The 121896-nt window shown below is 35.6% G+C and overlaps 2 protein-coding genes across 2 annotated transcripts; both read right to left on the reverse strand.

The window, feature by feature from the left end:
• Positions 1–39107: 39107 nt before the first annotated feature.
• Positions 39108–39824, reverse strand: LOC137390613 (soluble scavenger receptor cysteine-rich domain-containing protein SSC5D-like). The gene has a single exon (XM_068076939.1). It carries the CDS (start codon positions 39822–39824, stop codon positions 39108–39110), a length of 717 nt encoding a protein of 238 aa, XP_067933040.1.
• A 35509-nt stretch (positions 39825–75333) lies between these two features.
• On the reverse strand, positions 75334–121340 carry LOC137391591 (uncharacterized). Its single transcript, XM_068078106.1, has 16 exons — positions 121168–121340; positions 120333–120421; positions 120107–120253; positions 116685–116797; positions 114258–114443; positions 113957–114057; positions 112415–112464; positions 104023–104158; positions 99945–100071; positions 90777–90820; positions 90211–90290; positions 89192–89291; positions 88466–88547; positions 82585–82743; positions 78610–78907; positions 75334–75655 (listed from the first exon to the last, which is right to left on the reverse strand). The coding sequence occupies exons 1-15, from the start codon at positions 121237–121239 to the stop codon at positions 78618–78620; spliced, it is 1776 nt and encodes a 591-aa protein (XP_067934207.1). The 5' UTR covers positions 121240–121340; the 3' UTR covers positions 75334–75655; positions 78610–78617.
• Between the last annotated feature and the right edge of the window lie 556 nt (positions 121341–121896).

Below are 121896 nucleotides of genomic sequence, written 5' to 3' on the forward strand. Positions count from 1 at the left end.
CCAATCTTTCAAAGCAGTTGTCGCAAAACACTCTTCAAATTTTTGCTAATACAAATGACACCAAAAGCTTAAATAGGTACCCTTTTGTTCCAGGTCAAGTTCTGATTCTGACCTAGTAAATATTAACAATTGCCTTATTCAACTAAAAGAAATAAAATAAACTCTTAAAATACAAATCCAAGTTTTAATTTTAAAGTATATTTCTGATATTCAAGCATACAACTGGGTTTACTTACTGTTTTGAAGCACGATACTAAAGACTCTTAACTCAGGACATTTTAGTTGAACTTCTAAGACATCTGCTGACAATGTCAAGTTCAGTTCTTGAAGTTTGTCTCCTTCTAAGAAAAGCAAATTGTCCATCTAAAGAGAACAAAAAAAACTACCATGCATATTCTTTATGATGTGGCTGTGGAGTAGTTTAAAAAAGTTATCCTATTTGTTCAAAGGTGTATGGGCAATTTTAATGTGGTGTAAAGAAAGCTGCCGGTTCTCTTTGCTCTTCACAAAAATGCTGACCTTGGTCACATTGCACTGCCATTACACTATCCCGCCAAGTAGAGGCCCTGAGGCTGTGTACTCGGTGCTGGGGGGGGGGAGGGGGTGAGAGCAGCTGTAACCAAAGCCAGTGCTTCTTGGTTGCATACTCCAAGTGCTGTACTTTTGACTCGGCAAAAGTCTGATCGTCTCCTCTTAGCTGACAATTCTAATTCAGGCTGCAAGTTTGGAGTGCCAATGCCTACCAGTGCCAGATATCTTTCAACAGCAGGCGAGTTTTCTCATCCTGCCGGTGATAGAAAGGTTTATTAGCTGTGAGGGCTCTAGAGAGCCGAGTCAGTTGCTAGGTCTGAAACTCAGTTTGTGTAAATGGCTCCCTAGCTTGGTCTTTCCTTGGCTCAGTCTAGGATTGCTCTAGTCTAGCCTAGGCCATCCTTTTACCGGGGGCCATGCAGTAGCAACTTGGGTTCCCTGAGTTTGCTTTGGCTCCGGTGTCGCTTTCCTCGATCAGTCTAGGGCCGACTGGTTATCCACAGCTGACTGGGCAGTTAACTCTCTAAGAAGGCAGTAGGCCACAATCAGTGTGCGAGTGCATGCGTCATTGCTGAGTCAGTTGGCCAACCTTTAGCCCACAGGAAAGGTTTCCAGTGAGCTCGATCGACTAGGTAAACCACGTTCCCGCATTAAGCATTTGGGTGTGCCCTCTAGTGTGATATGGACTTCGTCACATGACACATGCTGATATCAGCATGGACACACATAGATGGTGAAATGCTAGACGATGTGTTGCTGGTTTATGTGAGTGCTGGTGGTGACTCAACATAGGCTACAGGTGCGGGTTCTCTTATGACTCCATTCACCTGCTCCTATGCGTCACTACTGATGTAGCGCTCGGTGAGGGTGATACCCTTTTTTGGCTCTGCAGACAGCTTCTCCAATCTGAAACACAGCTTCTGGGAAGGTGTCTGAGCAGAGGCTGACAATCGGCATGCTTCATCTCCGATACATAAGAGATTCGACCTGGCTTGGCCAACTCAGCTCTTTACCTCTTTGAACCAGTTAATGCACAAAGATTTCTAAAGAAGTCACTGCTGGCGGGCTACTCAGCATCGTCTTGAAAATTACGATTTGAGTAGGTATCAATTAGTTGATCATAGATAGTATCAACCAGGTGTGACTCAACCTGAACATTTCTTTGTGAACCAGATTCACCCAGAGAGACAGGTTGGTCAGACAGTTATCTATTTTAGTCACTAAATCTCTCGCTGTCTCATCTGAGATAGCCAGGCCCGTGTTCTCACACACAAATGTAGACTTCTTATTTTGGCTCAACAAGCTTGCCAAACGCTTTTCCTCCCCTGTCTCTATAGAGTCTATTATGCTTAGCATGTCAGCCAGAGAGTGAACTGCCTCCCCTGATTTGTCCATACTGACAATATCGCACGGCAGCCAATTGTTAGTGGTAGCTGTAGTAAATGTAGTGAAAAGGTTGCTGTGCTTCTGAGAGAGAGAAAGCTGGGTCACTATGAGGTGCAGAATTGAATAGATTTGACCCACTTATCTCCCAACTCCTTCTACCTCCTCGGCTTTTGCATTCCCACACACATGCTCATTCAAATTGACTGCCACTGCCAATAGTTACGCCAATGCCCCTTGTCAGTCAGGTTGCTGAATTAGCTAAGCCAGAATGGAATTATGCCAAGTGACTCTAGGTCTTTTTTGCCTCAGGCAGAAAAGCTGGGTCATTGAGGGACTCACGAGCTGGCAGGTTTTTTCTAGAACATTGCACTTCTGATTACGCAGCTGAACTTAGGGTTAGTAGAAGTCTCTGCCCTGTTTTTGCCAGTCCTAGCTGAGTTTCATGCTAAGCTTGAGTCTATTGTCTCTTTTCTCCGGCCCATTTAATGTTAACCTCCCTCTAAGGCTCTATGGTGGCAGGTGCTTTCTCGAGCTCTCTGCAAGCATAAAAAGTCTTCAGCTCACTCTCACTCTAAACCAAGTCTGGCCCTGGTACTCTATCAGACAAGTGTGGTTTGGCTAACCTTTTAGGACTTAGCATAGTTCAACAAATTTGGCCGGTAGCTTGGGGTTATCCTTGTTTTTTCTATTTTTTAGGAGCCTGGCTCAGTCCCCTGGTGCATATAGCGGGAGTTTCTCCTGCACCTCCAGTCAGATGGCTATTCGCTCTTTTTGTAGAATCACTTGAACTTCATCCAGCCTTCCCAGTATTTTTACCACCCATTTATGCAAAGGTTGAGCCTTAATGGGCAGTGGGCTAAAATCCAGCTAATCTGATAATTGCCAATCCCATCCTAACATCAGCAGGTTGGTTGTCTTTCCAGTTGCCAAGTGTGGTGCACATCGATACACTTGCATCAGCTAAGGAAGCCACTTGTCACACTCTTTCTGAATTCACGCTAGCAGCAGTGATCGCAGGTAGTCACGCTGCCATCTGTTATTGCACTCAGGTACATCACTGGCTTGAGGGTGGTAGGGCATTGTGCGAGTCTTTTCCCCTCGCCGGAGCTAGCACAGCTTGATCATCAGATGAATTTCAAACTGTGACCCCTAGCCGGTGTAGCTGGTGTAGCAAAACACCTGTTCGTTCAGTGCACTAGCAACCAATGGGGCTATGGACTCTAGAAAGGCTAGGACACCCTTTCATTTTGTGAAATGGTTGTGAGTACTAAGATCCACTTGTTCCTTGTGGAGTTCCAGGCCTCCAACACCCTGTCCAGTCATAGCTTAAAGATTGGCCTGATTCGGAGCAGCTGTCAAAACACTTAGCCTCCTAGTTTTAATTGGTCTCATGTCAGCTGTTCGGACCAGTTGATGGCGTATTATATAATGGTTACCAATCCCAGCCTATGGCTTGTATCTCAGCCAGCTGTTTATTGTCGTTTTTTTTAGTCTTCATTCGAACTATGCCACAGAGTCCCATAGTGAGTTTGGTCAGTCGTGGCCTGGTTCCCCCGCATGCAGTCGCAGCAAACGGGGCATGCGACTGACCACCTCGAGCATGGTTTTAGCGACTCCTGGTACGGTGAACAAGCTCTCTCAAATTTTTCCAATGAGCTCTGGCTCTCTCTGACAAGCCCATTGTTTTTGAGCTCAAAAAGCTTGAACTTTTGGAGGTTCTTAAATGTTTGCCTGCTGAGTCCATTGGTCTTCCCGTGAAAGAGTCCAGCTCTGCATTCCAGTGTATACTGGAACTCTGTTTGAATCTCCAAACCATTTGGTAAAGAGCATATTAATAATGATTGATCTTTAATATCTTAAAATTTTATGAAACCCATGGACTTCATCTCTAATTTGTTATTCACTGAAACATTGCACAATTTTATCTCTCTGGAAAATGGGTATAGAACTGCAAATTTATCATAAAAGCAGCAGAGAAAAAAGTTCACGAGCTACATAGCTTTACTTGCAACTATGTTCTCTTTTTTGTGACTTACAGGCCCACGGGAGGCATGAGATAAAGAAACTTTCTCCAGAGTCATGGCATTTGGCAACATCCTTCGACGGTTTCTTGGTGAGCTGCTGAGTGAAACTTGGTTGATTTGAGGAAAGCTTTCCAGAAGCTTAGGCAACCTGACAGCATAAAACAAGTTAGTTACATCGCGTTTTGTGCTTCCATATTATGGAGTATAATTTACGGAGTAAGGTTTGTGCAGCAACAAAAGACACTTTTTTATTACTACCCAGAGACTGTCTATGTAAATATTTAACTGATTCAGACCCACATTTAGTAAAGGAAGCATCTAACAAGTACATGCATGTAGTCAAGTTGTTTTAAATTAGGCCAATCTTTATTACGATACAGAGCCTGACTTGAATGCATGTGAAAACATTAAAAAAGTTCATTGTGTTAGTGGCACAAGTAAAATATCAAATGTGTTGCACTGTGAAGTTTTTGCAAGTATTTGCTTTAATTTTGTTATTAAAGGTAAAGATAGTGACAAGTACTGAACAGGTGACCATGAATTTCAGCTTGATAACATCAAATCCTCTCAGGCGATTTTATTTTTTTTAGAATTTTATTGTTAAACTAACAAACTTTTACAGCTATTAAACTAGTAACATTCCTTTACTAAAAATGCAGTGTTTTGAAATAGCCGTAAACTAATGTTGAGCTTTTAAAGTTTTACTTTTTAACTTGATTTCATTGATTTAGCTAGCAAGCACAGAGTAAAACTGGTGTTGTTAAAATAGTTATGCAGTGGGTTGCCAACTCATATTTGTATAGCAGTCAGTAAAATAAAACTCTCCATAAGGGAATTTGAAGAGAAAAAACACGATTTTATAATATCAAATACATATCAAACAACGACATATCAAATATTGTGTTGCCCATTGACATGATTTCATTTTTTGTCCTTGATATAAACTTAACTAACAATAAAATTTTTAGTGCACAATGTTTATGCTTTTCAACAACCAAAATAGTTTTGTTCACGACATTTATAAGTGCCAGGCTATCATAATGTTACGGGAGAGCGCTGTAACTTGGGAGGCCTATTGCTACGACCCTGAATGGAGTGCTCTGTCGTTGCTGGCGAAATGGCAAGGGGTTGCGGCAGTAATGCCTCACTACTGGTTGAACTAAGGCCCAAACTCGTATTCCCTGACAAAAGGCAACCAGTAAAGCTCGTTTCAGAGGCCGGCCCAACCAAGCCCCGACTGAGGAGATCTAACCAGGGTTGGCTCTAGCCCGGAAGCGGTGGTACCAAAACTGGAAGCCAAAGAAGAGGAGGTCCTCTCTGCCAGGCTGACAATAGGAGAGACTCCTGAAGTAGCTCTCTAGAACTATTATCAGAGCCTAACAAGTTTGGCCCCCAATATCATGAAGACGGGCTCGAAATGTTGACATGCTCAGTCGGCTGCAACAAACTGCCTAGCCAGGAGCATGCCCAAGATCAGCAGAAAAGGAACTGGCTGGTACAATGTCAGAAACCCGCCTCTGCGTCCTAACCAAAATGTTTGCAATCACCTAATTTGACTGATGCTGCATTTCAGTAGCCCGCTCAAAAAGTGTTAGCCCCCAGAATATGCCCTAAGGGCAATAACATGGATGACAGCCTAGTCCGCCGTCAAAAATCTCCCATAAGTGCTTCGAGGGCTTTCCAGAAAGCCGCCTCGCCGGCCACAAGAATACTTGATTAAGATAGGCATGCTTGGCTTAGCGGCAGTGACATGAGCCCACCCTGGCAAAATCCCTCAGCTGGCCCTATACACTAGGCACTTTTTTAACGAGAAGCTGGAGGGCAACCTGTTCAGTTTCTGCCTGACACTGGGTTTACCTCAAACTTGCTAAGCAAGCACGTGTTTGCCAAACTTTTCCTGGCCAGGAAAGACTTGTTGGAAGAAAATGACAGTAATGGGCCCATGGCAAATAGGACCAGGTTGTCCTTTTACAAAATCATACTGCCATGCAGGTCTAGGATGTAAAGACTGAGGACGTTTTTGTGGTGAGCCAGATTAGAAAGGATGCTATGATAGAAATGCTCTTCCTAGTGGCCTACCAGTGTCCCATAGAGTTCTAGCAGCTCATGATATCTGTAAATAGTCAGCCGTTGACCTGTAAGGACAAATTTAACGCATTAGGTTCAAAATCTATTAGTCAGAGGGCTCATAAATCCTGCTGGCGGCGTGTGGAGCTGTCTTGTGGTCCTTGTCTAGAAGAAAGATGGAAAGTGGCATTTCTGCATCGCTTACTGACAGCTGAATGTGGTCATTGAGCGGGACACCTACCCCCTTCTCTGGATCGATGATAATCTCAATGCACTGTCCTACAGCCTATACTTTAGCACACTGAGTCTGATAAGTGGCTACTGGCAGGTACCACTAGGCATCAAAAAAGTCACCCAAGAAAAGACACTCAAGAAAAGTCAGTATTTTCTACATGTTCCGGTCTCTTGATATGGAAACTCTTGCCTTTTAAACTTATCTCCGCATCAACCACCTTCTTGAAGTTGATGATACAGGTGTATGTGGTTTACACTAGGGTTGGGCTGGTATGGAGTTGAGCGTTGGAGAGGATATCCATCTGGTTTTTGATCGGTATCGTCAGTATTGGTGTCCTCGGTTTTTGCCGGTTTCGGTATCCTATTCCAGTATGAGATGGTTGGTATTATCGGTATTAAAGGTCGGTATAAGGTTTGCCTGTCTCAAAGAAACACCTTTGCTTCTGTTGGTGAGATGGTGGCATAGCAAAATATCAAACAAGATTTGGAATCAGAAATGAGAATGGTAAAACACAATGGCACATTGAATAAGCTCGCTATTAGTGCTCTATTAGCCAGTACGTTTAATAATGTGAGTGAACAGCTTCTCATAGTGTTATGCAAAGCAAAAGTCGTTGGATATTTGCTTTGATATAACAACTTATATTGGCACGACAGCAATACAATCTCTGTTAGTCAAGTGGGTAAGGCGTTGAACTGGCAAATGGCAGGGTCTGAGATCAAATCTTCTTTGGTACAGAATCTTTATAACTTCAGCAGATAATAGACTGCCGAAAAAACCTTATACCGAAGGTAAAAATGGATAAGTGCCAAAATACAGAACCACCAATAGATAAAGTAGCAATGCCAAAAATGGAAAAATTACCAGGATACCGAAAATCTTTTGGTTCAGTATGAGCAAATAACTCCATACCGGCCCTGCCCTAGTTCCCACCAAAAGATGCCGCTAAATTACTTTGATAATATTATAGCCACCTCCCGATTTCAACACCTACTTATGGTAGTTAGAGGTTTTTCAGCGGCTAAAAAATTTGGCCTGCAGTTGAAGTTATCCAAGTGCAAGCTTTTCCATTTGCAAGTCCGGTATCTAGCTCATGTGGTAAGCACAAAAAGAATAGCTACAGACCTGTAGAAAACCCAAGTAGTTCATCAATGACTGACCCCAGGAAGCTCCAGGGCTTCTTAGGAATGGTAGGGTACTACCGACAGCACATACCCAACTTCGTCAGTATATTCAGGTTTCTGAATTGACTCAGGAGCAAGAAAGAGGAATGGACATAGGCAAGGACAAACAAGTGACTTTTAGCAAGTTGAAGGAGCGCTTCTCCTTGGCCCAAGTGTTGAGGGTACTCGGACCCGAGTCAGCCGTACATCATGAACACAGGTTTCAGTAGCTGCGGAGTGAGATTGGCGCTATCTCAGGTAAGATGAAAAGCCCAGGGTGTGATAGCCTATTTTAGTAAGGCGATGACCTCAGCAGAGAGAAACTATTGTGTGTCTTTGATGGAGCTGCACTTCATGATGAGCTGTAAAACACTTCCAGCCACAACTTTTTGGTACGCAGTTCCTCCTACAAACAAGTCACGCTTTTCTGCAGTTGCTGTGTTGTTGGCAAGAGCTCTATAAACAAATAACTAAATGCAAAGTCATCGAGTTAAGAGATGATGGACTGATTCAGAGAACTCGCTATGAAAAGCTAGCATTTATCGGAAGGACTCGAAAAAATCTCACACATGCCAGAGGTCACCAGGATCGCAGGCAAGACAGTCGGTCAAATAGACTCGTTTGCTCTAACGCCAGCCAGTAGAGCTGGCCTCGGGTTGACCGAGGCCACTCTAGACACTGCAGCACAGTGAAGGTGAAGACTCAAGCCATCACCATAAAGAAGCTGGTTTAAATGCAATTCATAGGTCAAGGACCAGTGACCACCATGTACTATGCCATTGAGTGGGCTAAGGAGCTGACTCGGGAACAGCTGGAGCTAAGAGGCCAAGAACTCTGCCAGCTCTATAAAATTGGGCCATTCCTTTGGCTACGATCCAGCAGGACACTGGAGGTCCAAGCTTTTTCCCATGGCCAGCCATGACTGTTCCTGGTATGCCCACCCAGAGAGACAGACGTCTGGCATACTCACATCATTGCTTACTCTGGGTGGGTAGGATGATCAGCCGATGGCAACTGGTTTAATACTGGCCAGGTATGACAGCCACTGGGAAAAGACTGTTCAAGAGCTACGAAGTCTGTCAGGTGGTAAAGCATTGTGGCAACAAAAAGGCTAATGGCAGGCATAGACTATGTTGGGCGCTCCTAGCAAAAAGTGGCTGTGGACTTGACTGTACAAATGCCAAAAACTCAAAGAGAGAATAAAGTGATCCTTGTGTTAAGGTACCATTTTTTAGGGTGGCAGGATGCCACAGCCCTCCTAGAGGCCGAAGTTTTAGTGAGGATGTTTGTTTCAAACAAGAGGATGTTTTTCTACACAGATTTATTAGAGCAGACCCACACTAACCAGCTTGCACATTTTGGGAGTCAACTGATGGCCAAGCTGTGTCAACTCTAGCTGGTGAAAACTCACACTACACCAAATAACCCTCAAGTCAACAGTGTGGTCGAGTGAAACAATTGCTAGATAGGCAACTTCTTGCAAGCCTCTAATGCTGACAAGAGATCAAGAGGGGAACCATGAGCATATCGTAAAATGCCACACACATCCACTGAGAAGAGAGCCAACCTGCTAATGCTTGGACAAGATCTACAACTCTCTGACCAGCTGTAGCTCAGTCCTAAACCAAAGACTAAGCCCTTTTATGAATATGTGGTGGAGACATTGAAAAGGCTAGAGGAAGCACCGTGACTTTTCGAGAGGAGTTGAGGTTCATCAAGAAAAATGATTGATATGAGCCTTGCCTATATGCACCGATAAACTAGGTTTGGCTTTTAAATAATACAAGGCAAGGGAACAACCCTAAACTACAGTCACCCTAAACCAAATTTTATAGGGCCTTTCCAAGTGAAAACAGTTTTGTCAAACCATACGTGCCTAATAAAATGACAGGCTAGTCCTTGGTGGAAAATGAAAGCAGGCTGAAGCCACTTCATATCTGTTCAGAAAAGCTTGGACAGGCTAGTTGCTATTGAGGACAGAAGAGGGTCAAACATGAAAAAAGGAAAAGGTTAGGGTACAAGAGGAAAAAGCCGAGTTAGAGGCTAGAAGGCAAAGGCCAGAGGTATACACTTTTACGGCTTACAAAAAAGAGCTGGAAGGCCAGCTGTAGAAGCTGTAGAAATATTGGACAAATGACTGGAACATCAAAAAAGAAAACTTGCAGAAAAGTCAAGTATGCTCGCGAGCCCAGCACCAGTCCGAGTACTTGGGGTCATTAGGGACTACGTTGGCTAGCTCGTAACACTCGGCCCCCTTACCATTATAGAAAGTGGGAGTGGTTAACCATGGAGAGCCAATCAGGAGCACAACATGCATAGTGCCGCTCAAGTCCAAGTAAGCAGGGGTGCTGAAAATATTGATGACAAAACACCTTTCTTTTATGCACCGTCAGAGGTGCTGGTCATGCACAGCTTTGCTCGTGCAAATTAAACAACTCAAACTTTTGCCAAGTTCCCTATGGCAAACTCGAGAAAGGATTTCTACTCCCTGGCTGAGATGTTGAAGACATTGAACTTTACCAAAAAAGAGAAGTTGCTCGCGGGTCCGCTAGACTCAGAAAAAAATGCTGCACTCGTGTGGCAGAGCACGGGCTCGGCTACCTCCACGAGTATAGCAGAGCTCCATGACAACTCTTAGAAGTATTATGATTAGGCTGTTTCCCATGGCCAGTTATCAACAGGTAGTCTCAAGTTGAGACACACCAGGTTGCCACTCTAGCTATGATACAACAGAAGATTCCAGCATACACCATGCTGTTGAAGAAGATGCTAGAAAGTCCACCTGCCAAGGCACTGTTAGAAATGTTGAATCGACTAGGTGGAAGATGTTCATGTATGACTCGATTAGGTGGAGGATGTAGAGAGAGCTGATTTTGTCACTAAGCAGGTTTAGGTCATCTGTGTTACTGACACTGAGCCCATTCAGTCACCAACCTCTACGAAGCCACCTTTGTGGATGCTCAAAATTAAGCTAGCTGCGGGTTAAACGGATAAAAACGAGACAGTGCAAAAAGAACGATGTGTTAGCAGGGGTACCTGGAGACAGCAAATGTTAGCAGACAGCCTATAGTGCTATGTTTTGTCATGTATGTCTGCTCTTGCCACTATCAGCATGTATCGGGAAACCTTGTGATGGCTCACAGGAAAACCCAGCAAACTTCTGAGTGCGGCAGCGCAGTGTACCTGATCGACTGGGCCAGCTGTCAATCTCTTCTGCATGTCAAAGGGTAGCCTTTTGACTTAGAGATGTTGCCCTACTAACCAACACTGACCATGGCTGACTGTCCCATAGAGAGTCAGCGACCCAGTATGTTACTGACTACAGAATGGAGGAGCATTGATCGAGGGCCTCCTGCAGGCTGACAAACAGCATGGTTCCATGGAGCCTGAAATGGCAGGCATGACTCCCGATAAGCAAGTGGGTGGTGTAGATGTTACCCGGCTGACGATGATCTATATGGATGACAACAAGTAGGAGGCAGGCAGCTGCTCAAGGACAGCAAGCAGTCGCAGTGCATGACACTGCAAATAAGCCAACATGTCATAGCCTGGGGCCGACGAGGAGCAAACCAAGTGTTTACAGAGATTGAAGTAGCCAGATTGAAGTTTGGTGCCCGGCAGCAGCGGTTCTGGTCACACCTGCTCACCCCTCCTAGCTCAAAGTGTACAGCCCCCTTAGCCTCCACTCGAGGAAAGCGTGTTACAGAAAAGCGCTGTGATCAGGGCTGCTGCAATAGACCCCACTGGTCACCACAATCAAAGGATTGAGCCTTCAAATACCGAGAAATGCCCAGCTACCGTTGGGACACTTGGGCTATTGAGAAAAAACCAAGACACCGAGGAAGAAACCGAAAAAAACCATTAAAGAGAAATGGAGCGCAGAACAAAAGGGAAAAGGGTGAACCCTGAATTGAAAGTAAAAAATATAAATGGAAAAAAATACGATCAATTTACTTTACAATACTTTGTACTAAGCAAACAATCTCCATTCGTTATCTTTAACCAATCTAAATTAACAGTGAATCTTAATATTTGCCTAAATGCTTGCACGGCGCTGAAATCTATTGCCACATGCAGACATTCTAATAATAATAATGAATAAGAATGATAATGAAAAAGAAAGTATGAAAGGATTTGAAGTAAATATTAAAATAATTTCATACCAATCATTTTCTGTCCTCGTAGCCATGAAATCATCGTTGATTATGACAGTCTGAAAATACAAAACCAAATTCGAATCATCATTAATATTATAGTATAACAGTGTTATAGTGTTATATGTATATTAAGGTATTATATGTATGTTAAGGTATTATATGTATGTTAAGGTATTATATGTATGTTAAGGTATTATATGTATGTTAAGGTATTATATGTATGTTAAGGTATTATATGTATGTTAAGGTATTATATGTATGTTAAGGTATTATTGTACCAAGTGCTGTATTGATAAAAGGTAATCTTTATCTAAAGTTTAAAATAATAGTGAGTGTGAATAATTAACGCTATTTGGACAATTGTCATCTGCTTTTCTTTCTTGATTTATACCAAAAACTTATGTCTACATTACAATGTGAAATGTATTATACTAGCTCTATATAAGCAAATTATAGAAATATTATTATATAATAATAATAATAATAAAAATAATATTATAAAAGATATTATAGATATGATTTGCAGCATTTTTAAATTTGATTAAAGAAAAACATTTTGAACGGTTGAATACCGTATTTGACTGTAGGACTGATTCTCATGTATTTTGCTAACTAATGCTTCGTCAATACTTGCAGTGACAGTATCTTAAAGACTTTTTGTGTTGGTCATCAGACAAGCAAAGCATTTGTTCTACAACTTTTCTAAGAGTCATTTTTATATCAAAAGTCTTCAATTCATTTATAGAAACAATGACAAACAGTGCCACAAATTGCCAACAGCTTGATCACTACTTGCAAATCACGTCTTATAAAACAAAGCAGCCATTATTTAAGGAGCAACACAAGCAATAACCATGATGCATCGCTCAACTACACCTTCTGCCGGGGCATATATAGCTTCGTGCAATCATTTTACAGGTTAAAGATTGAGGGAAATGGTTAATCAAATAGAATGAATTTTAGGTTCTGTTGAGAGCTACCACAGCAACCTGTTAAGGAGATGATATCCACAAAATATAAAATCAGTTTGTACAATTATTTATGAATAAAACAACAGAGAGCAGCATGAAACTGTACATGATATATTAAGAGTAAGTTATAGAAAAGTTATAGGACGATTTTCGGCATGTTTAATATTGATCATCATGTTTCCTGACTAACAAACCGGTTAGATAGCAAACATTCGATCTAACCAGTGATTGTTGTTTTTTCATTGACACGACATCCAAATTTGAGTTAGAACAGACAAGATGTTTTGGACCAAATAAATAATTATAAAATTAATGGTTTAGGAACCAATATAAGTTCAACCAGTCACTATAATCAATGTTACTGTACTTTTAGCTATACCAGAATTAACTTTTTGTAAGAAGATTACTGGTTAAAGTTGATAATGAACTAAATATAGTCTAGTATTTAATTAAAGCTTATTGATAGATGAAACTCTACATTAGAGCTCACTAGATTTTAAGTATACTGAATCATCGATATCATTGTGGATACCTTTGATTGTACAAAACAATTAAAAGCAACTTGTCTTAAGCTTAGCTACTGAAACCAGCTTAATCTATTTAAGATTAATAAAAAAGACAGAGTCTCTGCATAAAAAGCAATAAACAGTAGAATTTTCAATTAACTAACCTTTAGCATTGGTAGTTTTAATGCAGATTTCGTAAGAACTTCGGGGCATAATAGTGAACTCCCAGGAAATGTGAACTCTGTGACGCTGGGTGGAACTAAATCTAAAACATAACATCTGTGACAGCAGGAAACAGAGATATATTCTAAGTAGAAGCAATGAAATTGAAAGAAACATAAGAGAAACAACAATTCAATTTTGTAAACTTGTGTAATTATTCAAATGCAAATAGAAAAAAAATCTATGCAACATACTACACGATAAGTAATCAATATTACATACATACAAATTTAAAAATCTTACCTAGCATCTCAAGAAGTTTCACATTATCCCAGAACTTCCCGGTGTGCAAACTTTTTAAAGCATTTGTTGACCTTTGTAGATACTTCATCTTTGTTGTAGGGCTTAAGTCTTGACGAAATGAGTCAAATGACAACTGAGTCAAGGTGCTCCATGTTTGAAGACTTAGCTCCTCCCACCTTTGACATACTAAATATAAAAAATGGTGACACTAATCACGTAAATAAACTGTAAGCTATAGTAAGGATAACTCTAACGTTTGGCATTGGCGCAGAAGTCGTCACTGCTTATTCTCACTGTTTATAATATCTACTACAGTAGACGCTCCTGTAGTGTGTACCTCCTATAACATAAATTCTATGTAATGCAAAGAATTGATTTGAAGTTGTTGCTTTCTATTACATGAATTAAATATCAAACTTCCATGATATTCTAGTTCGTCGTGATAGATGGATAATGTGTTGACGACACAGAGAATAGGACGACCGCACAATATCTGTCCATAAATACAATGGCGATTAATTGGTGCAGGTGTTACAGCATGTGAATGTGACGAGTTGGAGTCTCATCAAAAGTGCTTTTTTACGCAAACCTTGACTCCTGGGTTTGGATAGACAATGGACAAAAATATTTTGCTGTTTTGTAATATTGCAAACGTATAAAATATTTGTTATTAGTTTTACTTTGCAGAATAGATTTTGCTGTTTAGAAAAAAGTGAGCAGCTCATTGTAAATGAGCATCAAATATGAGTGCTCCCCATCAACTTATTGTAAAATTTACCGCTGTCATGGTCTATAAAACCAATAAGATTGATCTGCAAAAGGAGAAAAGTTGTTGATACAAACCCATAATACCGCTGTTACGGTACAATCCATCGATTAAAGAAGTCACATCTAGTTTTTCCTTTTTATATGGCCAAAGGGGAGAGTTTGGAAAGATCTTGGACTGAATTGGGCAGGTTACATGTATTTTACTGTTCTTATAACATAAAACCCCTATAACGTAAGCGTTTTGGGAGGGATTATTTACTTTCTAAGAACACTTACTGTATACGTTACTCGCTACTCTAGAAAATCTAAAAATGAATACTGCCAACACAGTAAAGCGTCATATGAGTTTAACTTCTTCCAGGATTAGCATCGCAAAGTGAAAATGTCATATAGAAAGGTATAGAAACCCTTAACAATTATCTAATGCAAACCACCTCCTGGAAGAAATTGTCAACAATTCATATAATGTACTATACATATTAAAATTAGTAACAAAATAATTTATTAACCTTAGTAACTATAGTTACAGTAACTTTAGTGCATTAAGTATTTAACATCTGTATTCAAAAGTGCAGCTAAATATCCCAATTGATTGGACACAGGCTTGTCATCAATTTTGGTGGGTATGACTGCTCATTGTGTTAAAAAAGAGCTACATATAGCTTTTGTGAGCAATTTACTGTTAGTGCTAGAATACAATATGTTTGCTGATCTAAAAGAGATGACAATGTTTAGTTGGTAAACTCAGTACTTGCCTATGCAGCTACAGATCTCATTCTTATACAATAGACGCTCCTATAACGTAAATATTCCGTTCCAGGATCGTCTACGTTATAGGGATTTTACGTGAAAAAAACAGTAAAATGCATGTAACTTGCCTAATCCGTTCCAAGTTCTTTCCAAGCTCACCCTTTGGCAGTGCAAAAAAGAAAAACCTTTACTTAACTCTTTTAGTTTTTGGGCTGTACTGTAACTACAGAATTATTGGTTTCCATCGACAACTTTTCGCCTTTTCATGATCAATCTCACTGGTTTTATAGACCATGATTGCGGTAAACTTACAACATGTTGATAAGGACGGCACATTTTCGACGTTAATTTACAATGATTTGCTTATTTTTCTAAACAAAAAAGTTTATTCTGCAAAGCACAGCTAATAATAAATATTTTGTACGCTTACAATAAGGCAAACAACAAAATATTTTTATTATAAAATGCAGTTCTGCCTTTTCGTCATCTATCACTATCCAGGCAGTCAAGGTTATGATTAAGATAATTTTCGATGATACTCCAACTCAAAGCTGGTAGACCGGCGCTGTAACACCTGCATCAATCGATCGATTTTGTATTTATGAACAATTGCGCAGCTATCCTATTCGCCTTTTTATCGGCACATTTAATGATCTATTACGATGAACTATTACGATATCACGATATTAAATGAAAATTATACAATGCTAAACATGTGACGCTTTTTCTTCCGCAAGTGCTGCAGAATAAACTAACATTAAAATCAGTTTTGAAGACTAGCTCTACTTGACGCTTTACGTTATATGGAACTTTTTATGTAGTAGGAAGAAAAACTTCACATAAACCTTTTGAGTTATCTGAAATTTATGTTATAGGATATATACATTATAAGAGCGTCTACCGTACCTACCTTTTTCACACGTTATTCGTTCGTCTAAAGTGAGGTAGTCAAAGATTTGCAGCATACAGAACTGATCTAACTTTTCTATCAGAGATGGCCCTTGACATGCTTCTTCCACATCTCTAAAAACAACATTTTATATTTTAAGTTGTTATCTGTATTACTTAGAAATACTACTACAAAAAATTGTTTTCTACAAGTGTGTTTGCTAGGAAGTGAGAAAAAGAATGCTACGATGATGCATCAAACATGAAAAACCAAAATTGAATAATTCTATAAGATAAATAATAGAAACCTTCAAAATAGTTTGGTCATCTGATAATCTTTGTATAACTTTTGTAACCTATTATATCTGTTGCAAAAGACAGTGCAGTTTCAATTAGCATCAATCACTGTTGATAACCGGTATTGATAATCCGTTGATAACTATTTCTACAAAAAAAAAATTTGCCAGCTTTTTAACATACTTTACAAAAATATATTTTTATTTTCAGCATCCTATATACTGACCAGTATGTGCTCTTTTACTCTCCTAAAACTTAATATTCAAAACTAGGCTGGACGATTCTCTGTCCCTAAGTGTGTAACCGATTAAACAGTTTGATAGAAAACTTTACATGGATTAATTGACTTACCGCTATTGAAGCGTAGATATGCCCATTGAATCAAGGTTTCGAATGAGAGCATTTACCAAAACACTATCATATTTGAGTTAAATTTTACTGTAATCACTTCAAAGCATGGTTTCGGTGTAAAATTTTCATTCTTGCTATATTGAAACATATACCTTAGTCAAGCTACTCTATTAAAAATAAGAGACAGCAAGTTAGAGTCAGAAAATGGCACATTGATTCATATGTACTGTACAAAGGGTTGCAGCCTCTTGCTCACAGAAACATACTCCATTACACCGTGTTTCCATAGTACACATTACTAATGTTTCTGCATCAGTCACATTTGTATCTCCATTTGTGCTGCATAACTTAGTCATTTGACTTGCGTAACCACGTGCAACGAAACATAGATACATGTATGTTTTCTTTGAATATATTGCTTCTCTGGAGTTGGTTGGGCCGCCAGCAGGACCACGGATCGGCTCTTGTACCGCCAAATGCGAGTTGACGATACAGACTGACTGCCGCGGCTGCTGCAGCTGCGGTTCTAGTTTTTCCATCCAGTCACAGTACTCATAAATTTATAGTAGTGTGAACTCAAGTAGGTCTAGTGGGTTGGCTAGGCTGATTGTCTGAAGGGTTTTGGACATCTGACCTTGGAAAGAGCATCTCCATCTCTTCCAGTTAGAGTACTAGCTCCCTTTAGGCTGACTTGTTCTTTTGCGTTTTGCCAGGTTTTGGTTCTCTGGTAGCAGGAGCTTGTCTCAGCTTTTCGGGACAGGCATGATAGAGCTTCAGCCAATCCTAGCCCTAATAGAGGAGTGTTTTTACATCGATAACAGATAAGTGTAGTCAAGACAGGCCTTCATTTTCTTGTAAAGCTTCGCGAGTTTGGCTTGCAGTGTCATGTGGTCTCATTCTTTGTCAAGTGTTCTCGGGTCTTTGGGGCATAGAAGGGTGGTTCCACCAATTAATTTTGCTGGATCTCCATCTCCTTTTGGTGAAGTGTGCTATAAGCTTCCTCCAGTCTTTTCTGCACGTTTACTACACATTTTTGTACTAGGCAAAACTCTGTGAGAAGCGGTTGGTCCTCCAGCTGGTCTAGTAGCCACAGCTGGAATGTGGTAGTGTGCAACTTTTACGCACGCCACAGTTGACGTGGCTCAAACATTAGCTGACTTTTGAACTTTGTTTCCTGATTGGCATAGATCTGTTTTAGCAAACCCACAAAACAAAAAAATTGTTTATCCCAAAAACCGCCCACCATAAGTGCTGTGGCTTTTCGGAAAGCTTGGGCATCGTGCCACTGGGCGACGTCGCTGGTCAGCTTCATGATCTATTTATTGCCTTTTGGGGTCATTGGCAGAGGGTCTACCAAATCCACTATCATCTTCCATCAAAATCATACACCGTCTGACATCCTCAAACTATTTTAATACTACTATATTCTGCATTTCTGAGCCAGTCTCCTTATGACCTGCGTCACACCTGACCAGTACCAAATCAAACAGAGGCCACTGGTCGTCTTGCCAATCCCAAAGTGCGCCAAGGAGCATGATTGCTACACGACCGTTTTTTCAGACAGATGGTAGGAAAACAACACATGAGCTGAGGTAGTCATGGGAAGAAGTACTGATTTGTAACACTCTTTTTAGCCTGCCCTAATAAATTGCCAGATTTCTTGTAGTTCCTAGACCTCCTTTCCCTTCAGCTCTACCTTTTCTCAGGTCAACTTTTTTTCAGAGAGTGCCAGGTGCATGGTGACCACTCGTCCTCTGCCAGTTGCTTGAACCTATAACAGTCATTTATTTATGAAACCTTCAGTTTTTACCCAGATTCATCAAAAAGTCTCGGGGTAGACTTGATTGGCCATGGATCAACCCTTGGGCTGCTACTTTAAAAACAGCAGATTTACCCAAGTGGCTGACTGTTTCGTATGTGATCCTAGTGACTGTTGACACAACTTCTGAGCTTCCTTTATGTGTGCTTAATCAGGACTATGACTCCCTTGCTAGCTTTTTTCCTAATAGGGCCATCATCCCTCAGCCCGACGAGATTGCATCACAGGTCTGCCAGCTCAGACCATCAAAGCTGTTGTGGCATAGCCAGGCCTAGCACTCCCGGGTGTAGCTACACTCTGCCTGGCTTTTCAGTTAGTGAGCGACTTGGTTGAATGGCTTTTTCTTTCTGAGCAGCCATTGAAGTAAAGCATTGTCAATTCAAGGCAAACCCTACTGGCTGTGTAGGCAGGTCCGCGACATTTAGTGGCTTTGACAACCATAAACTCTCTCCCGCATGATACAGTAGCTTCTCTCAACAGGTGCCCGAGTTTTGCTAAAGTAGGAAATCACCCTTTTCAACCTGCCCTGCATTTAGAACATTACTGCCAGTACCCAACATTTGCTAGCATCCTGATCTAGTATCTTATCTAGGCTGATTTGGTGTGCTTTACTGAGCTAATTAACTTGATCTTCTGCCAAGCTCGGAATCTGCTGACATTCTCCACAACACTTGCAATGTTCTATAACCAAGTTATTTAAGCTAAATGTTTTACACAGATACATACCAATTATTGAAAAATAATCTTGTAAATTCTGCACTTTAAGAAAGTTACAATTATTTCTGTCACTTTGGCTAAAATGTCAACAGTATACTTTTAATATCACTGTGTATCAACTCGGTCTAGTAGCCATACTGTATGTGGGCGCAAAAACCTACCCTTTTTGTGACAGTACTAAAAAGCAGTATTTTTTTAAATTTCTTGCTTTTAAAGCTAGGTTGGAATGGTAATACTTGTGATAATTTATTCTCGACTTACTTATGTTGCATGTGTCAGACAGAAGCATAAAACACTCTGAAAAATAACTTCATAAGTTCTGCGCTCATAGAGTTTTGTGGCTGCTCTTACAAATTTAGCTAAATTGCTAACAATATAATTCCACTGCGTATCAACTCAGTTTAGTAGCCCTACTGTTGGTGAGTGCCAACAACCTTACCCTTCTTTTATTCTTTCTTTTATTCTATTTGGTTTCTTTGGAGAAACATACAATCTGCGACTATGATAGTAAATCCCATCCTTTGATCTAGCAACTTGAAAAGCTCTTTGAGCCGATGCCGCTGATGAAAAGGTGACAAAAGCAAATCTACAACAAAGTAAACTTGAACATTAAGACAATGGCCTATATGATAATAATAATACTATTAATAATATGATTGGATTGTATTTACCTGCTGTTGGTTCTTGTTTGAATGTATTGAGTATTTGTTACAGCACCAAACTGTTCAAATAATTTCTGAAGAGTTTCTTTCCAGGGAGCCTAAAAAAACTGCAAACATTATTTTCAAGTTTGCACAGTTTAAATTGGCATTACAGTAGAACCTCAGCAAATAATCTATTTAATAGTGCAAAACTAGTATAATTCTAATTACATCGTTCATGTTTTGTGGTTTGGTATGAAACTAAATATTTGTCACGCGTCATTGTGGATTACCAAGAAGAACAACTATGAAGAATGGAGCATGTAGGTTTTTGGTTTATTCAAAGAGGTACTAGTTCATTCTTTACATCTTAATGGTTGACTTGCAATGAAATTGCCATTACAGTTATTTGGTATCAAAGGATTCACCATGTCTCACTCTGCTGTGTTTTATAGGTGCAAAATATGTGGAACTGTGATTATAAGCTCTTAAAAGCTAAAAAATGAAAAGGTAATCGCAGCCATCACAAAATATGGCTGTAGATTGGAATCCCTTTCCAAAATGGCTCAAATGGAATGTAGCTGAACACGATGGCTTCTGTTTACACTTTCATGCAACCTCCATCGTCGAAATGTTTTCACAATTATACTTCATGCATTCAATAAAACTATGTTGATTGTCCTTTCGCGTCTATTTCATCATCATTGTGGTGCTGTCACTTTGAGCACTAGTATCTCAAAACCTACAGTACAAATTTGTTTAATTTTTTAACCTTAGCTAGGAGTGCATATAATCCGCTGACAAACATGAAAAGCCTGTTGGTCACCTGTGATAGTTGATAAATGCTGCAGTAATTATTTGCACTATTTGACAGGAAGTATGGGTCACATGATCAGATTACAACTAGAGGATTAGACCAGGCTGACATGAAACTGTAAAGTAGCGAGCATCTATTTTTGATACAGGCTTTCCAGTAGAGGCTGAAATATTTGTCATAAACTAGTGCTACGGAGGTTTTATATTGAGCCTTTTGTTGCCCTTTCATTTCACGTGATAACATTGTGTGTCAAAACAATAACAACAATGTTTGAGTACAGCATTGAAATAAAGAGATTCCAACCTACGGCTTTTTTGTGATGATTGCGATTAACTGTTCGCTTTATGCTTTTAAGAGCTTGTAATCACGTTTCCACATATTTTGCACGTACAAAACATCAGGGTAAGATATGGTGAAGCTTTTGATAACAAACACCTTTAACATGAATTTTGTTGGCAGTAAACCTTCAAGAAATGTTTGTTGGATTGTAGTTGCACCTTGGTCTTGAATTAAATACAAAATTGACCAACAACAACATACATGTAAAAGGCTTACATCAAGCTTATATCTAGTGTAGTAACACATCATTTGGAACTTATGAGAGCGATTCGATAACTAAAGATAACTTCCATACATGTTTAAATATTATTATTATACATGCATAAATGTGTTGAGTTGTATTTGTTTAATCGTTGTTTTCACACAGTATTTTTTCAACAACTTTGAGGCTAAACATGTTTGGAGACCATTTTAAATGGCTATCTTTCTTGAAATGGGCTAACAATTTAAAGAAAGGGAGCAGCTTTAATGCGGATGAGCCAAAGTCTGGTAAGGTCTGATAAGCCAAAAGAGGCAGAAACACCAGCAAATTTGGCGGTTGTAGACAAGCTTGTCATGGCTGACAAGAGGATAATATATGTGCATATTTCTCAAAGTGGGTTTCATGTCTGTATGTCTGTATGTCGTGTCTGCATTCCGGCCACCAGGATTAGCTATTAAAATTTTAGAATAAAGAATCCATACTGAAGAAGATTTTGACCCTACCATTTGCCAGTCCAAAATCCTACCCAATAGGCCACAGAGAATGAGTTGTTAGCTTGTCAATATAAGTTTCTATATGGGAGCACATACCTAACGGCTTTGCATACCAGGCAGGGTGATTGCATAAGTAGGTAATTGTCATTAATTAGCTCACTAAAATTTTCCATTGGAAAACTACCAGGCTAATAGCAAGTGACAGGCAACTCTCATTACTTCTCATTGTTTATAAGCTGATTTTTACTACTCGGGAAATGCCGGGTAGCACAGATAGTTGTAAATAAAATTGCTGAATTATTGAGCATCTCTATTGAAATGATATATTTTAGGGTTTACGAAGATCTTGGATACTAAATATGTGCTGCAGTTGGTTACCCAAAAATCTTAGTGGTGGTAACAAAGCTCAGTTATTGGAAACATTTAGGAAGAATCTGGACCGGGTTAAGAGACAAGTATCCTTTTTTAAACAGACTGGTGACTTGTGATGATACCTACTGCAGTTGGTACACTATAAGCCAGAGTCAATGGAAATCGTCATCGAGGTAAAACACCCACCATATTTTGTCACAAAGAAGTTAAGAGCAGAGATAATTGTCAAGAAAATAGTGATGGCAGTGTTTTAGGGTGTGAGAGGCCTTATTAGCGTAAAGCGTTTTGAGCAGGGAATCACAGTAAACAGGGAAACCTACTGCCAATTAATACACCAAGTCAAGAAGAGCACTAAGCGTAGGAGTATAGAGATGCAATTATGTGACCCAATTCTCTACCAAGGCAATGCAAGGCCCTACACTGTCACTCAAACCATTGAGACCATCAACTGACGGTTGGTGGACCTCAATTGACTGAAGGTTAGGCATTTATGGATCATCAACCTTACAGCCCTGATCCTGTACTTCTGACTATCACCTCGTTGGTGCTATAAAGTTCTATATCAGAAAAATTCATATGAGAACTTAGACGAGATCAAAGCTACTTTGAGCAAATGGTTACAAAGGCAATCTACAGCACTTGGTGCTAATGAGATAAAAAACCTAACACCAAAAAGGCAGATGTGTATCAACTTGTCTGGCAACTACATTGAAAAATAAAAGAGATTAAGTATCTAACTCAACTATAATCTGACTTATACTAAAATTATCTTCACTCATCCAGTCATATATTATTCTGTTTCATTTAAGCAGTAGGTGGGACTGCCATGTTCTCCTGAAAAAATGTGGCTGTTGGATATAAAATGGATTAGTCCAAACAAACCTCTAATCACATCAGCCTATGGGCACAAATCTTTAACAGGTGATGTCATGCCTATAAAGGTCAAACGTGGGTGGCAGTGATTTTGTTAAGCTGTTAAATGCTGAATACAATGCGGCTCTTTCTAGCTAACAACATCACACATAGATTTTTAGTAAACGTATATTTTTATTGAATGTCGTCTATCAATCCAACCAACTTCATGGGAGTTATGTTGTAATATCAACCAAAAAATAAAATTTTTATAAGATAGAAATTACATTTTTAAGTCTGTTCTATAGTTTCACAACTTTATAACACTGAAACTGTTTTAAAATATTGTTATGCAAAGTAGGTAGGGCTATAGTTAAATTTACATGTACACATGATATAAAGGTACAGTACAAAGTAAATGCAATACCAAAATAATAGTATATTACTGAGAAATGAACGGCAAAACTCGACTAGGGCTACATTCAAAGAGGCAGTAAACGATAAGTATTTTTGATTCAATCAGTGTTAGGAAAGAAAAAAGAAATAAAGTGCTCAGCAACAAATTTAAATTTGTTGCTGAGCACTTTTTTATGCTAGCACTAAATTTATTTCAATGAAGGCCAATTATCAAAATCTTTCTACTGGTTGAAAAGTGGTCTTGAACTAATCTTGGTAGAGATTCAACTTTTATTGCTGACATAAACCAGCTTATCGTTAGGAAACTTTCACCTGTATGTATATTTTTCAAAGTATCTGGAAACGTGTGTATGTGTTTCCCTTCAGCTATAGCTATTAAAATCTTAATAATGAAATTTTGCATTCTGTTGGATTTAAACTCACGACAAATACCATGAACACATCGACAAGTTTCTTATCCAGACACTTTTTTCATATACCGCATAGACCATGCCCTTGCTAATTATTTTAGCTTTGCGTCCATCATTTACGATTTCTCTGCTCAGAAATATTTTGGGACGCAAGTATATGCAACGCGATGCTTCTTCATTTTTATTCTTTAGGGCTAATATATTCGGCCCACGATATCGACAATAATTTATCTTGAACTAAAAATTTGGCGATTTGTGTACCAATTATATACAGTGGAGCCTTGGCTCTTGGACGCTTTTGTTCTCGACCAACTCGGTTTTCAACCAAAGATTTTGAGATTTGTTCGTCTCGGGTCTCGAACATAAACTCGGAGCTAACCCGAGCATGCGCATCGAAATTGGAACAGCTCGGGAAACAGCATAGAAGCATTCGTTAACAAGCGGAGAAGCAATTTACACTTCATGACTTCTTTACAAAAAAGAAGACCCATCTGGGATTACATCTCCTCTATACTGAAGAGATTTCCTAGGGATATAACTCCTCTAGTCGAGTTACTCTAAATTGTTTTTGTGTAAGATTGTCCTTTAAAGGTGGGAAGTGAGCCTGCCTTTGCTGTTTATATTTTCTTTTTCTTACGATTTTTGATGTAACTGATCTGTAGAATTTTTTTGCTGTTTCATTATCAATTTCTGCAATGTTTGTCATTTTATTTTAACCTTTAATGTTTATGATGTTTTCAGTGCAAAACATACGAAATGTTTACTTTTTTCTTTTTCCATCTTCATAAATAGAGAAACTTTTAGTAAAATTAAACACGATCTGTATCTACCCATTTTTTATAGTATGCAGAATACAGTTCAGTTTATGGTGTAAAATGTAAAATACTTTACCAAAGTTGTTTTCTTGCCTTGTAATGGATTAAAGTTTACTTACATTAATTCAAATGGGAAAAATTGTTTTGGATATCAAACAACCTTTTGGAACGAATTATGTTCGAGAATTGAGGTTCCACTGTATGTTATTAAAAGATATACGCCACTGAAAGTTGTGTGATTTTCAATTTACAGTGGTTTAAAAAACTTACAGCTGATTTATTTATTTTTAATTTAGTTGTCCTGCACTAAATTATTTGCAATCTTTTAGTTACAGTTATGTGACAAAGTTTGAAAAGCTTTACAGCGGTTTTTATTTTCTTTCTTAATTTATTTCAACTACACAAAACACTTCTTTCATGATATGTAGTTTGAAAGTTAGAATGGCAAATGTTGTTATATGTTAAATACAAATCAATTTTCTGTCTAAAGACGTTTCTATTACCCGAGCAACGCCGGGTAGTACAGCGGGTATTAATATAAAACTTCATCCTCATCTAAGCCTCCGCAAAATGAGAGTGAACTAATTTACTCATGAGAGTGACCTTACTTATGCCTGGCACACTCTCATATATGTCTTAGCAATCAGACTGTCAGTGTTGCTAAATATATACAAAAGAAGGCCAGCAAAATGGGTAATAGTGTAAAAATAGGAAAGCAGAAGTCAAAAGTATGATGAATTACTATCATGCCACATTTCTTTTGATCCTGAAAAAAGTGACAACAACAAGCTTAGCCTGTCTAAAAATCTTTTGAAGACAAGCTCGTATTAAGCTGAAGGAATATGCCCATAAAACACAAGCAATGCATTACTTTCTGATTAAACATCAGCTTTCTAAAACACTTTCTGTTGCTGAGCAAATAACGTCAGTAAGAATTGATTAATGTGAACTGCACTCTTAGCAATACTCTTTAATATTCTGTTTTACAATAGCAGAGACTGCGTATGAACTATTTACTGATACAATGTTGCAATCATCATATCAGCACAATCATATTGAGCAATTATTAGCTAAAATAAGTTGCAAGTGTTAGCTAAATTTACCTCTCTCGAGACATTTCCCACGTAGACTGTCCTTGCCAGCTCATCATAATCTTCCATATATTGAGCTGCCATTGTTTCAGACAAGGAACAATCAAATCACTTCCATATGAAGTAAATGAGCCAATAGCCAGCAGTGCTGAAGTATACCTTTATTTGCTACACTCTTCCAACAATTTATTGTAACTGCAAAGATTCCAGCTTATCTTTGTAAGTAGCAGCTGGTTCAGAATAGCTAGTAAAGCCAATTTATTGCTAGTTTTATGCTTGAGAGACAGTGTATCATGTGAACTAAAGCCAATCATTGACACAAGATAAGCATTCAATTGCTCCATCAGTAGTTACTATTGGTAGATTCATTTGAACTACCCTAGGTATAAACTCTCCTGCATGTAAATTCTATGACGCAAAACTGTTTGTAAACTGGAAATTCCGATTTTCATAATTTGTAAGTTGATTGAGGGTATAAAGAAACTGCTATGTTTGCAAAAGGCTTCTAACAGAGGCGCCATGCTAGTGTTAGTTGTTAGTACATAAGCTATTAAACAAATATTCAAATATATAGTCCTACAAGCACAGATATTAACTGATTCTTAGAGAAACCTGAGAATCGAAACAGCCTCTTGGATAACTAATGAGACTGAACTATAGATGTAAAATGACTCTTACCCATCCTCAGGTAGTTTACAGTATCGTGCTAGAAGCTAGCCAGAAGTGTAGTTGTGATAATTGACCGCTGGCCAGCTTACTGAGCTGTCCGGACTGAATGCATGCACAATCAGTTAAACATGAAGAAATTAGCCAGCCAGTGAGCTACTACTAAAGCCAACAGCTAAAACTGACTCGGGGTCAAGGACAAAACCAGCTCAGCTGACAAGGCTATAGTCAGATTGACTAACAAGACTAAAGGTGGCAGCAAGGATAAAGTCAGCTAATAAGGCTATAATTTCCTCGCCTGAAACCGGTGAAATTAATGCATCGCTATCGTTGTTAAAGTCAGCAGAGGTGAAGACAAACATCGCTGTCCCACACGACCAGTTGATATTGAAGAATAGGCCGAGCTTACTGATAAACAAAATAGGGCGGATGAGTCAATGATCAGACATGACCTGGCAGCCTATATATATATATATATATATATATATATATATATATATATATATATATATATATATATATATGTATACTGTATATGTGAATATATAAGATATAAGAAATAAATTAGCAGCCCCGTGTCTGCCACAATATAACATTAACATAGCAAGTTACTACTATTTAATTTACTAACAAAAAGAATTATGACTGGCAACACTTTTTACCGATTAGATACAACCACGATTATTTTGCCCTCAACTATGAAAATATGAAGTGACTCACTAACATGAAACTTGCTTATATAATACAAAAACAAAAGCGCCGTGTCAAGGTTCTTAGCTGTTTGAACATGGTTCTAGGTAATAGCAGCAAAAGTGATTTCAATATTATTTAATTTCTTTCAGCCTATTTTTTGTTTATAGTTGAAAACTTTTCATTGTGAATTATACAATTCATCTTCATTTTTCAAAAAAAGTCACAATTGTATTTCAGTTTTAGAATGGTAGTAATATAAGGTTGACACTTTATTGGAACATGAAAGCAGAAAGATGTCTTCCCTACTAGTTAGAACATTTTCATATGTTGTTGGAAGCATAACAAGAAAGGGAAGGGCAATATATGCCAGAAAGAATTTGCCTACCACCACACCACTTCGTCATTAAAATATCATTCAACTAATGTTCATCTTACCAGTCAAAAATCATCACCAGCTGTTGCAGACAAACTAACTACTACTACTATATGTAGATAGAGGGCTTCTCTTCATTCCGATAATGTGAATAAACTGTGCTGCCTCAACTCTTGGCTTAATTATAGACTTTAATAGACTATTTTCATACTGATAATATTTATTACATTGTAACGTATGTACATCATACATAACAAGTAATCCTGTTAACAATAATTGTCTCATATATAATTAATTTGTATATAGCTGTATTATTTGTTTTCAAATATGCAGGTTTTTGCTAGATTAATTCTAAGATTAATCACAGACTAATTGGTTCAGGCCAGTTATTAATCGCGATATATTTCTATTATTGTTGTGCAGCTCTAATATTTATGTTTAAGATTTTTGAAAATAAAATCTGCAAACATAGAAACTAATTGGAGAAACCATATTGTTACAACATATTGTTTTGAATGTCACCAAAGACACACGTATGCTTGACTCCTTATGCTTAAAAGTGATTCATCAAGAAGCTTTCTGTGATGTTGACTTGCAACTATTTGTGACATTTCTGGAAGATCTGACCACTAAGTTTTAAAAAAGGTTCAAAGAATTTTATGCAATCCGTTCTGTCATGGACCTTGTGTTATATCCACTGTTCATGGATGTTCACGGTACTTTAAAAATACAACTTACAGTTGAGTAGTACACAACAGTACACAACTGGTACTTCAAACACAGATAGAGCTGTGTAATCTTAAAGGAGATAAGAATTCTATCACCAATTTAAATACATTTTGGTCATCACCCATAAGCTGGGAAAGGTACCCAATAACTTTAAGGTTAGCTACATGTAGAAGACTACTGATCTTGCTTTGCCTCCACTTACCTGTGTGAATCTTTGTTCGCAGTAATGAATTTTGTGAAAAAACAATCATAGAACACAATATACAAATACTCATTTTTATGAACTTATAGGAGCATCTGTCTGTAATTATTATGAAGTAGTATTATGAAGTCAAAGCCCACTTTTTATTTTTTCTCCCTGATACTAGACGTGTTTGTGACAGCATATCAAATTTTTAGTCAAATCATGTATTTAAACTAGAATTCTTTTGTCATGCAGCTCACAACCAAAGTGATAATGGAAAAAAAGAAAGAGTACCGCTGGTTGATGAAAAAGTTGTTAAAAAAGGTCAGAATTCTACAAAAGTAGAGTTTTTTAGTTAGATGTTGTAGTCTTCACCTACATCTACTAAAGAATTCTCTGAATCAGATGAGTTGTTGTTATTATTCTGAGTAGCGTGTTGTTGAACATGAGCATTTGATGTTGATGGTTGCTGTGATGATCTTCTATTTCTCTTCCTCCGTAATAATTGGGAGACAAGTGGACGGCCAGTGCGATGACGTGGTGTTCTGGGAGGTTGTATATCCATGGTAGTTGTCATGTGGTTTTGAAATGAAATTCCAAAGGTCAATTATGCAAAAAAAGGTTGTATAAAAATCAGATCTAATCTACTACTATCTCAAACCTATGCTTTACAACAAGAAAATAAATATTAATTCAAGCTGTAGGCCTATTCTCCTGTACGTAATTTTAATTACCAACAGCAATAATGAAATATGTTTATTATATCTCTGAAATGCAATATTAAAAGTAAAATGGCAAGCTGCCGTGTAATATACACAATTTGAAAGTTGTGTTAGAAAGTTGAACGTTGGTTGTGATGAATGTAGAATGGTTTTGACAGCGATATGTAACAGAAAGCAAGCATTAGGACTAACGCGTCTGGAAGTTTTCTGCAAACTGGAGTAAAATAAAAAAATATTCTTGTCACAAAGGGGCATTGTAGTTTGGCCCTAGCTTGTAGATAAGATGTAAAGAAATCTGGCTAATGTTCTAGATAATTTAATAAAACCTTCGGTAATTGGACAAAAACATGCTGATATACTGTGTACCACATTTTCGTACCTGTAAATCGGTCTACGCCTCAAACGGTCTACATTAATTAAAGAAACCTTCGGCAATTAGACAATGCAATCATTATATACTTTGATAATGTAAATTCTAAAGATTATTTTTATAATTAAATATTACAATAATTTTTTTGTAAAATCAAATAATTAATTTGAATAATAAAATCGACAAAAAAGAAGCGATAACTTTTCAGTAACTTACATTAATTACAGAAACCCTCGGCTATTAGACAATGCTTTAGACTGGTGAAATGTGTACGTTTTTTTCGTGAAATGCGCACGACTTAATAGTTCTACTATTTGTCGCACGGTCTTATTGGTGTTTTGTTGGCCGGATTTAATTTTGATTAGAAAAAGGTTGTCAAGTTTTTATCGCGCTTTTTGGTAAATTAATCTGTCTATTTATGTATAATCCGATCAGATAGATTAGTTTTAGGGTCTTGCGATAACCTTTCAAAGACTTGGTAACATATTTAAATAGGTGCATATGTGTTTTGTATCGTTATTATATTTAAACGACTCTACACAAAAGTGGTTAAATTTGTTGATGAGATTTTGGTACAAGGGTTTGCGACGGCCGGTAATGAATAATTTTCGTGAGTTGTGTGCACATGTGCATTTATCATTGATCATCGTGTTTGATCGTGGGATAAAGTTTATTTTAAATTGTATTTGACGCCATGCTTTAAGATGTACACAAATAAATGCATGTTTATGTGTGGGTATAAAAAAATGCACTCCTTCAGCTCATTTTGGGTCTTCAAGTTGTTAGATTTGGTTGTTATGGTGTTAATCATTTGGTCATCCTTGCTTTATAGCATACTAAACCAACCTGCTTATAGCTTCCAAAATTGAGGTGTGACATATCCCAAGAATGTTGATGAATTTGCTAAAAAATTGAAAAACCACAATTTAATCACACATAATACAAAAACATTTCATTTTTGAATAAGGTTTTTACACCATAGAAATTTTGGTGCAAAGTCTACAAAGTGTTTACAGACATGCTAAAAATTTGGGAATGTCAGAATGTATTAACATAATGTGTAGAAAAAGAAAATATTATATTAATAAAATTGTTGGCATAGTTATCAAATATAATGTTCATTTCATACTTAGTCATAGCATCACTTCCTTGGTGCTTGTCAACAGCACATGCCAATCACCAATCCTAAAAATAACCATAAAATTAGTACTAACTCATTTTAAATACATTGTTATAAACTGTTTAATGTATATAATGCCTATGGAAACTAATTGTTTATGATATAAATTAGGTAGTGCCAAAATAGGCTAATTTGTATGAGCTAAATGACTTTCAGTCATATATTGTTTAAGTTTGGAGTCAGCAGAAACTGAACTAGACTGTTAAATGGACAATCAACGCAAAGCTTCTTCTAAAAATCTATCAGTAAATTCAATTACTGCAAAAAAAGTAGGTAACCAAAATCCACTGTAAGAAAATCAATTAATTCAAACTAGTAGTTACTGTTGGGGACAGAAGTAATAGAAGTATTCAGTCAAAGTATTAACTAGTTTAAGCTAATTACTGTAAAAAGCAGCCAATTAAAACAGTCGCTCCGCTCCGAGGGCACCATAGATATATATACCTAGATTGGCCAATAGGGAAAAAGCCTGTCAGACCTAAATAGCACGACATAACGTCACTGTATTGTACCTCACGCTTGACTGCACTGCTGTTTACAATGAATCTAATGGGAAGAAGGTAACAAAATTACATTTATTTTCACATAAAAACCTTCTTGGATACATAATCCAGTAAACTAAAGCAAATCTGTGATAATATCTGATAACCACCATAGATTAAAACTATAAAAGCTATGAATTGTTGCACACAAATCATGAGCCATCATGGCTTTATTTGCAACCCTCTCTTATCCCCATTCTCTCTTTTTCCCTTCTCTAAAGAATAAGTTAGAAGGGGAAAAAGAGAAGGGGAATGGAGAGGGGAGGGGAAATAGCCCACCCACTCAAAGAGCCAGACCTTGGCTAGGTAAATAGACTAATATGCTGAACTAAACATGACTAAATGTGATGAGTATGCAAGTATGTCTGAAGTCAAAAATGAGACAGAATGATTATTTTACAGCTGGCTAGGTCACCAAAGCTGAAGTGTAATGATTGTATCACTAGCATCGAGGATGTTACCAACGTTGATGTAAACCAAGCAACAAATTCCCTAATTACAATTAAGAATCAGGGTGGCTTGACTTTGTCTTCGCCTGTGGTGATTGAGGTTTGCCACCACAGCGAGAAAGCGACAAGAGTGTTGCTTAGTAGTGCTGGATTGGTGAAAAACTTTGCCAAGCTAGCACTAATTGCCACCACTAAGAAGCCAGTCACGAAAGGACAATACCAAGTTATTTGTACAATATGCATAAGCAAGTTGAAGGTTGACTTGCAACAAAATTCACATTGCAGTTATTTGGTATCATAAGATTTACCATGCCTAACTCTGTTGTGTTGTAGGTGTGAAATATATGAGAAGGTGATTACAAGCTCTTAAAAGCTAAAAACTTATACAGTCATACTTCAACTTACGAGCTTAATGCGTTCCGAGACTGAGCTCGTATGTTAATATACTCGCATGTTGGTGCAATTTATTTATATATCGAACAATTAAATATATATTGCTTGGTTTCCATACTCTAAAAATGCAAATAAAACACTCAAAACAAGATATTGTAACAGAAAGAACATGTTGGTTATTGTCATAATTTACCACATGCCTTCAAAAATCAACAATTGAAAATAATACAAAAAATGTGATTATTTAAAATGTAAAATTAAATACATACAATAGCAGCTAATGCTAGCATTTGCGAGGGAGGGAGATATAAGTTATCCTTCATTACAACAGTTGTCTTTGATAAATTTGAATTTTATCAATGTCTTAAAAGACAAACTCAGAAGCAAACCTAAAAGCAAACTTTCATTTTTAACTTGACGTAATTAAAATTTCTTCGGCGTTCGTAGTTTAAAGTTTCTCGCTGGTTAGCTAATTTTTCCTTTGTTTCGCTTTCACGACTAGCCGGCCGTCTGAAAATAAATCTATCTAAATACGTTCGCCTTTGTCGCCCTTTCAACATGTTGCGATTAAGACGAACACAGGTGTCGCCACAAAGGATTAAAGCACAACCACTAGCCAACTTGTCCGAATGTCTATTTTTATAGTTTTGATAGATAGCACCGGCCTTTTCACGTAGCATCGTTTCAGTTACGCTGTCACCGGACAATTGTTTATCTTTTATCCAATTAAATGCCTGAGCAGTCTCTCCATCAGCGGTCGTGAAGATTGCTGCGCCGTTTAGAAACTATGGTTAGTCCTTTTGCGAACTAAATGCCCTGAATATAATCCTTCTGTTTGATAATTGTGGATGTATTTCTGTCATATTGCTTAGCTAGCTCAATCACGCATACACATTTCGCATATTTTTCAATAATTTTCTGTTTAATATCAACTGTTATCATTTGCTTTTTCTTTGCATCATCTTTCATTTTACTGGCAAACTTTCAGTCAACGCAGAGTACTTTTAATTCACATACAGTGTAATTCTGCACTGAAAATCGCGCAGAAAACGCAGTACCAAAGTATAAATCTGAGTAGTTCAAAAATACAGATTGATGCTGTTGTCATAAAACACCTCCGGCATACTTGGCAACTGACTCACGTGCTCGTATCTCAAACATGGCTCGTATGTTAGTACTGAAACTTGCTTAAAAGCTGGCTCGTATCTCAAGTTTCTCGTACGTTGGAGCACTCGTAAGTTGAAGTATTACTGTACTTAGTAATGTTTAGTTCAACACGATATTAGTCTTTTACCTAGCCAGGGTCTGGCTCTTTGGGTGGGTTGGCTATTTGCCTCCCCCCTCACCTTTCCCCCTTCTCTCTTTTTCCTTTCTCACTTCTTCTTTGGAGAAGGGGAAAAGAGAGAATGGGGATAGGAGAGGGTTGCAAATAAAGCCATGATGGCTCATGATTTGTGTGCAACAATTCATAGCTTTTATAGTTTTAATCTATGGTGGTTATCAGATATTATCACAGAATTGCTTTAGTTTACTGGATTATGTATCCAAGAAGGTTTTTATGTGAAAATAAATGTAATTTTGTTACCTTCTTCCCATTAGATTCATTGTAAACAGCAGTGCAGTCAAGCGTGAGGTACAATACAGTGACGTTATGTCGTGCTATTTATGTCTGACAAGGCAACCGATGGGAATAACTATTATTGGCCAATCTAGGTATATATATCTATGGAGGGCACCTATCAATTAACCACAACCAGGAGGATAATTTGTCAAAACCAACTACTGAAATACTGCATACTACCAATTAAAGTTGGCTAATGCAAAAAATGCAATAAATCAAACCTACTTACTTCCAAGAGAACTGCGGGTCAAACCCAAGTGTTATGATGAGCTATAGCAATAAACTAAATTAAACTACTAGAAAATAGCGTTTGAATGTAAACAATTATGACATCACAAGCAATCAATAGAATCTGAACCATTAATGTGAAAATAGGAGATGAAGTTGGAGGGTATTGAATAAATTTCGTTAACAAAATGAGCTTTCATGAATAGATCACATGATCATTACTGCATTTCTGTAAAAAATACAAGCAAAGTTAGTTTGAAGCCAAACCGATTAACAATGAACAATTAACAAATGAACTTTTTAGTTGTCAAGTCTTGAATTGCAAAAAAATAGTTATTAACCTAACGTCTATCATTTAGGCCTGGGTTTCAGAGTTGAATATATAACTTTTGAAAAAATTTGAAAGTTTATTAAGAATAAATGAGTCTACAGCACAGAGCAAAGGCAAGATTACATAAAAAGTACTAAGAATAACAAAATAGCCTTAATTATTCATGTAAACCCTATGCTCTCATTCTTTCATATTTTATATAATAACCATCTTTGTTTTAAAGTTGATGTCGTCAAACACCTGCTAAGAAAAGGATGAATTACAGCTAATTAAATTTATACAAAAAAAATCTTCTTTTTCATTTATATACTGTACAAGTACTGTATCATAGACATATATACTGTATAAGTATATTGTATCATATACAGTTATACTGTACTAGCTGCATTACCCGCCTACAGGAACAGATTCACATGCAGCATAAGGTTTATCGAGAGTTGTCTTTCTTACTGTAAAACAACTCCAAATATGCAGTCTACTGAAATTTTTGCTCCGATTAGAGTATGCATACACATATACGTGTTGATAATGTTGGAAAGAACAATGGAAATGTGCAATTGTGTTTTACAGCTAGATGCGTGTAAAATGTAGTAAATATTCTAGATTTATGTGTCTAGATTCATGCATTCGTTCATACCTGTCTATATTTGCAGTTGACTATCGTGCACTTCTGCCACTGAGCCCCCGCCTCGGCTAACCAGTCTTTACTCGCCGAGCAGTTGACAATCGCGCTCTTGCACTCGCCTTGCAATCAATCGCTTCGCACTCGCAATCAATCCCCTTGCTTCAATTGGCCCGCACCTGTCTCGCAATTAACTGTCTTGCACTCGCCTCACAATCAATCACCTCGCAATTAATCACCTTGCACACGCCTTGCAATCACCTCCCACTTGCCTTGCAATCAATCACCTCGCGCTCGCAACCAATCGCTTCGCAATCAATCACCTTGCACTCGCAATCAATCGCCTCGCACTCAATCGCTTCGCTATCAATTGCCTCGCACTCACCAACTCGTTCATTCGGAAAGCCGCGCCTGGAGATACTCATTGCAGTCGAGGCAAAAAAGGTCTCCCGCGCATCCCCAAATGACACCACGGCCCCAAACCGCTAGCTGCATTAGCCGTCGACGAGAACGGATCCATGTACAGCAAGAGGTTTAATGAGGGTTGTCTTTCATACTGTAAAACAACTCCAAATATCCGGTCTACTGAAATTTTTTGCCCTGATCACACTATGCATACACATATATATAGTCATATATGTCAATAATGTTGGGGAGAGCAATGGAAATCTGCAATACGTTTTACAGGTAGTCTACAATACATCAGTCTCAAACCACTCAAATCGAAGTTGCCCTATTTGTGTACAGAGAACTGATAATAAAATTGACATTGCTAGGCAAACTAAAGTTCTTCAAACTGGCAGTATTGAAAAATTTTGCATCTTTTAAAATAATTATACAAAATATTTTGTTATCGCCAGCATTTATTGAATGAAGACTTCTACATGCTTAAAACACTAATCATGGCTCACCAGTTCTTCATCTATAGCCTGTGTTTTGACATGGTATATACAAACAGTAATGAGGTTGTGTTGATAAAATATATATGTATAACAGCACAGAATGTATGATGTCAAGGCAGATACAGCATTAGCACCTTACAATAATAAAACATAACACCAACAAGACAGCCTTTTTATGAGATACAATAAGGAAAACGAATGCATGAATATATATATATATATATATATATACTAAAAAATATGTTAGAAAATGCTGCATGTGGTATAGCAGAACATGAAGAACATCGCATTACAACAATAACGCAATGTTAGTTCAACACAACACTTGCGGATAGAGAACATTTTTTGTTTTTCTGTCGGGGGGAGGAAAAAACAGTTTTCGGCTTGTGCCTACTTTTGAGCAAGCAACATACAGCTGGTCATGGCTAAAGTAGGGTGACAGTAAGTCGATACCAGCTGCTCTTTCTTTTCACCATCGTCTATTGCTACCCTCGGAGTACTCGTGCAAGTTCTGTAGTAGTAAGTTACAATAGGCCTACTCGTAGCTGGAAAAAAATTAGTAACTCAGCTGCTGAAGAAAATGAACATGTCCCACTATCACGAACAGTGGCAAATCCAACGTTATCACGCAGTTGAGGTGTGGCAAGTCATATACAATACACTACAACATTGAATGAGAAGTACTTACCTTTTTGAAGTAGAAATTCAGTAGGTAAAAAGCAATAGCAGTACCCGTGCAAGTTCTGTAGTAGCTGTAGTTCTGTAGTACTCGTAGCTGGAAAAAAGTAAAAGTAACTCAGCTGCGGAAGGAAATGAACATGTTTAGTATCACACACAGTGGCAAATCCAACGTTTTTAACCCTTTCACCGAAGTAGGCTCATTTATGCGTTTTCTATGGTCGACCGCGTAGATGCATTTTTGCGACTTTACCAGCAATTGCTAGTAACTGAATTTTATTATTCATTTATAGCATAACCAACGGTCTTTAGGACTTCTATGGTAGTGACAGTGCTATCTTAAGATTTCTCTATAAAATTAGCTAAGCTAGGTATTCGAATCTTTGGGAAATTCCAACTTAAAAACTAACGTTTTTTGTGTAAGTTCATAAAACGTGTCCGAGTTAGAAAACAAATAACTACTTATGTTGATGACATTATAGCCGATTCAGATTTTTGTGATTACACAGAGATTTAAAATAGCAATAGCAGCACTGACTCTGATGGTGGTGAAAGTAATGGTTTTGTAGAAATAAGGAACGTTGTAGAGGATCGTTTTAGCTTCGTAGCTTCAGATCGCTTTATCAATGCACAAAGCATAGATACAACAAATTTTTTGCATGGTAGTGTTTGTTAACATGTTGGCAAAATAAAATATATAACCAAAACAAACGTTCTAGATGGAGTTTGAAATTGAAAAAATATTGTACACATATCATGAAGCAATATCGGCAAAATGGCTGGCAGTAGGCCAATAGCTAAATTTGTACATGGACACAAGTGAAAGGGTTATGTATTGGAAGTGTGGCAATTCATAGAAAATACAACATTGACTAGGAAGTACTTACCTTTTTGATGTCAAAATTTAGTGGGTCAGAACTGTGTTTTTTCTAGTGGCCGCAAGAAAAAAACTGGCATTAAATATTAATTGCATGTAAATTACCAATTTATTTTATTTAATGAGTAGTACATTTGTATAGCTGTATAGGCACCTTTGTATAGGCTGCAGAACTCAGGATGGTGCTTTTAACATGGCAGCAACTTTGATGTTTAAAACGGAACAGTGTCATTGGGCACTGTAAAGAGGCGGGCTATCCGGAGATCACATGACTTTTGTGTAAAAACGACAAGTTAGGTATAGAGGCGTACTAACCGGAGATTCCTATTAATGCCCTCTAGCGGTGAAAGAAAAAACCACAGAACAGCTGCACCTTTATATAAGCTGCGTGGCTCACAAACCATCAGAAAAAAGTAGCGGCTAATAGTTCAAAAAGAATGGTACTCTAAATGGTACTCTCAACGATTGTCGTTTATATAGTAGATAAGTACTGTATCATAAACATTTATACTGTATAAGAATGTATCATAGACATTTATACTGTATAAGTACTGTATCATAGACATATATACTGAATAAGTACTGTATCATAGACATATATACTGTTTAGATACTGTATCATAGACATATATATTGTACAAGTACTGCATCATAGACCTATATATTGTATAATTACTGTATCATAGACATATATACTGTATATGTACTGTATCATAGACATATATAGTGAATAAGTACTGTGTCATAGACATATATACTGTTTAGATACTGTATCATAGACATATATATTGTACAAGTACTGCATCATATACCTATATATTGTATAAGTACTGTATCATAGACATATATACTGTATAAGTACTGTATCAGAGACATATATATATATATATATATATATATATATATATATATATATATATATATATATATATATATATATATACTGTTTAGATACTGTATCATAGACATATATACTGTCTAAGTACTGTATCATAGACATATATACTGTCTAAGTACTGTATCATAGACATATATACTGTCTAAGTACTGTATCATAGACATATATACTGTCCAAGTACTGTATCATAGATTAAATTAAACTGGTAGGCAAAATATTCTTTGTTAATACTCTTTTATTATTTTTTATTTTCTTTGTTGTAAGAGTCAATAAAAGTACAAGTTTAGCTTCATAAATTATGTAAAAAGACATTTTCCAATTTTTTGTCACAGTTTTTGTGTGACATAGCGCGTTAGCTTGACGAGCCAATATTACATTTCATCAAGAAAAAAATTTAAACGGGAGATGCAAAAGAAAAGTTAATTGCAACCTTGACTACGTCATACTCGGAGTAGAAATGTAACAATATTAAAAATGACTTTCTATTGATAGTTGTGCAGAAAGCAGAAAATAGAAGGGTTGATAAAGGACTAATTATGCTATATATACAGCCACAGTTATTTAGCAGTAAAACTTGCATTATGATTTTTAGTACACTATCTTGTTGAGGATTAATTCTAAGAAGTAAGATTTATTTACTTTTGTATATGACATGCTATTATTCATGGCAGTCTTTAAATGTTTTTAGAAACCCCAGTCAAGGTCATCATAGCCATCCAAATAGCCATATTCATAGTTGTCAAGATAGTCATTATAGTCTTCGAGTTCTCCGTAATCGTATCCGTAACGGTATCCGTAATCGTATCCGTAGTTGTCACTATCAGAGTCATAAAAATCCTCGTACGAGTATAATGGTTTTTGTAGATCTTGACTTTTTGCCACTTGGGGTTGTAAATGACAAACTGTCCAGATTTCCATCTGATTCTTTCTCCCTTGTCCAGACCACATTCTGCAATACCAACAAAGATGATTTATTTAAAACTAAGAGAAAAGCGTAGGAGGTAGCAAATACACAAAATCATTTATTAGAATTGCTTGCTAACACTACTATGATGCTGGCAGTCCCATGCACTATGGTAAATTGTCATGAGTAACAACTATTAGTCAACTATTGTTAGATGTGTGTAGGTGGTCGAGTGGGCAGTGGATGTGGGTAGGTGGTCGAGTGGGCAGTGGATGTGGGTAGGTGGTCGAATGGGTAGTGGATGTGGGTAGGTGGTCGAATGGGCAGTGGATGTGGGTAGGTGGTTGAATAGGCAGTGGATGTGGGTAGGTGGTCGAATGGGCAGTGGATGTGGGTAGGTGGTCGAATGGGCAGTGGATGTGGGTAGGTGGTTGAATGGGCAGTGGATGTGGGTAGGTGGTCGAATGGGCAGTGGATGCGGGTAGGTGGTCGAATGGGCAGTGGATGTGGGTAGGTGGTTGAATAGGCAGTGGATGTGGGTAGGTGGTCGAATGGGCAGTGGATGTGGGTAGGTGGTTGAATAGGCAGTGGATGTGGGTAGGTGGTCGAATGGGCAGTGGATGTGGGTAGGTGGTCGAATGGGCAGTGGATGTGGGTAGGTGGTTGAATGGGCAGTGGATGTGGGTAGGTGGTCGAATGGGCAGTGGATGCGGGTAGGTGGTTGAATGGGCAGTGGATGTGGGTAGGTGGTCAAATGGGAAGTGGATGAGGGTAGGTGGTTGAATGGGCAGTGGATGTGGGTAGGTGGTCAAGTGGGCAGTGGATGTGGGTAGGTGGTCGAGTGGAAAAGTGGTAGTGTGCTTAGTGGAGAAGCTGAATATCTGGTTTTGATTGTGGTGCGGTGCAATATTTTTCATAACATTCTCAACGTGGCTTCAGACAGACGAACATACAAACAGACAAAAATCTTAACAGAGTAAAGACTGCTCTTATTATCCTGAAAAAATATTCAACCTCCGAACTATTGTCTCATACTGTATCTAGCGTATCTATACATTAGTACGTGATTTATAGCCTGCTCACTCAATACAATCTACATGTAATTCCACTTTTGCAAGCTGAGACTATTTGATATTCTATTCAATCAATTTTATTTATAGTTTGATGAGCTGTAGGTGAAGAGATATGTTTAGTGTTACCCCACTCATTATTGAAACAAATAAGGAATGTAATAGAAAATGCTCAGAGATGCGCCAATGAAAAGAGCCTTTGGTAGGACTGAAAATGTGGGCTGGCTGTAAAATGCTTTCCAAACAAACAGCAAAAAATGTTAATATCTGGCTTTGAAAAAAACAGTTTTTAATTTGCAGATGCTGAAAGAGTTATAATTCACTAAAAACATTTTTCCATAAAAGAGGAAACAAAAGTTTTCGTCAATGAACTATAAGCTCCAACTAAGTATTTTACACCCAGCTTACAAAATAACTGCATTACGAATTCTAATAAGCAGATTAGACATTATGGATGTCTTTCAGCATTATCAAGTTTTGCTTAAGTGCTTTGAACATGTTCCGGTTCACAATAATGTTTACTCAACTTCAAAGGCAATCAACTTAAGAAATAGCTTTCAACGGTAATCATTAGTTGCTAAAGAATTTGTACATTGCATTACATTACATTTTTTTTACATTGGCACAGGGACCACGTATACAATATATACAAGTAATTTTATTTCATTTAAATTGTTTCTCATTATTACAAGAACATATAATAGTATATATAAGAATTTCCAACCTTGTTGAATATATTCTGTTTTGACTGATAAACAGGGTGTTTTAACCAGAACTTTACGCTCTAATAAAGGGTAGACATTCTTTTTTATAACATGACCTGAATGAGATTCTGTCATGTTTAAATAATCAAATTTAAGAATCTAACAGCAAATGTGTACAATGAAGCCATAAATAAATTAACTCTAAATTTTTATATTGTCAAATACATTTAAGGAATTGTGCAGATTCCAAAAAATGTTGGACTTTGCAAAATTTCATTAGAGGTTTTTGCACGTTGAATATTTTAGTTGTTTTTGTATTGAATTATTATATTTATAAAATTATCGGAATTTATAAAACTGTTTTTTTTCAAAATTGATATATTTCTCAAAGATTTTGATAGTTTTAAATTACGAATGCTGCAAATTGATGAAGTCTAACAGATGGAATTGAAATAATTACAAGAGCCACTAATTGTATTATTCTAAGAATATTAAAGTTGTAATTTGATCCTGTTTATAATATTTTATGTATAGACACAAATGTGACTACTCACTCGCAATGACTATCTCAAGTGTCGGTCTGCCTTCTGACTGACACTCCGCACACAGGGATTCTATTTCAGATATCTTCTCTCCATTTTCCTTTAATATCTCGACTCCACTAACATCCAGGTACTTGAGTTTAGGCAACCCATCAATAAGCCTTATCATTTCTGGATGTTTGGAATAAAACATGTACAAATTATTTTATTTTCATCTACTGAAGTTTTATAGAAAATTTAAGACAATCTCTTCGTACGTCCCACTATGTTAGATATTTTACACAATTATATATAATGTTGTTTTTAAACATGCCATATTTTCTAAATGTATTTGTTGGCTAGTAATTAAATGAATTAGATAAATGTATGCAAAAACCTTTGTAGGTAACACTAGTTTATGATATTTAAAAGCTTAACGCCGCTATGGTGTTATTATTAAATATTTTACCTCGATTTATTTTTAAATCAATGACTAAACATAATTATTAATACTTTGTGTCAAAAACAGATTGTTTGTAGAAGCAAAAAGATTGTCTGGCATAGTTAGTGCGGGAGTTGAAGTACACACTCATCATATACTTTATAGGTGAGTCAATGTTCTGACAGTATTCACATACTGTTGGTGCATTTACTTAACCTGATATGACATCAGCATTTATGAATAAACACCTGACCTAGTACTGAGCCGCAGGCTTTACAAATTACGATCAAAGATTTCAAATAAAATCATCTACATGTGTTTTAGCTTAATATATACATGTAATATATACATGTATATATTACATGTATATATATGTATATATATATATATATATATATATATATATATATATATATATATATATATATATATATATATATATATATATATACTAATATATCTAGTGGAAATCTTCTGACTAAAAAGTTCTCAATGCCATAAAGGCAGTGCATATAGAATAATTTAAAAGAAGGATGTTCCTACGAAGGAACATACTGTTCCTACGTAGGAACATAATGTTCCTACGTATATATAAGCTTCTGCGCATAAATGAATGTCACCTGATGAGTGTTTTTAACACGAAACTATTAGTAGTGTAAATATAATAGTCAAAATTTTTATCTTCTTTTAAATTATTCTATATATATATACATATATATATATATATATATATATATATTGCAGCACATATTGCAGCACATTGACTTTCTTAAAGTCTGTGAGGCAACCTAGTTGTTTCATGGCAGGAAGTCGACTCTCATTGGTAATGAGATTTGTGTCCCTTGCCAAAGCTCTGAGCTGCACTGATGAGGCTTCAATAGCCGAAACAGTACTGTCTGTAGCATGAGTATATGCTCCCTCACTACGGTGTGGTTGAGCACTCTGTGAGAGGTGCGGCACTATTTGCCTTTGTGCAAAGCTCATCACTTTTGTGATTTGAGCACTCTGATGCCAGCACATCGACTTTCTTAAAGTCTGTGAGGCAACCTAGTTGTTTCATGGCAGGAAGTCGACTCTCATTGGTAATGGGATTTGTGTGCCTTGCCAAAGCTCTGAGCTGCACTAATGAGGCTTCAATAGCCGAAACAGTACTGTCTGTAGCATGTTTATATATATCTATATATCTATATACATATATATTTACATATATATACATATATACATATATATACATATTTATATATATATATATATATGTATGCATATATATATATGCATATATATATATATGCATATATATATATATGCATATATATATATATATGCATATATATACATACATATATATACAATTATACTTTCTATAGTGAACAACAATGTCACATTAATCTATTTTGTTTTTCTTTCAAATTTTAATGCACTATTTTCTTATCGCAAATACATATATACATGTATATATATATACATGTATATATATATATATATATATATATATATATATATATATATATATTTGCGATAAGAAAGTAGTGCATTAAAATTTGAAAGATAAACAAAATAGATTAATGTGACATTGTTGTTCACTATAGAAAGTATAATTAAAAATACCTAGGTTAAATGCTTTTATATTAGATATTGAATGGTGAATCTATGTTTCTAGTTCTCAAATCATAGGTATGAGTAAAGGAAAAAACCCTCAAACAGCTGAGTCGATTGAGCAGTTTTAATTATCCTTGGTAAGATTGATGTTAGGAAAATATGCAGGAAAATAGCTGAACATGAGCAAGAAGAGTTCACTCTTCCCACTGAGGTTACAAGTGATCCACTTCTTAGTACGAGGTGAGATACTCGTGTACATACACATATACAAGTATATAAGAGCGAGGAGATAATTTGGACATTAAGGGATGATTTATAAAACACTCATATCTATAGCTATTCTTATCCAGTAATATATTGTTCTTTAACTCTGTTAGCACTTACACATTATTGTTTCCATAGATACAGTAGAAAATGTAGATATGCATAAATTTATTGACTCTTGGTTCTATGATTCATAAATGGATGGTGGGACTACTGTTTTATACTGCTAAAACGGGGTATTGTTTTTTTCAATAAAGTTCAATAGATTTTCATGCTCAAGAGATCAATAGCTATTGATGCTCAACAGTATTACAAACCATCTGCTTTGATGCTCTACAGTACAAATCAGCTTGTATTACAAGAGATTATAACAGTTCCTTATACATGTAATCTGTTTAAAAACATATTTGAGCATCAAACATAATTTTTAAATTAATAGCTACTCAAATTTGTTCATTTTTGATAAAAAACATAAAAAACTATTTTTAACATTTGTCTTGTGTGTTAAACATAGTTGTTTTTAACGAATGGACAAGCTGTGTAAGTATAAGGCTTACAAAAAAGCTGTTCTGACACGCAAATAGTTATTATTGGACTTGATGATAAAATTATAAAATGTTTAGGAAGCTAAAAATTGAACCATAAGAATGGTTGAGTTAATTTTATACAACATGATAAAAATCCCTTTGTTTTTCTATATAAACCATTATTGCAAATGCCAATAAAAAAACCAAGCAAATCTACTATTAATATCCAACTCAGTAACACTTATACAAAACCTTGTGCAACCCCGAATCTAATCATTTCAGCAAAGGTGATGAAACCCTTCTAAAATTATCTAAATAAATATCAAGGTACATGTAGTTTCAAAGAATCAAAACATTGCCAAAGATTTTCTCAATGACCACTTTGTAGTCAAATGACGGAATATTATATTATTCAATATATGGTCTTTAAATACTCATTTAATTTCAAATTGCTTCAGCGATGTCTGAGCTATTTTATTACATTTTAGTTGTGAAGTGTTAACTAATTGCTATGCAACAGTTAGTACAAATTATCATAAACTCAAATTCTTTACTGAAATAATAATAATAATAAAAGTGCAACAAGCTGTTAAAATAACCAGACAACTCTACATTGGTTTCTGTTAGGTTTGCAGCTTACGAGTGTCAATAAGGCAGAATTGAATTACTGATTTGAGGAATGATTTATTACAGTTGCATTGAATCAACACTGAATCTGTAAAATCTACAGTTGAATGGTACATGTACATCAATTGCTACTACTGCAATGCAAAAATAACAATTTCATGAAAAATTACTGACAAACATTTGGACATCTCTAAAAAACACTTACAGAGTATATTCAAATAGTTCAATGAAACCAACTAACAGCATAAATGTTAAACGTGTTCTAGTTTTCTGATCAGAAAAAGATTTGTTAGCTATAACTTATGTGCTGCTTGTTAGTATTCAGAAGACAGACTGGCATGTTTGCATAGAACATTAATACCAAAAATAACATTCCGTAAAACCTCTAATTGAATGCCATCCCTATTTGAATGTCACTATGAAAGAAGGGTTGAAGAATAGAGCGCCATGGCGTTTAATTGAAGGTTTCACGGTAAGCATCGAGACACAGGGCTGGGAAAAAATTATCTAATCCCCTTTGCCAAACCACCATCACAGTCGGCCAAACGAACCATTAGCTGAAACAAATCTCATGGCCCTTTTCACCAAACACAATCATTCTTTGCTCAGCAAAGGACAATAAAACAGGCACAAAAGTAACAAACAGAAGATTCTACTTGAGTTCGCTTACAAACAGTTTTTACAAAACGTAATTTTTTAAAGAGAAATACGCTAAGATATGCTTATCGTAAAATCCTCATTTGAATGCCATGGCGTTCAATTTTTAACCACTCACTCATAGTGGCTTTATTTTTAAATAGCTCATCAGAAGTTTAGGAAAACAAACTTACACCTTTCACGGGAGAATCAAACACCACCTATATTTTGCACTCTCTTTCAGATGGAGTGACACTAATCATGCTGAATGTAAAATAATATGCGGTAGCTTACCTCCAACTGGTCGTAAATCTCTAAATAAATATGTATTGGGAAGCTGAGAAATATATCTACCAGTCAATATATGTAACTCTCATCTCTTTTAAGATTACACACTCTATCTGTGTTTGAAGTACCAGTTGTGTGTACTCAACTGTAAGTTGTATTTTTAAAGTACCGTGAACATCCATGAACAGCTGTGAATATAACGCAAAGTCCATGACAGAACGGATTGCATAAAATTCTTTGAATCTTTTTGAAAATTTAGTGCTCAGATCTTCCAGAAATGTCACAAATAGTTGCAAGTCAACATCACAGAAAGCTTTTTGATGAATCACTTTTAAGCATAAGGAGTCAAGCATATGTGTGTCTTTGGTGACATTCAAAACAATATGTTGTAACAATATGGTTTCTCCAATTAGTTTCTATGTTTGCAGATTTTATTTTCAAAAATCTTAAACGTAAATATTAGAGCTGCACAACGATTATAGAAATATATCGCAGTTAATAACTGGTCTGAACTAATTAGTCGGTGATTAATCTTAGAATTAATCTAGCAAAAACCTGCATATTTGAAAACAAATAATACAGCTATATATAAATTAATTACATGTATATTTGAGACAATTATTGTTAACAGGATTACATGTTATGTATGATGTACACAAGTTACAATGTAATAATTATTATCAGTATTAAAATAGTCTATAAAAGTCTATAATTAAGCCAAGAGTTGAGGCAGCACAGTTTAATTAATCTACAATAAACTTTTAACCTTGTTGCATATTGTGAAAGATTTCAATTTTTGTTTCACTCTAAATTTGAAAGCATAATTATTTTTACTTGGTAATTGTACTTAAAAATGTTACATAAAAGCTTATTGCGCCTATTGATACGCTTTCTACAGCTTGCAGCCAAAACTGGCTGTTTATGTGCTAAAGACGAGGAGCTTTAGACATCGATTTATAGCTAGCCGAATTTAGATGACCACAATGAAGCTATCTAATAATATGCTATAAATCAAGACACTTGTAAGTTGTATATTAGTAATTTATCAAACGCTACAAATATATATATTCAAGAACCAGTGACATAAACAAGCCATGTTTATAATACATGCAGAAACAAAAATTAACATTTTTGAGGCAAAAATATGTGCATCGTTTGCATAGTTGCTTCTTGCCCATTTCATCTGCTTCTGGCTGATGAATACTTATGACAGCATTTTCTGACCTTAACTTTTTTCTGCATCGATTAACTAGTCAATATTAGCATCTCACAGTTTTTTTAACGGAGCAAAATTTTCACGCGTTGCTATGTAAACTACATACTTTTCAAGCTAACAGTAAGAAACTCTTTAGCAGCATGCACGCGAAACAAGTTTTATCCTCAAAATAGCCGTGCAGATTTCACGGTAATTGCATAATCGTTTTCACATATGTTGAAGTATCAAAACCCATTAAACAAGGCAATACTATTAGCCTGATACAGTTAATAATCATTTCTGTGATTCTGCTTTCAAAGTTTTAACGAAAATAACCGTAAAGCTTTGTAGTCACAACACAGACTTTGATACCATCTGGAAAAGCGATATAATTCATTGCTACTGATGTAACCGAGCCACTATTGATACGGCATTCTGGACTCTTTTCCATTGATCATTTACTATTATGGGTTTATAAAAATCAAAGAAATTTCCAGATTGGTGTCAAATTAAGGTGGGGGTCCTACCACACAAAGTTGTCGTCAGAATAGTCACTTTTAAAATCACTGTTGTCACTTTTAAAATAACTGTCGTCACTTTTAAAATCACTGTCACCTTTTCAAGTTGGTAACCAAAACAACCTCTTTCTTCACATTCGTTATTTTAATACAAATATTCATTCTGGTGGCACTGGGTTGCGTTAAAAACCTGAAACTTCTCAGTTTGAACTTCTGCTAACCAAAAGCATGGCTCAACCAGCGATCTTCACAAACTTATTAGTAATGTTTGGGAGCGTTGCTGATTACTCCGCGAAGAGTGACAGCTGTCTCAGGCTTTTAGGGCTACAATTCTTGTACTGAAAATAGACCGAGATTGTCTTTAATAATCACTGTCAGTCACAGACTTGGAAACGGATTTGCTGTCAATGTCGTTCATTGCTGTTTACTTTAATTATTTGGCAGTCTATAAATGCCGGACCAGATGCTTCAAACCAAAACTAGTTAAGTTTCGGTTGAACGTGTTGATTTATGGACAAATAATAAGTTAGTAAAAGTTTGGCTACACGTAACAAATTTTTCATTGGTTCTAACCGAAATCACGAAATGATTGAAACACACAGAATTATTCTGTGCTGCTAGCAAGCACGATTCCAGCAGCTTTTGCAATTAGTATAGTCCTAGAGACGTATAATGACACACAATAAAAGTATAAGTGCAATTTAAAATAGTACACACAATGTTAGTTAGTAATCTTTTATTTTGCTGATAACAAAATAACAAAAAGCCTCTATTTGCAGGCATATTATCCAATAAAACGGAAACTGTAGAAGAATGCTGAATGCAAGATAGTAGTGAACAATTCATATTTAGTTTGAGATTATTTGTGTAAAAGTTAAAAGAAAATTTACATGAGAGGATGACTTCAAATAAGTAATGCAGGATAACTTATACAAAGATAAATTGATTGATATGTACTATATACAAGGGTTCAGGTCTGAAGAATAGATCCTCTATGAGTATTGATTGTGGCAAGATTGATTGTTACTAATAATTGAATGACTATAATATGGTCTGTACCATCTGTTTGGGTAAGTATCATTGATGTTTACTTCTATGGTTTATCTGCAGTAGGTTAATTATGCTTTCAATTGAATCGGCCGCTTTCATGTACACACGATGCAACTGCTTAGATTGCTTTATTGTATGTATTTATTGTTTGGGCGCTATAGCTACAAATTGTTTATTTTTTAATTATATTTCCTTTTTAGCAGCAAAAGTTATATGGTAGAAAATGTTGCCATCTTTAGCGCAATCAAGTCGGTTGCATCGTATTTACTATGGTGAATTTCCGTAATATTTTTCTTGTGTATCGCATTATGTTTTCGGGCTACATAAATTTTAAAATTTGCTAGAATCGTGTTTGCTCACCAACAATAGCGCAACTTACACAGTTACATCGTGTGTTCTATGTTGAATTGCTTTTTTACTTTTGATGTGTGTCGCGATACATGTCTTGGACTATACTAATTGCTAAAGCTGCTAGAATCGTGCTCGGTAACAATTTGTTTAATCTGAAGTGTTTCGTCGACGAACTCGGTGGGCATGCACAGATCAAATAATTCGGTGAATTTCGAATGATTAATTTTGCGTTTTTCTTGATTTTGGTCAAAACTCAGAACCAACTAAAAATTCGTTACGTGTAGCTGTACCTTTAGTAATCTTACTTACACAATCATCGTCACCTACATTGATAAATGGTCGTCTCGTCTGTCACTCTTTAAATATCTCTGTCGTCGGTTCGTCAGAATCGTCACAAAACATGGGAGGACCCCCTAAAGGGTGACGCTATAATTTTCAGCCTTTTTCCTACAGTGGCAGTCAAGTAGAGGTTTTACGGTATTTTGAAGCTGTCACTAGCTGAAATCCCTTTATAAGCTAATAGAGTACCTATCCCGAGTGCTTCAGAGCATCACTACTTTTTTAAGGTTTGCTCTAATCACCTTTCTTTCATTTCTTTTTTCTTTTAATGTTAACCTGATAAGATGCAGATATAAAGTTACCTTGTCGAGAAACTGGCATTGTTTCCCTCATGCTCAGCCTCTCCAGCTTCTTCAGCTTTACAATCCCCTCGATTATGTCGGTCTAAATATAGTACAGTGTAGATAATAAGTATCACATACAACAAAATTTAATCAGCACTTTTTGTTCAAGACGTACATCATGCCCATACCTTAGCCATTGAAATTACTTTTACAGAGATGTGAAGAATTATTGGTTTACTAAAAGAAGCCTTTATAGGAAACTGGAAGTTAAAGGTTGACTTGCAATAAAATTCACATTACAGTTATTTGGTATCAAAAGATTCACTATGTCTTACTTTGTTGTGCTGAGGGTACAAAATATGTGGGAATGTGATTACAAGCTCTTAAAAGCTCAAAAACGAACAGTTAATCACAGCCACACGAGACCGTCGTAGTTTGGATTCTCTTTCCAAAACGGTTCAAATGAGATGTAGTTGTTACAAGATGGTTTCTGTTCACATTTTTATGCAAACTCATTCGTCGAAGTAATTTCACAAATATATTTCACGCATTCAATAAAACCATGTCTATTGTTCTTACGCGTCTGTTTTATTGTCATTGTAATGCTGTCAGTTTTAGCACTGATCTCTTATAACTTACCATAAAAAATCGTTTAATTTTTTAACCTTAGCTCGAAGGAGTACATATCATTGTCTGATAATCTTGACAAGCCTGTTAGTCACCTGTGATAATCGAAAAGTGCTGCGAAAATTATTTGCGAAGTATTGGGTCACATGATCAGATTACGACTTGACGATTAGATCAAGCCGAAACAAAACTGTAAAGTAGCGAGCATTTATATTTGATACCGGGTCTTCGGTAAAACCCGAAGTGTTTGTCATAAACTAGTGCTACAATAAGTTTTATATTGCACTTTTTATTGGCCTTTCAATTCACGTGAGAACATCCCGTGACAAGACAATAACCAACTGTATTGGCGTCAGAGAAATAAACTGATTCAAATCTACGACAGCTTTTCGTTTTTGAGCTCCTAAGAGCTTGTAATCATATTTCCACATATTTGGTACCTACACAACAACAGAGTAAGACACGGTGAATCTTTTGATACCAAATAACTGTAACGTGAGTTTTGTTTCAAGTCAACCTTTAAGTATCAGATTAGTAGGGTATCGTAAAGAAATAAAATTCAATCTGGCTTACTAATTAGATTTTTAAAAACTTAACACTTTAAACGCCATCTATGCATATTCTATTTATATTGTCAAGTGTATTTTAGGCTACTATGATCTACCAAGAATGCAAACTTAAAGTAAACTTAAAGCAAACCAAAGTATTCTTGGTTAATAATTAAAAAATCAATATAAATATGAACCATTTATAACTAGCAATTGTTTATCGATTGACTAGTAGAGACAGCACATAAACTTAAAAACTCACCTGAAGTAAGTTGTCAATAGCTAATTGCTTGAAAGAAGGAAGTTTTTGCAGACCTTCTAAGCTCACATCGGTATCATCGGATGAAATCAGTTTAAATGTCCTAAAATATAATGAATCAAGCGTGCAAATTATTTCTGTAAACTAAGTGTTTACATTAGGCTAAGCTTTAACCAAATAACTAAAATGTGTTAATAAAAATTGAGATGAAAATAGAATATACAATATAGTATACATTATACACTAATACAATGACCATTGGGTATGACCATTAGGTATATATATATGACTAAGTATGACCATTGGGTTTCCACACCCTTTATATATGACATTCTTGCTTGATGATTCCAGCACTGGAACAAAATAATTACAATCATATAGAAAGGGTCTATACATGTGTTAATTAATATTACACTTCACATTGTTTTTTTTAAGTTTTTTGAAAGCCATTTGTTTCACAACCGCATACTATTTTTTAAGTTTGTAATTTTTAAATGTACCATTTTAATTTCAAATGTGCCATCACACTTCTGTTTCTGGTTTTGGTGAATCGGTAAAAGATAAATGCCTTTCACATGGGCCATGATATTCTCTGTAGTAAGAATAGCCTTTATATTCTTTCTTCATTCAGCCAGTCAAAGTAGCACACAAAGAACATCTGATAGCTCAATTTTGCCTTTGTACCAGTATTGAGAGATACCAGTATCGTTCATCAAAACTTTGAATACAGCGAGCTTCTATTGCTCCAGTAACGTTTTCTACACAGGCCCTTTCATGTACTAGTAGTTTATCTTTTCTCTTGATTTATTTAAACTGCACAAAAACACTTTTCTCATGATACAAAGTTTGAAAATTGGAATGACACATGTTATATATGTTAAATACAAATAAGTTCCTCGCGCAAAGACTTTTTTACTGGTTGAGCAACGATGGGCATCATTTAGTATAGATATATACATGTATATCTATATATATATTTCTCAAAATCGATGTCTGTGTGTGTATCCACCTTATAGAATACCGCACTTTTCGAACTATTAGCCGCAACTTTTTTCTGCTGGTTTGTGAGCCATGCGGCTTATATAAGGGTTCGGCTAATCTGTGGTTTTTTCTTTCTTTGCTAGGGCGCATTAACAGGAATCTCCAGTTAGTGCGCCTCTATACATAAAGGGGTCCTCCCATGTTTTGTGACGATTCTGTCAACCCGACGACAGGGATATTTAAAAAGTGACAGACGAGACGACCATTTATCAATGTAGGTGACGAAGTGACGATGATTGTGTAAGTAGGATTAATAAAGGTACGGCTACACGTAACAAATTTTTCGTTGGTTCTGAGTTCTGGCCGAAATCATGTAAAATGCAGAATCAATTGGTCGAACTTCACAGAATTATTTGAGCTGTACATTCCCACCAAGTTCGTCGGCGAAACACTTTTAACAGGTTAAACAAATTATTAGCGGGCCTGATTCTAGCAGCTTTAGCAATTAGTATAGTCCAAGACATGTATCGCGACACACAATAAAAGTACGAAAGCAATTCAACATAAAACACACGATGTAAATGTTTAAGTTGCGCTATTGTTGGTGAGTGAGCACGACTCTAGCAAATTCAACGATATATAGTCCGATAACATAATGCGACACACAAGAAATGTATTACGGAAATTCACCATAGTAAATACGATGCAACCGACTTGATTGCGCTAAAGATGGCAACATTTTCTGCCACAAAACTTTTGCTGCTAAAAAGGAAATATAATTAAAAAATAAACAATCTTTAGCTATAGCGTCCAAACCATAAATACATACAATAACGCAATCTAAGCAGTTGTATCGTGTGTACTATGTTGAATTGCACTTATACTTTCATTGTGTGTCATTATACGTCTCTTGGACTATACTAATTGCAAAAGCTGCTGGAATCGTGCTCGCTAGCACGATTCTAGCAGCACAGAATAATTCTGTATGTTTCAATCATTTCGTGATTTTGGTTACAACCAACGAAAAATTTGTTAGGTGTAGCCGTACCTTTACTAACTTATTATTTGTCCATAAATCAACCCGTTCAACCGAAACATCACCAGTTTTGCTAGGAAGCATCTGGCTCAGCATTTATAGACTGCCAAATAATTAAAGTAAACAGCAATGAAATGCCACTACATTGACAGCAAATCCATTTTCAAGTCTGTGACTGGTAGTGATTATTAAAGACAATCTCGGTCTATTTTCAGTACAAGAAATGTAGCCCTAAAAACCTAAGACGGCTTTCACTCTTCGCGGAGTATTCAGCAACGCTCCCAAAGATCACTAATAAGTTTGTGAAGGTCGCTGGTTGAGCCACGCTTTTGGTTAGCAGAAGTTGAAACTGAGGAAGTTTCAGGTTTTTAACGCAACCCAGTGCCACCAGAATGGATATTTGTATTAAAATGACGAATGTGAAGAAAGAGGTTGTTTTGGTTACCAACTTGAAAAAGGTGACAGTGATTTTAAAACTGACGATAGTGATTTTAAAAGTGATGACAGTGATTTTAAAAGTGACTATTCTGACGGCAACTTTGTGTGGTAGGACCTCCACATAACCTATTCATCGTTTTTCGTTTTCACACAAAAATGACGTAATAGTTACACTTCTATGAATTTTTTTAGCTTCATGACACGCAATGCGTTTTTATCCTTGACGTATTAAGGCTAATTTGTTTTCGACAAAACGATATCGACAATAGACTCCCTCGATATTAGAATTTGGCCGATTAAATTTTATTAACTTTATGAAACACGATGCCTTTTTTGCATTTTGTGAACCTCTATTTCCGGCTTATCTTAAGGTTCAATTGCTAAATCGCTGTAATGGTTAATGCTTTCATGCGAACAATGGTATTATCTCAAGCAGGAATAGCCTCTAGAATCAAGATTCTCTCACCTTCAATCAGAAAAAGACACTACAATATTTTATTTTACATTACATATCGTCGTGCAAGTATCGTCGTATTCAAAGTTTTGATGGATAGCTGTTGATGGAACAGTAACTTTTTTATACACGCACTTCTATGCAGGAATTTTTATTATTAATTCAACATATTCAGAATTTTCATTTTGTTTTCTTAGTTTGTATTAATTGTATCATTACCGAATCACCTTTTATTGTAGTCGTAGCAAAACAGACTCAATTTAGCTATTACTTGCTAATTATTTCACTTTTACATCTAAACCCTTATATAGTCGTTTTATTTTTTTAATTTATTTGACCTGCACGAAACATTTTTTCTCATGATATGAAGTTTAAAAGTTGTTTGATAAAGTTTGAAAACCTTTACAGTTGTTTTTATTTTCTCTCCTAATTTATTTCAACTACACAAAACACTTCTCATGAAATGTAGTTTGAAAGTTGGAATGACAAATTATGTTATATGTTAAATACAAATCAATTTTCTGTTCAAAGACTTTTTTATTACCTGAGCAACACTGGGTTGTACAGCTGGTCTATATATATTTCTTAAAGTTTGTGTGCATGCATGCGTGTGTGTGTGTCTGTGTTTGTCCAGCTATAACTAATAAAATGGTTCAATTGCTATATCTGCAGCCAAGGCCAATTCTTTTCACGCGGACAATTGTATAGCTCTCCCTAGGAAGAGTCTCTACATCTTCTCTCTGTTTGGTCAAACAAAGGCAAGACGATATCTCATTTTTACATTTGTACCAGAATTGTCGTATTCAAAGTTTTGATGAATAGCCTCTGGTGGAACGGTGACCTTTTTTTACACGCCCGCGTGCTCACACTTCTATGCAGTAGTTGCTATTATTAATTCAACATATTCAGGATTTTTACTTTATTTTCTCAGTTCATAATAATGGTATCATTATCGAATCATATTTTATTGTAATTGTAGCAGAACAGACTTAGTTGAGTTATTACTTGTTAATTATTTCCCATTTACATCTAAACCTTTTTATAGTAGCTTTTTTTAAATTCATTTGACTTGCACAAAGATTTTTTCTTGTGATATGAACTTTGAAAACTATAATTGCTTGATAAAGTTTGAAAACCTTTCTTTACAATTGTTTTCATTTTCTCTCTTAATTTATTTCGACTACACAAAACATTTTCTCATGATATAAAGTTTGAAAGTTAGAATGACAATGCTGTTATATGATAAATACAAATAAATTTTCTATCTAGACTTTTTTATTACACGGACTACACCGGGCATTCACCTAGTATACATTTATATATATATATATATATATATAAATATATATATATATATACATATATACTAGATGAAAGCCTGATGTTTTCTGGATAGTATTCTTTGAGTAATGTCAACTCCTTAAAGTTGGTAACTTTGTCCACAGCTATGTGCCACAGTTTATAAATGTCATAGATAAAAAGCTCAAAATGCAGAAGCCAATCTTTCTCCATGGCAAGTTTGAAAATTGCTTTTTGTGCACAAATTTTCATCCATTACAACATTCTTGGTTAAAACCATTGAACCTGGCGACCCTTGTCAATGTGTCAGCATCCTTGAGCTATTTGTCCAATGATCATAAGTTAGTAAACTTGTATCAAATCTATCAAAATATGCTCATAATACAATGATATTTGGTAAAACACTAGTAAAAAGATCTGCAACACACAGCAAATGTCATCAAATAGAGAAAAAGTGTTTCACAGTTATTCAGGCTAAAACCATAAAAATTTGTACGATTATAAAAATTTGCTAAAACATTTACAGTAGCATCCTATCAATTGAGCACACATTCATCATTATTTCATGACTCGACATATTTTGGAAAATTATAGTTAGTATCATATAATTCTTCATTTTGCACCCATTCATCCATGACCTGCTAACAAACGAGCCGTACAAGTCTTTTTTCCGGAACTTCGTTCAAATAAAAATTGTTATTATAACAAAGGAAGTGCATAAAGATCTTCAAAAATGATTGATAATGGAAATGAAATTTTTGGTCTATCGCCCTGGGCAAGAATTAATTTGATTTAATACTTGATAATATTTTATTTTCCAATGACCATATTTCTCACTTTACTGCTGAGCAGTTTTGCAGCGAACTCTCTCTGTTAGCATCAGACTCCATCATCCAACCAGTTATTGATAACTCCACCTGTCAATATATTTAATATTTTAGTTTAGTGTCTAGTCACCATACTAAAAATTTGAGCTGAATATTTATTAATCTAATATACAATGAATTGGATGTCATTTGAATACATTGCGAGAGACTTGTTTTGTGTGTTTTAAAAGTTGCCTAAATCTGAAACTACCAGAGTAGATAATGAGAATATGTGGCAAAAGTATACCGAATTGAATCAAATTATAAACTAAATCTATTCTAGCACTAAATTCTAGTGAGGCATGAACGGACAAAAGTTACATTAAGTCATCAATGCATCTAGTCTATGGCTATATATAATCACATTATAAAACATTCGTGATTGAACAGCAAACACTAAAAATGATCTACAGTAATACTAGTACAATTTTACTTAAAGCTTTAAACTATTGAAATTAAGTTGCATGAGAAGTTCATTAATAAAGATGATAGAATTTTAATTGGTAAAAATGAAACAACTCACAAGTTTGAAGAGCCCTGAGAAGTTCATTTCAGGGGTTTCATCACCTGTAATCGTATACCACCCTTACAACTTGTTAATAACAAGTACTTCCATTTTAATATTTTTACAGGCAGCTTATTGTATAATATAATTAAGTCTAATCAACTAGCAATCATACCTTGAATTTAGACACTATCACATAGTGATTTCAGCAGATTACCAATAATACTTTCACATCCTAGAAGCCTAGATCAAAGTCAAAAATTTTGAAACAACTGCTACAGCGGCTCCAGAGAAAGTAAGCTAGTTAGTAATAACTAGCTACGCTTAGAATTCCAAGAATGTGCAAAAACCATCGCTTAAATTAGTGCAGCTGCAGCTACATGAGGTTTTTGTGCACAAATAACCTTTATATATGCTTACACAATTGTTGTAAGAAAAAAAACTGTAGCTAGATTGTACTAAAAGTTCTTTTTCTGACTTGAACGGGAAGGCCTACTGGCTATAACATCTACTAGCTATAACATCTACTAGCTATAACATCTACTGGCTATTACACCTACTGGCTATTACACCTACTGGCTATTACATCTACTGGCTATTACATCTACTGGCTATTACACCTACTGGCTATTACATCTACTGGCTATTACACCTACTGGCTATTACATCAAAGCATTTGCTGTGACCCACTGTTTTCTTATATCTACAGAAAAAACTGCTGGCTTCCACTAAAATTTCTTTTTAATCCTCTCCAAGGGTTTTTATGATAAATTTTACTTTTTCTAAATATTTTTAATATAGAATGTTGTGAAAAAAGAGCTCTGATCTATCAAAAGTATGCTAGAGTTTTAAATTTTCTGAATGAATGCAAAAAAAATATTTGCAGGCTTTAATCTTCACACGGTGCCACCCTAAAGTACAGTGGCTAACTTATGGTCGATTTGGTTTGACTGTGCCTCAAAACATGTATGGTTGAAAAATGACAAGTGGTAAGTTCTTATGATGAGCATAATAAATATAATTGGTATATTAGATAAACTCGGAATATTAATGACTTATGGTAAATGAAAGTCGCTATCGTAACAACTGCTTTGGTAGATCAACGGTTGATTGTCTTGAGCAATCCCAAAACTCCTACATTTTCAGCAAGTGACTCAGCACTACACATTGTAACAATATATAGTTTGTCCTGAAAAAAACTATTCATTTCTAAAATTACGTTCTCTACTTTCGATACAGCATAAAGTCTAATAGTTCCATTGCATCTTTGATGCTCTATTTAGTAAACAGTAGCAGTCAATAGTCAACAGTCAACAGTCACATCGCATGAAAATATTCTTGATCCTCAAACTTAAACGAATTTTTGATTGAAAGGTTTGTTTTGAAGGCATCACCGAGTTTGAAGCTACAATATTAAAATTTAAACTTTTGTGTAATATAGCTGTTGAAAAAAATGCATCAGGATAACTCCATCTATGTTTGAGTTCAGATTTCCTACAAATATCTCTGAGCTTCTTTACAGAGTCATTCGACTAGCAAATATTGTCCATCTTTTTCTCTAGAGGGTAATCATACAGCATCTACTTGAGAGGTCAGCGTATTTGACAATCTTTTTTATTTTACATTTAATAATTTGTATTTTTACTTGAGCAATATATTTATCTAATGCCATTTTTCCAAATCAGTCATAGCTAGTCCACATTGCCAACGGTAACGATTTAGTTATTATTTTTATTTTGGTTGCTCTTTTTTGGAGATTTATCTGTAAAAAAAACTTATTGCATGTTATAGGCTAAATAGTTGGAAAGTGTGATTAATATAATATTTTAAAATTTTATCATTTTTTTTTAAATATAGATTTACTATTAAAGTCAAAGGCTTGTGTCAGTTTTGCTAGACTTTTCGAGAATTAACTAGCAGAAAAATTTGCGCAAGTAAACACTAGTTAGGTGGACAAAAATGTTTTAATGTCATTGAGAATAGTTTTTTGCATACTTAATACATGGATGTCAATATAAAAATGTACAGTGATACTTCAACTTACGAGTGCTCCAACGTACGAGAAACTTGAGATACGAGCCAGCTTTTAAGCAAGTTTTAGCACTAACATACGAGCCATGTTTGAGATATGAGTACATGAGTCATTTGCCAAGTATGCCGGAGGTGTTTTATGAGAACAGCATCACTCTGTATTTTTCAACTGCTCATATTATACTTTTGTACCGTGTTTTTATGCGCAATTTTCAGTGCAGAATTATGTGAATTAAAAGTACTGCGTGTAGACCGAAAGTTTGCCAGTAAAATGAAAGATAATGCAAAGAAAAAGCAAATGATAACAATTGGTATTAAATGGAAAATTGTTGAAAAATATGCGACATGTGTATGCGTGATTGAGCTAGCTCGGCAATATGACAGAAATACATCCACAATTATCAAACAGAGGGATTATATTCAGGGCAATTAGTTTGCAAAAGGCTTAACCATAGCTTCTAAACGGCGCAGCGATTTTCACGACCGCTGATGGAGAGGCTGCTCAGGCATTGGATAAAAGATAAACAATCGGCCGGTGACAGCTTAACTGAAACTATGCTATGTGAAAAGGCCAGTGCTATCTATCAAAACTAAAAATAGACATTCGGACAAGTTGGCTAGTGGTCGTGCAATAACCCTCTGTGACGACACCTGTGTTGTCCTAATCGCAACACGTTGAAAGGGCTACAAAGGCAAACGTCCTTAGATATGTTTATTTTAAAACGGCTGGCTAGTCGTGAAAGTGAAACAAAGGAAAAATTAGCTAACCAGCGAGAAACTTCAAACTATGAACGCCGAAAAAATTTTAATTACGTTAAATTAAAAAGAAAGTTTGCTTTTAGGTTTGCTTCTAAGTTTGTCTTTTAAGACATTGATAAAATCCAAATTTATCAAAGTCAACTGTTGTAATGAAAGATAACTTATATTTCCCTCCTCCCTCTCTGGCAAATGCTAGCGTTAGCTGCCATTGTATGTATTTAATTTTACATTTTAGTTAACCACATTTCCTTGCATTATTTTTTATTTGTTGTTTTTAGGAAGCGTGTGGTAAGTTAGGACAATAACCAACATGTTCTTTCTGTTACAATATATTGTTTTGAGTGTTTTGAGTGTTTTATTTGCATTTTTTAGAGTATGGAAACCAATCAATATATCTTTAATTGTTCTATATATAAATAAATTGCACCAACATGCGAGTAAACTGACATACAAGCTCAGTCTCGAAACACATTAAGCTCGTAAGTCGAAGTATGACTGTACTGTAAAACATATCATGCATTTTTGTAAAGCAACTTAATTCATTTTGTATATATACTAATTTTCAACCTTGCTTCTCCTTTTTAATAGTTACTCCTTAAAACAGTGTTCTTAGTTTCTTGTGTTGATCATTTGAAACAAGTGGCACAAAACACATTTAAAACTTTTGCTGATACAGATGACACCATAGGATTTTTATATAGGCAACTTTTTTGTGATGGATCAGGTACCAGCTTTGACCAAGTAAATATTTTTAATTCATCGATTCAGCAAAAATTATTAAACATAAAGCGTAAAATGCCAGTCAAATTTATAACTTATTAAAAATATTTCTGACATTTAAACATACAGAGGTGTTTACTTACTGTCTTCATTTATGATACTCAGCACTTTCAGTTCAGGACATTTCAGCCAAATCACTGTGACATTTGATGAGAAGGTCAAGCTCAATTCTTGAAGGTTGCCGTTTTCTAACTGAATCTCTTTTTCAGTCTGTAAGGAATAAAAAGTTGCAAATAAATACATTATGCACGACGTAAGCTAACAAATACAAGTGTGAACTAACAATTAGCAAAGTTTGGCAGTCAAAACAGTCAAACAAAATGTTTTTTAAGCTTGCAAAGTGATATGCTAGAGAAACATTTCTTCAACCTTAATATCTCGTTTATTTGTGAACTTGAAAATATCATATTATTTAATAGACGACTTTGAGATACAGTACATGCACGAAACGAAAGAAACATTAGACACACATGTATCACATCCGAAGTACTAAGCTTGTTAAAAGTACAAATACTACCTTAATACAGAGATTAGCAGGTTTCACAATATTCCCACAGTTTTATCACAATGACAACAATCAGTGGACATTTTTAGATAATTAAAAAGGAAAAATGTCAAGAGATAAATTTATATATTACTTTTTATGGTTGAGCGATTATTCATGGAAACTTCTGGTGGGTAAACCATTTTACTGCCATAATGTTGAATTCTTTGTGATCATAAATGCTTTAACTAAACAAACGGCTGCCATGAGAGTGGCTAACTAAATAGTATACAACAAAGCGAGAAAATTGTAATGAAATGATAAACAATCAGACAAACAAAAACCAGTCGATCCCATGAGGCTCTAGCACAAAAATATGAGATGAGTGTTTAAAGGTATAAATATGAGATTAGTGTTTAAAGGTATGAATATGAGATTAGTGTTTAAAGGTATAAATATGAGATTAGTGTTTAAAGGTATAAATATGAGATTAGTGTTTGAAGGTATAAATATGAGATTAGTGTTTAAAGGTATGAATATGAGATTAGTGTTTAAAGGTATAAATATGAGATTAGTGTTTAAAGGTATAAATATGAGATTAGTGTTTGAAGGTATGAATATGAGATTAGTGTTTAAAGGTATAAATATGAGATTAGTGTTTGAAGGTATAAATATGAGATTAGTGTTTGAAGGTATAAATATGAGATTAGTGTTTAAAGGTATAAATATGAGATTAGTGTTTAAAGGTATAAATATGAGATTAGTGTTTGAAGGTATAAATATGAGATTAGTGTTTGAAGGTATAAATATGAGATTAGTGTTTAAAGGTATAAATATGAGATTAGTGTTTAAAGGTATAAATATGAGATTAGTGTCTAAAGGTATAAATATGAGATAAGTGTTTAAAGGTATAAATATGAGATTAGTGTTTAAAGGTATAAATATGAGATTAGTGTTTAAAGGTATAAATATGAGATTAGTGTTTAAAGGTATAAATATGAGATTAGTGTTTGAAGGTATAAATATGAGATTAGTGTTTAAAGGTATAAATATGAGATTAGTGTTTAAAGGTATAAATATGAGATTAGTGTTTAAAGGTATGAATATGAGATTAGTGTTTAAAGGTATAAATATGAGATTAGTGTTTAAAGGTATAAATATGAGATTAGTGTTTGAAGGTATGAATATGAGATTAGTGTTTAAAGGTATAAATATGAGATTAGTGTTTAAAGGTATGAATATGAGATTAGTGTTTAAAGGTATAAATATGAGATTAGTGTTTAAAGGTATGAATATGAGATTAGTGTTTAAAGGTATAAATATGAGATTAGTGTTTAAAGGTATAAATATGAGATTAGTGTTTAAAGGTATGAATATGAGATTAGTGTTTAAAGGTATAAATATGAGATTAGTGTTTAAAGGTATGAATATGAGATTAGTGTTTAAAGGTATGAATATGAGATTAGTGTTTAAAGGTATAAATATGAGATTAGTGTTTAAAGGTATAAATATGAGATTAGTGTTTGAAGGTATGAATATGAGATTAGTGTTTAAAGGTATAAATATGAGATTAGTGTTTAAAGGTATAAATATGAGATTAGTGTTTAAAGGTATAAATATGAGATTAGTGTTTAAAGGTATAAATATGAGATTAGTGTTTAAAGGTATGAATATGAGATTAGTGTTTAAAGGTATGAATATGAGATTAGTGTTTAAAGGTATAAATATGAGATTAGTGTTTAAAGGTATAAATATGAGATTAGTGTTTGAAGGTATGAATATGAGATTAGTGTTTAAAGGTATGAATATGAAATTAGTGTTTGAAGGTATAAATATGAGATTAGTGTTTAAAGGTATGAATATGAGATTAGTGTTTAAAGGTATGAATATGAGATTAGTGTTTAAAGGTATAAATATGAGATTAGTGTTTAAAGGTATAAATATGAGATTAGTGTTTGAAGGTATGAATATGAGATTAGTGTTTAAAGGTATAAATATGAGATTAGTGTTTGAAGGTATAAATATGAGATTAGTGTTTGAAGGTATAAATATGAGATTAGTGTTTAAAGGTATAAATATGAGATTAGTGTTTAAAGGTATGAATATGAGATTAGTGTTTAAAGGTATAAATATGAGATTAGTGTTTAAAGGTATAAATATGAGATTAGTGTTTGAAGGTATGAATATGAGATTAGTGTTTAAAGGTATAAATATGAGATTAGTGTTTGAAGGTATAAATATGAGATTAGTGTTTGAAGGTATAAATATGAGATTAGTGTTTAAAGGTATAAATATGAGATTAGTGTTTAAAGGTATAAATATGAGATTAGTGTTTGAAGGTATAAATATGAGATTAGTGTTTGAAGGTATAAATATGAGATTAGTGTTTAAAGGTATAAATATGAGATTAGTGTTTAAAGGTATAAATATGAGATTAGTGTTTAAAGGTATGAATATGAGATTAGTGTTTAAAGGTATAAATATGAGATTAGTGTTTAAAGGTATAAATATGAGATTAGTGTTTGAAGGTATGAATATGAGATTAGTGTTTAAAGGTATAAATATGAGATTAGTGTTTGAAGGTATAAATATGAGATTAGTGTTTGAAGGTATAAATATGAGATTAGTGTTTAAAGGTATAAATATGAGATTAGTGTTTAAAGGTATAAATATGAGATTAGTGTTTGAAGGTATAAATATGAGATTAGTGTTTAAAGGTATAAATATGAGATTAGTGTTTAAAGGTATAAATATGAGATTAGTGTTTAAAGGTATAAATATGAGATTAGTGTTTAAAGGTATAAATATGAGATTAGTGTCTAAAGGTATAAATATGAGATAAGTGTTTAAAGGTATAAATATGAGATTAGTGTTTAAAGGTATAAATATGAGATTAGTGTTTAAAGGTATAAATATGAGATTAGTGTTTAAAGGTATAAATATGAGATTAGTGTTTAAAGGTATAAATATGAGATTAGTGTTTAAAGGTATAAATATGAGATTAGTGTTTAAAGGTATAAATATGAGATTAGTGTTTAAAGGTATAAATATGAGATTAGTGTTTGAAGGTATAAATATGAGATTCGTGTTTGAAGGTATGAATATGAGCAAAAACCAAGAACGAAATTATGCGAACTTGAACAACTTTTGCAGAACTGGGTTATGTTAATGATCACAGGTGAAAGCTTGCTTCCATCACCTTCATTACTTACAAGCTTTCTATATTCTCATGTCAATGAGTGTAAAACTAATTGAAATCTGTGACAAAAGCTACTACAGAGCACAAAAAATAAAAACTTCGATAAAAAATGACTTGATGAGCAACTCAAAGAGCGATTTTGGCAATTATGAAAATACTTGCGATGCAGCAAAAATATTTTTGCAAAGTTTTCCATACTTTTACATCTGTTGATAGAAAACTTTTACAGCAGTATTTTTTATTTACAAGTAATACTCATTTACTGGAAATTAATTCTGATCTTTGAAGTCTACCTTGTTGAATTGCTTTAGTTCAAACACTTATTTGGCAGCATGTAACAAGTGCACCAGTAGACTTCAGGGTAACCCCAAAATTGGGATTTTGATAAAAAGACTGTTGTTGAATCATCTCGAAACACTTGAATGTAACTGCTGAATATTCAGTAATATTATGACTAGATGGGTGAGTTTGCTAGCAGCTGATTTAAAACTGCACCTCCAAAAACTACACCAACAAACACCAAGCCAATATTTTGCTCCGCAGTTTAATTTAATTTGTGTGTTGTATATAAAGGCTGCTACAGATTGATTAAGAACTATTGCATATTTTCTAAAACTGACCTTACCACTAATCATGTTACGACTAGGTTAATGTATAACCTGTTCACCACATATTTGAACGAAAGTAAATCATACCAGTAGGGAAAACTCCAGAGTAGCTGATGCAATCACACAGGATTTGGAGGATTGGACTTGATCACAATTATATATGAGATACACTGCAGTGTTGTAACTCCAAAAAACATAAGTTTGTTTTAGGGCTGATCATAGACTTGTTTGAGGAAAATTGAGGCCATTGTAGGCTTTTTCAAATAATCAAATCTAGAAAGCATGCAAGCTAAATTAAGAGCTAGGTAATAAATTCAAAAGTACAAAGAGCAGGGTCAGTGTTTGTAGCGTGGACACAATATACAGCTACAAGAGAACTAGACAAAAATTAAAAACTATCACATTAACGAAGCTTGCCATACATTGTTGTTTTTGTTTATGATATTATCATATACATGTATTTTCTATATTCATATAAGGTGTTCTGATAACAACGAGGCAAATAAGATTTTCTGTACAAGAACTTGGTAAAGCATAAAATTTGAATAAGAATTACTTATGTTAAAATGTTACTGAATTTGTTGAAGTAATAAAACTGTAAGATTTTGAGTTAGTAAAGAAACATGAAGGTCAAAGGATTATTTGAAAATAATTTTCTCATTATTTATTGATAGAATATAACAAGAGTAGTTTTGTTCAAGTGCTTCATGCTAGCGCAACAAGCAGAGATTATTGTATTGCTATATTTCTACTGAACTTGTAATAAGAAAAACACCCTCAAGCAAAACATCTCTGAAAAAAGTCCTTAGTTCCCAAAACGTCGCAGGAGAACAGAATGTCTCAATACTGTGCAAACAATGCAACAGCTGTTTGACTTTACTTCTACTTCCCTAACTCAGTTCTACTGCTAGTCGAAAACTGAACAAACACTCAGAGAAGGTATCAAACTATGCAAGTAACCATTGTAGCACTGCTTTCTACTTTCCTATAGTATCATAACATAAGGTGAAAATGAATTACGCAGTAGCAAAATGATTGCAAACCTTCTATCCGTAGGAACATAATAAACTGCATTACAAGGCAAATATTTGTTAACAGAACTTTTTTAGACTTTGAATAAGCAAACTTCTATTAAGAAATTTCTCACATGAACAGCCCTAGCAAGCTCATCAGAATCCTTTGAAAATCGAGCTGCCATTGTTGTAGCCGAGGAACAACAAACTCTTTCAATCTGACTTCAAGCAGAGACAAACCAGCAGTGCACTGCCAAAATAACTAGCCTATTACATGTCCTATACTTATGGCAATGCAAACAAATGTTTATTATGGATGTGATACACGTATGCCATTGCTCTAATAATAGTCATTATTGATCAACTCTTTCTAACTAGAAAGTTCTGGATGTGGAAATCCTATATTGCGAACGTATTTAAAACCCAGAAATTCAGAGCTCTCTCCAAGTCAACTTATAATATGAAATACTGTCAATGGAGTAATAGTATGGCTTCAAACTATGATTCTCTGCTATGCATTAGTATTAGTCATCAGTACACGATCTACCAGGTATTAATTTATTGTATCAAATCTACATCCTTTTAAAGATAAGTATGAACTGGTTGTTAGAGACATGTTGCAGTCAAAACAACCGCTTACCTGCGAAGGGGCTGAGCTAAAAACTCAAAACTAGTTTTCCTTAGTTTTAGGTAGTTCATGTATCCTCTCAATAGTTCTGAAGCCATATTGTCAGCTAATATTTGTCTACTAAAATCTGCTAAAATTTTCATATGTATAAACATGTTGGTATAACATTTCAACATTTAAGTGGCACCAGATTTAGGATAAGACACAAGCATATTTGAAACCTTGAAAATTAGTAATTCTGCGAGGTGACTTTTTGAAAGCCAATTTTTGAGCTATTAAAAATAGTTTTTTGAAATTCAACTATTATTCTAGTTCTATTGCAGTTGTATCTTTTGTCCATGCTACGATTAATAACACTGTAACTTCTCTTTGCGACTAGAAATGTCGCGCAAAATTTCCTATCTTTGAATTTAGCGTGTGTGTTTTCATTTTTGCTTTTCTAAAAGACATACAATGCTGTTAATTGTTACGAAAAAAGGCTATTGACAGCAACTCTTTTTACAACAAATACCCGCTTCATTGGAGTGGCAAAACTGCAGTGTATCTCACACATATTTTTCTCAAGTTCCCTCCTCGTAACCCTCAGTGGTTGCATCAGGTAGTCCAGAGTTTGTACTACTGATATTAGTACTTTGGTTCAATTGTTTAATGAGCTGGTTACATACCAACTCAGCAATAAAAAGTCTGGTATTCAGATCCGCTCTTTGAAAATACAGAAAAAACTTGAATCAGTCAACAGCAGCTTCTATGCGCTACACATAGCGACTTACGGTATAGCGACTTACGGTATAGCGATTTACGGTATAGCGACTTACGGTATAGCGACTTACGGTATAGCGACTTACGGTATAGCGACTTACGGTATAGCGACTTACGGTATAGCGACTTACGGTATAGAGACTTACGGTATAGCGACTTACGGTATAGCGACTTACGGTATAGCGACTTACGGTATAGCGACTTACGGTATAGCGACTTACGGTATAGCGACTTACGGTATAGCGACTTACGGTATAGCGACTTACGGTATAGCGACTTACGGTATAGCGACTTACGGTATAGCGACTTACGGTATAGCGACTTACGGTATAGAGACTTACGGTATAGCAACTTACGGTATAGCGACTTACGGTATAGCGACTTACGGTATAGCGACTTACGGTATAGCGACTTACGGTATAGCGACTTACGGTATAGCGACTTACGGTATAGCGACTTACGGTATAGCGACTTACGGTATAGCGACTTACAGTAAAATAGACTGCAGAACAAAATGTTAGCTCGATGTTTGTTTTCACCTATCTTCTAGCAATCTCACCCATCATGGCATTAATAAATTTTCAGCATTTGCATTCAAAAGTTTAGAGATGATTTAAATGCAGTTCCTTATCAAAGATATAATTGTGGTTTTAGCCCAAAATGTATGCTGCCGATGACATGCTGACAAAAAATATTTGTTCAAAAGCAATTCAAGAAGATAGTCGTTTAAGATGAAAATTTATTTCTTGTAAAGTGGAAAAACATTGCGTCAAAAGTTTTCCATTTAATGATTTGAAATTATAAAACGTATGCAAATATATTTTTGATCTTCTACAAGTAATTTCATAGTCACCAAAACTGCTTTTTGAACTGTTCATCAAATCATTTCCTTTTATTGAAACTTTTTATTCACTGTGCAATTTACTATCACAGATTTTAGTTGCACTTTACACTCAATGACATTAATACAGAGGACACTTGTACATCGCGGAAGTAATAGAAGCAAGCTTTCATTATAAATCACGAACAGAAACCAGTTCAAAAGGCTGTTTAAGTTCGCATCATTTTCTTTTTGGTTGTTTTTTATTTAATAGCGTTACACATTTACCTCGTATTTTTGTAAGCATAATTTTAGCCTTTGCCGAACTTTTTTTTGCCTATTGTCGTTTAATCTGTTTTAAAATTTTTCCAAGTGTGCTGATTGGTCCTTTGTACAAAACCGCAAGAGTTATTCACAGATCAGAGTTGTCCTCTACTTGTTAAACTCATGGCAGAATAATAAAGCTCGACTGGATCAACTAGTTTTTTCCAGCTCATATCAACTTTCCCTCACACTTGTCTACTAATTAGCCATTTTCCATAACAGCTCTTATGCCTTTATGCTAGTTGAAACATTTATGATAAACAGGAATCTAGCGTTTTAGCAAAAAAACAGTTTACATCCAAGCGTTTTATTAAACTATTGCTCTACCAACAACAAAAAAGTACACATTTACTTCTAAAGATAACTATTTTCCTTTTTGATTATTAAAAAATGTTCACTGATTTATGTTACTGTAGTAGAATTGTGTAAATATAAGTAAAATTGCAAATCGTTTTAATAAGATAGTGTTGGACTTGCAAAAAGCTTGGTACTTTGCACAGCCAAATGCTTGTCTGACATTTACGTAGCTTCTTGCATGATTTTTTAAAGTTGTTTACGATCAAGACTAAAAGAATTATTAAGGTTGATGACAGAGCTGGTTTCAAATCACTTTTTTATGACTCAAATCAAATCATATCCGGGGGACTACAAATCAAATCAAATCTCCCACCCTTGTCAGCAGATTCGAAGCAAATCAAATCATATCCCACGAACTACAAATCAAGTCAAATCCCCCACCCTTGCCAGCAGATTAGAAGCAAATCAAATCATATCCCGCGAACTACAAATCAAATCAAATCTCTACCCTTGTCAGCAGATTCGAAGCAAATTAAATCAAATCATATCAGCTCAATAATGAATTCAAATCCTGAATCATTTGAGAATGATTTGAAAAACTCTTTCAAATTGTTCGCTCAATTGTTGCATAGTATGATCAATCTACAGTATAGCTGTAGCGGCATAGCCTGTACTCCTATCCATAGGACCTGAACCAGGGAGAAAAGGGTAGGGGGTTTGCCCCCTGCCATTTTTTTGTTCTTTGGATAGGAATAGTATAGCTGTATCTCTGTACCACTATATGTATTATGTATGCTAAATTCATCACTAGATACGGTTTTGTTCTTTGTTCTATGAGGTATGTTAAAACATCATTGCAGAGCATATCATACCATTGGCTCGTTACATCAATGAATGAGTGGAGGGTTACGTAACAGTTTATGGTCATGGCTGTGACTTTGCTTTTATTGAAGCTTTTGAGCAAGAATGTACAAATGTAAAAAAAAAACTTTAGATACTTGTTTAAAGTTACAAAATATAAGATACAAATATAAGATAAAACCTGAAAATATTGGCAAGTGAAACACAGTTACTGAGGCTTGAACTTGAAAGAAACGAAACTAAACATTGAGCCTATAATTAACAGTTACATAATATTAACACATATACCTAAATACACTTGTTGCATTTTAGAAAAACTAGCTTGCGCAAGTTTTTAAATGCCAAGGAGCTCCTGTGTGGCCTCATGGTGAAGCCACTTTTACTAAAAACCCATTCTATGGGAGCTGATGAAGCTGATACTGAAAGGACCTTCAGCGCCAGCTTGCTAAGCCTCAGTAACTGTGTCTCACCTTGCCAATAGCTTAGAGTGTTACAAGAGGATCTGCTTTTTGCCATATACTTTTCAATCTCCTGATTTACTGAATCCAGGTTACTTGTACTAGCTAAAGGTGCTCGATTCAAAAAATCAGCGAACATATCTTCATTATCACATATTTGTATTTGCTGAGTGCATGTGACTTCCTCTTTCTGTACATCGTCCTTTTTAATCGAAATCCCGTTTTAAGTATTATACTTCACTTAGTAAGTAAGTGACTGGGTATAAATTATTATTAATTATATTATTATACATATAATATAGTTAATTATATAATAATAATGTATACATAAATGGTAATGTTAAAACTATGTATGATATATAATTATTACATTTATTATACTTACTTGGATAAAATGTTATTGAGATGCTATTCATTTATAATTTAAAATAATAAATTAAATCAAAATTTTATTTAATATTATTTTAATAAATTTGATATAACAAATAAAATTTTAATATATTTTATTAATTAAACTCTACCCAGTTATAATATAATGCATATTTACATTTATGTACATTGTCATTACTGTGAATATTGAATGTGTCCGCGGCATGGAATAGTATTGTATAGAATATTATATATTATAATGCTCTATTCATTCATTCATGCCGTAGGCACAGCACAAGTAATTTTTATTTTGACTAGTGACTGTGAGGTTAGAGTAGATAGTCACAACCCATTTCTAGCAATCAAATAATTGGCATCAAAGTATTCAATGCCAGCACCACAACTAAAAACATGACTTTTCCACAACTTACCAGAGCTGCTTATGTTGATTTCTTTTACACACACGACACGCGGTCCTTTTCTCTTTTTTGTAGAGGGACACGCACACGGTTGCTTAGCCTCGGTATCAATGGTGCACATTTTTTGCCAAAGTTTGGGCTAACTTCGCAAGCGTCGTAAAAATGTTTCGATCGGTTATAGAAGACAAGGCTATCGATAACGATGTGATTTGATTTATTTTTCAAATCAAGTCTTCAAATCAGCCCGAAACTTCAAATCAAATCAAGTTACTTCCAAAACTTTTCAAATCAAATCAAATCACGATTTGTGTCAAATCAGTACAATATGATTTGTTTCAAATATTCGAATATTCAAATCACCATGATTTGAGAGCAGCTCTGCAATCCAATACTATCAGTTACATAATATTTTTGTTTCATAGCAACTTAATAGGCTAAGCATTCAAAATAGAAAGGATAATGTAGAAAAATGCAAAATACTGAAGGACTGAACTCTTTTGTTCAATATCAAATGTTTGGCTCTATTGCAAAATAATTAAAATTGTCTGTTCAAAAATAGCCTTTTGTGGTTTTTTACACTCTCTGGAAAAAAATCTACCGCCATAAATAGTACAGTCCTGTGCTGTAACTAACACAGAGTACGTTCAAGCAAAAACTAAAAGCAGGTAGATACATTTTATCAATTTTCTTAATTTAAGACTGCCATAAAATAATAACAATAACTTAATGCTTATGCTTGCCTCACTGTAGATTTTAATTTTTCAAAGTTTCAAAGTGATATCAGTTTAGAGAGCATTTGAAGTTGCCAAACAAAAGCATGTTACTAACAAATATGCTAAAAACTGATTGTTTCTCCAAAGAAAGTAAATCCATCAAAGAAAAAATAAGGTTTCGACACGCACCGTTACTATGGCTACCAGACTAATGTGAGCACTCGGAGAGAAGCTACTGTGTAGTTTAACCAAAATTGTTAAAACCAAGTATAGCTTTCTCTGAGTGTAGAGCCTACCAGTTAATTTATGCTTCCCTTTATTAGCTTAAGTAGATGCTAGCACAATGGAAATATTCCAATTTCAAACTGTTTTAAATAACATGATTTTGAGAAAAATATTGCTTTTTTTACTACTTTCAACAAACACATTTGTTTTTGGTAATGACTGCAATGTATAGCATTGTCAACTAATTTTTTTCCATCAAATATTTTCTCAAAAACAGCACTGATAAATTTTCTTGATGTCAAAGTTCGACACAAATCATTTGTAACAGCAATTATTCATGCTAAAACCATTAATATTTTGCAGGATGAATTGTCTCAGCATCTCCTTCATAAGGATTGATGAATATAGACTGTTTTCAGCTAAAAAGCTTAGCATACACTAAGATTGTGTTGGCTTCTAATAAAAATTCATTTGCTAAATAATTGTATTGTTTTTAAAAGATCATTTAATTTTTTTGTTTAGGATATCAGTTTAAAATTGAAGATATTAAAGTGCATGAGCATACATAATTTGATGGCAACCTATCAGGTTGCCAAAATGAGAATAGACACAACAGCTTATCACTAGGTTCACTAAGTTCACGGATCAGTATGAAATAGGTTCACTTTAGAAAGTTATGAAAAAATAGATAGAAAAAATTACTTGGAATAGGTCTCCAATTTTTCTGTGCAGTAATGTAGCTTTTATGTATATATTGTAGAATAAAAAATATCTGAAATATTCAACAAATGCAAAACTCAATCTTTCATCACACACATTTTAGTAGTTGCAAATCAATGGGGATGAAAAAGCGCAATCAATATCTTCTCTCAGGGGCTTAGATGCAGTTGTTATTAATTTATTGAGAGCAGATAAAAGGTCAAGGTAAATTCTCAAAAATTATTTCCTTATCAGTGATAGATGATCAAGTGCTATTGTTATTTTGAGAAATCATAGTTGGATGGATTTATCAACCAAATACTTGCTAGCATATAGTATTTTAGGCTTTGCATAACAATTTCATTTTAACAAAAATGTAAAATTTGAATCTACACCATAAAATTTTTGCAAAATGCAAGAAAATCTGTTTTTGCTGAGTATTTAAAAAAAACAACTTATGTTAATAAAAAGGGATATCATAAAATGATATTAATACTAAAAAGCATCCTAAACTACTGAGAGGCAAGGCTTGTTAGTCTATGCTTGAGTACTATATAAGTTACCAGTTTTGTAACTGACAATAGTCAGCGAGCTAATTATACTAGGTACAATTAAAAAGTTTTTGGCTCTGATATATATACAGTTTACCTTGATTTAAAATCATTTTTTATCACCCGTTATAGTAGTTCTTTGTTAATCAAACTCAGTAGTGTATATGTGCTATAGTGGCTTACTGTATAGTAACTCACAACCAACCAACTACAAATAGCGACACTTAGGGCATAAAAACAAAGTTTGTTTAGCTACCAGCAACTTAACTGTTAGATCATCAGCTTTTTTAAACCTGAAAATTCCAAATGAAAATAGTGGTTCACTCATGTAAATTTGGTTGAATATAAATTTCAAGTTTTTCATAGAATGTGTTTATATCTTCCCATTGCATCTTTTATAGAATATGTTTATATCTTCTCATTGCATCTTTAATGGAATATCTTTATATCTTCTCATTGAATCTTTCATAGAATATGTTTATATCTTTTCATTGCATCTTTAATAGAATATGTTTATATCTTCCCATAGCATCTTTCATAGAATATGTTTATATCTTCTCATTGCATCTTTCATAGAATATGTTTATATCTTCTCATTGCATCTTTCATAGAATATTTTTATATCTTCTCATTGAATCTTTCATAGAATATGTTTATATCTTCCCATTGCATCTTTCATAGAATATGTTTATATCTTCTCATTGCATCTTTCATAGAATATGTTTATATCTTCCCATAGCATCTTTCATAGAATATGTTTATATCCTCCCATTGCATCTTTCATAGAATATGTTTATATCTTCCCATAGCATCTTTCATAGAATATGTTTATATCTTCCCATTGCATCTTTCATAGAATATGTTTATATCTTCCCATTGCATCTTTCATAGAATTTGTTTATATCTTCTCATTGCATCTTTCATAGAATACGTTTATAACTTCCCATTGCATCACTTGAAACCATATTTCTACTTTAGCTCTGAGTTTTTTAAACTGTTTTGCGACTCGTCTAGCTAAATATGCTATTGCTAGTTATTAAATAAAACTAAAGTCTTGTCTAATTCGGGTTAAAAAACAACAATGCACTAAAATAAAAAAAATACAGTGGTACCTTGATATATGAAGTTAATTCGTTCTCTGCCCATCTTGTATGTACAAACAACTTGTATCTCAAGGCAAATTTTCCTATTTAAGATAATTTAATATGTATTAATACATCCCAATAATATGAACCTACTCTAAAATATAGCTAAATAACATATAATACAATGCATCAAAATTAGGGACTGAATAGCAAATTAACCTTAGCAACTATAGTTACCTACAGTAACTTTAGTGTATGTAGTGGTTATGATCTGCAATAAAATGTAACACAACAATATACTATGTGCAGTAGGTGCTACAGTGAGTTTCTACCTTTGAGAGACCACTCTCTCAATGTTTTGACTTTGACTGAGATAGTAGACACTTTGTTTTTGCTTATGGTATGAGCTAGGCACAATACAGACTGCAACAGAACGCGGCAGACCCCAACATACCGCACGTGACTGACATCAGGGAAATTTAGCAAAAATTATAAGCATGCTGTAGCAAGGACTTAAATCTTTGTGCAAACTATTTTACTTCCATTTTTCTAAGTATAGTTTTTGAACTACAAAAATGAAGGTACAAGATACAAATATGGATTACAAATAATAATCCCTTCTAACCAAACGCATCATAAATACAAAACAAAGACTGTACAACAGAAACATGTTGTAAGGTGTGATGAGTTTTAGTTTGTGGGTAATAACTACTGTTAAGAAGGAATGTGAACTTGTTAGACTCTGTAGAAAGCCGAGTTTAACAGAATATTCATCGAATCCACCAAAAGTAAGCATACCTAAAACTACAATGGAAATTTCGAAGTTTCATCCAAACAGCATTTGATGCTTGTATATAAAATTATCTATTGCCATTGAAATGATGGTGCCACTTTTTAGCAATTTGGTAAAGCCACCAAAGACATTATTTTAATGACTAAGCTAAAATGCCTTTGGTCAACATCAATTTAAATAATGTGAGCATTGTGCTTTCTGGAAACTATTCTCACAAATACACTCTCTTACCTTTTGAACAATTTAGCCGATTTTTCTTGAAAGAGTCAAAACCAAACAAAAAGGTTTACCAAAAGCAAAAAACAACGATGGCTATTTAAACATTACAAACACTTAATGCTTTTTTTTACTTCATCACCCTGATAACCTACGCTTAGCACAATATATAAAGTGATGTAGCATCACCCTGATAACCTACTCTTAGCACAATATATAAAGTGATGTAGCATCCCCCTGATAATCTACGCTTAGCACAATATATAAAGTGATGTAGCATCACCCTGATAACCTACGCTTAGCACAATATATAAAGTGATGTAGCATCACCCTGATAACCTACGCTTAGCACAATATATAAAGTGATGTAGCATTACCCTGATAACCTACTCTTAGCACAATATATAAAGTGATGTAGCATCACCCTGATAACCTACTCTTAGCACAATATATAAAGTGATGTAGCATCACCCTGATAACCTACTCTTAGCACAGTATATAAAGTGATGTAGCATCACCCTGATAACCTACTCTTAGCACAGTATATAAAATGATGTAGCATCACCCTGATAACCTATGCTTAGCACAATATATAAAGTGATGAATCATCAAAGCTATATAGCTCCACTCAGCAGTTTTCTTATATTACACTTAGTGCTGTAAAGCTGGAGAGTGGAGAAACATCATTAAACATGAAAGGTAATCACGCATACCTCCTACTTGCAATGCTTGCTCCAGCTCTTTGCTTTTTTTATGCGTGGTACGAAGATTCAGAAAAATCCTGCAAATCTTTATAGATTCAGTAAAACAAATTTCAATTCTCTCAACTCAGTTTATTAAGGACAAGACAGTTCGTATAAACTTCTTAGAGCTAGGTTTACAAGACTAAGTGCCAAATCTAGTACCCAACCTCAATGAATGTATGTTTGTATTTAATTAAAATAAATAATGCATGTATAGTAGTTCTTTTTAGGAGAGTTGCTTGAAATTGTTGTCAGAGAACAGTAATTAGTTTCTATTTTCAGAAATGTTAATGTAACATAAAAAGAATGTTTATGAAGTTGCTGAAAATCTTGTAACATAGTAAATAGCCATGAATGACGCATATAAGAATATTGTGTACATGTAAATGTAATGGCTCGTGTAAATATCAAATATAATGTTTATTTTAAACTTAGTTACAGCATGATTTCCTTGGTGCTTGTCAACCGTACATCCCCATCATCATTCTAAAAACAACTATAACATTAGTACTATGTTTAAATCAATTGTTGTAAACTGTCTGCTGTTTTTTGAACCTATAAATGTCAAATTATTATGATACTACACCATACTATATGATACTATACTATACAACATAATACTACATTATACTATACTATATGATACTATACTATATGATACTACACTATACTATATGATACTATATTATATGATACTACACTATACTATATGATACTACACTATACTATATGATACTATATGATACTATATGATACTATATGATACTACACTTTACTATACTATATGATACTACACTATACTATATGATACTACACGATACTATATGATACTACACTATACTATACTATAATGATACTACAAGGTGCGAATATGAAGTTTATGAGAGCTAAATAGTTATCAGCCATATATTTTTAAGGTTTGTGATCAGCCCAATCTGAATTAGACTATAAAGACAATCAATGCAGAGGAGCTTCTAAGTAATTTATCAATAAGCTCACTTAGTGTATTAAAAGTAAACAACCAAATTTTACTGTTAGAAAATCAATTAGTTAATCATTTAAAAAACCATTTAAAATATCTAAGTAATATCTACTGTAAAAAGTCAATCAATCAAAACTAACCACTGTAAGAGAAGCAACTAATCCAAACCATCAATGTGAGAGCAGACATCCATGAAAAAACTAATGATTAAAACCAACTACTGAAAGAACTGCAAAAAATAAAAGTTGATTTATTTCTGAAACACAGTAAACCAAAACTCCTTATTACTAGCAAAACGGTGGCTCCAACCTACATGTAAGTTCTATGGTGGCTCCAACCTACATGTAAGTCCTATGGAGTCTTCAATCTACATGTAAGTTCTATGGTGGCTCCAACCTACATGTAAGTCCTATGGTGGCTCCAACCTACATGTAAGTTTGATGGTGGCTCCAACCTATATGTAAGTTCTATGGTGGCTCCAACCTACATGTAAGTCCTATGGTGGCTCCAATCTACATGTAAGTTCTATGGTGGCTTCAACCTACATGTAAGTTCTATGGTGGCTCCGACCTACATGTAAGTTCTATGGTGGCTCCAACCTACATGTAAGTTATATGGTGGCTCCAACCTACATGTAAATTCTATGGTGGCTCCAACCTATATGTAAGTTCTATGGTGGCTCCAACCTACATGTAAGTCTTATGGTGGCTCCAACCTACATGTAAGTTCTATAGTGGCTCCAACCTACATGTAAATTCTATGGTGGCTCCAACCTACATGTAAGTTCTATGGTGGCTCCAACCTACATGTAAGTTCTATGGTGGCTCCAACCAACATGTAAGTCCTATGGTGGCTCCAACCAACATGTAAGTCCTATGGTGGCTCCAACCTACATGTAGGTTCTCTGGTGGCTCCAACCTACATGTAAGTTCTACGGTGGCTCCAACCTACATGTAAAGTCTATGGTGGCTCCAACCTACATGTAAGTTCTATGGTGGCTCCAACCTACATGTAAGTCCTATGGTGGCTCCAACCTACATGTAAGTTCTATGGTGGCTCCAACCTACATGTAAGTCATATGGTGGCTCCAACCTACATGTAAGTTCTATGTTGGCTCCAACCTACATGTAAGTACTATGGTGGCTCCAACCTACATGTAAGTTCTATGGTGGCTTCAACCTACATGCAAGTCATATGGTGGCTCCAACCTACATGTAAGTTCTATGTTGGCTCCAACCTACATGTAAGTACTATGGTGGCTCCAACCTACATGTAAGTCCTGTGGTGGCTCCAACCTACATGTAAATTCTATGGTGGCTCCAACCTACATGTAAGCCCTATGGTGGCTCCAACCTACATGTAAGTACTATGGTGCCTCCATCCTAAGTGTAAGTTCTATGAATAATCAAATAAAATTGACTACAAGAAAACATCAGCTGAACGTAAACACTTGTAACATCAAATAATCAATAGAATCTGTGCAAATAGGTGATGAAGTTTGAAGGTAGTGAATAAATTACGCTATCTAAATAAGCCCTCATGAGTAAATTGAATAATAATTTAACAACAATTATATTGCATTTATTTGAAATTAATTATACATTCTTATGTTGACAACCATGTGATGTTTATTACATAACTTTTTTGTTTTATTTTCTTATTGATGAAATAAATAAACAAAAATAATAAATAGCATCCAAGTTAGTTCAAAGTTAAACTAATGAGCATTGAACAATAAAAAAAATTGAAAGATCAGCAAATTGAATATTCAAAAGTTTTGATATGCCGGAGTTAATTATTAACTATAATTAACCCATTTAGTCATGCATTTGGTTGATGGATATGTAACTCGCATAAAAATATAAATGTTTATTAGGAATAATTTAGTCTTTTTGTGTGAAGCTAACATTGGAGTGCATAAAATCAATAAAATAATGTGATATTATTAATTATTCATGTTAACTCTCAGCGCTCATAATTGCATGCTCTTTAAAATCTCATTCGTTTTTAAAGATGTTGTTACCAAAAGCAAAGAAATTTCACCATAGAAAAAAATTATCTACAACTAATTGAACCCATATGTATGTTTATAATACCATATCATAAATTCATTTTAAAATTTCCTTTAGTTATCATTTACAGTAGTTCATTTGTTATAAGAATCCAGTCGATGAAAATAAATTTCAATGCAATCTATAAAATATCAGTTAGCTGCATTCTTGATCACTACCTCTAAATGTAAAAAATAAAATTGAACTGAAAATTATCTTTAATTGCTACTTTACATAGATTACAGAAAATATATGGTTAGATAAATGTGAACAAAATGCTGTATAATAGCCGTTATTATTCAGTGAGCCGTATATTGCGATTTGAAATAACATTAATTTGTCAAATGTGACATAAATCTAAGCAGTAATATTTACTATCTCATAGATAAAATATTATTTTTACTCACGGCATTTTTTAAAGGTAATAAAAGTCCCAGTCAAAGCCATCATAGCCATCCGAGCTATCATAGCCATAGTCATAGCCATAATAGTCAGAAAAGTCATCATATTCTTCAAAAACTCCGTATCCGTAGTGGTCATCATCAGACTCATCAAAATAATGATAATAGTCTCTCCGCAAATCAGCAAATAACTCCTCTAACGATAGTGGCGTTTTGTAGCACATAACTTTTTGCCATTTGGGGTTGTAAATGATAAACCTGCCAAATTTCCATCTGACTCTTTCTTTCTCATCCAAACCACATTCTGTAATGCCAACAAAAATTCTTTCTTTAAAGGCTGACATGTAAAACTCAAAGCTTGTGTGTATGTACAGTGTACTTTGGTTTGTTCAGCTATAGCTAGTGAAATCTTAAAACGAAAAGCTCGCTGCATGCTGGATTTGAACTCATAGAGATTGAAACCGCAACTTTCAAACCACGCACTTAATCTCTAAGCTATACACTCCTTAGCATTCTATTGCTCTTATCATATACCCTATGCACACTCAAAATGTGCACTTTTGAGTATTAACTAATATTACCTTTCGAAATTATCATTTTTTGAAATTGCATAAAAACTAATTCTTTGCTACCGTTATCTTACCTATTTTTTAATTTGTAATTTTCAAATGTGCCATTACACTTCTATTTCTGGGTTTTGTATAGTTCAAGTGCTAAATCGGTAAAGGCTAATACTTTACACACAAACGATTGTATTATCTCAAGTAGGGGAAACTTCTAAAAAATGTTTTCCGTTTGGTCAGACAAGGTACTAGACAAAAACAGTTCGATATATCACTTTTAATGTATCGAGAGGTACCGGTATCATCGTGTTCAAAGTTTTGCTAGCTAGCTTCTGCTGGAACAGTAACCTTTTCTATACACACACAAACTTTGATGCGTGAATTGTTATTATTAGTTCAACATATTCAGGATTTTTATGTTGTTTTTTCAGTTGGTATTAATTTTATCATTACAAATCATCTTTTATTGTTATTATAGCAAAACTGAATTAATTTAGTTATCACTTGCTAATTATTTCACATTTACATTCAAAAACTTTTATAGTTGTTTTATTTTGTTTTTCAATTTATTTGACCAGCACAAAACACTTTTCTCGTTATACGTAGTTTGAAAATTAGAGCGGTAACTGTGGTTATGTGTCAAATAAAAATAACAAAGACTCCTGTGCAAGGGCATTTATCACAACATATATTAGGATTGGCTATCATCAATATTGCTTTTAAGATACAGGCAAAGCTAAACCTCCCCACTGTTGTCTCTTGCCATTTCTAGCATATACACACTTTAGTTTGTAATTATATCCTATTCACCCAATATAACCTAATTTCGTTTTTGCAAGCTGCACCAATATGATATCAGCCATTCAGTTAATGTAAATTCAGTCAAAAACTGTTAATTATTTCACATTTACATTTAAACACTATTATAGTTGTTTTATTTATTTTTTAATTCATTCGATTTGCTCAAAACATTTTCTTCATGATATGACGTTTGAAAGTTAGTTGTTTTAAAATTTTTGAAAACCTTTATAGTGATTTTTATTTTATCTCATAATTTATGTCAACTACACAAAAAACTTTACTCAAAATATTTAGTTTGAAAGTTGAAATGACAAGTTTTGTTATAATTATGTTAAATACCAATAAATTTTTTATTCAAGAACTTTTTTATTGAAGTGTGCTAGCTGAGCTATTACCCGGGTAGCACAGCTAGTTATATCAGTTATATATAATTATATCTACAGGTATATATAATTATATCTACAGTTATATATAATTATATCTACAGTTATGTATAATTATATCTACAGTTATATATAATTATATCTACAGGTATATATAATTATATCTACAGGTATATATAATTATATATACAGGTATATATAATTATATCTACAGGTATATATAATTATATCTACAGTTATATATAATTATATCTACAGGTATATATAATTATATCTACAGGTATATATAATTATATCTACAGTTATATATAATTATATCTACAGTTATATATAATTATATCTACAGTCATATATAATTATATCTACAGGTATATATAATTATATCTACAGTTATATATAATTATATCTACAAGTATATATAATTATATCTACAAGTATATATAATTATATCTACAGGTATATATAATTATATCTACAAGTATATATAATTATATCTACAAGTATATATAATTATATCTACAGGTATATATAATTATATCTACAAATATATATAATTATATCTACAGTTATATATAATTATATTTACAGGTATATATAATTATATCTACAGGTATATATAATTATATCTACAGGTATATATAATTACATCTACAGGTATATATAATTATATCTACAAGTATATATAATTATATCTACAGGTATATATAATTATATCTACAGGTATATATAATTATATCTACAAGTATATATAATTATATCTACAGGTATATATAATTATATCTACAGGTATATATAATTATATCTACAGGTATACATAATTATATCTACAGGTATATATAATTATATCTACAAGTATATATAATTATATCTACAGTTATATATAATTATATCTACAGGTATATATAATTATATCTACAAGTATATATAATTATATCTACAAGTATATATAATTATATCTACAGGTATATATAATTATATCTACAGTTATATATAATTATATCTATAGGTATATATAATTATATCTACAGGTATATATAATTATATCTACAGGTATATATAATTATATCTACAGTTATATATAATTATATTTACAGGTATATATAATTATATCTACAGGTATATATAATTATATCTACAGGTATATATAATTATATCTACAGTCATATATAATTATATCTACAGGTATATATAATTATATCTGCAGGTATATATAATTATATCTACAGGTATATATAATTATATCTATTTACATCAAACCATTTAAATGTAAAATGCATTTAAACGTAAAACCATTTAAAAAATGAATTTACATGTAAATTGTGGTATCTATCTATAGACATATATCACAATTTACATGTAAATTAATTTTTTAAATGGTTTTTATGTATATGAGAACATCTAATGCTGTAAGAATTTCTAGGTTTGTTGAATATTTTCTATTTTTATTGAAAGGAAAACAGTATATTTTAACTAAGGGTTTGCATTCTAATAAAAGGTAGACATTCTCACATTTAAAAGAAACTAGATAAGTTTTCATGATGTTCTTATAATAAAACTTTCAACTTTAATCACAATTATGTACGATGAAACCATGGCTACAGTGACAGTAAATTTTTATTTCATTAAATCGTTTTTGGAATTATGCTTTGGCTGGCTAACGTTTTGCGCATAAAATCTTTTAGTCATTTTTATAAAGATTTAACAGATTTTTAAAATTTATAACAATTTATATACTGACCTAATTACTCTAAAATCAAAAGATTTTCATCAAAATGTTGGTAGTTATACATTACACAAGCAGCAAGTTGCTGAAGTTTCATAGAATTACATAGAAATAGCTGCTACAGCTGTCCATAGCTTTTTAAGAAAATTAAAGTTGAAGTTCGGAGCCTGCCCAGCTGACAACAACATTCCTGGGATGTTCCGTATTGTTATCGTAAAATAACATTCCAAGCAAACATTTTTATAGTGCTCTACAAACGTTATCTGATGATCATTGTGGTATTATGTTCCAACGATGTCGGAGGAATATTGCGCAGAATGTTGCGCACAAGTATTATCATAACGTACAGTAGAATGCTGCAGGAATAAACTTTGCTAACGTTATCATAACGTTGTTAGAGAACATTAATATTGAATGTCCCAGAAATGTCCCAAGAATGTTACTTTTGAATGTACAAGGGCATGGTTACCTGTATACTATTTTAAATAAGAAAATCAATATGACTACTCACTTGCAATGACTAGCTCCAGCAAAGGTCTGCCTTCTGACTGACACTCTGCGCACAGTGATTCTATTTCCCATATTTTCTCTTCATTGTTGGCCAATATCTTAACTCCACTAACATCCAGGTACTTGAGGTCAGGCAAACCATCAATCAGCGTTATCATATCTAGATATTTTGGAATAAAGCACATGCAATTTACTTGACCGTTATTCACTTAAAATTTTAATGCACATTTAAAATAAGGCCTTTGTGACCTATACTATACTAGCAATGTAACCTATACTATACTAGCAATGTAACCTATACTATACTAGCAATGTTACCTATACTATACTAGCAGTGTTACCTATACTATACTAGCAATGTTACCTATACTATACTAGCAGTGTTACCTATACTATACTAGCAATGTTACCTATACTAGCAATGTTACCTATATTATACTAGCAATGTTACCTATATTATACTAGCAATGTTACCTATACTATACTAGCAATGTAACCTATACTAGCAATGTTACCTATATTATACTAGCAATGTTACCTATACTATACTAGCAATGTTACCTATACTATACTAGCAATGTTACCTATACTATACTAGCAATGTTACCTATATTATACTAGCAATGTAACCTATATTATACTAGCAATGTTACCTATACTATACTAGCAATGTTACCTATACTATACTAGCAATGTTACCTATACTATACTAGCAATGTTACAAAGTTTTTTGTGTGATTTATTTTCATCGACAAAAGTAGTTAAACAAAAGAAAAAGCTGGAAGAGTGATGAAGCCCATAATATGCAATAGCATAGCTAGTCATGGTGTTGAGCTTGTCGTCATCGTGTAATCAATGTCAAGTTTTATGGGTAATTAGGTTTTATTCTCTTGTTAAAAGATTTCAATTTTTTCTTGAAACTGGCCACCTTTTCTATGCTTTTTATAGTATTAGGGAGTTGGTTCCAAAAAATGGCCTGTTGGTAATCCATCCTGTGATGGCCTGCACGGGAAGAAGATTGTGGGAGATTTACACAGAAATTTGAGAATTAAGTTTGAGATATTGTGCGAGGGATGTAATTATGATGAAACTCTTGATGGGCTAAAAGTATGTGATACGAATACAGTGAACTGATAGGTAATATTGATGATAATTTGACAAAAGTGTTTGGTGTGGCTGGGGAGGGTTTTTTTGTGAATGGTCTTTATCATGCGCTCATCTTTATCATTAAGTTTGTAAGATGGGTGGGAGGTGCATTGCCCCATGCCTCAATACAATATAAAACTTTGGAATTAACCATAGAATTGTATATTAAAAGCAAAGGTTTGTTGGGTAAATATTCAGATGTGCGGTAGAGTCAGCCTGATAAGGGTCTCAGTTGTTTTAGTAAATATTTGATGTGTTTTTTCCAAGTGAGATTAGAATCAATGAAAATACCTAAGAATTTAGTGTAATCTGTCTGACAAATTGGTTTGTTGAAAACAAAAAGGGATATGTAGTTATTTCTTTTAACAAGTCATAATGCTTAATAGTATTTGTCGTCTTGTAATTAGATAAATTGGATAAATGGTTTGCAAAAAATGAGTAGGTAGAATTAGATGATGCCATTCAAAGGCCTAAAGCAGTCATGTGGTTAGTAACAAATACTTGAATTTGCTTTGGGTAAAAATCAATGATTGAACGTAATTATTCACACTTTGTGTCCAAGACAGAATGTCAGTTAAAGCAAAAATGGGCTAAAATAGTTATCGCAGTGGTTCAAGTGCATTCCCATTGTATTTATTGCTAGATGAAACAATGTTTTGACTTCATACACATAATATGGGTGCCTCCATTTAACTTGATATAGCACCACCTTCTATGAATAATTAAATTACCTGGTACTGAATTGCAAGCATTGTAAATCATGATCAAAGATTTAAAAATAATCATCTACATGTATTTTAGCTTAATCAGTTTTTACCTGAAATAAATAGTGTATTGATTATTGATTATTTAAGGCAGATAAATAGTGTATTGATTATTTAAGGCAGATAAATAGTGTATTGATTATTTAAGGCAGATAAAGTCAATTAATGTAACATTGTTATGGCTTAATGAAATGAATGAGCATTGCGTGTATCTAGAGAACGCTTAACTGGATACAGGAAAGCATTTGCTCCTAGTTTAGAGATCAATTGGTGAACCTTTGAAAAGTCGAAGCGAATCTCTATCAACTAAGCTGATTGAACAATTTCACTTCCCTTTGAGGTAGGATTGAATTTAGGAAAGCATACAAAAAGCAGATCAACAACGAAAAGAGCTCTCTTTTTCTACAAAGGTTACAAGTGACCTACTATCCAGGGAGATAAACATATATGATAGTGAGTAGAAAATAGAAACATTGAGCAATGATTTATAAGACACTCATTATATCGAAGAACCCTCTTATACGACAATCAAAAGTTCTGTAAATGTATTGGCATAAACACTATTGTTGTTATAGATCCAACAGAAGACGTAGGTATATATACATATATTTGTTTGCTATTGGTTCTACAATTCATAAATCAATGTTGGAACTATTGCTTTATACTGTAAACATTAGTATTGTTACGGTTTAATACAGATCAATAGATATTCATACTCAAGAGATCAATAAATATTCATACTCAAAACAGTATTATGAGCAAGCTGCATTTATGTTCTGCACTAAAAATCACATTTGCATGCAAGAGATTATTACATTTCCTTTAAAATCTGTCTAAAAACATGTTTGAACATCAAAAAAAAATTTTAAACTTACCAACACAAATCTGATTTTCTTTTTGTAAAACCATAATAAAACTATTCTAAACATCTATCTCGTGCATTAAACATGACTGATTGTTTCTATGTATGAACCTGTTTCATCAAGTATTAGGTTTAAGAAAAAGAGGCTCTGAAACTCGAATAATTAAAATTGAGTTTGTTTATAAAGAAATGTTTAGGAGGCTAAAAATGATTGTTGGAAACTGCCGAGTTAATTTTATACAGTGTGATAAAAAATAAATCACTGTTTTTTCAAATAGGTTGTTATTGCGGACACCAAGCAAATAAGTTTGTCAAATCTTACAACAATGTCCATTTTGGTTAAAGGTTGACTTGCAATAGAATTCACATTACAGTTATTTGGTATCAAAAGATTCACCATATCTTACTCTGTTGTGTTGTAGGTGCCAAATACGTGGAAACGTGATTACAAGCCCTTAAAAGCTCAAAAACGAAAAGCCGCCGTAGATTGGAATCTCTTTATTTATCTGATGTTGTCATTACAGTTTGGTTATTGTCTTGTCACGTGATGCTCTCACGTGTATTGAAAGGCCAATACAAAGCTCACTATAAAACATATCGTAGCACTAGTTTATGACAAACACTTCGGGTTTTACCAAAGTCCCCCGTCTTAAATATATATGCTCGCTACTTTACAGTTTTGTTTTGGCATTATTCAATTGTCAAGTCGTAATTTGATCACGTGACCCAATACTTCGCAAATAATTTTTGCAGCACTTTTCGATTATCACAGATAACCAACAGGCTCGTCATGATTATCAGACAATGATATGTACTCCTTCGAGCTAAGGTTAAAAAGTTTAACAATTTTTTATGGTAAGTTATAAGATATCAGTGCTAATAGTAACAGCATTACAATGACGATAAAACAGACGCGTAAGAACAATAGACATGGTTTTATTGAATGCGTGAAGTATATTTGTGAAAATATTTCGACGAATGAGGTTGCATGAATATTTTATTTGGTTATTTTATTTATTCTGGTATTTTATTGCATTTTACTTTTAAATTCCTTACAAATTGCTGTACTATAATTGGTATAAAATTGGGATTCACTCGTTTTCGTAAACTTACTTTTTAGTCAGGTAATAGTAAATGTAGTACAAAAAGTTGTTACAATAAGAGAAACAGCTCTAGGAGGATTTCCCTTAGGTTGGTAGCTTGCAAGCGTCAAAAGGTAGAATTAAATCATTGACTTTAGGATTACTTGTTACTATTGTATTTAAACAACACTGAAACTATGAAACCTGCAATTGACCACCAGATATACAATTACTACCACTGCTCTATAAGAAATTGCAGTTTTATGAAATATTACGGTAACAAAAATTGTGCAATTTGGAAAAAAACACTCACATAGCTTATTCAAAGATTCCTATTAAACCAATTGACAGAATAAATGTAAAAATATTCTGATCAGAAATAAAATTTGATTAGTCATCAGCTCCAGTTGCTTGTTGGAATTTAACAGAAGTATGCCAAGTTTGCATAAGGGATAAGTATCGGAAATAAAGGTTACGTTGAGACAATGCTGGCAGCAAAGCACGATTCAAACCTTTTTATCAAACTACCATCACAGTCGGCTGAACGCACCATAAGTTGAAACAACATACATGGCCCTTTTCACAAAACACATGGCCCTTTTCACACAAACACATGGCCCTTTTCACACAAACACAACAATTATTTGATTAGCAAAGGACAATAAAACCGGAGCTGTGAGAAATAGGCAGAAAATTCTACTTTAGTTCTGTAATAAGTAGCCTACTTTTATCCTTGTATAGTGCACCAGCGAACTTGACACCAAGACCGCTTATTCGAATGACCCAATAATAGGTATGACATAACGAATGACGGAACGAATGACATAACCACTAGGTAATAAACAAAGAGACAGCAATCCATGAGACAGCATTACTTGTACACAGAAATGAGTAAAGGCGTGGTCACACGAGCACCGAACCGACGTAGGATCGATTCGGAGGCTGGTTCGGTTCGTGGCACATGTCACACGGCATCCGAAGTCACTTCGCTTCCTAGATACCTTACGTATAGAGACAGGACACGGTTTTATTAGTAGTTTTTATGTATTTGAGTTAAATATTTCTATTGTACACAAAAAATTTTGAGGAACAATTACAAATTATAATTACACAGCAGATTTATCAGAAGATCGTTCAGCTGCTCAAAATAAATTACTCGATACAAAGATTTTGCCAACCCTTCCCATCAACATAATTATATGTTTTATTAACATATGAATGTATTTCTTTGCTGAGTATATAACAAACAAAAACATTCTTTATCATATTACTGTGGTTTTACATAAATAAATCAGTCAAAGATACTTCATCAGGATGAATATGACACATTACTAATATTATACACGAGAGAAAATTACAACCATTCTCTTACATTTATGCAAAACTTAAGTGCAACATCCTACATTTATGCAACACAATCACAAGTCCGGGTGAGCCTTGTCGTAAATTGCTTCATGTTGTTTATTTAACGAAATAAAGTATCGTCCCATAACTTTTTTAACTTTGCTCACACGCACGTAAGGAGAAATGTGACGCGTGCTCGCTAAAAATTTAACCAGCCAATGAGAGCAAGGGTTTGGCCACGAAACTTCGAGCAGAACCGAAATTGTTCGTTTCGGCCAGAAATGTCTTCGACCGAACTTTTTACAGCTGAAAGCGACGCCGTTTTGCGTCATTTAGTTTGGTTCAACGCTCGTGTGACTACCCCTTAATAGTATTACATGCAGTACACAAGAGTAAATAATATAAGTTTATAAAATAATACATGCACACATAGGTTACTATATATACATAGATTACAAGTTCACTTAAAAACTCTATTTTACAAAAGCTAATTTTCTAACAAGCTAGCAAAATATATTTATTTGGAAGTTGTCATTGGATGAAATTCTCTAATAAGTTAATACAGTATGCATCCCATGTGTAACAGAACATCTTTATAATTATTCTAAGGTTCACCTTTATCGTCTTCCTTTTGTACCATAATCTTTTTAATGTTAACCTGATAAGATGCAGTTATAAAGTTACCTTGTCGAGAAACAGGCATTGTTCCCCTCATGCTCAGCCTCTCCAGCTTCTTCAGCTTTACAACTGCCTTGGTTATGTCTGGCTAAACATATTATATTGTAGATGAGATAGCACAGTTCCGTAGACAACAAATGTAAACAACAATTTATTTTTAAGACATGCGTTATGATGCTTGATGCCTGCGTTACTGGCCCTGCAATGGATAAAAAATAAAAATTTGTCTGTTTACTAAAAGATAGTTTTTAGAAGAATGGAAGTTCGAGCAGCTAGTGGCATACAGAAATATACTAAATCTCACCAACAACTTATGTTTTTAAACACACTTAGCACATTCAACTTTGAATACCAAATCCTTTGGTCTCTTAAATTATGCAGCTCAATTTTGATGAGGACATTGGTATGAAAGCTTTGTTAGTTAGACTAGTCAAAGCGTAATGTCTCTCGTTTACTGAGCACGCTCACAACTTATTTATGCAAAGCTGCTTAAAATGACCGTCAACCTAGAAAAGAAAACAAAAGATTTTATTCTTTCTGTCTTGACTGACCATCCTTGTTTTTTCTAGCTAGATTGCTAAATGTATTTCCAGTCACTTAGGTCTACCAAGAATGCTTATGCAAGCTTAAAGTATTTATAGCTTATGATTAAGAGATTTAAATATAAACCTATAACTAGCAATTACCGAGTGATTGTCAACTGCAGGCAGCAGGAAAGCTTGAGAGACTCACCTGAATTAGGTTGTCAATAGTCAGATGCCTGAGTGAAGAAAGTTGCTGCAGATCTTCTAAGCCAATTTGGGTGTCATCGGATGAAATCAGTTTAAATGTCCTAAGATATAACGGATTACGCTTACAAACTACTTCCTTGAAATGAGTGTTTACAGTAGTAAGTTTCAACCAAATAATAAAAATAAGTTAACAAACATGGAGCTATTATTGAAACCATATTTAATTTATGTTATAACGTAATAATATAAAAACAATAATAAAGAATGCCCAATGCATTTAGATAGTATAGTTACATAATGATAAGATGCCTTCAAATATAGAATGAAGTATAAATTGAGGGCTCCAACAAATTGTAACACAGTCTATAAAATCATTGTAAGTTAATTGCAAACAATAGATAATCACTGATAGAGATATTTCTCACCTTCTCATTGCATACTCATTTAGAGATCTATAAGTTGGAGGTAAGTTATAGCAGATTTATTACACCTAAAAGGGTCAATGTTGCTCCACTCAAAGGAGATTAGAAAATATCAGTGACATTCCCTATTAAAAAAAAGCTATTTTATTTACAAAATTGTTGGATTGATTTACAAATACTACTTTCCAACAGCTTGAGAAACAGAGAGCCGTGGCATTCAAATGAAGGTTTTATACGGCATATACATTTATAAGTAAATAGTATATACAGTATTAATATATATGTTTCTTTATATATGCCCATATACAATGCAACTTTAGAAAAATCTACCTTAAATGTTTTTTGAGAAAGTGCACTTGCTTATCTAAGCATCCTAAATAAAAAAGCGCAAAAAGTTGGGAATTTTGTCCACAACCACACACGAAATTTTAACAATATTAATGTCATAGATAAAGTGCTTAGATTGTGTGTGCTAAACCTTTATCATGGTGAGTTTGAAAATAATTTGTCTTTAAATTTCTCTTTATTGTAACATTTTAGGTTTACGCAAGTTTTGACGGAAAAGAAATTCACATTTTCCAATGACCATATATCTCACTTTATCGCTGTACAGTTTTGTAGCAAACTCTCTCTGATACAATCATGCTCCATAATCCAGCCAGCTATTGATAACTCCTCCTGTAAACACATTTAATAAACTACACTAGTTTTTAGTCACAATAAAAACTAATTAGACTAAATAATAGTTAGGCCAATATACGATGCAGTGAATGTTATTCATATACACTTCTACAAACTTGTTTTTTGTGTTTGAATTTGCTTAAATCTGAAACTACCAAAGTAAATAATGAAAATATCTGAGAAAAGAATGTAGATTTTTTTGTCAAAGTATGAACTAAATCTTGTATTGCACTCAATTTTAGTGAAGCACAAACTAAAATTTACATTAAGTAAACATTGCATTTAATCTATGAAGATATTTAATCTAGGAAGATATTAAATCATAAAGGCAATTTATGACTCGGCAGCAAAATCTCGAAGAAAGGTAATAATTTATTTCTGGTACAATTTCACTTAAAACTGTCAACTTTGGAATTAATGTTGCATAATAAAATCATTAATAAAGATAATAATATTTTGGTAGGTAAGAATAGAACAACTCACAAGTTTATGGAGTCCTGAGAAATTCATTTCAAGAGCTGCATCACCTGCAATTGTACACCACACTTACCATTAGTTAATAACAAATAGTTCCATTTGAATATTTTTACATGCAGCTAATTTATCAATTCCACAAGCATCCATATCTTGAATTTATACAATATCACTTCGTGATTTCAGCTGATTACCAATAATAGTTACATACCAAACCATAGCAGCTTCAGAAAGTTTACACTAATTAAGATAATAATAACTAGCTACACTTAGCATTTTCAGAATGTGAAAACACTATTACTTTAAAACAGCCGCTGTTGCACAGAGTCTCTGTTTACGTTTAACTGTTGCACAGGGTCTCTGTTAACGTTTAACTGTTGCACAGGGTCTCTGTTAACGTTTAACTGTTGCATAGAGTCTTTGTGTATGTTTAACTGTTGCCTAGAGTCTATGTAGACATTTAACTGTTGCATAGAGTCTTTGTGTACATTTATTTAACTGTTGCATAGAGTCTTTGTGTACATTTATTTAACTGTTGCATAGAGTTTTTGTGTACATTTAACTGTTGCATAGAGTCTTTGTGTACATTTAACTGTTGCATAGAGTCTTTGTGTACATTTAACTGTTGCATTGAGTCTTTGAGTACATTTACCTGTTGCATAGAGTCTTTGTGGACATTTAACTGTTGCATAGAGTCTTTGTGTACATTTAACTGTTGCATTGAGTCTGTGTACATTTAACTGTTGCCTAGAGTCTTTGTGTACATTTAGCTGTTGCATAGAGTCTTTGTGTATGTTTAACTGTTGCATAGAGTCTATGTTTACATTTAACTGTTTCATAGAGTCTTTGTGTACATTTAACTGTTGCATAGAGTCTTTGTGTACATTTAACTGTTGCATTGAGTCTTTGTGTACATTTAACTGTTGCATAGAGTCTTTGTAGACATTTAACTGTTGCATAAAGTCTTTGTGTACATTTAACTGTTGCATTGAGTTTTTTTAGACATTTAACTGTTGCATATAGTCTTTGTGTACATTGAACTGTTGTATAGAGTCTTTGTGTACATTTAACTGTTGCATAGGGTCTTCGTGTACATTTAACTGTTGCTTAGAGTCGTTGTGTACATTTAACTGTTGCATTGAGTCTTTGTAGACATTTAACTGTTGCATAGAGTCTTTGTGTACATTTAACTGTTGCATAGAGTCTTTGTGTACATTTAACTGTTGCATTGAGTCTTTGAGTACATTTACCTGTTGCATAGAGTCTTTGTGGACATTTAACTGTTGCATAGAGTCTTTGTGTACATTTAACTGTTGCATTGAGTCTGTGTACATTTAACTGTTGCCTAGAGTCTTTGTGTACATTTAGCTGTTGCATAGAGTCTTTGTGTATGTTTAACTGTTGCATAGAGTCTATGTTTACATTTAACTGTTTCATAGAGTCTTTGTGTACATTTAACTGTTGCATAGAGTCTTTGTGTACATTTAACTGTTGCATTGAGTCTTTGTGTACATTTAACTGTTGCATAGAGTCTTTGTGTACATTTAACTGTTGCATTGAGTCTTTGTAGACATTTAACTGTTGCATAGGATCTTTGTAGACATTTAGCTGTTGCTTAGAGTCTTTGTGCACATTTAACTGTTGCATAGAGTCTTTGTGTACATTTAACAGTTGCATAGGGTCTTTGTGTACATTTAGCTGTTGCTTAGAGTCTTTGTGTACATTTAGCTATTGCTTAGAGTCTTTGTGTACATTTAACTGTTGCATAGAGTCTTTGTGTACATTTAACTGTTGCATAGAGTCTTTGTGTACATTTAACTGTCGCATAGAGTCTTTGTGTACATTTATTTGTTGCTTAGAGTCTTTGTGCACATTTAACTGTTGCATAGAGTCTTTGTGTACATTTAACTGTTGCATAGGGTCTTTGTGTACATTTAGCTGTTGCTTAGAGTCTTTGTGTACATTTAACTGTTGCATAGAGTCTTTGTGTACATTTAACTGTTGCATAGAGTCTTTGTGTACATTTAGCTGTTGCATAGAGTCTTTGTGTATGTTTAACTGTTGCATAGAGTCTATGTTTACATTTAACTGTTTCATAGAGTCTTTGTGTACATTTAACTGTTGCATAGAGTCTTTGTGTACATTTAACTGTTGCATTGAGTCTTTGTGTACATTTAACTGTTGCATAGAGTCTTTGTAGACATTTAACTGTTGCATAAAGTCTTTGTGTACATTTAACTGTTGCATTGAATCTTTTTAGACATTTAACTGTTGCATATAGTCTTTGTGTACATTGAACTGTTGTATAGAGTCTTTGTGTACATTTAACTGTTGCATAGGGTCTTCGTGTACATTTAACTGTTGCTTAGAGTCGTTGTGTACATTTAACTGTTGCATTGAGTCTTTGTAGACATTTAACTGTTGCATAGAGTCTTTGTGTACATTTAACTGTTGCATAGAGTCTTTGTGTACATTTAACTGTTGCATTGAGTCTTTGAGTACATTTACCTGTTGCATAGAGTCTTTGTGGACATTTAACTGTTGCATAGAGTCTTTGTGTACATTTAACTGTTGCATTGAGTCTGTGTACATTTAACTGTTGCCTAGAGTCTTTGTGTACATTTAGCTGTTGCATAGAGTCTTTGTGTATGTTTAACTGTTGCATAGAGTCTATGTTTACATTTAACTGTTTCATAGAGTCTTTGTGTACATTTAACTGTTGCATAGAGTCTTTGTGTACATTTAACTGTTGCATTGAGTCTTTGTGTACATTTAACTGTTGCATAGAGTCTTTGTGTACATTTAACTGTTGCATTGAGTCTTTGTAGACATTTAACTGTTGCATAGGATCTTTGTAGACATTTAGCTGTTGCTTAGAGTCTTTGTGCACATTTAACTGTTGCATAGAGTCTTTGTGTACATTTAACAGTTGCATAGGGTCTTTGTGTACATTTAGCTGTTGCTTAGAGTCTTTGTGTACATTTAGCTATTGCTTAGAGTCTTTGTGTACATTTAACTGTTGCATAGAGTCTTTGTGTACATTTAACTGTTGCATAGAGTCTTTGTGTACATTTAACTGTTGCATAGGGTCTTTGTGTACATTTAGCTATTGCTTAGAGTCTTTGTGTACATTTAACTGTTTCATAGAGTCTTTGTGTACATTTAACTGTTGCATAGAGTCTTTGCGTACATTTAACTGTTGCATAGAGTCTTTGTGTACATTTAGCTGTTGCTTAGAGTCTTTGTGTACATTTAGCTATTGCATAGGGTCTTTGTGTACATTTAACTGTTGCATAGAGTCTTTGCGTACATTTAACTGTTGCATTGAGTCTTTGTAGACATTTAACTGTTGCATAGAGTCTTTGTGTACATTCAACTGTTGTATACAGTCTTTGTGTACATTTAACTGTTGCATAGAGTCTTTGTGTACATTTAACTGTTGCATAGGGTTTTTGTAGACATTTAGCTGTTACTTAGAGTCTTTGTGTACGTTTAACTGTTGCATAGAGTCTTTGTGTACATTTAACTGTTGCATAGAGTCTTTGTGTACATTTAACTGTCGCATAGAGTCTTTGTGTACATTTATTTGTTGCTTAGAGTCTTTGTGTACATTTAACTGTTGCATAGAGTCTTTGTGTACATTTAACTGTTGCATAGGGTCTTTGTGTACATTTAGCTGTTGCTTAGAGTCTTTGTGTACATTTAACTGTTGCATAGAGTCTTTGTGTACATTTAACTGTTGCATAGAGTCTTTGTGTACATTTAACTGTTGCATAGAGTCTTTGTGTACATTTACCTGTTGCATAGAGTCTTTGTGTACATTTAACTGTTGCATTGAGTCTTTGTAGACATTTAGCTGTTGCTTAGAGTCTTTGTGTACATTTATCTATTGCTTAGAGTCTTTGTGCACATTTAACTGTTGCATAGAGTCTTTGTGTATATTTAACTGTTGCATAGAGTCTTTGTGTATATTTAACTGTTGCATTGAGTCTTTGCGTACATTTACCTGTTGCCTAGAGTCTTTGTGTACATTTAACTGTTGCATTGAGTCTTTGTGTACATTTAACTGTTGCATTGAGTCTTTGTGTACATTTAACTGTTGCATAGAGTCTTTGTGTACAATTAACTGTTGCATAGGGTCTTTGTGTACATTTAGCTATTGCTTAGAGTCTTTGTGTAAATTTAACTGCTGCATAGAGTTTTTGTGTACATTTAACTGTTGCATAAGGTCTTTGTGTACATTTAACTGTTGCATAGGGTCTTTGTGTACATTTACCTGTTGCATTGAGTCTTTGTAGACATTTAACTGTTGCATGGAGTCTTTGTGTACATTTAACTGTTGCATAGAGTCTTTGTGTACATTTAACTGTTGCTTAGAGTCTTTGTGTACATTTAACTGTTGCATTGAGTCTTTGTAGACATTTAATTGTTGCATAAAGTCTTTGCGTACATTTAACTGTTGCATTGAGTCTTTGTAGACATTTAACTGTTGCATAGAGTCTTTGTGTACATTCAACTGTTGTATAGAGTCTTTGTGGAGATTTAACTGTTGCATAGAGTCTTTGTGTACATTTAACTGTTGCATAGAGTCTTTGTGTACATTTAACTGTTGCATAGGGTCTTTGTGTACATTTAACTGTTGCATAGGGTCTTTGTGTACATTTAACTGTTACATTGAGTCTTTGTAGACATTTAACTGTTGCATAGGGTCTTTGTGTACATTTAACTGTTGCTTAGAGTCTTTGTGTACATTTAACTGTTGCATTGAGTCTTTGTAGACATTTAACTGTTGCATAAAGTCTTTGTGTACATTTAACTGTTGCATTGAGTCTTTTTAGACATTTAACTGTTGCATATAGTCTTTGTGTACATTGAACTGTTGTATAGAGTCTTTGTGTACATTTAACTGTTGCATAGGGTCTTCGTGTACATTTAACTGTTGCTTAGAGTCGTTGTGTACATTTAACTGTTGCATTGAGTCTTTGTAGACATTTAACTGTTGCATAAAGTCTTTGTGTACATTTAACTGTTGCATTGAGTCTTTGTAGACATTTAACTGTTGCATAGAGTCTTTGTGTACATTCAACTGTTGTATAGAGTCTTTGTGTACATTTAACTGTTGCATAGAGTCTTTGTGTACATTCAACTGTTGCATAGAGTCTTCGTGTACATTTAACTGTTGCATAGAGTCTTTGTGTACATTTAACTGTTGCATAGAGTCTTTGTGTACATTTAACTGTTGCATAGGGTCTTTGTAGGCATTTAACTGTTACATAGGGTCTTTGTGTACATTTAACTGTTGCTTAGAGTCTTTGTGTACATTTAACTGTTGCATTGAGTCTTTGTGCACCTTTAACCTTGACACTGGTTTACACAATTACTGTAAGGAAAGACTACAGCTCGATTATACTAGAAGTTGTTTTTCTGCGCGGAACCAGGACAGAGTGGAAAAGGAATTTTTCTGTGACAACATTTAGTGCATTTTATATTACAATTGTCAAATTTATAAGTAAAAGTTGGCGGATAAAGGTTTTTCTGGAACATCGCACTTCTGCTTACGGAGCTCCTTTAGCCAGGTCTCGAGCTCCTTACTGAACTCAGGGTTGGTAGAGGTCTCTGCCCTGTTTTTGCCAGTCCTACCTGAGTTTAATGCTAAGCTTGAGCCTGTTGTCTTTTTTCTCTGGCCCATTTTATGGTAACCTCCTTTTGAGGCTCTATGGTGGCAGGTGCTTTCCCGAGCTCTTTGCAAGCATAAAAAGGCTTCAGCCGACTCTCACTTTAAACCAAGTCTAGCCCTGGTACTCTATCAGGCAAGTTTGGTTTGGCTAAGCTTTTATGGCCTAGCATAGTTCTACAAATTTGGCCTGTAGCTTGGGGTTGTCCTTCTTTCCCTTCTTTTTTAGGAGCCTGGCTCAGTCTCCTGGTGCATATAGCGGGGGTTTCTCCTGGTCCTCCTGTCCGATGGCTACTCACTTTTTTGTAGAATTGCTTGGACTTCATCCAGCCTTTTCAGTATTTTTACCACATATTTATGCAAGTGTTGAGCCTCAATGGGCAGTGGGCTAAATTCCATCTAGTCTGGTAATTGCCAATCTCACCCTAACATCAGCAGGTTGACTGTTTCTCCAGTAGCCATGTGTGGTGCACATCGATACACTTGTATCAGCTAAGGAAGCAACTTGTCACACTCTTTTTGAATTCAGGCTAGCAGCAGTGCTCGCAGGTAGTTCCGTATTTATAGAATCATCAAACTCACCAGTTCTAGCAGAATTTTGCTATACTTGATAAAAACTTTAAGCATTGCCGGCTATTACATCCAAACATTTAATCTTTCTATGCAACAAAAAAGTTAGCCATTTCCACTTCAAATTCCTTTTAATTACAAGTATTCTTGCAACCAGTAAAAATTCTGGTATAATGAATTTGGATTGTTGTAAATATTTTAACAAGCATGTTATGCAAGAATATTTGGGATTCATCACATGCGTGATAGGTTTTCGATTTTCTGGATAAACCCAAAGCAAAAACATTCCTGCATGGTTTGCACCTAATGCACTGTCCCCCAAAATACAGTGGCCTATTTGTGATGAATTTGGTTAGAATGTGTTTTGAAACATGTATGATTAAAATGTAAGATGTCACAACTTCGGATGTTGATCATAGTAAACATGATGTGTATCCAATGAATCAAGAATATTTGTGGCTAATGTTAAATGAATGTAACTACTACTTTGGTAGAGCCATGGCTGACTGTCATGAGCTGCTTCATAGGTCCTACATTTTCACCAAGTCAAGCAAAACCAAATTTTGCAGCAATTTATAATTTTCTTCAAAAAAACAATTCATTCTTGGAAATAAATCCTCTCCTTTTTATTTTGTATGAAATCTAATAGCTTCATTTGCATATTTACTGTTCTATGCAGTGAGCAGCTGCAGCAGTCAATAGCAGCATGTCCCACTTCATACTGTGACCAACAGCAGTCAATAGCAGCATGTCCCACTGTTGTCAGCATGTCCCACTGCATGCAGTGAGCAACAGCAGTCAATAGCAGCATGTCCCACTGCATGCAGTGAGCAGCAGCAGTCAATAGCAGCATGTCCCACTGCATGCAGTGAGCAGCAGCAGTCAATAACAGCATGTCCCACTGCGTGCAGTGAGCAGCAGCAGTCAATAGCAGCATGTCCCACTGCATGCAGTGAGCAGCAGCAGTCAGTAGCAGCATGTCCCGCAGCATGAAACTAGTGTCATTATCATTCTTGATCTTTAAATAAAAACAATTCTTTGATTGAAAAGTTCATCTTAAAAGCAGTTTCTAGTTTGAAGCTAAGATTTTAAACTGAAATTTTTGTATAAAATGGTTGTTAAAAAAGAATTACAATAACATTGCTTGTGTTTGGGTCCAGGATTCATAGTAAGCATGTCTTAACTTAATGATAACAAACATTCACAATAAAACCCCGCTTCACCCACCCACACCTTTGCCTCACCCACCCCCAATCTTGCCTCACCCACCCCAAACCTCACCTCACCCACACCAGACCTTCACCTCACCCACACCAGACCCTCGCCTCACTCACACCAAACCCCGCCTCACCCACCCAAACCTCGCCTCACCCACACTAAACCTCGCCTCACCCACACCAAACCCCGCCTCACCCACCCCAAACCTTGCCTCACTCACACCAAACCCTTGCCTCACCCACACCAAAACCTCTCCTCACTCACACAAAACCCCGCCTCACCCACCCCAAACCTTGCCTCACCCACACCAAACCTCGCTTCACCCACACCAAACCTCACCTCCACCAAACCCCACCTCACCCACACCAAACCTCTTTTCAAATCATCATCCGTACGAGCCTATCAGTTCACTACATGTATATTCATACTGCATTATACTTTTAGCCCATCAAGAGTTTCATCATAATTACATCCCTCGAACAATATATCCAACTCGATTATTAAATTTTGGCTAAATCTCCAACAATATTTTTCCCGTGCAGGCCATCACAGGGTGGATTACCAACAGGCCATTTTTTGGAACCAACTCTCTAATACTATAAAAAAACATAGAGAAGATGGCCAGTTTCATGAATAAACTGAATTACGTCTATTAACAAGTAAATAAAACCTAATTACCCATAAAAATTGATCTTGATTGCATAATGACGACAAGCCCGACGCAACAACTAGCATTTCTAACGCGTATTATGGGCTTCATCACTCTTCCAGCTTATTTTGTTGTTTAATTACTATTGTTGATGAAAATGAATCAAAAATCAAAATTACAAATTTTTTACAGATTTTGTTCAACCTTACAAATATATATTTTTGCTAGAAGACAATCATAGAGAGCTTGTTTGAAATGTCAGCATGTTTGCCAACTTTTTACTCCACACTTAATCTTTTGTATTGGTAGTAATTCAATATATTTAATAATTATTAGCATTTTAAAAATTGGTCATGATTAATCTACACTTCAAGGAGTTATTGATTTGAATGTTATTTCAATTTTAGTTGTTCTTTTCTGGAGACATATTTGTAAAAAATTTATCAAATGAGCTGAATTTAAGAAGTTCTGATTTATATAATGTTTAATTTTTTAACTGTAACATTAGTTTAAAAAAGTTTCTCATCAAACAAAATTGACAAAAATGCTAAAATAAAGTCATAGGCAGTTATCAGTTTAAAAAAAAACATTTAAAAATCAACTAGTAGAAAAATTTGTGCGAGTAAGCACCAGTTAGGCGGAGCAAGATTTTTTGTTACTGTTGAAAATGGTTTTTGCAGGCATGGTATTACATGAATGTATATATAAAAAGGTACTCTGAAGAATATCATACATGTATATAAAACAATTTTGTAAATTTTCTACTAATTCTCAATCATGCTTTTCCTTCTTAATAGTTGCTCTTAAAAACAGTGCCCTTACTTCTTTGTGCCAATCTTTCAAAGCAATTGTCGCAAAAGACACTTCAAATTTTTGCTGGTACAAATGACACCAAAATCTTAAATAGCACCCTTTTGTTCTAGGTCAAGTTCTGGTTCTGACCTAGTAAATATTAACAATTGCTTTATTCAACTAAAATAAATAAAATAAACTCGTAAAATGCAAGTTTAAGTTGTAATTTTAAAGTATATTTCTTAGATTCAAGCATACAACTGGGTTTACTTACAGTCTTGAAGCACGATACTAAGGACTCTTAACTCAGGACATTTTAGTTGAACTTCTAAGACATCTGCTGACAATGTCAAGTTCAGTTCTTGAAGTTTGTCTCCCTCTAAGGAAAGAACTTTGTCCATCTAAACAGAACAAAAAAACTACTATGCATATTCTTTATGATGTGGCTGTGGAGTAGTTTAAAAAAATTATACTATTTGTTCCAAGGTGTATGGGCAATTTTAATGTGGTGTAAAGGAAGCTGCCGGTTCCCTTTACTCTTCACAAAAATGCAAAAAGAAATACCTTGAGTATATTAACCACAAGGATATATATTTGCCCAATATATATAAGTACACATGAAGTCAATGCAATAAACAGTGAACAATCATGCAGAGAAACCATGCAAGCTCTGCTGGCTCCTTGGTAGCGTGAGCTTCATAATTCCTGCCTGCACGATTACCACAGTTTCCCATCATTTCTTACAGTTTTTCTTTTTGGTCACACAACGCACCAAACTGGCTCAATTGCGACTGAGTTTCCTGTCGTGGTACTGAGACTTGGCCTGGCTACTACATTGGTCGTGAAAACTATTCTGCTGACCTTAGTCACAATGCACTGCCATCACACTATCTCACCAAGTAGAGGCCTTGGGGCTGTCTACTCAGTGCTGAGGGGCAAGAACAGTTGTAACCAAAGCCAGTGCTTTTTGGTTGCATACTCCAAGTGCTGTACCTTTGACTTGGCAAAAGTCTGATTGCCTCCTCTCAGCTGACAATTCCCATTTAGGCCTTCAAGTTTGGAGTGCCAATGCCTACCAGTGCCAGCTATCTTTTAACATTTGGTGAGTTCTCTCCTCCTGCCGGTGATAGAAAGGTTTATCAGCTGTGAGGGCTCTAAAAAGGCGAGTCCATTACTAGGTTTAAAACTCATTTTGTGTAAATGGCTCCTAGCTCGGTCTCTCCTTGGCTCAGTCTAGGATTGCTCCAGTCTAGCTTAGGCCAACCTTTTCCCGGGGGCCATGCAGTAGCAACTTGGGTTTCCTGAACTTGCTTTGGCTCCAGTGTCGCTCTCCTCGGTCAGGCCAGGGTCAACTGGCTTGCAACAGCTGACTGGCTTGCCGCCGGCTCTCTAAAAAAAAAGTCAGCCACAATCAGTGTGCGAGTGCATGCGTCATTGCTGAGTCAGTTGGCCAACCTTTAGCTCACAGAAAAGGTTTCTAGCGGGCTCGATCGATTAGGTAAACTACGTTCCCGCATTAAGCATTCGGGTGTGACTTCTAGTGTGATATGGACATTGTCACGTGACACATTCTGATATCAGTACGGGCACACATAGATGGTGAAGTGCTAGATGATGTGTTGCTGGCTCATGCGAGCGCTGGTGGTGACTCAACATAGGCTACAGGTGGGAGTTCTCTTATGACTCCGTTCACCTACTCCTATGGATCACCACTGATATAGCGCTCGGCGAGGGTGATACCCTTTTTTTGCTCTGCAGGCAGCTTCTCCAATCTAAAACACAGCTTCTGGGAAGGTGTCTGAGCAGAGGCTGACAATCGAACAGGCTCATTCTCTGATACATTACTCTGATACATAAGAGATTCGACCTGGCTCGGCCAACCCAGCTCTCTACCTCTTCAAACCAGTTAATGCACAAAGATTTCTAAAGATGTCTCTGCTGGCGTGCTACCCAGCATCGTTTTGAAAAGTACGATTTGAGTAGGTATCAATTAGTTGATCATAGATAGTATCAATGAGGTGTGACTCAATCTGAAAATTTCTTTGTGAATCAGGTTTACCCAGGGAGACAGCCTGGCCAAAACATTCTCTATTTTATTCACTAAATCTCTCGCTGTCTCATCTGAGATAGCCAGGCCCGCGCTCTCACACACGAACGTAGACTTCTTATCCCAGCTCAACAAGCTTGCCAAACGCTCTTCTTCGCCTGTCTCCATAGAGTCTATTATGCTTAGCATAGCATGTCAGCCAGAGAGTGAACTGTCTCACCTCATTTGTTCATACTGACAATATCGCACGACAGCCAATTGTTAGTGGTAGCTGTAGTAAATCTAGTAAAAAGGTTGCTGTGCTTCTGAGAGAGAGAAAGCTGGGTCACTATGAAGTGCAAAATAGAATGACTTTGACTCATTTATCTCCCAACTCCCTCCACCTCTTCGGCTTCTGCATTCCCACACATATGCTCATTGAAATTGACTGCCACCGCCAATAGCCACGCCAATGCCTCTTGTCAGTGAGGTTGCTGAGTTTGCTGAGCCAGTATGGGATTATGCCAAGTGACTCCAGGTCATTTTTGCCTCAGGCAGCAAAGCTGGGTCATTGAGAGACTCACGAGCTAGACAGGTTTTTCTGGAACATCGCACTTCTGCTTACGCAGCTCCTTTAGCCAGGTCTCAAACTCCTTACTGAACTCAGGGTTGGTAGAGGTCTCTGCCCTGTTTTGCCAGTCCTACCTGAGTTTAATGCTAAGCTTGAGCCTGTTGTCTCTTTTCTCTGGCCCATTTTATGTTAACCTCCTTTTGAGGTTCTATGGTGGCAGGTGCTTTCCCGAGCTCTTTGCAAGCATAAAAAGGTTTCAGCCGACTCTCACTTTAAACCAAGTCTGGCCCTGGTACTCTATTAGGCAAGTGTGGTTTGGCTAAGCTTTTATGGCCTAGCATAGTTCTACAAATTTGGCCTGTAGCTTGGGGTTGTCCTTCTTTCTCTTCTTTTTTAGGAGCCTGGCTCAGTCTCCTAGTGCACATAGCGGGGGTTTCTCCTGGTCCTCCTGTCAGATGGCTACTCGCTTTTTTTGTAGAATTGCTTGTACTTCATCCAGCCTTTTCAGTATTTTTACCACATATTTATGCAAGTGTTGAGCCTCAATGGGCAGTGGGCTAAATTCCGGCTAGTCTGGTAATTGCCAATCCCACCCTAACATCAGAAGGTTGACTGTTTCTCCAGTAGCCATGTGTGGTGCACATCGATACACTTGCATTAGCTAAGGAAGCAACTTGTCACACTCTTTCTGAATTCAGGCTAGCAGCAGTGCTCGCAGGTAGTCACCCTGCCATCTGTTATTGCACTCAGCTACATCACTGGTTTGAGGGTGGTAGGGCGTTGTGTGAGTCTCTTCCCCTTGCCAGAGCTAGCACAGCTCGATCATGAGTTGAATTTCGAACTGTGACCCCTAGCTGGTGTAGACCTGCTTCGGCAGGTCTATGTAGCAAAACACTCGTTTGTTCAGTGCACTAGCAACCAATGGAGCTATGGCCTCTAGAAAGGCTAGAACACCCTTCCATCTTGTGAAATGGTTTGTGAGTACCAAGATCTACTTGTTCCTTGTGGAATTCCAAGACTCCAACACCCTGTCCAGTCATAGCTTAAAGAATGGCCTGATTCGGAGCAGCTGTTGAAACACTTAGCCTCCTAGTTTTAACTGGTCTCATGTCAGCTGGTCGGACCAGTTGATGGTGTATTATATAATGGTTACCAATCCCAGCCTATGGCTTGTATCTCAGCCAGCTGTTTATTGTTGTTTTCTTGAGTCTTCATTCGAACTATGCCACAGAGTCCCATAGTGAATTTGATCAGTCGTGGCCTGGTTACCCCGGATGCAGTAGCAGCAAACGGGCCATGCGACTGACCACCTCAAGCATGGTTTTGGCGACTCCTGGTACGGTGAACGGGCTCCCTCAAAATTTCCCAATGAGCTCTGGCTCTCTCTGACAAGCCCTTTGTTTTTGAGCTCAATGAGCTTGCACTTCTGGAGGTTCTCAAATGTTTGCCTGCTGAGTCCATTGGTCTTCCCGTGACAGAGTCCAGCTCTGCATTTCAGTGCATACTGGAATTCTGCTTGGATCTCCAAACCATCTGGTAAACAGCATTTTAATAATGATTGATCTTTAATATTTTAAAATTTGATGAAATCCATGTACCCTCCATCTCTAATTTGTTAGTTACTGAAATATTGCACAATTTTGTATATGTAAAAAATGGGTATAGAACTGCAAATTTATCATAAAAGCAGCAGAGAAAAAAGTTCACGAGCTACATAGCTATACTTGCAACTATGTTCTCTTTTTTGTGACTTACAGACCCACGGGAGGCATGAGACAAAGCAACCTTCTCCAGAGTCATGGCATTTGGCAACATCCTTCGACGCTTTCTTGGTGAGCTGCTAAGTGCAACTTGGTTGATTTGAGGAAAGCTTTCCAGAAGCTTAGGCAACCTGACAGCATAAAACAACTTATTTACCTCGCGTTTTGTGCTTCCTTATATTATGGAGTATAATTTATGCAGTAAGATTTGTGCAGCAACAAAAGACAATTTTTTTTATTACTACCCAGACACTGTCTATTAAAATATTTAAAACTGATCTAGACCCACATTTAGTAAAGGAAACATCTAGCAAGTACATGCATGTAGTCAAGTTGTTTTAAATTAGGCCAATCTTCATTACGATACAAAGCTTGGCTTTAATGCATGTACAAACATAAAAAAAACATTCATTGTGTTAGTGGCACAAGTGAAATATCAAATGTGCTGCGCTGTAAAGTTTTTGCAGGTATTTGCTTTAATTTTGTTTTTAAAGTTAAAGATAGTGACAAGTATTGAACAGGTGACCATGAATTTCAACTTGATAATATCAAATCCTCTCAAGTGATATTTATTTGTTTAAGAATTTTATTGCTAAACTAACAAACTTTAACAGCTTTTAAACTGGTAACATTCCTTTATTAAAAATGCATTGTTTTGAAAAAGCCGTAAACTAATGTTAAGCTTTTAAAATTTTACTTTTTAACTTGATTTTATTGATTTAGCTAGCAAGCACCAAGTAAAACTGGTGTTGTTAAAATAGATATGCAGAGGGTTGCCAACACATATTTGTATAGCAGTTAGTAAAATAAATCTCTCCGTAAGTGCATTTGAAGAGAAAAAATACAATTTTATAATATCAAATAACGACATATCAAATATTGTGTTGCCCATTGAAATGATTTCATTTTTTGTCCTTGATATAAACTTAACTAACAATCAAATTGTCAGTGCACAATTTTTCTGCTTTTCAACAACAAAAATAGTTTTGTTCACCACATTTATAAGTGTCAGGCTATCATAGTGTTATGGGAGAGCGCTGTGACTTGGAGGCCTATTGCTATGAACCTGAATGGAGTGCTCTGTTGTTGCTGGCGAAATGGCAAGGGGTCGTAACAGTAATGCCCCACTACTGGTTGCACTTAAGGCCCAAGACCGTATTCTCCTGGCAAAAGGCAATCAGTCAAGCCCGTTTCAGAAGCCCGTCATAACCGCCTGGCCCAACCAGGCCCCAACTGAGAAGATCCAACCAGGGGTGGCTCCAGCGCGGAAGCGGTGGTGCCAAAACTGGGAGCCAAAGAAGAAGAAGAAGTCCGCTCCTGCCAGGCTGACAATAGGAGAAACTCCTGATGTAGCTTTCTAAAAATATTATCAGGGCTTAAAAAATTTAGACCCCAATATCATGAAAACGGGCTCGAGATGTTGGCATGCTCAGTCGGCTGCACCAAACTGCCTAGCCAGAAGCATGCCCAAGATCAGCAGAAAAGGAACCAGCTGGTACAACGTCGGAAACCCACCTCTGTGGCCTAACCAAAATGGTTGCCATCACCTAACTTGACTGATGCTGCATTTCAGTAGCCTGCTCAAAAAGTGTTAGCTCCAGACTATGCCCCAAGGGCAATAAAGCAGACGACAGCCTAGTCCGCCGTCAAAAATCTTCCTTAAATGCTTCGAAGGCATTCCAGAAAACCACCTCGGCGGTCACAGGATTACTTAATTAAGATAGACATGCTTGGCTTAGTGGCAGTGGCATGAGCCCACCCTGACAAAAGCACTCAGCTGACCCCCTACATTAGGTACTTTCTTCCCGTGAAGCTGGAGGGCAACTTGTTCAGTTTTTGCCTGACACCGGGTGTACCACAAACTTGCCAAGCAAGCATGTGTTTGCCCAGCTTCTTATGGCCGGGAAAGATTTGTGGGAAAAAAATGACAGCCATGGGCCCATGGCAGATAGGACCAGGTTGTCCTTTTACAAAATCATATTGCTAACCATGCAGGTCCAGGATGTAAAGACTGAGGACGTCTTTGTGGTGAGCCAGATTAGAAAGGAAGTTATGATAGAAATGCCTTTCCTAGTGGCCTACCAGTGTGCCATAGAGTTCTAGCAGCTCATGATATCTGTAAATAGTCACCCGTCGACCTGTAAGGATAAATTTGACGGTTGCTGCTCAGTAAGGTCTAGGTGGTACCCGACCTGGTGGTGCAAGCCAGATTTGAGAAGGCCGTTTGGTGCAGGGAGACAACCAAGAACTTTTGCCCATAGGAGTGATTGAGGGATATCTGGATGGGCTGCCGCTGGTCATAAGCTTGAACTTGCCTGGGTTAAAGGAAAGCATTGTGACCAATCTGACGAACAAAGGAGCCTCAACCTCAGAGTCTGCCCTACCATGGGCATGTATACGGAGATAAAGGATCACTGATTAGATGACGAACCATCCCTCTCTGATTTGGGAGACTCCCATCTCCGGATGTAAACATTCTAAAAAGAGGGTGACAGCCCACCTAGTAGATCTGTATGCAGCGGCCTTTTGTAACTGTATACAACCAGCCTAAACAACTGGCATGACTGCTGACACGCTGCTAAAGCACATTCAGCACCGGAGCTGGGAAAATGGGCTAGACCTCGGCGAGGTGATGCGTTCCATTCCTCTGGAGAAAGGAACCTGTCCCATCTGCCAACCACCACACTGGCTGGACTTTGACAAGAAAACAGAGGCTGAGCGTTAGGTTCAGGAGCTATTAGTCAGAGGGCTCATAAAACCTGCTGGTGGCGTGTGAAGCTGTCTGGTGGTCCTTGTCTGGAAGAAAGATGGAAAGTAGCATTCCTGCATAAGTTATCGACAGCTGAATGTGGTCATTGAGCAGGACACCTACCACCTTCTCTAGATCAATTATAACCTCAACGCACTGTCATACAGCCTGTACTTTAGCACACTGAACCTGATAAGTGGCTACTGGCAGGTACCACTAGGCATAGACACTCAAGAAAAGTCAGTATTTTTCACATGTTCCGGTCTCTTGAAATGGAAACTCTTGCCTTTTGGACTTATCTCAGCTTCAGCCACCTTCTTGAAGTTGATGAAACATGTGTATGTGGTTTACACCAGAGTTGGGCCGGTATGGAGTTGGGTGTTGGAGAAGATAACCATATGGTTTTTGATCGGTATCGTCAGTATTGGTATCCTCGGTTTTTGCGGGTTTCGGTATCCTATTCCGGTATGAGATGGTCGGTATTATTGGTATTGAAGGTCGGTATAAGGTTTTCTTGTTTCAAAGAAACATCTTTGCTTCTGTTGGTAAAATGGTGGCATAGCAAAATATTAAACAAGACTTGGAATGAGAAATGAGAATGGTAAATCACAATGGCGCATTGATTTAGCTCGCTATTAGTGCTCTATTAGCCAGTACGTTTAATAATTTGAGTGAACAGCTTCTCGTAACGTTATGCAAAGCAAAAGCAAAGTCATTAGATATTTGCTCTGATATAACGACTTATATTGGCACGACAGCAATACAATCTCTGTTAGTCTAGTGGATAAGGCGTCGGACTGACAAACAGCAGGGTCTGAGATCAAATCTTCTATGAAATTTCTCCTTGGTATGGAATCTCTATAACTTTAGCAGCTAATAAACTGCCGAAAAAACCTTATACCGAAGGTAAAAAATGGATAAGTACCAAAATGCAGAACCGCCAACGGATAAAGTAGCAATGCTGAAAATGGGGAGATTTCCAGGATACCGAAAGTCCTTTGGTTCAGAAAGATCAGATAACTCCATAACGGCCCAGCCCTAGTTCACACTGAAAGATGCCGCTAAATCACTTGGATAATATTATAGCCACCTTCCGATTTCAACACCTTGTGTGAGTTAGAGGTTTTTCACCAACTAAAAAAGTTGGCCTGCAGTTGAAGTCATTCAAGTGCAAGCTCTTCCAATTGCAAGTCTGGTATCTAGTTCATGTGGTAAGTGCCAAAAGAATAGCTACAGACCTGGAGAAAACCCAGGTAGTTCATCAATGGCAGACCCCAGGGGGCTCCAGGGCTTCTTAGGAATGGTAGGGTACTACCGACAGCACATACCCAACTTCGTCAGTATATTCAGGTTTCTGAATTGACTCAGGAGCAAGAAAGAAGAATGGATGTGGGCAAGGACAAACAAATAGCTTTTAGCAAGCTGAAGGAGCGCTTTTCCTTGGCCCCAGTGTTGAGGGTACCCAGACCCGAATCAGTCGTACATCCTGGACACAGGTTTCAGTGGCTGCGGAGTGAGATTGGCGCTATCTCAGGTAAGATGAAAAGCTCAGGGCATGATAGCCTATTTTAGTAAGGCAATGACCCCAGCAGAGAGAAACAACTGTGTGTCTTTGAGGGAGCTGCACTTCATGATAAGGGCTGTAAAACATTTCCAGCCACACCTTTTTGGTACGCAGTTTCTCCTACGAACCAATCACGTTTTTCTGCAGTTGCTGTGTTGTTGACAAAAGCTCTCTAAACAAATAACCAAATGCGAAGTCATCGAGTCAAGAGATGAAAAACTGATTCAGAGAACTCACTATGAAAAGCCAGCACTTCTCGGAAGGACTCAAAAAATTTCCACACAACATGTCAGAGGTCGCCAGGACTGCAGGCAAAACGGTCGGTCAAATAGACTCGTTTGCTACTATGGCAGCCAGTAGAGCTGGCCCCGGGTTGACCGAAGCCTTTCTAGAATCTGCAGCATAGTGCAGGTGAAGACTCAAGCCATCCCCAAAAAGAAGCTGGTCTAGATGCAAGTCATAGGTCAAGGACAAGTGGCCACCATGTACTACGCCATTGAGCAGGCTAAAAAGCTGACTCGGGAACAGCTGGAGCTAAGAGGCCAAGAACTCTGCCAGCTGCATAAAATTGGGCCATTCCTTTGGCTATGATCCAGCAGGGTACTGGAGGTCCAAACTTTTTCCCATGGCCGGCCATGACTGTTCTTGGTATGCCCATCCAGAAAGACAGCCGTCTGGCATACTCACATCTTTGCTTACTCTGGGTTGGTAGGATGATCAGCCGGTGGCAACTGATTTAGTACTGGCCAGGTATGACAGGCATTGCGAAAAAGACTGATCAAGAGCTGCAAGGTCTGTCAGGTGATAAAGCATTGTGGCAACAAAAAGGCTAATGGCAGGCATAGACTATGTTGGGCGCTCCTAGCAAAAGGTGGCTGTGGACTTGACTGTACAAATGCCAAAAACTCAAAGAGAGAATAAGTGGATTCTTGTGATAACGGATCATTTTTTGGGGTGACAGGATGCCACAGCCCTTCTGGAGGCCCCAGTTTTAGTGATGATGATTGTTTCGGACAAGCGGATGTTTTTTCTACATAGGTTTATCAGAGCAGATCCACACTCACCAGCTTGCACATTTTGAGAATCAAGTGATGGCCAAGCAGTGTCAGCTTTGACTGGTGAAGACTCACACTACACCAAATTACCCTCAAGCCAACAGTGTAGTTGAGTGAAACAATCGCTAGATGGGCAACTCCCTGCAAGCCTCTACTGCTGAAAAGAGATCAAGAGGGGAACCGGTTGCTTCCTCAGCTGATTTGAGCATATCGTGAAATGCCACACACAGCCAACCTGCTGATGCTTGGACAAAATATACTACTCTCTGACCAGCTGTAGTTCAGTTCAATCTTAAACCAAAGACTAAGCCTTTTTATGAATATGTAGTGGAGACGTTAAAAAGGCTAGCGGAAGCACCGTGACTTTTCGAGAGGAGAAGAGGTTCATCTAGAAAAATGATTGATATGAGCCTTGTCTATATGCACCGAGAGACTAGGTTTGGCTTTTAAATAAAACAAGGCAAGGGAACAACCCTAAACTACAGTCACCCTAAACCAAATTTTATAGGGCCTTTCCAAGTGAAAACAGTTTTGTCAAACCATACGCGTCTAATAAAACAACGGGCTAGTCTTCGGTGGAAAATGAAAGCAGGCTGAAGCCGTTCAATGTCTGTTCAGAAAAGCTTGGACAGGCACTGGTTGCTATCGAGGCCAGAAGAGGGTCAAACATGAAAAAAGGAAAAGGTTAGAATACAAGAGGAAAAAGCCGAGTTAGAGCTAGCAAGGCAAAGGCTAGAAGTTTACACTATTGCGGCTTACAGAAAAGAGCTAGAAGGCCAGCTGTAGGAGCTTCAAAGAACTCAAAAATTAGACAAGTGACTGGAACAGCAAGAAAGAGAACTTGCAGAAAAGCCAAGTACGCTCGCGAGCCCAGCACCAGTCTGGTTTCCTAGCCCAGAGAGAAAGGCACTTGGGGTCATTAGGTACTACCTTGGCTAGCTCGTAACACTCGGCCACCTGACCATTATAGGGTGTGGGAGTGGTTAACCATGGTAAGAGCCAATCAGGAGCACAACATGCATAGTGCCGCTAAAGTCCAATTAAGCAGGGGTGCTGAAAAAATTGATGACAAAACAACTTTCTTTTCTGCACCGTCAGAGGTGCTGGTCACGCACAGCTTTGCTCGTGCAAATAAAACAACTCAAACTTTTGCCAAGTTCACTATGGCAAGCTCGGAAAAGGATTTTCACTCCCTGGCTGAGATGTTGAAGACATTGAACTCTACCAAAGAAGAGGAGTTGCTCGCAAGTCCGCTAGACTCGGAAAAAAACGCTGCACTCGTGTGGCAGAGCACGAGCCCGGCTACCTTCACGAGTACAGCAGAGCTCCATGGTAACTCGTAGAAGTGCTATGATTAGGCTGTTTCCATGGCCAGTCTGTTATCAACAGATAGGCTCGAGTTGAGACACACCTGGTTGACACTCTAGCTATGATACAACAGAAGATTCCAGCATACACCATGCTGTTGAAAAAGATGCTAGAAAGTCCACCTGCCAAGGCACTGTTAGAAATGTTGAATTGACTAGGTGGAAGACGTTCATGTATGACTCGATTAGATGAAGGATGTAGAGAGAGCTGATTTGGTCACCGAGCAGGTTTAGGTCTTCTGTGTTACTGAGACTGAGCCCATTCAGTCGCCAACCTCTACAAAGCCACCTCTGTGGATGCTCAAAATTAAGCTAGCTGCGGTTTAAATGGATAAAAACGAGACAGTGCAAAAAGAACGATGTGTTACCAGGGGTACCTGGAGACAGCATATGTTAGCAGACAGCCCATAGTGCAATGCTTTGTCATGTATGTCTGCTCCTGCCACTATCAGCATGTATTGGGAAACCTTGTGATGGCTCACAGGAAAACCCACCAAATTTCTGAGTGCGGCAGCGCAGTAGACCTGATTGACTGGGCTAGCTGCCAATCCCTTCTGCATGTCAAAGGGCAGCCTTTTGACTTGGAGATGTTGCCCTGCTACCCAACACTGACCATGGCCGACTGTCCCATGGAGAGTCAGCGACCCAGTTTGTTACTGACTAGAGAATGGAAGAGCATTGATCGAGGGCCTCTTGCAGGCTGCCAAGCAGCATGGCTCCATGGAGCCTGAAAGGACAGGCATGACTCCCGATCAGGAAGTGGGTGGTGTAGGTGTTACCCAGCCGACGAGGATTTATATGAATGGCAAGAAGTAGGGGGCAGGCAGCTGCTCAAGGACAGCAAGCAGTCGCAGTGCATGGCACTGCAAATAAGCCAACATGTCATAGCCTGGGGCCGACGAGGAGCAGACCAAGTGTTTACAGAGACTGAAGTAGCCAGATTGAAGTTTGGTGCCCGGCAGCAGCGGTTCTGATCACACCTGCTCACCCCGCCTAGCTCAGAGTGTACAGCCCCCTTAGCCTCCACTCGAGGAAAGCGTGTTACAGAAAAGCGCTGTGATCAGGGCTGCAGCAATAGGCCCCTGGTCACCACAATCAAAGGGCTGAGTCTTCAAATACCGAGAAATGCCCAGCTACCGTTGGAACACTTGGGCTATTGAGAAGAAACCAAGAAAGAAACCGAAAAAAACAATCAAAGAGAAATGGAGCGTAGAACAAAAGGAAAAGGGGCGAACCCTGAAACGAAAGCAAAAAAATATAAAAGGAAAAAATACGATTGCTTTGACCGAGTGGTATTCGCACCCTCTTTGCATGCTTTGAATGTGGTTTATTGCCGGTCATGCATGTAAACTTATATATCTAGTTAGTAAATATATATCTCATTAGCGCTTAACACTCGGTGTGGTTGTTTGACTGCTTTGTGGAGAGTAAAGGGAATCGGCAGTTTGCTTTAAAATACTTTGTACTAAGCAAACAATCTCCATTCATTATCTTTAACCAATCTAGATTAGCAGTAAATTTTAATATTAGCCTAAATGCTTGCACGGCACTGAAATATATTGCCACATGCAGACATTCTAGCAAAAAAGTTGAATAATAATGAAAAAGAATGTATGAAAAGATTTGAAGTAAATATTAAAATAATTACATACCAATCATTTTCAGTCCTCGTAGACATGAAATCATCGTTGATTGTGACAGTCTGAAGATACAAAATTAAATTCGAATCATCATTAATATTATAGTATAACTGTATAACAGTGTTATATGTATGTTAAGGTATTATATGTATGTTAAGGTATTATATGTATGTTAAGGTATTATATGTATGTTAAGGTATTATTGTACCAAGTGTTGTATTGATAAAAGGTAATCTTTATCTAAAGTTTAAAATAATAGTGAATGTGAATAATTAACGCTATTTGGACAATTTTCATCTGATTTTGTTTCTTGATTTACACTAAAAACTTATGTCTACATTACAATGTAAAAGGTAATATACTAGCTCTATATAGGAAAATTATAGATATGATTTGCAGCCTTTTAAAATTTGATTAACGAAAAAGATTTTGAACGGTTGAATACTGCATTTGGCTGTAAGACTGATTCTCATGTATTTTGCTGACCAATACTTCGTCAATACTTGCAGTGACAGTATCTTAAAGACTTTTTGTGTTGGTCATCAGACAAGCAAAGCATTTGTTCTACAACCTTTCCAAGAGTCATTTTCATATCAAAAGTCTTCAATTCATTTATAGAAACAATGACAAACAGTGACACAACTTGTCAACAGCTTGATCACTACTTGCAAATCACGTCTTAAAAACAAAGCAGCCATTATTTAAGGAGCAACACAAGTAATAACCATGATGCATCACTCAACTACACTTTCTGCGGTGGTTTCATAAATAGCTTCATGCAATCATTCTACAGGATAAAAATTGAGGGAAATGATTAATCAAATGGAATGATTTGTAGGTTCTGTTGAGAGCTACCACAGCAACCTGTTAAGGAGATGATATCCACAAAATATAAAATCAGTTGTAAGCCTACAATTAACTATGAGTAAAACAACAGACAGCAGCATGGAACTACACACGGGACATTAAGAGTGAGTTTTAGAACAAACTTGCCTGGTCTACAGTAGGAAAATCTTCAGCTTGTTTAATTTGATCATCACATTTCCTGACTAATAAACCGGTTAGATAACAAACATTCGATCTAACCAGTGATTGTGATTTTTTCATTGACATGACATCCAAGTTTGAGTTAGAACAAACAAGATGTTTTGGACTGAATAAATAATGATAAAACTTATGGTTTAGGAACCAATATAAGTTCAACCAGTCACTATAATCAATGATACTGTACTTTTAGCTATACTAGAATTAACTTTTTGTAAGATGATTACTGGTTAAAGTTGATAATGAACTAAGTATGGTCTAGTATTTAATTAAAGCTTATTGATAGATGAAACTCTACATTAGAGTTCACTAGATTTTAAGTGTACTGGAACATCAATATCATTGCGGATACCTTCCATTGTACAAAACAATTAAAAGCAACTTGTCTTAAGCTTAGCTTCTGAAACCAGCTTAATCTATTTAGAATTAATAAAAAAAGACAAAGTCTCTACATAAAGAGCAATAAACAATAGACTTCTGTTTCTCTTTTAGCGTTTAAGAATAACTAACCTTTAGCATTGGTAGTTTTAATGCAGATTTTGCAAGAACTTCGGGGCATAATAGTGAACTCCCAGGAAATGTAAACTCTGTGACGCTGGGTGGAACTAAATCTAAAACATAACATCTGTGAAAGCAGGAAACAGAGATATATTCTAAGTAGAAACAATGAAATTGAAAGAAACATAAGAGAAACAACAATTCAATTTTGTAAACTTGTGTAATTATTCAAATGCAAATAGAAAAAAAATCTATGCAACATACTACACAATAAGTAATCAATATTACATACATACAAATTTAAAAAACTTACCTAGCAACTCAAGAAGTTTCACATTATTCCAGAATTTCCCGATGTGCAAACTTTTTAAAGCACTTGTTGTTCTTTGTAGATACTTCATCTTTGTTGTAGGGCTTAAGCCTTGATGAAATGAGTCAAATGACAACTGAGTCAAGGTACTCCATGTTTGAAGACTTAGCTCCTCCCACCTCTGACATACTAAATATAGAAAATGGTTACACTAATCTCGTAAATAAAATGTAAGCTATGGTAAGGATAACTCTAACGTTTGGCATTGGCGCAGAAGTCGTCACTGCTTATTCTCACTGTTTATAATATCTACTACAGTAGACGCTCCTGTAATGTGTACCTCCTATAACATAAATTCTAGGTAATGCAAAAAATTGATTTAAAGTTGTTGCTTTCTATTACATGAATTAAATATCAAACTTCATGATATTCTAGTTCGTCATGATAGATGGATAATGTGTTGACGACACAGAGAATAGGATAGCTGCGCAACTGTCCATAATTACAATGGCGATTGATTGGTGCAGGTGTTACAGCATGTGAATGTGACGAGTTAGAGTCTCATCAAAAGTGCTTTTTTACGCAAGCCTTGAATCCTGGGTTTGGATTGACAATGGACAAAAATATTTTGCTGTTTTGTAATATTGCAAACGTATGAAATATTTCTTATTAGTTTTACTTTGCAGAATAGATTTTGCTGTTTAGAAAAAAGTGAGCAGTTCATTGTAAATGAGCATCAAATATGAGTGCTCCCCATCAACTTATTGTAAAATTTACCGCTGTCATGGTCTATAAAACCGATAAGATTGATCTGCAAAAGGAGAAAAGTTGTTGATACAAACCAATAATACTGCTGTTACGGTACAATCCATCGATTAAAAAAGTCACATCTAGTTTTTCCTTTTTATATGGTCAAAGGGGTGAGTTTGAAAAGATCTTGGACTGAATTGGGCAGGTTACATGTATTTTACTGTTCTTATAACATAAAATCTCTATAACTTAAGCGTTCTGGGAGGGATTATTTACGTTGTAAGAACACTTACTGTATATGTTACTCGCTAGTCTAGAAAATCTAAAAATGAATACTGCCAACACAGTAAAGCGTCATATGAGTTTAACTTATTCCAGGATTAGCATCGCAAAGTGAAAATGTCATAGAAAGTTATGAAACCCTTAACAATTATCTAATGCAAACCACCTCCTGGAAAAATTGTCAACAATTCATATAGTGTACTATACATATTAAAACTAGTAACAAAATAATTTATTAACCTTAGTAACTATAGTTACTTACAGTAACTTTAGTGCATTAAGTATTTAACATCTGTATTCAAAAGTGCAGCTAAATATCCCAATTGATTGGACACAGGCTTGTCATCAATTTTGGTGGGTATGACTGCTCATTGTGTTAAAAAAGAGCTAAATATAGCTTTTGTGAGCAATTTACTGTTAGTGCTAGAATACAATATGTTTGCTGATCTAAAAGAGACGACAATGTTTAGTTGGTAAACTCAGTACTTGCCTATGCAGCTACACATCTCATTCTTATACAATAGACGCTCCTATAACGTAAATATTCCGTTCCAGGATCGTTTACGTTTTAGGGAATTTACGGTAAAAGAACAGTAAAATACATGTAAATTGCCTAATCCATTCCAAAATCTTTCCAAACTTACCCCTTTGGCCATGCAGAAAACAAAAAACTTTACTTAACTCTTTTAGTTTGTGGGCTGTACTGTAACTACAGAATTATTGGTTTGCATCGACAACTTTTCTCATTTTCATGATCAATCTCACTGGTTTTATAGACCATGATTGCGGTAAATTTACAACATGTTGATAAGGACGGCACATTTTCGACCTTCATTTACAATGACTTGCTTATTTTTCTAAACAACAAAGTTTATTCTGCAAAGCACAGCTAATAACAAATACTTTGTACGCCTACAATAAGGCAAAACAACAAAATATTTTTATTATAAAATGCAGTTCTGCTTTTTCGTCATCTATCACTATCCAGGCAGTCAAGGTTGTGATTAAGATAATTTTCGATGATACTCCAACTCAAAGCTGGTAGACCAACGCTGTAACACCTGCATCAATCGATCGATTTTGTATTTATGAACAATTGCACAGCTATCCTATTTGCCTTTTTATCGACACATTTAATGATCTATCACGATCAACTATTACTATATTACGATATTAAACAAAAATTATTTAACGCTAAACACGCGGCGCGTTTTCTTCCGCAAGTGCGGCGGAATAAACTAACATTCAAATCGGTTTTGAAGACTAGCCCTACTTGACGCTTTACGTTATATGGAATTTTTTATGTAGTAGGAAGCAAAAACTTCACATAAACCTTTTGAGTTATCTGAAATTTACGTTATAGGATGTATACATTTTAAGAGCGTCTACCGTACCTACCTTTTTCACACGTTATTCGTTCATCTAAAGTGAGGTAGTCAAAGATTTGCAGCATACAGAACTGATCTAACTTTTCTATCAGAGATGGCCCTTGACATGCTTCTTCCACATCTCTAAAAACAACATTTTATATTTTAAGTTGTTATCTGTATTACTTAGAAATAGTACAACAAAAAATTATTTTCTACATGTGTGTACGCTAGAACGTGAGAAAAAGAATGCCATGATGATGCATCAAACCTGCAAAACCAAAATTGAATAATTCTATAAGATAAATAATAGAAACCTTCAAAATAGTTTAGTCATTTGATAATCTTTTTATAACTTTTGTAACCTATTATATCTGTTGCAAAAGACAGTGCGGTTTCAATTAGCATGTCACTGTTGATAACCGGTATTGATAATCCGTTGATAACTATTTCTACAAAAAAATAATTTGCCAGCCTTTTAACATACTTTACAAAATATATTTTTATTCTCAGCATCCTATATACTCACCAGTGTGTGCTCTTTTATTCTCCTAAAACTTAATATTCAAAACTAGGCTGGACGATTCTCTGTCCCTAAGTGTGTAACCGATTAAACAGTTTGATAGAAAACATGGATTACTAGAATTACCGCTATTGAAGCATAGATATGCCCATTGATTCAAGGTTTCAAATGAAAGCATTTACCAAAACACTATCATATTTGAGTTAAATTTTACTGTACTCACTTCAAAGCATGGTTTCAGTGTAAAATTTTCATTCTTGCTATATTGACACATACATCAATCAAGCTACTCTATTAAAAATAAAACATTTTTAAAGAGAAAAATCCAATAACTGCAACAGGGTCTGTTACAGTCATTGGATTTTTTTACATTTGTGTAAATTTGTGCCTGTCCTCCTTGACCAACTGCACTGGCTGACTCTTGCGGAGACAGCGAGTTAGAGTCAGAAAATGGCACATGGCTTCATATGTACCGTTGAAAGGGGCTGCAGCCTCATGCTCACAGAAACATACTCCATTACACCGTGTTTCCATAGCACACATCACTAATGTTTCTGCATCAGTCACATTTGTGTCTCCATTTGTGCTGCATAACTTAGTCATTTGACTCGCGTACTCACGTGCAACGACACATGGAGACATATATGTTTTCTTCGAATATATGGCTTTTCTTGAGTCGGTTGGGGGGCCAGCAGGATCATGGATTAGCTCTTGTACCGCCGAATGCAAGTTGGCGATACAGACTGTGACTGCCGTGCCTGCTGCAGCTGCGGTTCTAGTTTCTCCATCCAATCACAGTTCTCATAAATTTATAGTAGTGTGAACTCAAGTAGGTCTAGTGGGTTGGCTAGGCTGATGGGCTGAAGGGTTTTGGACATCTGACCTTGGAAAGAGCATCTCCATCTTTTTCCAGCTAGAGTACTAGCTCCCTTTGGGCTGACTTGCTCTTTTGCGTTTTGCCAGGTTTTGGTTCTCTAGTAGCAGGAGCTTGTCTCAGCTCTTCGGGACAGGCATGATAGGGCATCAGCCAATCCTCGCCCTTAATCTATGCAATCTATGCGTGTGCAACCTTTACGCAGGCCACAGTGGACGCGGTTCAAACATTAGCTGACTTTTGAACTCAGTGCCCTGGTCTGTATGGATCTGTACTAGCAAGCCCACAAAACAACAAATTTGTTTATCCCAAAGACCGCCCACCATGAGTGCAGTGGCTTCTCAGAAAGCTTGGGCATTCTGCCACTAGGCGACGTTGCTGGTCAGCATCTTGATCTATTTATTGTCTTTTGGTGTCATTGGCAGGGGGTCTACCAACTCTCCTAACATCTTCTACCAAAAGCATACAGCGTCCGCCTTCCTCAAACTATTTTAATATTACTATGTTCTGCATTTCTTAGCCAGTCTCCTTATGGCCTGCGTCATACCTGACCAGTACCAAATCAGGCGGAGGCAACTGGTTGTCTTGCCCACACCAAAGTGCGCCAAGGAGCATGTTTGCCATGCGACGGTTTTTCGGACAGATGGTGTGCAAACAACACATGAGCTGAGGTAGTCATGGGAAGAAGTACCGACTTCTAACACTCTATTTACCCTGCCCTAATAAATTGCCAGATTTCTTGTAGTTCCTAGACCTCCTTTCCCTTCAGCTCTAACTTTTTCAGGTCAACTTTTTTTCAGAGACTGCTTCGTGCATAGTGACCACTCATCCTCTGCTTGTTGCTTGAACCTGTGGCAGTTACTTATTTATGACACCTCAAATTTTTGCCCAAATTACATCAAAAAGTCTCATGGTCCATGGGGTCAACCCTTGGGCTGCTACTTTGAAAACAGCAGATTGACCCGTGGCTGACTATTTTGTATGTGGTCCTAGTGACTCTTGACACAACTTCTGAGCTTCCTTCATGTGTGCCTAATCGAGACTATTACTCCTTTGCTAGCTTTTTTCCTAATTGGTCCATCATCTCTCAGCTCGATGAGATTGCATTGCTAGCAGTCCTCACAGGTCTGCCAGCTCAGATGATCGACGCTGTTGTGGCGTAGCCAGGCCCAGCACTCCCGGGTGTAGCTAAACTCTGCCAGGTTTTTCAGTTAGTGAGCGACCTGGTTGAATGGCTTCTTCCTTCTGAGCAGCCATTGAAGTAAAGCATGGTCAATTCAAAGCAGACACTACCAACTGTGTAGGTAGGGCCGGAAGCATTTGATGGTTTTGACCACCACCGGCAAATCTGTCTCACATGACACAGTAGCTTCTCTCAACAGTTTTGCTAAAGTGGGAAATCACTCTTTTCACCCTGCCCTGTATTTGGAACATTACTGCCAGTACCCAGCATTTCCTATAGCATCCTGATCTAGTATCTGATCTAGAATGGTTTGGGGTGCTTTACCGGGCTGATCGACTGGATCTTCCGCCAAGCTCGGTATTGGCTGGCATTCTCCACAACACTTGCAATGTTCTATAACCAAGTTATTTAAGCTAAATGTTTTAAATAGATGCATACAAATTATTGAAAAATAATCTTGTAAATTCTGCACTTTAAGAAAGTTACAACTATTTCTGTCACTTTGGCTAAAATGTCAACTGTATACTTTTAATATCACTGTGTATCAACTTGATCTAGTAGCCATACTGTATGTGGGCGCAGAAACCTACCCTTTTTTGTGAGAGTAGTAAAAAAGCAGTGTTTCTTTAAATTTCTGGCTATTAAAACTAGGTTGGAACGGTAATGCTTGCGATGATTTATTCCTGTCTTACCTTACTTATGCTGCATGTGTTAGACAGAAGCATGAAACGCTCTAAAAATAACTTCACAAGTTCTGCGCTCATAGAAATTTGTGGATGCTTTTGCAAAATTGGCTAAAATGCAAATTAATAATCCCACTGCGTATCAACTCAGTTTAGTAGCCCTACTGTTGGTGAGTGCCAACAACCTTACCCTTCTTTTATTCTTTCTTTTATTCTATTTGGTTTCTTTGGAGAAACATACAATCTGCGGCCATGATAGTAAATCCCACGCTTTGATTTAGCAGCTTGAAATGCTCTTCGAGCAGATGCCGCTGATGAAAAGGTGACAAAAGCAAATCTACAACAGAGTAAACTTGAACATTAAGACAATGGCCTATATGATAATAATAATAATAATATGATTGAACTGTATTTACCTGCTGTCGGTTCTTGTTTGAATGTATTGTGTGTCAGTTACAGTGCCAAACTGTTCAAATAATGACTGAAGAGTTTCTTCCCAGGGAGCCTAAAAAACTGCAAACATTATTTTCAAGTTTGCACGTTTTAAATTGGCTTTACAGTGGAACCTCAGCAAATAATCTATTTAATACTGCAAAACTAGTATAATTCTAATCACATCGTTCATGTTTTGTGGTCTGGTATGAAGCTAAATATTTGTCATGCGTCACTGTGGATTACCAAGAGGAACAACTATGAAGAATACAGCATTTTGCTTTTTGTTTTATTCAAAGAGGTACTAGTTCATTCTTTACACCTTAAAGGTTGAATTGCAGCAAAATTTACATTACAGTTATTTGGTATCAAAAGATTCACCATGTCGTACTTTGCTGTGTTGTAGGTGCAAAATATGTTTGCTGTGTTGTAGGTGCAAAATATGTGAAAATGTGATTACAAGCTCTTAAAAGCTAAAAAATGAACAGTTAATCGCAGCCATCACGAAATATGGCTGTAGATTGGAATCCCTTTCCAAAACGGTTCAAATAGAACGTAGCTGAACACGATGGCTTCTGTTTACATTTTTATGCAACCTCATTCGACGAAGTATTTTCACAAATATACTTCATGCATTCAATAAAACCATGTCAATTATCCTTACGCGTCTATTTCATCATCATTGTAGTGCTGTCACTTTGAGCTCTGATATCTTAAAACCTAGAGTACAAATTTGTTTAATCTGATAAACATGAAAAGCCTGTTGGTCACCTGTGATAGTTGATAAATGCTGCACAAATTAGTGTTAGCTAAATGTACCTCTCTCGACACATTTCCCACGTAGACTGTCCTTGCCAGCTCCTCATAATCTTTTGTATATCGAGCTGCCATTGTTTCAGACAAGAAACAATCAATTCACTTCCATATGAAGTGAATCAGCCACTAGCCAGCAGTGCTGAAGTAGACCTTTATTTCCTACACTCTTCCAACAATGTATTGTAACTGCAAAGGTTCCAGCTTATCTTTGTAAGTAGCAGCGCGTTCAGACAAGCTAGTTAAGCCAATTTATTGCTAGTTTTACGCTTGAGAGACAGTGAGTCATGTGAACAAAAGCCAACCATTGGCACAAAAGGACCATTCAATAGCTCCATCAGTAGTTACTATTGGTAGATTCATTTGAAGTATAAATTCCCCTATATGTAAATCCTATGACGCAAAATTGCTTGTAAACTGGAAATTCTGATTTTCATAATATGCAAGTTGATTGAGCGTATAAAGAAACTGCTTTGTTTGCAAAAAGGCTTCTAACAGAGGCGCCATGCTAGTGATTAGTAGCTATTAAACAAATATTCAAATATACAGCCCTACAAGCACAGATATGAACTGACTGTTAGTACAGCCTGAGAATCAAAACAGCCTCTTGCACAACTGATGAGGCTGAACTATAGGTGTAAAAGGAATCTTACCCATCCTCTGGTAGTTTACAGTATAGTGCTAGAAGCTAGCCAGAAGAGTCGTTGTGATAATTGACCGCTGGCCAGCTTTCTG

Source organism: Watersipora subatra, chromosome 3 (genome assembly GCF_963576615.1).
Source record: "Watersipora subatra chromosome 3, tzWatSuba1.1, whole genome shotgun sequence".
Lineage (NCBI taxonomy): Eukaryota > Metazoa > Bryozoa > Gymnolaemata > Cheilostomatida > Watersiporidae > Watersipora > Watersipora subatra.

What these genes read in the sequence shown, in the direction of transcription:
- LOC137390613 (XM_068076939.1), bottom strand. Translation starts at nt 39,824, where the DNA reads ATGAAAAATATTGCACCGCACCACAATCAAAACCAGATATTCAGCTTC.
- LOC137391591 (XM_068078106.1), bottom strand. Translation starts at nt 121,239, where the DNA reads ATGGCAGCTCGATATACAAAAGATTATGAGGAGCTGGCAAGGACAGTC. An exon ending in ACGAGGACTGAAAATGATTG is followed by an intron (nt 104,159 to 112,414) that starts GTATGTAATTAT and finishes TTATGCTGTCAG; the next exon opens with GTTGCCTAAGCTTCTGGAAA. An exon ending in TAGTATCGTGCTTCAAGACT is followed by an intron (nt 90,821 to 99,944) that starts GTAAGTAAACCC and finishes GTACAATTGCAG; the next exon opens with GTGATGCAGCTCTTGAAATG.